This window comes from Hibiscus syriacus, unplaced genomic scaffold (genome assembly GCF_006381635.1).
Source record: "Hibiscus syriacus cultivar Baekdansim isolate YM2019G1 unplaced genomic scaffold, ASM638163v2 tig00111022_pilon, whole genome shotgun sequence".
NCBI lineage: Eukaryota > Viridiplantae > Streptophyta > Magnoliopsida > Malvales > Malvaceae > Hibiscus > Hibiscus syriacus.
In genome coordinates, this window is record NW_024062956.1 from 2,672,726 (window position 1) to 2,797,100 (window position 124,375).

The window sequence follows — 124,375 nt, forward strand, 5'->3', positions numbered from 1 at the left end:
AGGTAAGCAATTAGTCTACCCTCCTGAGATAGGACTGCTCCTATACCTCTGGAACTAGCATCAGTTTCAAAACAAAACCTTTTGTTGAAATCTAGTAGGGCTAACACTAGAGCACGACACATAGACTTTTAAAGGATGCGAAATGATTTTTTTAGCTTTTTCAGTCCAAACAAATTGGTCATTCTTTAGCATTGTAGTGAGGGGTTTACTAATCTCTCAATAAACTTTCGATAATAGCCAGTGAGACCCAAAAACCCACGCAAAGATTTCAAATTTCTTGGAATAGACCACTCCTGAATAGAATCTTGGAGGGATCTGTAGCTACCCCATGTTGAGAAATAGTATAGCCAAGATACTTTACCTCTGTTTGACCAAAAAAAACATTTACTCCTTTTAGTAAAAAGCTGATTTGCCCTTTGAATCTACAAAACAGTTCTTAGTTGCTGTACTATGCAAATCAGAACTTTAAATTAAAAGGTCATCAAAAAATACTAGAACAAATTTTCTAAGGTAATCTCCAAATAGATCATTCATAAGAGCCTGGAAAGTAGGTGGTGCATTAGTTAACCCAAAGGGCATCACCTTAAACTCAAAATGACCATGGTGTGTCCTGAAGGTTGTTTTTGGAATGTCTTCAGGTGTAATCCTGATCTGCCAGTAATCAGATCTTAAATCCAATTTATAAAAATATTTAGCTCCAACTAATTCATCCAAGAGATCATCCACCACATGAATAGGAAACTTGTTCTTGACAGTTAGTGCATTTAACTGTCTATAATCAATACACATTCTCCAGCTGCCATCTTTCTTTTTGACTAACAAACAAGGTGAGGCAAAAGGGCTCTTAATGGTTTGAATGAATGATACAGCTAACATTTCAGCCACTTGTCTCTCAACCTCAGATTTCTGATGGTAAGGCATTCTGTAGGGTCTTACATTGACTGCTTCAGTTCTTGTTTTTAGGGTAATAGAATGATCATGCTTCCTTCTGGGAGGCATTCCAGTAGGTTCTTCAAATACATCCTTATAGTCAGCTAATATTGCATGGATTGCAGGAGGTATGTCAGTGTTACTAACCTCTGCATTTAACATATAAAGTTCCCCCACCAATTCAGGATTGTTTTTCATCAGCTTTTGCATTTTGTTGCCTGAAATCACCTTCATTGCAGCACTGTTCAAGCCCCCTTTTAAGACAATATTTTGATCACCCATTTTAAAGCTAAGAGTCATGTTATTGAAATACATTAATATTGGACTGTATTTCTTCATTCAATCAACTCCAATCACCATATCACTACCTCCAATAGGTAAAACTCTAAAATCATGGACAAAAGTGAAGTCTTGCATTTCCCAACTTAGTTGTTTACTTTTGCTGTACTGTAAAGTTTATCACCATTAGCTACTGTGATTACTAATGGATTAGTTTCCTCTAATTTCAATCCTTCATTGGCCCATCTGTTAGTGACAAATCTATGGGTGCTACCACTATCAATCAAAATACTAAGTGGTTTCCTTTTAATGAATCCTTGGATCCTTAATGTGCTACTTCCAGAATTGTCAGTTATTGCATTAATAGAAATCTCAGGATCATTTTCCTCTGATGGTAGTTTATCAGAAATAGTCTGTACTGCCTGTAATTCATATGATTCTTCCTGCTCATCCATTTCTTCCATTGAATTTAATTGTTTGAATTTGCATTGATGGCCTAGAGTGAACTTATCACCACATTTATAACACATATTATTTACTCTCATATACTCCAACAATTGATGTCTGTTATGGGCTAAACCTTGAGTGTTTTTCAAGGGTGAACTCATGGAGGAATTAGATGGTCTATAACTAGTATTATAGCCTTGCAATACTGGCTTGGAAACACTTTTCAATTTTTTGTTTTCCACTTCCAATGACAACTCATAAAGTTTTGCTTTTCTGGCAGCTTCAGCCACAGTCTTAGGCTCCAAAACTTTTACTTTATGTTTCAGCTCATTCTTAAGGCCACTCAAAAAACTTGAAACAAAATAGTCATCGCCTAATTCATGATTAATTTGAAGAAGGAAGGGTTGAAGTTCCTCAAACTAAGCTTCATACTCCTCTACAGAAGATACTTGAGTTAATTTATTAAACTCATCAATCACATCAATACATCCTTTAGCAGAAAATCTATGACACATATCATAAACAAAGTAATGCCAAGTAACTCGACTCTTCTTCATAATATACCCATCAAACCAGACCTCTGCCTTACCAGTGAAGTACATAGTAGCTACTTCTAACTTTTGAAATTCAGGAACAACAAAAATAGAAAAGTATTTCTCATATTTCCTGACCCAACTCCTAGGATTAGTACCATCAAAGAACTGGAGCTCAATTTTGGGTTTTGGAAAAAAAATGCCAGTATTAGTGTTGTTTGAATGTTTTTCCATAAATGGATGGCCTTTAATAGTCGATTGTTCCCCAGATTCAGTTGCATTTACTCATACTTTCATCTTAAAAACATCATTTGTTTGATTAGGATCCTGCTAAAAAGTAGGTTTTGAAGCTAAAATTCTTGGCTGTCTTGGTTGAAAGGAATACTTTTCATGATCATCAATAACTGTGACTTGCAAAGGCAACTTACTTACTGTTTTAGTCTGAGCTGTTGGTAATGGTTGTTGTTCTGCAGGAGAAGATTGTACAGACTCAGTTCCAGTTTTATGCATCAATCCCAAAAGTTGTTGGAGGATGTTTTTAGTTTCATTTGTTGTTGTCTCCAAAGCCTGTATCATCTGCTCCAAAGCACTCTGTTGTTGAAGCCACCAAGTTGGAACTGGTTCTACTTCAAAGGACTCCGTTGGATCAACAGGAATGACCGGCGGCTGATCATTGTGAGTCATTTGTTAAAATTTTGGGTTTTGGAAAAAATGCCAGTATTAGTGTTGTTTGAATGTTTTTCCATAAATGGATGGCCTTTAATAGTCGATTGTTCCCCAGATTCAGTTGCATTTACTCATACTTTCATCTTAAAAACATCATTTGTTTGATTAGGATCCTGCTAAAAAGTAGGTTTTGAAGCTAAAAAGTAGGTTTTGAAGCTAAAATTCCTAGCTGTCTTGGTTGAAAGGAATACTTTTCATGATCATCGATAACTACGACTTGCAAAGGCAACTTACTTATTGTTTTAGTCTGAGCTGTTGGTAATGGTTGTTGTTCTGCAGGAGAAGATTGTACAGACTCAGTTCCAGTTTTCTCCATCAATCCCAAAAGTTACTGGAGCATGTTTTTAGTTTCATTTGTTGTTGTCTCCAAAGCCTGTATCATCTGCTCCATAACACTCTGTTGTTGAAGCCACCAAGTTGGAACTGGTTCTACTTCAGAGGACTCCGCTGGATCAACAGGAATGACCGGCGGTTGATCATTGTGAGTCATTTGCTGTGTTTTCCTTGTTTTACCCAATTTGAATCTTTTTTGGTACTTTTGGATTAAAATAACCTTGCTCTGAATACCAATTGTTATGGTTGCATATAGGATAAAGAAAGGATTAAAGGAAATAGAGAAGAATATATTGAAAGGAAGAACTTCATAGCATTTTCATTCATAATTTTATTTGTTTTTTTATAACCAGTATATAGTTGAGATTGCTGAGAATTTAGTGCCAGTTGTATTGTCCTTGCATAACAACTAGATTCCCTTAACCGTTTCCTTCTTTGGATTCATTTACAGGCTGTCTGGCTGTTGGGCTCATGCTTCTCCAGTTTGGGCTGGTTCTTCTCTGATCCATAACCATCTGATCCATGCTGCTTCCCTTCAGGTATGTTGTAACATCCCAAATCAGGGTCAGTGACTAAATTGCAAACTTTGAAAGTTTTGTGTTCAATTTAGAAATGAAATTAAAAGTCTCGGGATTTAAGTAAAGAATTTTAATATTGGATTAAATAGAAAAGATATATGAACTAAAGGGGCAAAATGGTCTTTTCATGGGAAATATTTTTATCTTCCCTTTTTGAGTATTATATAAACGTGGGAAATATGAGAGAGTTCCAAACTTCTCTTCTTTATTCTCTTCTTTTCCACCGTGAAGCCATAAGCAAAGGTAAGATCTCTTGTTAGTTGATATTTTGCTGAATTTAGGATTTGGTTATGATTATTGGATGATAATTAAGCTTAAGGAAAGCTTAAATCATCTTAAAAAACAAAGGATGGTGGAATTAGAAGAGATTAAATATTTTGAGTTTTTGAATGAAATCTTGAAATAAAGTTGATAAGTTGAATTTTAAGTTGAATTTGACTTGTCAATAGTTGAATTAAGAGATTTGGAGTGATAGAAAGGAATTTAGAACATGTTGAAATTTGAGTATAATTATTGAATTTCATTAAGAGGAGAGGATTTTGAGAATTAAGATGGGTTAAATGAGTACAAATGGGCTTAAGTATGTGTGTTTGAGTTTAGTATATGAAAGAGGTTGAAATATGAAGTGTTTAAGATGAAATGAAGTAAATTTCGTGTTGAAAATATGATTTATGGGCTAGGGGAATCGATACCCCCTCAAACGAACCAGAAATTCCAGAATCTCATAGGGGAACTGATTCCCCCACAGGAGGGAACCAATTCCCCCTAAAGGAAAATTGTGAATATGGGTTTAATAAGTTCGTTTAAGTTGCTAGTATCCAATTACAAGGTGTAGGTATCTAATGATTGCCTCAAAATGTACATTTATGTAGATTCTGCGCGTAAAGCAATTCTGGAACATTTGGCAAGTAAGATCGATCAAGGGAAAGATAAGAGATTGAAATTGACTAGTGAGGCCAAGGTGAGTGCATACTAGTGACATGTAGTGTTTAATGGAAATAAGACTTGCGATGAGTCTATTTCCTAGAGTAATATGCATGAAGTCATAGACATGATTATGTGTTGGTTATAACTATATGTGATTATATGTATTATATTGATTGTATGTATGCATGACTAAAGATAATGATATGCTTTGTATATGCTATATGATTTATGTAAGACTTTATTATGCAATAATGGAAGAACATGGAATAAGTTATATGATAGAGTCATAAGAAATGAAATGAACATGAGAGAATAAGATAATCAAGTATAAGTCATATGATATGGTATAAGTGATTATACGAGAAATGTTAGGAGACTCTAAGAGAATAGTATGAATTCAAGGGCATAAATAAGGATACATAAGTTATATAGAGAAGATTGATAAATTAAAGGAAACTATGGTTTATGTATTAAAGTGAAGAGCTACAAAGTTTTATTAAAGAGTATTGTGGAAGTCATGAGAAATTGAACTAAATAAATAGATGGTTTATGTGAGTGAAAAGGGAAAATGATATAAAATAAGTGGAAATTATTTATAGGATAGAATGATATTAATTGAATCTGTAATATAAACTTTATAAAGGAGTACTTGGGTAAAATCATTATATGATACAATTATAGAATATTACTATACAAATTATATTAAAATAGTATATATGAGAATATGAGTAAGTTTATAGGTTATTGATAGGACATATAAGAGTATAAATGTATGATAATATGAAAAAGTGAACTAAGTTTAATGATGTTGAACCCTATGAGTAGAAGTTATGTGATTATAAGTAACATGATTATATGATCACAAGATATGATACATGATATGAGATATATGAAAGAGAAAATATATGTTATATGAAATATTATATGACCATGCGATTATATGAAAATGTTCTACGCGTAAGTGAACCATGTGTTTATATGTATACGGGATATGTGATTTATATGACGATGAGCTATGTGAAAGAACTACATGACTATGTGTATATGTGAATGTATGTTAACATAAATATTAATGCCCATGTTATGTGTCATGAGAGCAAGGGGTATAGTTGGCATGCCAAGAGTCGAGGGTCTATGTGGTCCTTCGGGACATATATGTATTCTTTGGAACATGTGTGAAGTCTGGTGAGACACATACTTGATCCTTGGCATATGTATATGATTCTTAAGGAATGATATGTGGTCCTTCGGGACATATATGTATTCTTTGGAACATGTGTGAAGTCTGGTGAGACACATACTTGATCCCTAGTATATGTATATGATTCTTAAGGAATGATATGTGGTCCTTATGGACATTATTATATGGCACTACGGTGCAATTCTACGCGGCACTCCGGTGCAATTCTACGTGGCACTTCGGTGCAATTATACGAGCTGTGGTGACAGCATATTGCACAACCTCTATAGACTCACATATCTATAGTTCTCACATGTGTACATGGGCTTTGAAAAGAGAACATAATTTGATATAATGATATGTGTATTTCTCATGACATGGTAGAAGTGCATATATGTCATTGTGATATGAGATGCTATGCGTTTATGTATTATATGATTATAGAAATTAGTAATGTATTGTGGCATATTAAAATATATATAATATGTTTATATTCATTATATGCTCATATGACGGAGTTGAAGTAATGACAAGGGAATTAGTAAGGATAAACAGGTTAGTGATATGAGAACAATGTATGTGATATATGTATATGATGTGTGATATGAATTGCATGATATGATATATGTGTGATAGGGGTTTTGGTATCTGTTACATAATATACATGAATATATGTTGATGTATATGTAAATGAGTTGTATAATTTGATAGCATAAAACAATCATGCATGATTAGTGGGTATGAATTCCATTAGATGTGTTTTCTTTATGCCTCACTAAGTCATTGACTTAGCGTGTGAGTGTTTCACCCGCAGGTTACCTAAAGTGAATATAGAAGCTGTGAGGAGCAATACAGGTCAGCATCTCCCTTACAAGATTTTAGATCAGAAAATAGATGAGTTAAATGATTTTTGTTATTTTGAATATAGTTGGCATGTACTAATTGATTGAGTTAAATATGCTCTGATCGATTTTGGTTATTGTGGTCAAATTATGTAACTAAACTGCTTTTACTTTAATGAAAGTTTTAAATTTTCTTTGAATTTTGTCAAGAGTCAAAGTTTGAAAAGTCAATGTGACACATCGGACTCGTATTCGGGTCGGGTATGGGTTGGGGGTGTTACATATGTTTCCCGCTTGATCTATGAAATTAAATCTGTCTTCCTCCAAAATCCCTAATTCCATCATTTTCCCCAATTATTTCTCATCTCTTCCTATTTTCGCCTCATGGGTCATGACAGATAATAACAGTAGTTATACCAATGATATATTAACGACTAGTATACAGAGATATTAGGGATAATATAACAATATAATAATTAGATAAAGAAAGAGTTGAGTGAATAGCAGGCAATGGGCGTTGCTTACCTATGTGAAGCTTTGCTTTTCAGAGGGCAGTGTCGGTCGATGACGGTGAGGCAATATTAAGAGGATAATCGGGATTGACGACTGGTTCTTAGAATATTTGGAAGTCCATGACACGAGATGTCTTAGAATGGGGTGAGGCGTGAGGGCGCGGGGGAGTGACAATAACGAAAGATGGAATGGGAGAATCTGAATGACAATGATGAATTTTTCGGAATGGGTTAAACTAGGCTGCGCTATATTATTAAGATAGGGTTTGGGGAAGGGGAAAGTCCCGGGATTTGGGATGGGAGAATAATGGCAATAGAATAAATAAGGGTCGGTTTTGTTGGGGAAAAACATTTTACGGAAAATGTTTTTCCTGTTTTCGTGTGTTTGATTATCTTAAAACAAGAAAGTCAATGAATTTAGCTTACGGTCAACGTAAAACTTATCCCTTTCCACCGTAAAATGACTTACCGTTTGGAAAAGAATAAGTCATTTTCCTTTTCCTCGCTCCACACTGAAAATTCTCGCGATCCAGTAGTCTCTTTCTCACTAGTGAGGCAGACGATCATCTTCTCAGGTATCTCTCTTTTCATCTTCTCCATTTTCATCTTTCCATTTTCATCTTCCTTGACCTCCTTTTAATAGATGTTTCATCTTCCTTGATCTCCATTTTCATTTTCACCAGTTCGGCAGAAATCAGAAACCTTCGATTTGGTTTGATTTTGAATCTGTTTAGGCACGACTGTTGATGATTTGTTTCCACTCTTCGACAAGTACGAGAAGGTCGTCGACATCTTCATTCCCAAAGATCGAAGGTTCTTTCTCTTTTTTCATCTCTTTTTTGGTTGTTCGGAATTTATATAGATAACAATTTTTGTTTTCTTGATGGCAGGACTGGTGATTCATGCGGCTTTGCATTTGTGCGCTATAAGTATGCCGATGAAGCTCAGAAAGCTGTAGATAGGCTAGATGGCACGTTTCTTCCTCTTTTTTTATTTTAGCGCTTTTATATTTATTAAACAGGATAGTGGGTACCCTGCCCTTAGCTTAAAGGAAGAGGATGAAAGTGTTTATTGGAAGTCCAAGGACGATGAGTGGGTTAATTCTAAGGGACCTCAAAATTCAATCTTCTTATTTTTCTATCGGTTTGTCCTACATGCAACTTAATTTTTGCGCCTTTTTTTCCTTGATACTCTTTTAGTCAAAATTGGATACGACTTAGCTAACCTTTCTTGAATATGCAGGTTACAACTATGTTATCATTGGCAGCTACATGTTCATCAGCAGGGGTTATAGTCATGTATGCAAGAGATTTGGACTTCTGCAGGGCTCAAAGCCACCTCCCATGCAGTCAATTTGAAATATCAATAATTTTGGCGTTCATCACATGGATTTTGGTTGCTATGTCATCCCATGTCATGTTCTGGATCTTAGCCTCTTTCTGAAGGATTCGAGGTTCCGATGCTCATAACATATGCCCACATAGTAGTATCTCCCATTTAACATGTAAATGCTTTTTTTTCTTCTTTTGCTTCCCATTCCTTAGTTTTTGACAATTTTGGAAAATTGTGGTTTTGCCTCTTTAAATTAAAGATTTTTCTTTGTGATCTTAACTATTGACAAATGTTTCAACGAAAATGCATATACCGCTGCTTGTATTGTCGTGAAAGCTGCTTGTATTATTACGGTTAGATATTATTGTTGTTTTAATGTGATAAATCCTTTAATTATACATTTTAACACTATTATTATTATTACAATATTATGTATTATTTTTTTTAATGTGGTGTACATTTAATTAAACCTACATAATATTTATAAACTTTTATAATATATTTTTAATAAATTATTAATATTATATCAAATAAACCTACATAATATTAATTATACGTTGAAATTCATTTCTAAAAATATGAATGAATAAGCATCATGAAGATTTTAAACCTAAAATAGTGTATTTATAACACAATCAACATAAATTATTAATATTGTCTAAATACTTAGTTTGATGTACTTATAAAAATACAAATTTTTATAAAAATATAATTATATAAAAAATAAAATGAACCTTTAATAAAACTAAAAGGTAAAGAATAAAAATATATTGAATATGTATGTTTCTTCATTAAAAACAGATTCAGAAAACTGTTTTCAGAAAAATTAACCAAACAATGTAAAATATTTTACAATGTACTATCCAAACACTGGAAAATATTTTTTTATAAATGTAATTCATTTTCCAGATTTCATTTTTCGAAAAATATTTTCAGTGAAACAATCAGACCGTAATTTAAATAAAAAAAAGTATAAAAAGATATTTTAATAAGGGAATTTAAGCGGATGAGCTACGGAGGAAATAAAACAAATTGTTTTGAAGGATAAATCGTGGAGTTAAGCCTTCAACTTCTAATAGTTTTCAATCTTGGCACTAAACTTTTCATTTTCCCAATTTATGACTTTAATTCTAAATTTCCTCTAATTTAATCTATTAGAGTATGAATTTTACTTAAATAATTATAAATTCTTTCTCAAACTTTTAATCCCTAAATTGGAATGTGAGGGTTCGTACCTAAACTGACCCAGCCTCATATTTTTAATTTTAAAATTAAAAAAATTAAAATTATGTTATTTATAAATAAACTATATTATGAAAAATTAAATTATCACGAATAAAACTTATTAGTGACCAATTTGCAATGTCACTAATTCAAATTGGATCGTCACAATAATAAATCGTTACTAACAATTTCATTTTATTAGAGACAATTTTACAATGTCAAAATTTTGTCCAAATGTCATTGAAAGGTTTCCCACCAAAAATTTTTTAAGACAAATTTTGGCAACAAATATATAGTGACGAAATTCAATGACAATTTTTAAAATTGTTATAAAATATATATCGTCAACCACTAAATGTGACAAAAACAAAAAAACATCATGTTTATTGTATATTTTGTGACGTTATATGCAGTGTCATATAAAAATTCCATCATAAATTAAGAAATTTAATGTAGTGAGTGGAGAATTGAAGATTGAATAAATAGATTGGTCAAAATGGTTATTTCATGGTCAAACGGTGTCAGGTCAACGATTAATGTGCCACATTAGTTTTTTGTCACCCACAGTAATTCCAGTTAAAGTCGAGTGTTTGTTTTGTTATAAATCGATAACGTTAGTGATTGTTTTGTTACAAATTGATAACATTAGTGACCAATTTATTACTTTTAAAACTTCAGTGGAAAAAAATTTACTCAAACATTAATGATCATTTGTGTAATTTACCCATCCTTTAATCTATAGAAATATTTTTCTTTTCCATGAAATTCAACCCCAAAGAGGAACAAAACAAACGGCTCTTTCCTTCTTACATCAAAACCCAAAGACCTAACTAGCTTCCTCCTCTTTTCTCAAATCAAAATCCAAGATCAGAGCTCAAAAGAATTCAAATTTCAATTCCCGGAAATTATATTTTACTCTTTGGATTGGAAAAGGAGGGTGTTTTAGAAATGGATGCCGATTCATGGGTTGTTCGTCTACCAATCAGCGATTCAATCACCATCTAGTAAGCTTCTAATATCCCATCTTCTTTTGTACTTCCATTTTGCGGCTAAATACGTAAATATTTTATCTTCTTTTCTCTGTGTATGGTGGAAAATGAAGGAGAAGGTAGTAACCTGATTTAAATTTGTCACCGGAATATGAGATCTTTATGAATATTTTTTGCCTTTAATTATTAATGATTTAATTTGTGAAAATGGGTTCAAAATGCAGATGTGTTTATGGGGTTTGGAGAAATAGATGGAGAAGATGATATAAGAGAGGAATTTTCATGCCCTTTTTGTTCAGAGTATTTCGACATGGTTGGCTTGTGCAGTCACATTGATGATGAACATCCAATTGAGGCTATAAACGGGGTATATCTCTCCGTTTCTTGTTCGAATTCATCATGCCTTGCTATTTATTTATTTGTATAAGTAAGAAGGGTATATTGGTTTCTTATTTTTCACATGATGTTTAAGATTTTTTCAAAGTCGCATAGTTCGCTTAACGGAGTTAAGCTTTGAATTTGATTGGTCGACTAAAAGGAATTGAAAGGGGATTGTTTGTTATGGATTCTGGTAGTTCAAAATTTCAAGCTTTTGCCTGGAAAGCTTAAATGACTCCTTTGATTGTTAAAACATTGATGTTTTGTTATGGATTGAAAATTTGGATGAAATAAGTTTTGAGCTAAGAGCTCAACTGATCTGAAGATGTTTACTGACTCTAAATTATATTTTGTGATGTTGTTTTTGGGTTCGCAGGTATGTCCGATCTGCGAAATGAGGGTGGGGCTGGATATGGTTGCGCATATAGCACTACAACATGGAAATATATTTAAGATATCCTTTTTTATTGAGTTATTATTAATGAATGAATTGTCTTTGGAATTTACTCTCCAAGTTTCATCAATGAGTTCTTTCTTTTTATGTGTCGTATGGTGGGGTAAGACTGTGGGTGTCAATTTCCTTCAAGGGGTATCGATTATTTGTAAGAGGTGTTAATTTACTTCTAATATTTTTTTAAAAAAAATTATGAAGGATTTTTTCTCCCAAAAGAATTTTGGGGTGTCTAGTAACACACATAGCCCAGGTGGCTACGCCCATGTGTGCCATGAATCTTAAAATCATTATTGGAGTCTGCCAAACATGTAGAATTTGGTTGTTGATTCTCTCTTTTACCTGCAAATGTTGTTATCTTTGTTCCTTTTTCTCAACTGCTCGGACCGGAAAGACATTTTAAGTCTATAGGCAAGATGATTCCATCCTTCTCTTCCCCTTTGGTGTAGTAGTAGTAGCATTGCCAGCTTTCTTGGTCACCTTATTATAAGGATTTGCTTTATATGTTTTCATTCTTTAACGAGTCTTTACCTGCATCGCAAGAGGAAACCTCATAAAGGCGGATCTCATTCAAAGCTTTCTCTTCTGAAGAAAGAGCTGCGACAAGGAAACCTACAGGCCCTCTTTGGTGGTTCTTCTTGTACAGTATCTTCATCCAATTCAGCACCTGATCCATTGTTGTCTTCATTTATTTTACCCATGGTTGATGATTTTGTTAGTGATCAACCTCTGTTTTCTACCGAAACAAGCACAACTAAGAAAAGTTCAGACATGAAAAAGGTGGAAAGGTAAGTTTTACTGTGTTTTAAAATCTGATTGCCCCATTTCTACCCCGGCTGCTTGAGGCAGGTGTTATGAATGTATGATATTTTATGTGGTTATTCACTTGCAATCTTACTAATCTTGTCATAGCCTTCTTGTTTGGTATTGCCATCTCAAAGAGTTCTTCTGTATCCTATTGTGGTTTTTGGCTTTACTCATTCTGATTTTTTGTTTCGGTGACAGAACCATCAAGTCGTCTCCCCTTTCGGTCAAGGATCAGGAAGAAAAGGCGAAAAGATGTGAGTTTGCCCAAGGGCTGCTATTGTCAACAATTGTTGACGATATCTTATAAAGCTGCTGCAATTCTGGGCAGAAGCCCCGCATTATTGGGTTCACGGCAAAGAGCATTTGCTGCGCTCGAAATATATGGTCTGTTAAGCTGTTCGTAGTGAATACGTTGATGTATGTATTAAGCAAAATATTGAATAAGGTGTAGCTTTTATGTTACATGTGGAGTTTTAGGTGTTAGGCCTGCCTGATAATATTCCATCTTTAATGATTATATTAGGAACAAGGAAAATAATTGAAATACAAGAGTGACTGGTGTTAAGTTGCTATTTGTCCAACAACATAGAACACAAAACCGATCGACCATATTACATAGAAATTAGGGAAAACTACACGATTAGTATCTCAGGTATCGCTTTTGTTCTGTTTTGATCATCCAACTATTTTTTGTGTCAAAATCATACTTAACGTTATGTTTTAGTTTTATTTTAGTCATTTATTATTAAAAAATTAATGAGTATATTAATATGTAATCACAGGATAGTGTCACATCATTATTTAATTTTTTAAAAATGTCATGTATGCAATTTTGTTTGCTTTTTATCTACGGATGATCAAAATGAAATCAAAATGTAATGTTAGGTATAATTTTGAAAAATATAATAGTTAGGTGACTAAATTAGAATAAAAGTGATAATAGAAGTACTAAACATGTAATTTACCCTAGAAATTATTAGAATTGTTAGATCCAATTCGTTGAATCCAGAGGTATAAAAGTTGGAGCCCATTGCTTATTATGTAGGCAAATGTAAGAATAGGGAAATACGTGCACAATTTTTTTTTTGTCAAAAAAATATACGATACATTTGGGTAAGATTAAAAGTTTTATACACTTGACACAATATAAATTAAAATTTTGTTCCTAAACTGTTTTGGATTTACAAATAGATTTATAATTAATATTTTATTTAAATTTTAGGTGTTAAAATAAAAATTAAGCTATTTTATTAATGTATCACACCATCAAACTAACGACATTTAACGTCTCAGTGATCAAAATTTAATAAAATTATAACGTAAGTGATCAAAACTTAACTTTTTAAAACTTGTGAGTAAAAGTATATAAATATAAAAAAAGAAGTAACAATTTTGGTAGTTTATCCAAAGTTTAAAATTTAAAATTAAAGACCAAAACGACGTGTTTTTTTTAGAATGGAAACGGCGATGAGACATTTGGTTCTTACCATTGCATGATCTCGAAAAGTTATCTAGATTAAAAATATTTTTTATGCAAATAAAAGTTATTAGTTTTTTTAAAAAGAAAAAAAAATCAAAAATAATAAAGATTTACAATTATAAGCATAAATTAATAATGTTTATAATTATAGACACAAGAAACTAATCACTTGAGATTAAATAAGGATCATACAAGAAAAGTATTAAAAATACATCTAAAAAACTCGAACAAAATGTAGATATGAACAGATTTGATTATATCGACAAACAAACTTTTTAAACATCTAAAGTTAACTTTAGGTATAGTTTAGGTATTTTTTTTACATTAAACCATTATTTTTAGGGTAAACTATGCGTTTAATACCTAAACTATCAATTTTGATACGTTTTAATACTTAAACTTTAAAATTTTCAAAATCATGCCTAACATTTAGCTTTTGTTTCATTTTAATACCCCGTTAAAAACTTAACGTTAAGTTCTAAAAAAGATTAAAAGTTTAGGTACTAAAGCAAATAAAAACTGATAGTTTATATACTAAACGCATTAAGTTTTTAATAGCATGGTACTAGAATGAAATAAAAACTACGTTAGGCATGATTTTGAAAAAATTAAAAGTTTAGGTATTAAAACGAACCAAAGCTAATAGTTTAGGTACTAAATGCGTAATTTACCCTAAAAAAACAATGGCTTAATGTAAAAAAAATGCTTAAATTATACCTAAAGTTAATTTTAGGTGTTTACAATTTTTTTTGCTCAAAATAAATATTTAACATTTTTAACATTATAGTTTTAAGTATCTATATCGTAACATTGTTAGAAATATCGTTAAGTGTCAGTTTTTTTTAATTTTACATTTTAGAAAAACTTTAAAAATATTATTAACTTTTTAAAAAATCTATTTTTTAAATCACAAAAAAACCCCTAAAATCTTAAATTTCAAATCTTATTTTCAACGGTCGATCATCTCCGGCCACCATCTCTGGCGCCAAACATCCATCCACTGACTGACCATCATGCTTGCCGACTGTTTGAGACTGTTAATTGCAAGTAACTGTTAATTACTATAATTATAATTGATATTATATTTCTATACGTTTTTTCGGATTTTATTCTTTTACTTTGGTTTTATGGACAGGCCGACAGAAAAGCTTGATGGACAGGTATTTTTCCTTGACGGCTAATCATGGGTGATTTGGAACATACGATGGGTGACTTGAATCTAGAAGAAAATGAGCATGTTTCCGTTCTGCTTGTAGGACAAGAAAAGGAGGCGTACATCTCTTTCGACAAATGTTTTGTTGGGTTCATAACATCGAGTCAAGTAGATTTTCAAACGAGAACTATTCTGGCCAATGCGTGTCATCCTCTCGATCATAGAATTAAGGGAAGGAAGCTATCTCTTCAGGTTATACCATGCCATAGATGTTTTTGATAAAAGTATATAGATCACGCGAGACAGCAATTATGAGCCGATAGTCATCACCTAATTGATTAATTATATAGATCATCGAGTCTGTCTTTGAAACAAAACATCTGACCAACACAAGAAAAGGAGTATGGTAATTAAAATTTTACAAGTTTCTCATCAATCGAATTTCATAAATAGTAGACTACTTGTTAGTAAAATATAAAAGAATTAAGGGGAAAAAATGAAGTTCCCTCAGAATATATCAATGATACTTTATAATCACTGGATTATCAGCATTAGGCATGGTTTAAAATTTCAAGCATCATTGGGAACTTTTCAAAAGCACAAATAATAAAAATAATAATCTGATATGAAAATTTAACAAAATGAATATAAAAATCGAAAATTCGGGACTTATATAGAATTATAAAAATCGATGCTGATTTTAGAGGTTAAAAAACATTAAAGGAAAATTGAAGAGAGACTCAGATAAATGTTGGATTAAGAATGATTTCCCAGACCTTACACAAAGGTCTCATAATGAGCTGGGGTTATACATTTATCATCATCGATAAATTTTCAATGAAAAGAAGAGAACCACAAGGCAAGGCTAATCAAAAAATGAAAGCTTCTTCGACAAAATTAGAAAAAAGAAAAATAGTATGAATTAAAGAGGCGAATTTTGTACTTTAAAGACCTGACAATGATTCAACAAAATCATAAACAAGACAGATAAAGAACATGAAATCTATGAAGAAAAACTAACCATTTGGTATGATATAAAGCAAGACATATCATCTCAACAGCTTCTACATCAGAATCGGATAACAAATAAAACAGTCTATCAGACACACCAGAAAATTTATGGAGAACTAAAGAAGGAAACGAAAATCGAAAAACACGAAAGAGTTGGAGTTTTACATAAAGGAGTACCATGGAAACAGCAACCAACATACTTTCACAATCTCTATCAAGCCTTCAAGATAAAGAAAGCGAAGAAGTTAAATTCGTCTCTTCTTCGGAAGCCGGCATCCATTATGTGGATGACGTGTGACGTCCTCGATATAGACAATAGGATTCTTAAAGCCCTCACGAAAACTAAGTATCGCTTGTTTTTTCCTCTTAAAATGGGTAAAGCCTTTCACTCTTACCACAACCGACTTAATCCCCATTCTCCTCGCCTTCCGTCCTGCATATTCCGCCACTGCTTCGGCAGCATACTTGGACACTTTCGAGGCTCCTAAAAGTCCGGGAACTCCAGCCGAGGCTCCACATTTTTTATTCCCATTGGAATCTGTCACAGTGACAAACGTATTGTTGCGCATCAGCTTTATGTGTGCAAAATGTTCGTTCTGCACAACATTGTCTGACCAAAATTGTGAGCCCCTATAGTTTGCCCTTGTATCTCCATCTATAACTTCCCTCACAAAATCCATGGACCTGCGATTCCCACCCGACCTGAAGTCTGCCTGACCTAAAGGACGAATATTATTCCGGAAAGACGAAGTATACGTAGCAGAGATATTCTCCTTCTCTGTTTGTTGACCAAAACTCTTCTCCGGATTTCCATCATTCCCAGGAAATTGTGCACCAGCACTGTAACTCTTTAAACAACCTATAAAATAAAATCAGTTATACCAATCCGAAAAGTGTATTAACAAATATTTTTCAACTATGAAGCCCTTCACTGATTGCAAACCAAGTACATATACACTACTTTATCCCAATTTCACACTTAGTACACAGATTACATTCACAAACCATTTCATCCCAAGTTTGCTCAAAGTTGCTTAACTTACTCTAATAGTTATATCCATCTATTTTCACTCATCAAACGGGCCTAAAAAAGTGTAAAACTAAACAGAGTTTTACACGAACGGATCCCGGCTCCCTCTATATATACATCACAGTGACCCTATGTTTAGTTGATACAAGAAATTATATTCCTTTGAATTGAAATCAACTAGGCGAGAATTCAACGACATTTCCAACTCTATATTTAGATTCACAAAAGTGATACAGCAACTATGTTAATAAAAAATATATTTTTAGATTATGCCCAACAACTGTTTGAAGAAATTACTCAATGAGAAATTCCAAAGTTTGCAAAGTTTAGTTTTTAACATCCATCGAATTATATTACTACCCCAAATGGAATAAGAAAGCCAGAACTTAAACACTCAAATTGTTGCAGAATTTCCCATCTGATGTATCAAAAACGAGATTGAAAGAAAACGAGGAAGGAACTTACCAAGAAAACTAGAGCGGTCGGAGGAAGATTGAGAGACCCATCTGAAGCTGGTAAAGCGTTGAAGCAAAGGTGAAGAAGAGAAAAGGCGAGCTTGTCGAACTGAAGAGAAAAGGTGCATTTTTCTTAGACGGGTTTTTCCCTTAGGTTTCAGACTTTGCTCGGTTAAAATTAAAACTTCGATCTGTACAATAATAATCAAGAAACATAGAATAAAGGGTAAACTACTTGTTTAATACCTCAACTATCATTGTTATTCTTTTTTAGTCACCTTACTGTATTAAATTTTAACCGTAATACTTTAGGCCTAGACGTTAAAGTCAATTCTAAGATGTCACAAAAAATAAAATTAATTGTCTCTTTCAAAATTAAGTATGCAAAAAATCCAAAGTAAGTTTAAAAGTCCAGTAAGATATTAAAAATACACAAGTTAAAAATAAGACATAATTATTTAAAAACATAAATAATTTAAATACGAAAACCTCCATTTAATATGAAGTCTGGGATTTTGAATATCAAGTCAATTCCAAAGGAAACAAAACAAGAAATGAAATTACAAGGTTTAGTTTATTTCAGGCCCGTCCATTAACAAATGTAGAATATGATACATTACTGAGCTTCAAAATCTTGGGGTTCCATATTTTAAAAAATATACTAACTTAGAAAAAATTGGCAGATGACCCCTAAATTTAAGAGCCCCATACTTTGAAAAATATATGTTAAACTTAGAAAAAAAAAATTAGGGACCCCATATTTTAGGGACCTCATTCTAATAAAACAGCACAGGCCCACATATTTTCTAGGACGGACCTGTGTACTTTTTATGTGCATAAAGTAACTAAAAATCATGCTCGTTACATAATTTAATTTATATACAAGAATTATCTCACATATCAGACAAGCATGACAAATGCATAAACATGCCAACAAGTCCCTGACTATCTTTTCATCCGCTAATCACCGCATGCATAGTTCCCCGAGTTCAGTATTACCTCATTTCCTCAAATAATGGGAGTTGAAGCTCAGTAATACTTGGTGTGGAGTTCAAAATAGTGAATTAAGTAGTATGATGCATACTATAGAATCAGTAACTTTCTCCTTACACATTAGTCTCATACATAATGTTAAATGTCATACAATTATATTCTAAATTATAACAGTTCCATTAAATTGTTTATGTGTCACATAAAAAGATGTATCATCATTGATAATTTGAGTATGTAAAAATATTTTTAAAATCGAATTCTATAATAATATTATCAAATTAGATTCATAACTGGCAATACCTTTACCATCTTTAATATAACTACATATATATATAAATATATAATTACTTCTTAAGAAAAATTTATTTAAATTAAAATTATTTAACTTATTATATTGTGGACGTAACATTAAAAAGTAGAAACTTTTAACGTACAAATTTATCTGAAACCAATAACAAGTGCAAGACCAATTCAGTGATTTGATTGTTTTAGCTAAAAATAATGTGTGGCTGATGATATCGATCGACTAAAATCAATTTGACTTGCGAAATGGTTGCCGAAGCTCAAGTTTTGTGACGTTCCCAAACCCATATGGTAATTGGATCGTGTTCTTATAACGGAGAAAAATCAACTTTCAATCACCTTCGAAGGAGTTGGCAAAAAAAGAAAAAAAATATTTTCTGCTCCTCTATTATTGCTGTTTTTCAATATAACTTGGTATATATTTCGACAATGGCTGACCCTGAGGATGCTCAGAGGAAGAGGAAGATCGCAATCATCGCCGTCAGTTCTTGCCTCTTGGTGGCTGTGGTGGTTGCGGTGACGGTTGGGGTTGGCGGTGAGAAAGACACCGATTCAAACGAAGAAACCTCAAATGGGAACAAAAATGCTCAGATCTCTTCCTCCAAGAAGGCAGTCCAGTTGATTTGCCAACCAACGGAGTTCAAGGATACATGTGAAGAACAACTCATAGAAGAAGCCGGAAGATGGACGTTAAAGAACTGGTTCAAGCAGCGTTTAAGGCGACCATGAAGCATGTGAATCGAGCTATGGAGAATTCAACGACCCTGAGGGAACTTGAGGAAGATGAAGGGACCAAAAGTGTTTTAGATGCCTGCAAAATACTATTGAATTATACTGTACATGAACTTGAAAAATCATTTGATGTGGTTGAGGAGCTAGATGTCGTTAAAATTCATAAACTGTTGGCTGATATGAAGATTTGGTTCAGTGCTACCATTGCTTACCAACAAGCTTGTTTGGATAGGTTCCAGAAAACGAAATCAAAATCCCATGCTTCACTCAAAATGAAGAAGTTTCTAAATATCACGACGCAACTCAGCAGAATTGGACTTGCAATAGCATGTGAATTAGAAGACCAGCTTCAGCAGTTGCAGGTTGAGGGACTCTTCGCTCGCCGCCGTCGTCTACTCGGAGATGAGGATCGACTTCCAGTTCTCGTCCATTTTGATTGGACTTCCTTTAGAGAAAGAAATCAGAACTGGAATCGCCGCCGTCGACTACTACACAAGATGAGGATAGACTTCCGGTTCTCGGCCATTTAATTGGACTTCGTTTAGAGAAAAGGATCAAGGATGGAATCGCCGTCGGCTACACCAAGATATTGAGCTAAATATACCAGAAGGAGCACGAAGACTGTTGTCAGCTAATTTGAAGCCCGATCTTGTTGTGGCCAAGGACGGCAGTGGATACTGCAAAACCCTAAATGAAGCCAAACAAAAAATCCCCCGCAGATCCACCAAGCCTTTTGTGATACACGTCAAGGAAGGAGTTTACGCCGAGAATGTGGAAATCCCTTCTGAAATGGCGCACGTGGTACTCATCGCAGATGGTAAAGACAAAACCCGAATCACTGGAAATATCAGCTCCGGTCAGGGTGGAAATCCCACTACCTTCTTCACTGCAACATTCGGTAATTATATATATTTATACATATTATTAACCCATTCGATAATTATACATGTATAAGGTAAATTATATATTTAGTCACCTATCTATTCTCGTAGTTTTGTTTTAGTTATCTATTTTTTTAAATCATATTTAATATTATGTTTTGATTCTGTTTTGATTATTCATATTTATAAAATTAAGATAATATTGATGTGTCACTATAAGATAATGTTAATTCATCATTGAAAAAATTTAAAAATTATTATGCTGATAATTTTGTTTATTTTGTAACTGTTGATGACTGAAACATAAAATTAAATATGTTTTTTTTAAATAATTTGATGATAAAAACATAACCTTAATAATAGGTAAATGATTAAATATATAATTTATCATGTATATGTTAATGATAATTGTATATAATGCGTGGTAGCTGTGGATGGAAACCACTTCATTGCCAAAAACATTGCGTTCGAGAACTCACACGGCCAATGAAAAAGCAAGCGGTGGCGTTGAGAGTACAGTCGGGAGATTCAGTCTTCTTCGATTGTTCTATAGACGGTTACTAAGACACGCTTTATGCTTTCACCAAACGACAATTCTATCGGGACTGCACCATCTCCGGAAGAATCGATTTCATTTTTGGTGATGCATCGGTGATTTTTCAGAACTGCACATTCCTTGTTCGAAAGCCACAAAAGGGAAAGCAAAACGTTATTACGGTACAAAAGAGAAGTGACAAGAAATTGCCGACGGGGACTGTTATCCACGGCGGCCAAATCATTCCTGCTCCTGAGCTTTCTCCGGTGAAGGACGAGTTCCCGGTATACCTTGGTCGCCCATGGGGGGCACTATCAACAACAATTATAATGGAAACTTACATCGATGATATGGTGCACCCAGATGGTTGGACAGACATGGCATCTGCATCTAAAACCCAAGAATGCACATACCTTGTGCTTCCACATCCAAGCGCGTTAAGATGATTACGCGGAGGACGCTGCTCAATACCTTCCTCCTAAGTTCTTCGCCGTCGGTGACGCTTGGATCAAGCATACTGAAGTTCCCTGCACCACAACATTAGGCGGTATCAAAGGAGGAAAGACTTGATGTGGGTTTGGAGAAACCAGAAAATAAAAATACACAAAAACTGTAAGAGGAAAGGAGAGACTGAGGATAAATTCAAAGGAGAAAGAGTGTTAAGAAAACTATCAGTTAAATACAAAACTGATTTATGTTAGATGGGTTCGTTACAACAGCCCGTTAGTTAGTTACATCTTTGGGTTATACATTAGCATGTACTGATGAGTTCTTTTAGTAATAAAGATGAAGTTTAATGCTCAGCCTTCTTCATGCTTCAATCTCTCCTCGTTGGTGATTACACGGCCATCTTCAAGCTTAGTTCTTCACTTTAAAAATATTTTATCATGTCTCATTCGTTGTCCTTTGAAAAATAGACTACTGCAAAACGAGATTAGATAATAAAATAAACAAGCAAGAAATCAATTAACCGTGTCGTAGTATTTATTATTATCTTAGAAACGAATTCGCCTGATGTGTGTAATCATTATAAGGGACGAACGACCCTATAAGATTAACACGATTCTCCAAATTTCGTACACCCGAGAAATAGAGTAGACTTAGGTGATATTGCTATTCTCTAAGAAATAGAACGTGGAAGAAGCTTGAAAGCTTTTGAAAGTGAAACATTTGAGAGAAACCGTTTTTTTTGTATGTCTCATAAGTTAAAAAAAAACTCTCTATTTAGCTTAAAATAGGAATAAAATAGTACAAGATCAAATAACAGTTACAAAATAATTAATTGTCTTAAAAACAATTTTAATAACCATAAACATTATTTTGTAATAAAAAATTCTACAATGTTCGTCGAGCGTGAATGAGCACCGTTAACGATAAACATCATTAAATTAATTTATAAAACATTAAATTATAAAGTACAAAACTTATAATTATAAATTAGTTAAAAATCTAATTGTAATTTAATTAAAATACAATATTTATAAAACATTAGTTTTTAGTTAAACTATACTATTCACCACCTAACTATTTATCTATTTTACTTTAACCACTAATTTTTCAATTTTGTCAATCGGGTCACTAACTATTTAAATATTGTCAATCAAGCCACCTACCGTTAAATTTTAACGAAGGAGACGATGTGTCACCAATTGAATGAATAGAAAATAAAATTAAATCAATAATTGATACTGGTGAGGTTTGAACCCAAGACGTGAGGAGAGGAAGCAAATGCCCCAACCACTAGATTGCACTATTCAAATGACAAATCTATCATGACATAATATATATAGTTAATGGCAATAAAAAAAGGGAAAATGACCTAATAAGAACTCCAACATGAAATAATTGAATAATACAATAAATGATATATATATACACAAATATTATAACTTATTAATATGTGAATGTATTTTATTTATATTTTAAATCATTTTAATGAAAAAATAAAAATAATTTTAATATATTATAATTGAAATATAACGAAGAGCTTCGTTGATTTATAATTTTCCTAATAGTTGAAGGCTTATCATAGTAAGCATTTTAACTTATGCATTGACTTGTTTATATCCCGATTAGAGTAAGAATTTTATATTTTATTATTTATTCATATATTTGAAGAAAATTTTAGGGAAACTTGATTTATTGAATTAGTCTATTTTAATATAGAGTTATTAAATAAGATTAGAATCCAATCGACAGTATAATATTTTAAAATATAAGATATGATACATTTCAGTTCAATAGGATTTAAAATGTAAATAAAACATATTTATTTATTAATCAATTATAATATTTGTTTATATATATTTTATATTTTTCATACTATTCAATTATTTCATGTTCGAGCGTGGCAGCATCATCCTTTTGCAACAGCTAGAAATGATAAAAGATAAACACTGATCAATAATATTTTTACTAGGAGGATCTATAAAGAAACACACACGAGTCGAATCAGACCATGACAAACGGTTCCTTACCCAATATGAATTTCTTTGTATTACCGACATTTCCTCTCTAATGCAAAAGAATTCTTTGTAAAAATACATAATTTGAAGTTAAAAACACGAGAAGAACAATAGTGAGTTTAGATGTTTAAATATGAGTGAATGTATATTTAATTAGCACATAATGATGATGAGTAATTCTTCTCTTATATAAGTGAATAAATCTTGAACTTTCTAAGATTAGGTTGAACTTATAACACAAAACTAACATTTTCATCAACCGAAGTCCTCGATGTGTCAACAAAAGTATATGTATAACCCTTTTTCCCTCAGGATTCTAGTAAGTGCACTAGAAAAACGACCCAATATTTGTCATAGAAAGTGGCTAGTCCTTCTCATTTACATAGGTTATTTCATCAGGTTTATCTCAACATAAATCACTCGAACCGGGCTATGAAATAATTAAGAGCTTTTGCAATAACTCAACCTCACAATAAATAAGGTGATTTTCTTCAAGTTCATCTTAAATGAACCACCCGAACTCTTGGATAAGAATTCCTTAAGATAAATACTCAACATCTTTAATCAGAAAAATTCAGTAATTCATTCTTAAATACAATCACCCAAACTCTTGAGATTGAATTCATTAAAAGTTTAAGAAACCCATCCTCTTTAGCAACAAGTTCATCTAGTCCTTCGCGATAGGACTACCCACTCAACACTGGGTTATGAACTTATTAAGAGTATATATCCATTCAAAATAGGTAAATTCATCAAGTCTCTCTCACTAAGACCTCCCAAAGCTTAGGCTATGAATTTATTAAGAGCAATAAAACTCATCATGTGCATATACATTATTCGTCATAGGGATAGAAAGGTAGAAATGTACACTATGAGTCTTTCCATAACTTTGTTTGACCATATTGAACTTAGATAACTAAGTTGGGTATTCACAATGAATTCTTCAACCAATAAGCTTTAACCACATCCCCCTCGACAAATCCAAAATCAATTTTTGACTTAACCCTTTGGTTAGCAAATCAGGTATGTTTCTCTCCGATTTCACATACTCTAAAAATGGTACCTCGTTTCTCATTAAATGTCTTACTAATTCATTTCTTATGTGAATGTGTCTCTTCTTACCATTGTAAGCTTAGCTATAAGTCACACGTATCACTTCTTGGGAATCATAAAATAAAGGCATCGGAGGAGTCGGTTTTCCCCGTAACAAAATTTCTACCTTAGCTACTCAGCTGCTTATCTAACCAGGTCGAAAATGATAAACTATTACTTTATAGTAGAATGATATAGTAGAACGAGCAACACATATTTGTTTTGAAGACTTCCACAAAATCGTTACTCTGTCTGTGTGAAGACATACTCACTCATATAGCTTACCTAATTGATAACTTAATTAGCATCTTAATATCCCTCTAACATTGTAAGATAGCCAACAAACTCTAATTTTCAATCCATTGTACCTTTAAGGCACTTTAATAAGCAATTAAGTGCAATTGGTAACTTTGGATGCCAACAATAAGGCTTGTTTGTCATGGAGGATGAAAAATTTGTTAATTAAATGGTTAAAATTCATTAACAAAATATTCATTATTTCTCATTTTCATTCTTTCGTAAAGGTTCATCCATTGTTATTTGGCAATTGGTACTATATTGATAGTAATGTGTTATGTATTTATACATGATGTATAGTCTTGTGTTAAAAATTGCAAGATATTAAAATTCATTGAGTTCAAGGTTCGAGATTTTTTAGAAATGTGTGTTGTTTATAACTAAGAGATATTATGAATAGATATTATCTTATAATCACACAGACTATTTTTAAAAAATTATGATATAAATTTAGGTCTATATTTACGGTTTGCACTATTTTTTTACCATTTCAAACACGTTCTTTACAATGAGACATCGAGTATTTTATTTTTATTAACATATTTTATTCTGAGGGGCTTAATTGCAAATTTCACCTTTTTATGTTTGTCTATGTTTTTAATGACTTATTCTTTTTGTTTTCTGTTCAATTACTCCTTTACTGGTTTAATTTCTTTTTTCAAATAAGCCTAAATTTAACGGAAACCATTAATTAGTTAATACATATTTTACCCAATGAATTTGGGATGTTAATTGAGTAGGACGGGTGTAGGATTTTCCTCCCGTATCTATTTATGGGTTAATATTATTATGATATTTTTTAATGATTACATGATATTATTTTATGGTGGCATCAAAATAAAACCTAAAATGATTACATATTTTACCCAATGAATTTGAGATGTCAATATAATTGTTAAATTTTATTTGTGGCATCAAAATAAAACCTAAAATAGATATTAGTTATAATTTAAAAAATTACATATTAAAATAAAATAAAAATAATAATTTAAATACTAAATATGTAGTTTATGATAAATAAGAACTATAAAAATATTTTTTGCGAAAAAAATAAATTATTGCATTAATAAACTCAATTTGGGGGAAAAAAAGAGATTTTATTATTATATATATAAGAGCCAGCTGGTACAAATGAGTTGGCTTTTGGGACGCGCAAACACCGCCTTGGTGATCTGTGTTAGGGCCCCACTTTCTTAACGGCTACCTGCTCATCTCAACGCCGCTAACGACGTTTCATTTTATATTTAACTTTTTTTTATTATTATTAATATGAGATGAATATAATATGACATCCGTTCGAAAAAAAATATTAATTATTTGATTTTAAATGTTTATATTTTTTATATTTCAGTGTTTAAATCTTAAATTTCAAAGAATAAAAATATCTTTTTTATCATCAAAATTATTTGATTCATGCTTTATATTTAACTTGGAATTCTACTATATGCAGAATTATTGTAGCCGTTGTTCGTTCGATCATTTGAAAACCCTTTGGCGCGTGGGTGTTAAATAGCTTCCGGATGTTCGTATAATAAATGTGTTTTCTAAAGAGAGACCTATTTTTAAATTAATTTTATGTTTTTCTAAAAACACTTTTTAGAAAAGGAAACATCAATATAAAATTCTATTAATTTTACATAATTTCACAATTTTTATAAAAACTAATAAATTTAATATGAAGCATCTAATTTTCAATTAATATGCAATTATATGGATAAAAGTACTTTTAATATACATCGAAAATAAACGATCTTTATATCAAAAGATAATTAAATATTTTATAAGACTCAATAATAGAAAAAATACGTAGATTGGGTGTTAAGAAAAAAGATTAATAGAGTGTTGAGAAATTATTTTATGAGATAAAATGTTTGTTATAATATCGGTATGAAGACACACATAGTTTATTTGACATTTTTGAGAAGACGTTTAAAAAATACGATGTCTTCCACTTTGTTATTCTATTAGACTTAATATTCCGACAGCATACAATCTGAAGAAGATGTCATGTCTTTCAAACATATTCTCAAAGACGTTAGGTAGTCCGCGTGTCTTTCTACCGACACTATAACAATTATTTTGTCTCAAAAAAATAATATTTTCAACATCTTAAATGAATTAGTTTTTTTTATCACATTATGTAGGAAATTTTGAACTTGTAAATCAGTCATTAAATAAAGTTGTTATTGAAGAAAGTAAAGCATTTATCTAATCGAATTGCAGTCAATTTATATAAATTGATTTATATCCAAATAATTCAATAAATTAAATAGGGGGGAAATGGAAGGAAAACTATCACATCGTCAGAGAATGTTTTGCAGTTCTTTTTTTCAACTCTCAAAACCAAAAGTTTATCGCATGTTTAGTGGATTTCACGTTTGATTTTGATAAACACACGATACAGTTATATTGTATTTTTAGTCGAATTTTGTAGAATTATAAGAATATAATATGGAAATATAAAATAATATAATTGTGATAAAAACATCATAAATATATTAAAAATTACAAACGTAAAATATATTCACATATATATATGCACACACATATATTTGAACAATATCTATTTTATAACGAATATTAAAGATATGTATGTCTCATAATCAGTACATAATTAAAATGAAATAAGATTGATTGTAAAAAATAGAAACTAGAAAGATCATTTAATTAATTGCTAGGAATATTTTTTTTATTAATCTAGAGTGATTACAAGTGATATTATTTATTTTTAAGACTCTCGGACATTTGATAATGAACACTCAAAATCCTGTAATCGCTGATGCTCGAACCCGAAATCTCTAAATACAACAATCATTTCTTTTAATCATTCAAATCATTTTATTCGTGCCTATTAGGAATATATTTTGGTATTATACATTTTAGTTAAATACATGAAATAATAATGTTTGTTGAAAAGTGACAGACATGTTGTGAAACCACATTTTGATGTTTTGTATACTAAGTATTTATTTATTAAAAAAATTAGTAGTGCAAAGTAAACAAACGGTGGGATAACGGCAACGAGCCAAGGAATAAATAAGGATTAGGAAAGATAACGTGTTTGTTCGAAATGGGGTAGATGTCGTCTTCCCTCTCCTCTTTTGTTTTCTTTTATTTTTTTATTTTTTATTTCTCTATTTTCTTTTGTTTGTTTTTTTTATTCCTTGTAAACAAGTAGGGAGATACTCAGTCAATCAAAGGGGAGGGGCTTGTTCTTTTGCCTTTTTTTCCCATTGCTTTCACTTAAATATCGGGACTGTCCTTTTGTTAATTTTTTTCCACCTCACTCAAGTCAATGTTATTAAGCTTTCGAGATGGATGCGATTAGATTATTTTCCATCTCTAAAGTCAATGTTACTAAGGAATGGAGAATAGAGCTAGTTGATGCAGCGTTCACAAGCGAGAAAGTCGAGTTGATCAAAGCTTATACTAATCAAGGTTCGACCAATACGATGTCAAGGTATAGGGTGGGGAGTACATAGGGATGTACAGAGTCTGAAGTGGATATCGATTATTATTGCAAAGAGGCGAAAATCTAGAGTTCATTATCACTCTTTACAAAAAACCGTGGATTACTGAGTGCTAAAGGAAAGTCAAAATACAAGCATGGAAATTATGCAATGATTATGCCCCAACCAGATCGAATTATGTTTGCATAAGTTAAACATTGTGCACTATGGTATGTTTGTAATAAACGAGTGAATGAAGGAAAAATCTCGAAGAGATGAAATCATAACCTTTATATAAAGTTACTGTCAACAATTATCCATTGCCAACAGCATAATATAAGGTCCATCATAAGTTAATGTCACAAGATTGCGTCCATCCCTACTAGATATGGTAAAAGTGAACTACGACGCTTGTTTAGAACAAGCAGAGCAAAAAACATGGCCAGGGGTGGTAATCAGAAACACTGAAAGGGTATCAAATGGGGGCATGCATGAGACTAACCATGAGTGTTTCATCGGCGTTTGCAGCAGAGGCCATTGCTACAGGACATGCCCTCCAACTAACAGTAAATTTCGATTTCAGACGAATCATCCTAAAGGGAGACTCAAAATCTGAATATAAAAGCTCAACACTTAGCCAAAACTTTCACCTATCCCACCATTAAAAATAATTATATCTCTATAAATATAAAACGCTATTATAATTAAATTAGTGTCATGACTTATATAGTCATAAATCATGTATTCAATTAGAAAAATTAAACATTATAATTTTTAATTACTTTTAAGAATGAGTAATTTTGTAACATCCCAAATATCGGGTCAGTGACCAAATGGTAAGAACTTCTAAATTCAATGGTTGAAGTAGAATAAAGTGATAAGTTTAGTGATTTATGGATGAATTTGTGTTGGGTATTATAGCAAATATGGAATTATAACAAGGGTAAAATGGTAAATTATAGGGAAAGATATTTTAATTGGTGGTGGTTTGGATATATATGAAATAAAGGGAAGAAGGGTTGGTATATCATCATGTTCTCTTATTCTTCAACGTGGGCTTCATCTTAAAGGTAAGAATATGAATTTTGTGGTGTTACTTTGATTTTTGGGTTGGTAATGGAAGTTTGGATGGTATATAAGCTTTAGGAAAGCTTATATAGCATTAAAACAACAAGATGCGTATTTTAGAGAAGGATTTGTAAAATGGGTTTTTAGATAAAATTTTGTTATGGAGGAGTTTTTGAAGTTTGAATAAGATTTTTGACTTGTCAATAGGTTATTTAAAATATTATGAGTGATAGATTTGAGTAATAACATGTTTGAATGTTGGGTACGATTTGAAGATTCAAGTGTTTAAATGAGAAATTAGGATGTTTGAGAGTTGTAAATGTGTACAAGTTAGTTTGAAGGTATAAAGGTGAGTTTATAAACTCAAAGAATGTGTTTAAGGGAGTTTTTGGGTGGATTTTAGGTAATTTTCGAGTTGGAAATGGTCATTCTGGGCCTAGTGTATCGGTACCCTTAGGAGAGGTACTGATACCTCTTGAGGTGAACATGTGTAATTGTATGAGTGTGTATCGGTACACTGAGGAGTGTATTGGTACCCTCAAAACATCGAATACCATTTGTGTATCGGTACTGAGAAGTGTATCGATACATTTAAAATATCGAATGCTATTTGTGTATCGGTACATTGAGGAGTGTATCGATACCCTCAAACATCGAGTGCTATTTGTGTATCGTTACACTGAGGAGTGTATCAATATCCCTAACTATGAAATGAAGTATATGGTTTCTTGTATATTCAATTATTATGATGCGATACAATTAAAATAAAATCGATATTGATTCTAAATTGTTTGTGTAGTGATCGAACGTAATTGACTTCCCGCCAGCCTGGTATTTTCGAGTATCAATTCAAAGAGATTGGATTATACTTTAGTGAGGCAAAGGTGGGTGCAACTTCTTTTTTCATAATAGAATTAAGGAAGGCTTGCGATAAGCTAACCTCAGCGTGTTTGATTGAAAACCATATATTTATTTTATGTTTTATTTAAATGTTTTATTCAATTTCCAATTGTTACAAACTATGTATTATGAACATATGAGATTCGAACCAGTGAATGTGAACATACTCTATGGCAGAAGCTATGTGAATAAGAAACACTTTGAATAAGAATTGAACCTAATTATGTGATTAAAAGCCCAATATATATGTATGAGGATTAGAGGTATAGTTGGCATACCAAGAGTTGAGGGTCTATGTAGTCATTCGGGATAATTATGTGGTCTTTCGGGATAAATATATGGCACTTCGGTGTAACCCTATGTGGTACTTCGGTGTAAACTATGTGGTCATTCGGGATAATTATGTGGCACTTCAGTGCAAATTACGAGCTGTGGTGACAACATTAGTGCACAACCTTATAGTACTCAAATACCTAGATTTCTCAGTAGTATACCTTGGGCAATTGGAACAAAGAAATACAAAGTATAATTATTCATAAGTATACCTTTGGTATGGAAATTAATAAGCTTTTTGAAGAACGATTGAATAAAACAAATAAGATTTCTATTCATAAGATAACATTATTAGTATTGCCTCACTAAGTTATCGACTTAGCGTATGTTTTCCTCACACGTAGGTTTGCAGAAAGCAGAAGTTTGATTTGTAAAGGATAACATATCATCAGAAGATCAAATCAGAACAAATTAAATGTAGGATTTGTTTATTTTGTAAACTGTTGGTATGTATAATACGTTTAATTTGAAATGCTCTGGTCGATTTTGTAAACTGATATAATTTTGTATTTTGTAAACTCTTTCTTTTGGGTTATATATGTAAATTATTAAGATTTTATGTGAAACGATTTTATATTTGGAATGCTATTATTTTCTTTATCCTGATTGGAATAATAACTTTTAAATTTATGCTCATTTGTGAATTCCGTATGTTTAAAAAGTCAAATGTGACACTTCAGATTCGTATTAGGGTCGGGTACGGGTCAGAGGTGTTATATTTAATGATATCAGAGCTATGGTTTAAGTGGTTTTAAGTTCAAAATAAAGTCGTTTTTGGTTTTAAAAAGAGTGCATGCCAATTTTTAATAAAGTTTTCTGATTTGATAAGGGAATCAATATGTTATCTTCGCTAATACCTTTAGTAATTTGATCTTAATAGATGTCGAACTTTTAGGGCTCCCGAAGTGATAGGATAGAGGAGAGTAGTAACTTCCCTGGCCCTAGTAGGCAGAGTGAGGAGCAGACATAACCTTGAGTGCCTGTTCAAGATTAGGGAACATTCTTTCAGACGTTAGACGCCATCATGACGCGTTTTCAACTGTCTGTCTCTTCAGTCCCTAAGATGAATATCCCCCAAAGAATTGAGAAGTCTGGGAAAGCCTGAATTTAGGGGAGAAGCAAAAGAAGGTCCAGTTGCTGCCGATATGTGGCTTCATGACTTAAAGGTTATGTTAGAGAATCTCCATTGCTTTGAACTGGAGAAATTGGATGGTCTTGTTTCATTATTAAGGGGTCAAGCCAGAATTTGGTGGTCGAATGTGATGATGAGAGCTTCAAGGGATATGGTGAATTGACCCTTCTTTCTGGAAGAGTTTAAGAACAAATACATAGGGGATCAGTTCATCCGGTAGATGAAGTAGAAATTCATGAATTTAAAGCAAGGGACTCGCACGGTATATGAGTTTGAGTGTGAATTCAACAAACTGAGTCGATTTTCTACTGAGTTAGTCCCAACAGAGAAAGACTATTGTGACTGGTTCGTGGAGGGTTTAAGACCCAGATTGAAAGAATTATTGTTGGCTCTTAACCTCTCTTCTTTCCAAGAGGTTGTGAACCGAACTAAGGCCTTAAGCGAGCTCAAAATGAAAGGTTTGCAGAGCAGCAAACGTAATGGAATAAAAGATCTAATGCATCGTCCGGTTCTTCACAATCAAAGAAGAGTATATGTTCAAGTTCTCGACCTCAGACCATAGCAGAATACGTAACATCCTCGGGTAGAGGATCAAATCCAGGAAAAGCAAGACAAACTTATTCAGTGGAATCCGGAGTGGACAAGCCGAAACAATGTCAGCACTATGGAAAGAACCATAGTGGAGTGTGTAGACGGGTCTCTAGAGCTTGTTTTAAATGTGAGGATGCATGACACTTTATTTGAGACTGCCCAATGATGACTGGAAAGGCTTCTCAGACAAAGAGATTTATGGTTGCACCAGTAAGAGGAAGAGGTTTACAATTTGAAGATCGGTGAAGATTGTGATGATCCTGAAATCATTGCAGATACTTTTCAGATAGCCGATAAATCTATTTTGGTTTTGATTTACTCAGGATCATTCTTATGTCAGTAGTAAATTGGTTAAAGAATTAAGTATTCTGTTAGAGCCTATTCGTAGTGAGATGATTGTGACGAATCCATTAAGAAATAGTGCTCGGGTGAGGCAAGTTTGTAAAGGGTGTCCCATAAGGATTTAGGGAATTGAATTCCTTGCTAATCTAATAAAATTACTCTTTGATGAATTTGAGGTTATTCTAGGAATGAACTGGCTTTATCATTATTATGCCAACTTAGATTGTCGAGTGAAGCGAGTGCAATTAACAAGTCTGGAGGGATTAGAAGTTAGTGTGGTTAGTGAAAGAATTCTTCATTTAGCCAACGTGATATCGATGATGTCGGCTCAGAAGTTGATGCGATAAGGATGTCAAACGTACATTGCTAATGTAATCGATACAAGAGCTACAGGAAGTAAGCTTGAAGATATTCCGACAGTCAAAGAATTTCCATACGTGTTTCCGGATGATTTGCAGGGGTTACCTCCAGATAGGGAGGTTGAGTTTCAAATTGAAGTGATGTCAGGATCAATACCCATTTTGATGGCTCCTTATAGGATGGCCCCGAGAGAGTTGAAAGAGTTAAAAGCTCAGTTACAAGAGCTTTTGGATAAAGGGTTTATTAGACTTAGTGTGTCTCCCTGGGGTGCTCCAGTGTTATTCGTAAAGAAGAAAGATGGTTCGATGCGTCTATGTATAGATTATTGTCAACTTAATAAGGTAACCATAAAGAACAAATATCCTCTTCCAAGGATAGACAATTTATTTGATCAACTCAAGGGAGCGACCATGTTTTCAAAGATCGATTTACGCTCTGGGTATCATCAGTTGAAAATTCAAGAAAAAATGTTCCTAAAACGACGTTTAGGACTCAGTATGGTTATAATGAATTTTTTGTAATGCCATTCGGGTTAACAAATATACCTGCAACGTTTATGGACTTGATGAATAGAGTTTTTAACCGTATCTTGATCAGTTTGTGGTCATCTTTATTGATGACATCTTAATGTATTCTAGGTCGAATGAGGAGCATGTTGTTCTTCTTCGTGTAGTTCGTCAAGCATTGATAGATAAGAAGCTTTATGCTAAGTTCTCAAAGTGTGAGTTTTGGTTATCAGAAGTGACATTCTTTGGACAAGTGGTTTCGGTAGAGGGTATTTGGGTAGACCCACAGAAAGTTAAAGCTGCATTAGAAAGGGGGATTCTGAAAAATGTGTCAGAAGTTCAAAGTTTCTTAGGACTTGCAGGTTATTATCGAAGGTTTGTAAAAAAACTTTTTGATGATATCTCTACCTTTAACCAAATTATTAAGGAATGATGTACATTTTGAATGGACTCCTAATTGCCAGAAAAGTTTTGAAGCATTGAAGAAAATTTTGACTGAAGCTCCGGTGTTGGTGCAACCAGAATCAAACAAGGAGTTCACAATTTTCAATGACGTTTCCCATAATGGTTTGGGTTGCGTTTTAATGTAACATGGGAAGGTAGTTGCTTATGTCTCGAGACAACTAAAGCCTCATGAAAAAAATTATCCCACACTTGATTTGGAGCTAGCAACTATGGTATTTGCATTGAAAATTTGGCGGCATTATTTGTATGGAGAACGTTGCTACATCTTCACTGATCACAAGAGCTTGAAGTACTTGTTGACTCAAAAGGAGTTAAATTTAAGGCAAAGAAGGTGGATGGAGTTACTAAAAGATTATGACGCGTTCATTGATTATTATCCAGAAAAGCTAACGTTGTAGCAGATGTTCTCAGTCGGAAGACTTTTACTGCTTTGCGTATTTTGAAAAATCGATTGATGGTAAAAGAAAATGGTGCATTGATGGCTGAATTAAGGTTGAAACCAGTGTTATTTGATTGGATCCATGAGTTACAAAAGAAAGATGATAAGTGTTTAGCTTGGCTTGATCGAGTAGAGAAAGGTGGACTTGAGAACTTCGAAGTTAAGGCAAACATATACTTATATTTCAAGAATCGTGTGTATGTCCCTAATGATTGTGAACTGAAATGAGATATTTTGTAGGAAGCACATTGTAGTTCCTTAACGATGCACCCAAGAGGGAACAAGATGTATCAAGATTTAAAAGAGCGTTATTGGTGGCCTGGTATGAAGAAAATCATTACAAAATTTGTAGCAAAGTGTTTAAATTGTCAACAAGTGAAAGCTGAGCATTATGTGCCTTCCGGTTTATTACAACCCATCTCAATTCTGCAATGAAAATGAGAAAACATTATGATGGATTTTGTGACAGGTTTGCCTTTATCGGCGGGTAAAAAGGATTTGTGAATCGCTTTACAATGACTGCACATTTCATCCCTGTGCGAATGGATTTCTCTATGGAGAAACATGTAGAATTATATATCAAAGATATAGTGTGATTACATGGCATTCCAATTTCGATAGTTTCTGATAGATATCCCAAATTCACTTCGAGATTCTAGAAGTCTTTATAAGGAGCTTTGGGTACCCGTTTGAATTTTAGCACTGCTTTTCATCCTCAGACTGATGGGAAATCAGAGAGAACAATTCAAATTTTGGAAGATATATTGAGATCGTGTGTGATTGATTTTGCTGGATCGTGGGAAAACATCTATTGCTCATGGAATTTGCTTATAACAACAGTTATCAATCGAGCATCAGGATGTCACCGTATGAAACATTGTATGGAAGAAAGTGCAGAACCCCACGTAATTGGTATGAGTTAAAAGATCGAGAAATTCATGGTCCAGAGTTGATTAAAGAAGTGGAAGAAAAAGTTTTGGTAATTCAACATAGTTTGAAATTGGCCTCAAATAGACAAAAGTCTTACGCCGATTTGAAAAGAAAAGAGATTGAATTTCAAGTGGGCGATAAGGTGTTTTTGAAAGTATCACCTTAGAAGAAGGTGCTTCATTTTGGGCATAAATGAAAGCTGAGTCCTAGGTTCATTGGACTTTATGAAATTCTGAAAAGGGTTGGACTTGTAGCCTATCAGTTATCTTTGCCACCAGATATGGAAAAGATTCACAATATCTTCCATGAGTCTATGCTTCGGCGGTATCGATATGATCATGTGCACATCATAACTCAAGACGAAATAGTAGTTCAATCTAATTTGAAATTTGAGGAAGAACCAATGCAAATTCTAGCTTTCGAGAGCAAGCAGTTACATAATAAAATGATCCCACTAGTGAAGGTTCTTTGGAGAAACCATAAAGTAGAAGAAGCTACGTGGAAACGTGAAGAGGATATGAGGAATCAATATTCCCACCTTTTTGTGCAATGAAAATTCGAGGATGAAATTTCTTAAGGGGGAGATTTGTAACATCTTAAGTATCGGGTCATTGACCAAATTGTAAGAACTTCTAAATTCAGTGGTTGAAGTAGAATAAAGTGATAAGTTTAGTGATTTATGGATGAATTTGTGTTGGGTATTATAGCAAATATGGAATTATAACAAGGGTAAAATGGTTAATTATAGGGAAAGATATTTTAATTGGTGGTGGTTTGGATATATATGAAATAAAGGGAAGAAGGGTTGGTATATCATCTTGTTCTCTTCTTCTTCAACGTGGGCTTCATCTTAAAGGTAAAACATTGAATACCATTTGTGTATCGGTATACTGAGGAGTGTATCGACACACTCAAAACATCGAATGTCATTTGTGTATCGATACACTGAGGAGTGTATCGATACCCTCAAACATCGAGTGCTATTTGTGTATCGGTACACTGAAGAGTGTATCAATACCCCTAATTATGAAATAAAGTATAGGGTTTCTTGTATATCCATTTATTATAATTCGATATAATTAAAATAAGATCGATATTGATTCTAAATTGTTTGTGTAGTGATCGAACGTAATTGGCTTCCCGTCAGCCTGATATTTTTGAGTATCAATTCAAAAAGATTGAGATTATACTTTAGTGAGGCAAAGGTGAGTGCAACTTCTCTTTTCATATTAGAATTGAGGAAGGCTTGCAATAAGCCAACCTTAGTGTTTTCGATCGAAAACCATATATTTATTTTATGTTTTATTTAAATGTTTTATTCAATTTCCAATTGTTACAAACTATGTATTATGAACATATGAGATTCGAACCAGTGAATGTGAACATACTCTATGAAAAAGAAGCTATGTGAATAAGAAACACTTTGAATAAGAATTGAACCTAATTATGTGATTAAAAACCCAATGTATATGATGAGGATTAGAGGTATAGTTGACATGCCAATAGTCGAGGGTATATGTGGTCATTCATGATAATTATGTGGTCATCCAGGATAAATATGTGACACTTGATGCAAATTACGAGTTGTGGTGACAACATTAGTGCACAACCTCATAGTACTCAAATACTTAGATTTCTCAGTAGTATACCTTGGGCAATTGGAACAAAGAAATACAAAGTATAATTATTCATAAGTATACCTTTGATATGGAAATTAATAAGCTTTTTGAAGAACGATTGAATAAAACAAATAAGATTTCTATTCATAAGTTAGCATTATTAGTATTATCTCACTAAGTCATCGACTTAGCGTGTGTTTTCCTCACGCGTAGGTTTGAAGAAAGCAGAAGATTGATTTGTGAAGGATAACATATCATCAGAAGATCAGATCAGTACAAATTAAATGAAGGTTTTGTTTATTTTGTAAACTGTTGGCATGTATTATTTAATTTGAAATGCTCTTGTCGATTTTGTAAACTGATATAATTATGTATTTTGTAAACTCTTTCTTTTGGGTTATATATGTAAATTATTAAGATTTTATGTGAAACGATTTTATATTTGGAATGCTATTATTTTCTTTATCTTGATTGGAATAATAAGTTTTAAATTTATGCTCATTTGTGAATTCCGTATGTTTGAAAAGTCAAATGTGACACTTCAAATTGATATTTGGGTCGGGTACGAGTCTTAGGTGTTACAAATTTAAATTTTTATATAATAGTTTTATAAAAAGATTCATTTATGTGAAGAAAAAAAATAATCCAACCTCTAAAACTACCACAAAATCACGCATAATTTAAATATTCATTTATATGAATATTGTTTTTATTAAAAATCACTCATAATGGCATATATGTAATAACCATCCAAATGAGTGGCATTTTAAAGTAACCATACTTCTATAATAAATTTCCAACCAGCTGTTCTGTCTTCAATTTAAAAACTCAAAAACGGAGAGAAAAGAATTAAAAACAAGTCCACCAAACAGAAAGGAAGAAATCAAAGAATAAACCACCTCACATTACAAAGGGAAGGAATCGAGAAACAAATTCAAAGCCAAACAGAGGAAAAGAAGAGTGTTTCTTTTTTTAAATTGCAATGGCAGTAGGACTCAATTCTTGTAAGTTTGTTTTGATCTTTGCTACGGTGTTGATGATGACCGTCGATGCGATTGGGGACAGCCAAAACCAGCAGGCAGCCCTGGGCTGGATGTCAACCACCGCCACCAGATCGGCGTGCAAGGGTCCCATAGGCGAATGCTTAGAAGGGGAAGAAGAGTTTGAGTTGGATTCGGAGATCAACCGCCGTATTTTGCAAACCACGAGGTACATCAGCTACGGCGCGCTCCAGAGGAACACCGTCCCTTGCTCCCGCCGTGGCGCCTCCTATTACAATTGTCAGCCCGGAGCTCAGGCCAACCCTTACAACCGTGGATGCAGCCGTATCACAAGGTGCAGGAGCTGAGCTCTTTTTTTTTTCTTTTGAAGATGAAGTAATAATTTCCTTTTCAGGTTTTTTTACTATTTTTATTGGGGTTTGGTCGTCGTACACTAAGAAAAAAAATTGAGATGTGGAGACATTGATGATAATCATGTTCTTAGTATTTTTTTTAATTTTAACTTTAATTTCTCTGTAAAGAATTGTTGTTATTTTTTGTACTCGTCTTCCTCACAAGATCTCTAGCTTTCTTTTTCTTTCCCATTTTTGGTGATTTTCCAATTTCTAAGAAATGCAATTTTAAATCTCCAAACAAAAATATGTATTGTTAGGTGTGATTATTATTATTATTAAATTCTCTCACAATTATTTTTGTGAAGGAACGAGCTATAAAAAGCAATTCAATAAATAACTTCAACAAAGTTGAAAGGAAATACCCTTAATTTTTATTTATATCACATATAAAAGTATTCAAATCGGAAAAATGTTTTTATAATAATATTAATTAGAAAAAATGATTTACTAATTTAATAATTAAATTGGTGCTTGGTCTCGCATTATTATTCATTTATCTAAAGGTGTAGTGTAACAAAATGATTATAACGTTTTACTAAATAATTAATTTGGTTTTTATTTTTTTAAAAATATTTTGGCCCTCAATGTTTTATTTAGGGAAAAAAGATTCATCCGTGGATGAAAATCATTAGTTAACGAATGTTTGACGCTCCAAAATGGGGATTTTTTTAATCAAAATGAAATGTTCAAGGCTAAAATGCTCGAGAAATAATAAATGTCAAAATGACTATTCAATTAAATGTTAAGAGTCTTTTTACCCTAAAATAAAACGTTGGGGGGGAAAAATACTCTAAAAAATAATATGGGTCAAAATGATAATTTTGATAAATGTTAGAGGCTAATTTTAACATTATGTCTTACCTAAACATAAAATTGGCGATTCATACACATGTATTGTGTTTTTAATTTTTTTTGCCAAAAATATATACGAGGTCTTTATTGAGTCAATAGAATGGATGAAATGGCCAAGAGAGGGTGGATTGACAAATAATATTTTTTGGTGGAAGCTTGAAGAGAAATATAAAAATTGAACACAAGAATTTAGAGTAGTTCTACTTTATAGATCAAAGTCTACATCCACTACCTTAGTTATTCACACTAAGAATTTTCACAAATTAACTAATTTGTAGCTACATTTGAGGATAAGGTGTAACCTTACAACCCCTCAAGAATTATATCTCAAATTCTTGATACACTATCTCAAAGAGAAAATTACAAATTATACTTATAAAAAATCTCACTAGGAATATGTTTGCACAATTCGAGAATAAATAAGAACACTTAAGAAATACATACAAATGAGTACAAAAGTGTTCTTTAAAAACAAAAAAGAATGTTGAAGAATGTTCACTTGATTTTGACTCAAATTTGTTGTTTTTTTGCTTTTTGCTTTTATCTTGTATCTTCACATTTGACTTGAAATCTTGTTTTTATACTCCCTCTATTAATTCTAATCGTTTAGGTTGTTATGAGAGTGAATAGAGTCGTTGGGAGGTAGTTTCCCGCAATAAATGTTGTACAGAAGCTTGTAGTATCGGTACTTAGGCTTTGAGTATCGATACTCCGTGCATTAAATACAAAATATAGCCGTCGGGGAATGGTAATATCAATATTGATACAATAGGTATCGGTACTACTATAATAAGTAGTATTGATACAAGGATAATATCAGTACTAAATGAGTATACTAAAATTTGACAATTTAAAAAACAAAAGGGTAGTATTGGTACTACCATGTGGAGCATCGATATTACTATGAAAAGTAGTATCAGTACTAAAATAGTATCGTTACCAAAATAACATTTTGTTTTGTCAAACCCACAGATAGTATCAGTATTGTCTAAGCAGTATCGATATTATTGCATAATTTTAGGCTTCGACATCGATAATTGTGTCGATACTTCATGAACAATATCGATATTGTTCATGTAGTATGGATTAGGGGTGTAAAAGAGTCGAGTCGAGCTCGAGTATTGATGGGCTCGGCTCGAAAACTCTGAAATGGAGCTCGACTCGACTCGAAACTCGTGAGCTTAAAATTTTCTAGCTCGACTCGAACTCGAAATCCTGAACTGAAGCTCGTGAGCAGCTCGAAAAGGCTCGAAATGAAAAAAAAAATCTTAAACTTAACTCGATTGAAGCCTCAAACTCAAACTCGAACATGAACCTTAAATACATGAAATCTTACTGTATTTTTTTAAAAAAATCAATACATAAATATTAATATTATTATTATCAATTTATTTTTTTTTAAATAAAATCTTAATATATTATATTTTCGAGCTGCTCACGAGCTTTTCGAGTCGAATATCGAGTAGCTCGTTTCAGCTCGTTAAGAACTCGAGTCGATCTCGAATAGCTCACGATTTGTCTCGTCTCATTTACAGCTCTAGTATGGATACTACTATACTTAAAATGGATTTTTGACTTGATTGAAGTTTGAACCCTTAGTAAAAATTATTTTAAAGATATTTCCAATATAAGACTCAATTTTTAATAGAGTGAGGAGTAAAATAAGTTTTTAACCTTAAAAATAATCTATATATTTGAATGATCGAATCAAATATAATCTTAAAATTTGTTAAAAACTATTTAACATCTTTGGTATATCAAAATATCAAAGTGTGTTCAATAATTTTTGTATTTTTGAAAAATATAATGTGGTCTTCGAATAATTTTTGTATTCCATGTGACTTTTTAACTAATATTTTTTATCGTTGATTGTTACGGTGCTGATATGATAATTCTCAATGCTAATGTGATGATTCACGATAATAACACGAAAATATACGATGATTAATGATTAGAGATGATAACATGACATGTTCATATAAATTATAGTAATAATGTGATAAGTTACCATGCCAATACTTTTTTAAAAAATATATAACAAAAAACAATATTTTATTATATTAATTACAATCAATTAGATGATGACACATAATATAATATTTTAATATATATTTAATTTTTTAAAAATTTAATTTTTATTTTCAATATTTTAATATTTAAAATTTAAAATATTTTTATATTTAAAATTTTAATTTTAAGATTTTTTATTTATTTTTAAAAATATAAATAGATTCTTGAATTTTTTAAAAATAAATTTATCCTAAAATAAGATCAAAAATCAATTTAATTTATCTATCATATAATTACACGGATCTATTTAGTTATCAAAATGTGTTAATCGTTTAACAAATTCTATGTACGAAGAAATTTTTTTGACAAAAAATAAAATATTATGAGTTAATATACTTTAACAAAAATAATTATTTTATCGAATATTATGTGTTCTTTTTAGAAAAAGTTTTCTAAAATTTCTTTTTGAAAATCCAGGACATACTCTTATATTTTCCCTCTCTCTTTACGCTTCCTCGCCGCTCACTATCTCAGCGTAAGCTTCGTGTTTCTCTTCTGGCTTCCAAGTTTCCTGCAGAAAATTAGGTAATTTTTAAAACCCTAAACTTAACTACTCTATGCTTCTGTCGCATTTTGCTATATTTCATTTTCCCGTTTTCGATCCTACTGCTTGTTAATTCTCTCTCTGTTACTTTGTTGAGAAGGAGAATTTTTTAAAGCTTGTTACACTGCTATTTGCATCCGCTATCTTCTTCTACTATTGTGTAATTCGTTCACACTATTATTAAGGTCTTTAGCAGTGAAAGATGGCACCGCTACGCTACCGCTTTTTGAAACCCTTAAATTCTAATGTTTACAGATTTTAAAAGGGGTTGGGTTCCCAATTCATTTACCTAATTTCAGAACCTTTTTCTTTTCAATTTAACCAAAATTTTGGCTGATATTACTCTTGCGAACGAGTTTGTTGAAAATTATGTTGCTTGTGTTTGGCATACTAAGCTTTTGTTGAAAAAAAATTGATTATTGGTTTGACTGCAACATCTTATTCATTAATTAATTTACTTGTTCATGAATTTCTAGACCCACTTTTGAATTTATTGAATTCGTTCGTAATGTATGTCTTGCTAAGGATTAACACAATTGGAATAAAATTGAAGCTAAGTAGCATGAATCTTTTTCCCCATTAGTGATATTCTTCTACTGTTCTTTTTTATACGAGAGTCCTAGATGTTGGTATCCGAATCCCCCACTTGCTAGATGCTAGCTCTAAAGGATAGTTGTATTGAACATGATTCATGATTCACATTTGTAGTTGCAGTTGCGATGCTTTACAGTCAAATTTCAGTGGCATGTTCTGCTTAAATGATCATGACTCATGACTGTATTTTTGGAGTTTTATCTGTGTTTTCTTCTGTGTGGGACAGAGATGGTTATCCCTCCACCTGTTAGACCACCAAGAGTTGTAAAATTCCTAAAGCCGTATGTCCTGAAGATGCATTTCACAAACAAGTATGTTAGTGCCCAAGTTATCCATGCTCCCACTGCAACTGTGGCCTCAGCGGCAAGCTCACAGGAGAAGGCCCTCAGGACAAGCATGGAATCTACTCGGGACGTGGCAGCTGCTGCCAAGATTGGGAAGATACTCGGGGAACGTTTGCTGCTCAAAGAGATACCTGCTGTTTCCGCTTTCTTAAAGCGAGAACAGAAGTATCATGGTAAAATCAAGGCTGTCATAGATTCTCTGAGAGATGCAGGTGTCAAATTGCTTTAAGGTTAGAACAATTTTGAAACATCATTTAGTCTGCCAGACCTGTGCTTATTATTGGTTCATCTTTGTTCCGGAAATGATAAGTGAACTACATCCAAGGAAGGATACATTTTCGGTTTGTGCTTTGTATGCTGTTCTGTTTCAGTCAGGTTGTGAAAGACCATTTCTTGCCCATAAACAAAGAAGACTAATGCAGCTAATGCAGCAACACTTTGAACAGTTTTTTTATAACTTGGGCTGCTTAGAAGTTCGTCATTGTTTATGAATGATAACTGTTCTAGATACAAGCATTAATGTGTGTTTTTATTTATTTTTTATTTATTTTGCTTTGACTGCCATTCTGTTTTAGTTGGTTGAGAAAGATTACTGCTTGCACAAGACCAATATGCCTGTGATGCAGTCAGCTTATATTAAGGCCTTTTGTGGTCTGTCATTGTATTATTGACATCGTGATTGAACCAGAATTTAGGGCATTGACTAAAACTTTGTTTGGTCTTCTAAAGCAAAGTGTTTTTTTTATAGTAATTGAATGCCTCGTTAAAAACTTCCTTCTTGATTTAAGGATCTTGTAAAAAAGTTCCTTAATCAACGGAAAAAAGAAAAGAGTGCTTTAAGATTTCATTAACCATAAGATACATAAGATACAATCAGGTCGCCACCCCCAACATAAACAAACAACCATAAACAACCAAAAAAACCCTACACAACCACACTAACCCAGCGAATACCATCTATGTTACAACAACAGTCGCAAGAATGATTGACCAGACTTAACACCTGAACATAGGCCGAAAACCATCTAAAGCAAAGTGTTGATTTTCCATTTAATAGCCTGTAATCATTTCTGGTTCTTGTGATATTATTATTAGAATGGTTCGGTTGATGGAAGCTTATTGGCACTAGAGGTGCAAAAAAAATCCGAATATTTGATTTTGTGCAAAAAATATCCGAAATCAGATTTGGGAAAAACCGGTTTTTTTAAAACTGGATCGGATATTTTAAAACCGGATAGTATAACCGGTTTGAGAAAAAATTGGACGATCGGATTTTTTACCGGATTAAAAACCGATTTGAAAAAAACCAGATAAAAAACCAGTTTTTTATTCGGAAAAAAATCCGGTCTGGGGTTTAAAAAATTGGATGACCGGATTTTTTACCGGATTAAAAACCGATTTTTTTAAAAAATCGGTTTTTTTCAAACCGAAACCGGTTACATCATCTGGCCCTCCAAACCGGTTATGATTCGAACCGACTTTTTTATAAACCGATTTTTGACTTAGTGAAAAAACCGGATCGGTTTTTATTCGATCCGGATCGGATTTAAATCCAGCTATGTGCATCTAATTGGCACTGTAAGAGTACTTCTAAAGCCGATAATCAAAAGCATTAGGTAATTTTTGGTATTGTCTTGTGTATAATATTATAGATCATCAGTGTTTCTAGACACTGGTTGATATTGGTTAAGAAAATGGATAACTGGATATATGGTACTTAAAAAGTAACTTTATTATCAATAGGAATATTTAGTGATACCAAAGTTTAATACAATCTCAGCCGCAGATGTGCGCGCGCACCTGCAGACGCAGTTTATTATTAATAGGTTCGATGAATGTTTTTATGTGAGCAAGAAAAAACGCATAATGTTTTAACTCTTAAGTTTCCAAATGAAAAATGTTATTTTAGATAGTCATATATATGGTAGGTATATATAATATGTTACCTTGATAAATACATATATATTTAAAAATATTGTTTGTGCATTTATATTTGCCTTCTTATGATCTTTGTGTTCCTCTGTTTTCATTTTATCTCTCTGTTTTCATTTTATCGATCGTTTTAGTTCCTTGTCGGTAACTGTTAAAAAAACTAATATTATTTATTGAGATCTTACCACGTGTAAGTAAAAATATTAAATAAATTATAAAAATATAATTTTTATTTTTTAAAAAATTGATATTTGAATTTATCAAATGACTTAAGTGGTAAAAGGAAGTGTTCTTCTTAGAAGTCTCATCTTCAAGTTTTATCATGTATGTAGTGTGTGCATGTTCATTGTCAATTAATTAAAAAAATTATAGACATATATTATTTTATAATTATTTCATATTAATAAAAAAATTAATTTTTATTAATAAAAAAGTGATATTTGAAAATGATATTTTCTTTCACAACTAATTTTTTTTAATTTTTTTTTTATAAAAAAATGTCAATTTTATTAAAAATAAAAAATATCCAAATTACAATAAAGGTTTATAGCTACAATTGTAAACTAAACATATAATAAGAATGCTTTACTAAACACAAGAAAAATAACCATTGAAGATAATACAATGGCCATACAAGAAAAAGATTAAAAAAACTAACCAAATAAACTCGAACAAGAGATAAATACAAATAGATCTGATTGTACCAAAAATCGAATCACAAAAAGGAATAAATCTATTGAAAGACCACCGACATACCGCAAGTCAGAATCAAGTGATGTAAAAATACTATCCACGAACGCAAATCACATATCCAAATTCAATCTGAGGGTCCAAAGTAAAGAAGATCATCATGATAATAAATTGTCACACCCCAATTTAGGGGCTAAAATTTAAGAAATTATAAAGTATTGGATTTAATTGGTATTTTGGAGGAAATTGAGGATTAAATTGTAAAATCGCAAAGTTAGAATATCATTTTATAAAGTGTAGGAAGTTCAGTGACTAAACTCATAGTTTAACTATTTTTCTTTTGAAGAGGATTATAAACCCCCTTGTCGTATGTTTTCTGCAGATTTTTCCTCATTTATCTCCTCCGGTCAACCTACTTTGAGCTCCGATCTATTCACGTCCGACCACCGTTCGACAAACCGAAACCACCATCGTGTTCGTTGTCGACCGAAGAACAAATCCCTCAAACCTTTCGTCGTGAATCAGCCTCGTTTGTCGTAAATCTTAATCGGAAGTATCGTCGGTTTTCACTCAATTTTCGTTGGTTTTTCATCGATTCACGTTGATTCGGCCACCCATTTTTGACACCTTCCTCACCATCATGTTCCTTGCATTGTTCCGAATCTTCCGATGTCCTTCTTGTCTCCGTCGTCACCGGCGCGTGAAGGGGTGAGGAAGTCAAAGTTTTCGATGTTTCAGAATCGAGCTCTCCACTGTTCAAAATTGTGAACCGAGCTTGGTAAGTGTCTCAAAATACCTTAAAATAATTTTAGGAATTTTTGTGTGATTTTTAGGAAGCAGGACGATGCCTCACGCGCTACCCCTGGGCGTGGGGAAGGTCTGGCGCGTGGGGGACAGATTTGAACCGATTTGACCGGTCCAACCCGACCCGACTGCCCGACCCGTTGACCGCTGTTGACCGGACCTTTGATCGGCGTTGACTGACCGTTGACTTTTTTCGGGTATACCAATCCTGACATTTTTCGACGTCCTGAGCTCGATTCTGTAGTCTGTTTTTCCAAACTCGAACCCGAAAGCCTCGAAATTTTCAGTCAAACCCGTTGACTTTGACCAAAAAGTCAAAATTTTCGAAAAGTCATATTTTATGTTTTTCGACGTCCTAAGTCCGAATCTGAAGTCTCTTTTGTCAAATTCGAACCCGATTAGCTGTTTTTACTGATTTATCACTCGATTCGATTTGTTTTTTTGGAAGTAAGCTCCATTTTTAATGAAATTTCTGTTGATATGTATCCAAGGAATTATTGGAAGTTGATTTCAAGATCGATGACGTTCGAATAGAATTTATATGGTCGATTAATATGGCATGAAAATCGAGGTAATACATTACTACCTCGTTATGCTTTATGGAACATGTTGATAATTGATAAATGCATAAATTTATATGATTAGTCTATTATGCCTGTTTGATTATGGATGGATTCGAACTGAATACGGTTTAAGTGATAAATTAGTTAAGATTCCATTGAATTACAAGTCCTGTGATTAAGTGATAAAGGAATCAGTCCTGAATATGTAAATTATAATTTATTCCATTAAAGGTACTTGGATGATAAATTATGAGAATACTCCGATTAGGTAAAATTACGAAAATACCCTTATGTTGTAATAAGGACAAGAATTGACTCTAGAAGTTGGATAAGAATTTTTAAAGACATATTGATATGATGAAACTATTGATGTGTACAGAAAATAATGGTTTTCCTTAGGAAATCTGGATAAATGATTTCTAAACCCAAGATGGCTTGTACAAGATACTAGAAGTTTGTTAAGGAATAATTTAAAGTTTAGAGATTATCCGGGAAAGCGATTAACCCTAGAATCTCTAAATTATAATTATCCTTGTTAAGAGTTTTAATACTGAAATTATCTAGTTAGGAAATTATGAAAATACCATTGAGAGTTAAAAATAGTCTGAATTGACCCTGGATGAGAAAGTGCCACGAGGATTCATACTTAACCGATAAAGTAAATATTTAATTGTTCAGATCCGGTTATATCTGAACACGTAAGTAACTCAGAAGCAAATGATTCTGAATACCCCTGATTATTGACTAATGTAATCACTCACCGTAAATCTGAATCTAGAATTTATTTTGTATAAAGGTTCCTGAACACTTTCGTAATACACATGAATTATAGTGTAATTCTAAAGTATCAACCTTAAATGTCTGATTAGATCAATTAGCAATCGATTCCCTTCAATAGGACCTTGTTCATGGAATCCGATCAAATTTCATCAGTTTCATGTTATCCATTCTGATAACTATCAAGTGTCTCTGAGAAATACTTGGATATCCTAGTGTGTTCCACATGTACTACATGACGATTTTATATGTTTTTAAATGAGTTTCACCGAAATTATTGATTTCTGGTTTATTAACCGTGGCAACATGTTATATGTTTTCCGATTACGGTTTTCACCGAAAAATATGAATTATTTCTGATTTAAGAGATCATGGAATCTACTGGTTTTATGAACTATTGTAACATCCCCAACCCGTATCTGACCCGAATACGAGTCTGAGGTGTCACATTGACTTTTCAAACTTTGACTCTTAACCAAATTCAAGGAAAATTTAAAACTTTCATTAATATAAAAGCGGTTTATTTACATGAAATGACCAAAACAACCAAAAATTGATCAGAGCATTCATAACTGACACTTTTCTTAGATGCCAACAATATACACGACAAAATACACACTTTATCAGTTACTCCTGATCTGATCTTCTGGCAGTGCTGTTGTTCTTGCTACTCCTATTCCTGTTCTTCCCGATTCTTGGTACCTACGTGTAAATCCCTTACACGCTAAGTTATAGACTTAGTGAGGCAATAAATAAACATGTAAAAATAACAATGCTTTCATGAGCATGCATTTTTTCCATATGATCATGACAACTTTATTTGCATGCCTCTATTTCACTATAATATATATGATGATATCATGTACACATAACACATACATTCTCATGCTAATTTCACTTTAATTTATCTTTGGATTGCCCATGTACATTATTGAGAACAAAGGTATGCGAGTACATAGAGGTTGTGCATTATGCTATCACCACAACTCGTATAATTCCCTCAAGGAGCACTGAATATTTGTCCCGAAGGACCATTATGTCCTGAAGGTCCACTGATTGTTTCGAAGAACCATTATGTCCCGAAGGACCACTGATAATCCCTCGACTCTTGGCATGCCAATTATACCTACAGCTCTCATATTAAATAACACAGGCTTAATTATAAATACATTTATCATTTCATCTCTTTCATCACTGTCCATATAACCACATAAGTCACTTCATCTGATTATTTCCATTATTTCACATACCTGGAAGAATTCTCTGATAATAACATTCATTCATATAATTTCATGTTAATCATTAATGAAGAATGCATAGAATCACTATAACATTAACACACACACACACACATATATATATATATATGCATGTACATGAATATGGAATCATAAATTCAATGATAAGAGATAGACTTATCGCAAGTCTTATCTCGATTCCATTTCATCTAGAATATGCACTCACCTTAGCCTTGCTTTGACTCGATTCTAATCTTTCGATTGTTTCGGAACGAGATTACGTTCTAAATCTACATAGTAGTACATTGATACATATCAATATACTAATTGATATATTCTAAATTATCACTCCTTAGGCTAAAATGAAAGCTATTTTTATCTTTTAATGAAGGTATGCATCGACTATACCATGTATCGATGCATCCCTTGATGGGTGCATCGATGCACTATCTATCAATCGGTGCATAATTCCCATTCGATGTTTGTATTTTAAACAGGTGCATCGATGCACTCCTTATGCATCGATGCACTCCTTATGCATCGATGCACTCCTTATGCATCGATGCACTCCCTATGCATCGATGCACTAATTGCATTCGATGTTCAATTATTTGAGAGCGCATCAATACATATTGAATGTGCATCGATGCACACAACCCATAAATGACACTTTGAGCACGAAAATCCCTTCATGATCTTCTCAACTCTTCATATATCACCCCTTTTTATATTCTTAACTCTTATACACCTATTTAAACTAATTAATACTCATTCAATATCTCTTAACCTTCAAAATCCATTTATCCCCATAGTATTTAAGAATTTCACTCAAATTCCCACATGTTCTAAATCTGATTCTAACACTTCATAGTTCTTAATCAAGTTGGTGGCAAGTCAAATTCAACTCTCAATTCTCATTATGAGCTTTATTTCTAAATTTCATTCAAGAACTCTTAATCTTTAATTCTTCCTACATCATTCATCTTGTTGTTTTAAAGCAAATTAAGATTTCCTTAAGCTTAATTAGCATCTCAGGAGCAAAACCAAAATTAAATCTCAACTAATAAACAACTAATAAGAATTCTTACCTTTGCCTTGGCTCATACGCACAAAGAAGAAAGGAGGAGAAGAGTTGTCTGGAAGCTTGGATATTTGCTTCCTCACATACACGTGGCCTCCATATATATATAACCAAATAATTATTTTCCTTGCAAATGACCATTTTGTCCTTCTATTCTTTCTTCTTTGCAAATTAATACTATACCAAATTACAATACTATTCAATTATTCTGCTTTAGTCACCAAATTCTGAAGTTTTACAATTTAGTCACTAACCTATATTTTGGGTTGTTACAAATCTCTCCCCCTTAAGAAAATTCGTCCTCGAATTTTCATTACGCGAAGAGATGGGGTATTGAATCTTTATATCATCTTCACGTTCCCACGTCGCTTCTTCCACATTGTGATTTCTCCACAAGACTTTAACTAATGGAATAGTCTTGTTTCTTAATTGCTTAATTTTGTGAGCTAAGATTTTAATCGGTTCCTCTTCATAAGTCAAATCCGGTTGAATCTCGATCTCTTCTAGAGTCACAATGTGGGAAGGATCAGATCGATACTTCCGAAGCATTGAGACATGAAAGACATTGTGAATTTTCTCAATTTTAAGTGGCAACGCCAGCTGATATGCCACTGGTCCAACTCTTTTTACGATCTCATATGGTCTGATGAATCTAGGACTAAGTTTTCCCTTACGTCCAAACCTCAAAACTTTCTTCCATAGAGACATTTTGAGAAACACTTTATCTCCAACTTGATATTCTATCTCTTTTCTCTTTAAATCTGTGTATGATTTCTGTCTATCAGCTTTTGCTTTAAGATTACTTTGAATTACTTGGACCTTTTCTTCCACTTCCTGGATCAACTCAGGACCAAGAATTTATTTATCTTTAAGCTCGAACCAATTTAGGGGCATACGACATCTTCTTCCATAAAGAGCTTCATAGGGAGCCATTTTGATGCTTGATTGATAACTATTGTTATACGAGAATTCAGCAAGTGGCAAGTACCTTTACCATGATCCTTTGAACTCGATAACACAAGCTCTCAATATATCTTCCAAAATTTGGATTGTTCTCTCCGATTACCCATCGGTTTGAGGATGAAACGCTGTACTGAAATTCAACCAGGTCCCCAAAGCTTTATGTAATGATTTCCAAAATCGTGAAGTAAATTTAGGATCTCGATCTGAAACAATAAAAATAGGTACTCCATATAGACGTATAATCTCCCTGATGTACAACTCTGCATACTTGTCCATGGTAAAGTTAACTCATACCGGAATAAAAATGAGCTGACTTAGTCAATCTATCTACAATCACCCAGATGAAATCTCTTTTATTCGGAGTCAAAGGTAACCCCGTTATAAAATTCATTGTTACATTCTACCATTTCCACTAAGGAATAGACATTGGTTGTAATAATCTTGACGGAACCTGATGTTCAGCTTTGACTTGCTAACACGTTAAATATTTGGATATGAATTCTGTAATGTCTCTCTTCATTCCAGGCCACCAATATCGACTTTTGAGATCTATATACATTTTGTTTCCTCCCGGATGTATAGTCAATAGACTACAATGAGCTTCCGTTAACAAGTCTTTCTTCAATTCATCATCATCTGGGATCACTAGCCTCCCTTGATAATATAGGTTCCTATCAGTTTTCATTTCATAATCGATAACCTCTCCATCCCTTATCTGCTGTAACTTCTTTAAACACTTTTCATCTCCAGCTTGCAATTCTTTAATTTGATCTAGCCATGATAGCTTGAGAGTCAATTTCGCACATATAGCACCATCTTTTCTTAACGATAGTCTGGCATCCAAAGCTCGTAAGGCTGCAAACATCTTTCGGCTTAAGGCATCCGTTACCACATTCGCTTTCCCCGGATGGAAATCGATCACTACATCATAATCCTTTAAGAACTCCACCCATCTTCTCTGTCTTAAATTTAACTTCTTTTGGGTCATCAAATATTTCAAACTCTTATGATCTATGTACAAATAACATCGTTTACCATACAAGTAGTACGCCAGATCTTAAGAGCGAACACTACCGCAGCCATCTCCAGATCATGCGTTGGATAATTCTTCTTGTGCGGTTTTAATTACCTCGAAGCATAGGCCACCACTTTGCCTTCTTGCATTAACACGTATCCCACCCCGTTATGGGACTCATCACTGTACACTATATAATTCTTGCCAAATTCGGGTTGAATCAATACTGGAGCTTATGCTAAAATCCTCTTTAGCTTTTCAAAACTCTCATGGCACTTCGGAGTCCAAGGAAATTTTAATTTTTTCCTCAATAACTTGGTTAGGGGTAATGCTATTATCGAAAAGTTTTTAGCAAACCTTCGGTAATAACCAGTTAACCCCAAAAAACTCCGGACTTTTGACACATTCTTTGGAACTTCCCACTCTAAAATGACTTTAATCTTTTGGGGATCCACTCGAATTCCTTTCGCAGCAATCACATGTCCAAGGAATGTCACTTCCTTTAACCAGAATTCACATTTGGAGAGTTTGGCATAAAGCTTCTTTTCTCTCAAAGTCTGTAAAACGATATTCAAATACGAACTATGCTCTTCTTCCAGCTTTGAATACACTAAAATATCGTCAATGAATACTATAATGAATCGATCTAAATAGGGTTGAAATATTTGGTTCATGAGATCCATAAAAGCAGCTGGAGCATTTGTAACTCCAAACGGCATTACGATAAACTCATAGTGATCATATCTCGTTCTGAATATTGTCTTTGGAATATCCTTGTCTTGAATCTTTAATTGATGATAACCATAACGTAAATCAATTTTTGAAAACACTGAAGCTCCCTTTAACTGATTAAATAAATCGTCAATTCGGGGGAGTGAATACTTGTTCTTGATGGTCACTTTATTAAGTTGCCTATAATCAATGCAAAGACTCATGGATCCATCATTCTTTTTAATAAATAAAACTGGAGCTCCCCATGGTGAGACACTTGGTCTGATAAACCCTTTGTCCAATAATTCTTATAATTGAATCTTTAATTCTTGTAATTCTTTTGGGGTCATTCTGTATGGTGACATGGCAATAGGTACAGTCCCCGACATGAATTCAATATAAAATTTGACTTCTCTTTCTGGAGGCAAACCCGATAACTCTGCAGGAAAAACGTCAGAAAACTCTCTGACTATAGGAATTTCTTCAATTCCCTTCTCTTTTGCTCTCACATCCAGCGCACTTGCAATAAATCATTGACATCCCTGTAACAATAACTTCTTTGCCGACATCACTGATATTACATTAGCCAATGTGTTTCATCCTTCACTAAATACAATAACTTCTATACCTTCTGAACTTCTCAACTTTACTCTTTTCAGTCTACAGTCAACATTGACATAGTAACGATATAATCAGTCCATTCCCAGTATCACCTCGAATTCGTCAAAAGGTAATTCCATCAGATTAGTAGGGAATTCAATTCCCTAAATCCTTATGGGACACCCTCGACACACCATATTGACTCAAGCACTGCGTCCTAACGGATTAGTCACTATTACCTCACTGCTAGTAGATTCTAACGAAATATTCAATTCTTTCACTAACTTGCTGCAAATATAAGAATATGTAGACCCCGAATCAATCAATACAAACACATTCTTGTCATACAATTGGAAGATACCTGCTATTATCTCTGGGTCATCTCTATCATCGCTAGTCTTGAGATTATATACACGAGCTATAGAACATATTTCTTGCGGAGCTGATGACTCTGATTGACTTTTTCCTCTACCTCTACCTCTTCCCCTCGGAATAACCGAGGTAGACCTCTCTGGCTGTACCGATTCACCAGCTATCATAGGACAATCCCGAACAAAATGTCCGGTGTCCCCACATTTAAAACAGGCTCAGAAATCATTCTACATATCCCCGAGTGATTATTTCCACAATGTGGACATTGTCTGACTTGGCTTGGGTTAGATCTTCCGGCTCCGGATCCCACTGACTGAGTTTGTCATCCCTTCATTGGATTTGATCCCCTTGCGGAGGATGCCACTGACTCTGATCTGGACTGAGGTCGAGGACCAGCATCTCGACCCCTTTTTGATGGTGTCAAACTCGACGATGCACCTATTCTTTTTGATGTATGATCCCGAGAATCTCTGAACCTTTCATTCTGAGCTATTTCTAGAGCTTTAGCACGGTTCACCACTTCTTGAAACGAGGATAGATTTAACACAATTAACATTTCCTTCAGTCTTGGACGTAAACCTTCCACGAACCAATCACAAACATCCTTTTCTGTAGGAATAAGCTCTGCAGCAAAGCGACTCAACTTGTTGAATTCACACTCGTATTCATAAACTGTACGATTCCATTGCTTCAGGTTCATGAACTCTTGCTTCATTTGTCGGATGAACTGATCTCCGATGTATTTATGCTTGAACTCTTCTAAAAACAAAGACCAAGTTACTTGATCACCGGACATTCTCAATGTAACGTTGGTTCACCAAATCCTTGCTTGCCCTCTCAGCAAGGAAACCAGTCCATCTAGCTTATCAGCATCAGAACAATGAAGTCCCTCAAGCATGATTTTCACATCATTAAGCCAAAGGTCCGTAGTAACAGGACCTTCTTCGGCTTCACCTCTAAACTCTGGTGCTCCTAAACCCTTCAACTCCTTTGTAATATTCATTCTTGGAGTTGAAGTAACAGAAGGTTGGAAACACGCCAATATCGCGTCCAGTGTTCTAAAGAACACATCTTGATCACTTACAGCACTCCACAGGGTACCTACTGCTTGATCTTCACTCTTCCTGGCCAGGGCAGGTGAATTACTACTTTCAGCGGGCCTATCGTCTCCCGCTTCACTTCTAGAGCTACCATGTTTGGACATCTATAAAATATACCCATATCATTCTATCAGCAAAACAACATACTTACTATTATATCAGATCAGAAGTTTTCACTATTTTGTTGGCATGTATACTTTATAGGACACTCTAGACTGCAGTTTATGCCGAGAATCGACTAAACCGTAGGTCTGATACCATTAAATGTAACATCCCCAACCCGTATCCGACCCGAATACGAGTCTGAGGTGTCACATTGACTTTTCAAACTTTGACTCTTGACCAAATTCAAGGAAAATTTAAAAATTTCATTAACATAAAAGCGATTTATTTACATGAAATGACCAAAACAACCAAAAATTGATCAGAGCATTCATAACTGACACTTTTCTTACATGCCAACAATATACACGACAAAATACATACTTTATCAATTACTCTTGATCTGATCTTTTGGTAGTGCTGCTGTTCTTGCTACTCCTGTTCCTGTTCTTCCCGATTCTTGGTACATACGTGTAAATCACTTACACGCTAAGTTATAGACTTAGTGAGGCAATAAATAAACATGTAAATATAACAATGCGTTCATGAACATGCATTCTTTCCATATGATCATGACAACTTTATTTGCATGCCTCTATTTCACTATAATATATATGATGATATCATGTACACATAACACATACATTATGCTAATTTCACTTTAATTTATCTTTGGATTGCCCATGTACATTATTGAGAACAAAGGTATGCGAGTACATAGATGTTGTGCACTATGTTGTCACCACAGCTCGTATAATTCCCTCAAGGGGCACTGAATATTTGTCCCGAATGACCATTATGTCCTGAAGGTCCACTGATTATTTCGAAGAACCACTATGTCCCGAAGGACCACTGATAATCCCTCGACTCTTGGCATGCCAATTATACCTACAGCTCTCATATTAAATAACATGGGCTTAATTATAAATACATTTATCATTTCATTTCTTTCATCACTGTCCAAATAACCATATAAGTCACTTCATCTAATCATTTCCATTATTTCACATACCTGGAAGAATTCTATGATAATAACATTCATTTATATAATTTCATGTTAATCATTAATGAAGAATGCATAGAATCACTATAACATTAACACACACACACACACACACACACACACACACACACACACACACACACACACACACACATGTATATATATGCATGTACATGAATATGGAATCATAAATTCAATGATAAGAGATAGACTTATCACAAGTCTTATCTCAATTCCATTTCATCTAGGATATGCACTCACCTTAGCCTTGCTTTGACTCGATTCTAATCCTTCGATTGTTCCGAAACGAGATTACATTCTAAATCTACATAGTAGTACATTGATACATATCATTATACTAATTGATATATTCTAAACTATCACTCCTTAGGCTAAAAAGAAAGCTATTTTTATCTTTTAATGAAGGTATGCATCGATGCACTACACCATGTATCGATGCATCCCTTGACGGGTGCATCGATGCACTATCTATGCATCGGTGCATAATTCCCATTCGATGTTTGTATTTTAAACAAGTGTATCGATGCACTCCTTATGCATCGATGCACTCCCTATGCATCGATGCACTAATTGCATTCGATGTTCATTTATTTGAGAGTGCATCGATACACATTGGATGTGCATCGATGCACACAACCCAGAAATGACACTTTGAGCACGAAAATCCCTTCCTGATCTTCTCAACTCTTCATATATCACCCCTTTTTATATTCTTAACTCTTATACACCTATTTAAACTAATTAATACTCATTCATTATCTCTTAACCTTCAAAATCCATTTCTCCCCATAGTATTTAAGAATTTCACTCAAATTCCCACATGTTCTAAATCTGATTCTAACACTTCATATTTCTTAATCAAGTTGGTGGCAAGTCAAATTCAACTCTCAATTCTCATTATGAGCTTTATTTCAAAATTTCATTCAAGAACTCTTAATCTTTAATTCTTCATACATCCTTCATCTTGTTGTTTTAAAGCAAATTAAGCTTTCCTTAAGCTTAATTAGCATCTCAGGAGCAAAACCAAACTTAAATATCAACTAATAAACAACTAATAAGAATTCTTACCTTTTCTTTGGCTCATACGCACAAAGAAGAAAGGAGGAGAAGAGTTGTCTGGAAGCTTGGATAATTTCTTCCTCACATACACATGGCCTCCATATATATAAAACCAAATAATTATTTTCCTTGCAAATGACCATTTTATCCTTCTATTCTTTCTTCCTTGCAAATTAATCATATTCCAAATTACAATACTATTCAATTATTCTGCTTTAGTCACCAAATTCTGAAGTTTTACAATTTAGTCACTAACCCGTATTTTGGGATGTTACAACTATAGTTACTTGAAATATGTTATCGGATTTCCTGTTTTCACTGGAAAATATGATCTTAATAAATCATATACTGAATATTTTTATGAAACAATACCTGGTATTCTGAATACAGTTTATTTTGATATCTGATTTACCACATATCTCTGATATGGTTTCTTGTTACAGTATTTTTGCACCTGATTTCTAAATATGGAATATTTTCATATTTTAATGGATTAATTACCGTTACAGCAGGTTCCTTTGCTGTGTGCAAGGGTAAGCCTTACAGTTTCCTCTAGGTTCCTTTTCTGTGTGCAAGGGTAAGCCTTATAGTTTCTCCAAGTTCCTTTGCTGTGTGCAAGGGTAAGCCGTACAGTTTCCCCAGGCTCCTTTGCAGTGTGCAAGGGTAAGTCTTACAGTTTCCCCCAGGTTCTTTTGCTGTGTGCAAGGGTAAACCTTATAGTTTCTCTAGGTTCCTTTGTTGTATGCAAGGGTAAGCCTTATAGTTTCCCAAGGTTCCTTTGTTGTGTGCAAGGGTAAGACCTTACCATTTTTGCAGGCTCCTCTGCTTTGTGCACAGGGTAAATATGTTTTAAACGACTACTATTTTAAAAAGATATGTATCTTTTCACTGGTTTTACGTGAACACACTAGATAACCTATTCTGATCTCCTGAACTCAGTCATCCGAAATATTTCTCTGAACTGAAAGGTCATTGTCTGTTACTACATGAAATATTAGTAGGATTTTCGCTCAACATAAAGATCTGTAGATGTCTGAATCGATAAGGAAATATATGTTTATCTATATCTGCACGTTCTTCAACATCATCTGGTAGTTATATATTACTGAGCTTTCCAAAGCTCACTCTGTTACTCACCTTTTCAGGTTAAAAGAATCGTACCAGTGCATCTATAGGCATCAATAAAGAAGTTCTTCTGGCGTTGTTTGCATAGTATGATACATGTGATTAGGGGGCATGTAATTGTATTTTATTTTATATAAGAGTTTGAAAATCTGTTTTATTTCTTCATACTGATAAATCATTTTGTAAGTTACATGTTTTAATAAAAGTTTTAAATTTTATGCTATTTTTACAGTGGGTCACTCCGGTGGCCCTAATGTGACACTCCAAACCGGATCGGGTTACCCGTATCGGTCTGAGGGGGTTACATAAATAAGCACCATCTTGATCAGTCGTGGCACTATCAAATCCAATCCTAAAAAAATAACAAAAACAACGGCCAAACAACAAAAAATGTGTCATAGAGGTAGAGAAAAAACGTGCCATAAAATCAAAAGAATATGTGCCAAAAGGCATAATTATTAAGAATAAAAGAAAAAGAAAAAACAAAGATGCATTATAATAAAGTAAAGGAAAAATAATGAATATCGATGGTTGGTAACCAATACCAAGACTACTGATGCCGCTAATCACAAAGATAAAGAAAAAAAAGGACTAACAACGACTATGAAAGGTGAAAAAATAACCCTAATTAAAGTTTATTAAAAAATTACTTCATTTTTAATGATTTTAAAAACCCTAATGAAAAATTCCTTAAAATGTAATAAGCTAGAATCCAATTTTTTATTTCAACCTAAGAGTATGAGAAGCCCTTGAATCCTAAAAAAAATATGTTTCTTTTTTTCCCACCCAATTAAGCTATTCAAGTAATAACATTTATTAGTTGAGCATTTGATTGATATTTTATGGTGTTGATTGTTATTTTAAAACATTAGCCTTTATCAGTTGAGTTTTTGATTTATAGTTTATGTTGTTGATTGTTATTATGTTGATATTCTGTTAATATTGCTGACTTGTTTGTTAACAAGTGAATGATAATATAATAAACGAGTTTAATATTTTTTGGAAACTTTGAGAGCTCGTTTAATTCTTAAAAGAACATAAATAAAATTTAAAAAATATTAAAATTATAAATAAAATTAAAATATTTAAAAATAGTAAATAAATATTTTTAAAAAATAATAATTAAAATTTTGTGGAAAGTAAAAAAAATCAATAGAGTATTAAAATATTGAAATTTTATGAAATTAAAATAAAATAAAATTAACATACAAGTCTTCACTTTTATGAACTAGAGTCTATTGTCGTTCACTGAATACATTTTCAATAAAATCAGTCTTATATTGAAATAAAATCTTTTATAATATTTTCTCTTATGGTTCAAAATTAATGGAGGCAAAGACTACACCTAAATGATGCTTGTAACACATCAAGCTCAACTTAAAATGATTAACGATTAAAATCATTCATTTTTTTTTATTTTGATCGATGCAAGATGAAGGAAATAAGAATAAGCAAGTTAGTAATAGCATAAGCAAAAACCATTTGGAGTAGTAAGAAATTGTTTCACATCGCATCTGTCGTATGACTAACGTTGTTTTTAGTCTCTGCTGCTCTCGTCGACTGTTCCAGTTCGTTGTTTTCTCAACTCTTCCAGCAACTGTAATGTAGAATCCCCTCCACGTTTTCTGAAGTAAAAAAGATGAAGAACATTGAACTTGGGTTTATTTTATTTCTCATCCTTTTCAACCTTCTTTTGCCCTTTTCCTATGGTAAAAAGTTTTCATTTTTCCTTGTTTTTTTAGGGTTTTAGTCTCAGTTGTTTTCATTGGGTTTCTCTATCTACACTTGTATATATTTTCAATTTATTTATTCACTGCTTAGGGTTGGGGATTAGGCATTAGTTCTCTACGTTGAGAAATTGTATGCTTTGGGTTGATTTTCTTTTTATGAAAGGAACAGTCGGTTTAACTGTTATGTGAAAGGGCTTTATTTCATTTATTTTGTTTGTTTATTTGGCTTTAGAGAATGGGATATTTTATTTCCTTTTGTTTTTAGTTTGTTATTTTCCTTATGAGGTTAAGCTTCAAAGTTAGCTGATTTATCCATGTGTATGTGTTAGATTACCATGCATGTAGATTGTGGACATTGCTTCCAAGTTTTAACTTCATGTTGTGTTTTTACCTTGAAAAGCCTCTCATTTTTCTTATGAATGATTTGCTAAGTAGGAAGGGACCTTGAATAAATACTACACGCTATAGTTCTAAGGAGCTGCAGCATGTTAATTTCATTCATTTTGTATTGATGCAGGAGAAACTGTTGGCGTTTGTGTATCTCAAGGTGGTAGTTTTCCGCCTTTCTCCTCTGAGGGGAAACCTCCGAAAAGGGTGGGGAAGGGACACAAAGATTTGACACTTTGTAGGGTGTTTCGGAAAAAGACTTGATGTGATGCTGCCCAGACACATCCTGCTTTGTTTTCTATTAGGAGGTTGGCTTTAACAGGGGAAGCCTGCCAAGAGTGTTTGCATCTGTGGGAACTGCTGGAATGTTCCATCTGTGATACAGTATTTCAGTCCTGCTCTAATGCTTACTTCTCAATGGATGCAAATACACAGGTTGACAAGTGTGTCTAATATCTTCTAGATTGTTAGTTATCACGTGAACATGATGCATTTATGGGGTTTAGTGTATTCTCAGTTAGACGTTCCCCTAGATTTAGTTCAAACACAGAAACTTTGTAGAGGTAGCTGCGCTTAGGTTGTGGTGGATGACCTGTATCTTTTTATCCTGATTTCATTTTAAATTGTTGTAATCTGTTGGCCAGGATGGTTACCTTCATGCCCCTTCCCATCATTTGAGGTTGAACATCTTCTATGTTGTGCTAAGGAATTAATGTGTTTAGGCCTTGGAGCTAGATTTAGTTTATATTTGTGTCATGATGATTTGGTATCATTTTTATTTAGATGTTCCCTTAGATTTAATTCAAACATAGAAACTTTTTGGCAGGTTCTAGCACCATGTGGAGTAAATGACTTTGTTTGTGGTAAAGCATCGGAATGGACATCCAATGGAACAGAACTATGTCTTGCTGCAGGTTTCGGTGTTAAACAATCTGTTGGCATGCATGGTGGTGATGAAGAAGCATCTTGTTATGGTGGCAGAGCTAGTCTTGATTCAATTGCTGATTCATGGGGAGCTTCACGAACTGAGAAGCCCCACAGAACTGGGAACTCCGGGCTCTTAGAAGATTTCCAGCAGTGGCTGCAGGATATGCCATCTAATGAAAGAGTTTCTTGGGCGGTAGGAGGCCTGGTTCTTACAGCAGGCCTACTTTTTATAAGGTTCAATCACTTCCTCTTGTTAGTCATTAAGTTTTCCTCCAGACAGGCAATTTATTTTCTCAAGTTTTATTTAGCTTCACGAAGCGGATACTTTCCTCCTGGAATGATGACCATGTCCGTAAAAGTATTCAATGCTGAATGGGCTTCACTTCTCCAAGCCAGTGTATTTAAGTAGTTTATAGGTCTAGTTTTCCTGTTTCTTCTCTTCATTAGTGTCTTATACTTGCTTACTACTTTTGTAATACTACTGACTGTGCAGCAACAGAAAGAGCCAAAATCATTGCCAAAAGCTTGCAGCTATTCAACGAACCGCAAGGAGACTTGAAGGCAAGATGAACCAGACAGCCCCCTCTTCCAGTTAAGGAAATAGGAAAGGAAACCGAAGATGAAACATTGCTTCATTCTTCGAATGGTATATTCAAACCTGTAAGAATTCAGTACTTGAATTCTTTAATGGTTTTTGTTTCCCACCATTGAGCTCTCATTGCTTGCTTACATGTTTCTTCTTTCATTTCTGTAATTTCTGCAGGTTGATATCCTTGAAGTTCACAACCTCTCTACCTGAGAGCTAGACTGATCAAAATTTTTGTAAACCCTCCTCCAGTTGTACCAGATAAATACGTCGTAATTTACACATTAATATAAGCCTAATTTTGCAGTTCGGTTGTGAAACTATAGCAAAAATAAAAGGTCAGCTTGCTGTTTTTGAGTTTGGAATCCTCCTTTGTAGTTAACTTAGATTTTGTCAATCACTTTTAGACAAATTGCCGTTGATATGGATGGATTTAGAAAGAGCTGCCCTTTAAAGATTCTTGAATGTTAATGTCAGTGATGTTGAAGGAGCTTTCTCAATATCTATATTTTAGCTAAGTTTTCATAGATGGTGATTAGTTACTGTTCCTTGCCACGTGCAACAGTTTCGATAGCTGAAGAATATGACACGATGGAATTCACACATGTTTAACAAATGTGTTGTATTCGTCTCGTCTTTAAGATTTCAATGTGTTATGTTTACATAGTTGATACGAAAAAGAGACATGCATGCAAACATTATGGAGTATGGAATCGGGTTTTTGTTAAAAAACTTGTATTTCTTTCTGATAAGCAAACCAGAAAGCTGATTTCCAAGTTTATATCAAGACATCCGTCCATACTTTGCTTCTCAAAGATTGCACATTGATGCTTATTAGAAAACTGTCCCTATTGGTCATATTGCCAAGGGTAATCCAGGACTGTGCGTTGCAAAAGGATGCCATGTTAGAGAGATCATCAAAATGCATGCTATCATCTATAGCCTTTTCCGACAACTATATGGAAATCTGTAGATAACAAACATTATGGAGTATCAAAATGGGTTTTTTTTGGTTAATTAATTTGGGGTGAATATAAAATAATATTTGTTTAAAAACTCTTAACCATTTGACATTGAATGCTCGTATCCTTGCGTACATAGTGCTCGAATGTGGGAGCACCAAGGTAATTTGGCGCAATTATATTTGCTATATAGATATTTTGCAATCCATAAAACTCAACTAGTCATGCACAAAATATAGCAATTATAAGAAAACAAATTAAAAAAAAGGTTTACGATGCATTGTCACAAAGAAACAAGTCAATATATCATAAAAAAGCAATTATTATATAAAAAATAGCTATGCATCACATGGTTTCAAGCAATTATAAGCAAACAAAATTAACCACCGTTCATTGGATTGATCTCCATTTAAAGTTGAACAAGAAAAACACTGAGAAAATTGATGACACTTGCATATAAAACTCCTCTCATTCAAACAATTCCTAATTAGGAAGAAACATAATTCATTTCGCCAATCTTCCTTACTTTCTGATTACTGCATTTTAGGAACCTACATTCACATTGAGGGCTGTCATCAAAGTCATCCATAGGGAAACCAGCAGCAGCAACCCCCACTGAGAATTCAAGCTCATCCCCTTTCCTCAACACTTCAACAACATTAACCCAGAAGAAAAGAAACTTCAAACTGACACCTTCAAGTCTGGCAAGCCTGCCCTTAGATATATACCCATTGATGGTATTCTTATACCTCAATTTGTAAGCCCCTTGAAGAGTGAAGGTACAAGTACCATTCAAGAAAGCCGAGAATTTCCCCGATAAAGGGTCGAAATCATAGCCAGTGACACCAGCTGGTAGAAGACCAGTTGGGAAGTTGAAATCCCTGAGGATTTCATAGGCTGTTGGATTGTCTTCGAATGAGATTGTTTCCCAGACAAATGATTGGATGGTGAGAAGGAAAAAGAAGAGAAATTTCTGCGAGAAAGAACCCATTTCTCAGCTTCTTTTTCACTTACCTTTCTTGTTACCTCTTCTTGTTGATGTTCTGCATATATAGATATCTTGCAATCCAAGCTATGTGGAGTTTTTTCAATCAAGAAAACAGTACTTGATGACGTGTGGACAAGGAGGAAATCGTGGAAGTGTTTCCTTCATCAGCAAGATACTGCAAAATAGTACAGCATTGAAAAGTATGTTATGGATTGATCGGCTATTTTTTTATATATAAATTTTTGGAGTTTTTGGTTGGTTTTGTGATAGCAAGAATACTGATATTCATCATACAAAGACATAGCAAGAAGTTGCACCTTATTGGTAATGTTTTAATAAATACCAAATATGTACTTCTGTTGTCATTGGCTATGATATTCATATATTCCAAGATAATAAAAAATGTATGCTGATTAGTTTTAAAAAAATTATGCTGAAATGAACTCACAAGTGCTCTTGATGATTAAAGAGAGTGTTGTTATTTCTAGAGGTCCTGGGTTCAAACAGCTGTATGTGTATTGTTAATGACTAAAAAAAAATTCTAAATAAATATTATCTTATAATCACCATAAAAATTGAAATCTAACGAGTTTTAACTTAGTTAATATGACTGTTGTGACTTCGAGTAGGCTTAAACATATATTATTTTTTTCATTGAAGGATTTGAAAGTTTAAATAATTTAGACATTAAAAGATTTTCTCTCAATAATTTTAACTCTGTTTTTTTTTCAACATTTTTGTGCCACCTTTCTTTTTCCCTTTTATTTTTGTTTAGTTGGCAAAAAAACACCAATTTTAATGTTGATTACTGATCATCGGTGATTATTAGTTCTCTTATTTTTTTCATATGATGTCTTTTACTTTTCCCTTTCCTTGATTTTTTTTCAAATTTGAATAAGAATTTATATACTTGTGATACGCTTTTCTCTGATCTTGTGGCACGTTCCTTAGGGCTTTTGGTATGTTTTTCGCATACCTTTACGATCGTTTTGGTGCTCGTATAAAGACCCTCACGACATTTGTTTACTGATTTGTTTGTCGGTGATCACATATAGTCAGATCCCCTATTTGATAAAAGGTTGTTTGACAATAATTGTGTAGCGAAGAAATTTGTCAAATGGTTTCGTTCGCTCACCACTCTTTTACTTCGTAAAGTATCTCGTTTGACAGAGACAATAAATTTTTATGAAGGTTACTGGATTCTTTTGATGTTGATTGTCATTCTCAAGGAATTTTTTTTTTTGTATTTTAAGTTTAATAGTTTTATTTTTATATGTGTTTTTTTGTGTATGACTATTGACCTCTTTTTTCTCTCTATGTTTGATTGATTTGTAATTCTGATTCATTCTATTGTTTTTATTAATGAAATCTTATTGTGATTGTTAAAAGAAAATAGCAATTTAGATGTGATATATAAATTGATTATTAGTATATTTTAATTTATAAATAGAGAAATATTAGAATGATTCAGATATTATGCAAAGTTTTATTTTTATGATCATGTATAATAAATATTTGATATAGTTAGGAATGAAGTAATGACTTGAATTTTAAATAGAGTAATCATAAATATAAAAGAAGAAACTTATTCAGAATTCAATGTTAGTCATAAATTTGCTTGTCTTTTACCTTTTTGTTGGCTTTAGCCTTGGCCAAAACAAGCTGCCAATGTTCCCCCATTGACAAGGAACCTTCCCATGCCACTTTTTTTTTTTTCATCTTTTCATGAAAGTTTAACTCAAAATCAATTAAATAAATAATCTAAACCACAAAAATGAAATTCCCGTGTATCGAAATTCAAGTGAAACTAGGGTGGCGTTTGGTTGGATAGAATCCCTTGGAATTTGTGGGAATTGGAATCCAATTTCACCACTTTCCCATGTTTGGTTCAAGTTTTTTAAGGGAATTGAAATCCCTGATGGAATTCAATTCTATTAAATGAGGGAAAATGAATTCCATCCAAAAATAGATGGAATCCAATTCCCTTGTTGGAGGGAATTGAAATTTGACCATACTACCCTCATCAATCATTTGGTAACTTATTCATATATTGAATAAAAATATTTTTTTATTATTTCGGGTCGGGTCGGGTCGGGTGAAACTTTATTTTGGTCGGGTCGGGTGAAACTTTATTTTGGTCGGGTCGGATCGGGTTTTTTAAGTTTGATATTCGGGTCGGGTCGGGTTCGGGTTTAGGGTGAAAAAAACCGGACCAACCCGAAAATATATATAATTCAGGTCAGGTCAGATTAAGTCATTGTTTTTATTAAATAAAAACAATTTTTTATTATTTCGGGTCGGGTTGAGTTGGATTTCTAATTCATATATTCGGGTCGGGTCGGATGAAACTTTATTTTGTTCGGGTCGGGTTTTTTAAGTGTGATATTCGGGTCGAGTTTTTTTAAGTGTGCTATTCGAATCGGGTCGGGTTCGGGTTTAGGGTGAAAAAAACCAGACTGACCCAAAAATATATATAATTCGGGTCGGATTAAGTCACTGTTTTTATTAAATAAAAATATTTTTTTATTATTTCAGGTCGGGTCGGGTCGGATTTCTAATTCATATATTCGGGTCGGGTCGGATGAAACTTTATTTTGTTCGGGTCGGGTCGGGTTTTTTAAGTGTGATATTCGGGTCGAGTCGGGTCGGGTTTTTTTAACTGTGATATTCGGGACAGGTCGGGTCGGGTTCAGGTTTTGGGTAAAAAAACCGGACCGACCCGAAAAAAAAAATAATTTTACCTTATATATTTAGGAATAATTACAATAATACCCCTCTATATATAATTTTTTTCAATTAAGTTAATGTTTTTATTGAATAAAAATAAATTTTTTATTATTTTGAGTCGTGTCGGGTCGAGTTTCTAATTCATATATTGAATAAAAATAGTTTTTGGTATAACTTTTGGTAACTAATTAACATACTCCGATTGGAATGTATCGAAATATTGCTCTATCTTTTGGTAACTTATTAACATATTTTGATTGCGATGATTTTAACTTATAATGTTTATTAGCATGATTTTTATAATTTATTGAAATGAATAATCAATCAATAAAATGAAAATTTAATATTTTTTAATTTTTTATAATATATTACTACATGTAAGTTATAAAATAAACTAAAATAAAGCAAAAAATAAAAAAATAAAATAAGAAGGACAATTCTGTCATTTTACATGCATACATGCATATGGTTAGTATCTACTTACATAATATAAAACTTTTTAGTTTTACATAGATTTAGAACAGTTGTATGAATGAAAATAAACATTAGAATATTTATCGATATTTTTAACGTAAAAATGCCACATTAGAATATTTATTAAAGTACAAGGGTTAAATATAAAACTATCCCTTTTCTAACTACTGTTTACAATATATCGATAAGGCTTATTTTCGATTTTTATATGATTTAATTTATTCATTGAACTTAAAAAAATTATTTGTTGAACAATTTTTTTGCTATATTTGGCTCATTTAAAATTTCACGAAAACCATATTTTAGTGCTTGAAAATGGAAGAAAAATAAAATTATAATTTTTATCTTTCTATTAGTTGTATTTTATTCGGATCTCCTTACTTATCAAGGTCTCTGGAGTTTCTAGAAACTTTAACATTTTATATCATCCAGATAGTTACAATCCTTTCATATGACAACTGACAGACTCACACGATGTGTCTTAGTCAAATCTATTATCTAACATTTATATTTATTTGTTCTATCAACCTACAAATAATCATCATAATCTTAGATGTGACATAAGTACTATGGACCCCGTATTAACCACCATATAAGGCTAGAGGGGAGAGACTCCATCTCTTTCTTTTTCTCAATCTCTTTCATTGTTCATCATCTTTTTCAGATCATCTATTCTCTACATTCTTAACAGAACTATTGTTTGTGATTCTTTACCCAAATTAAAATGGTTGAACCGTTAAAAACCGACGTAATTTCATTTCTCCCATCAACAATTGATGGGGTAAGTGTAAACTATTTTTTGACCTAAAAGAATTGGTCAAGGTGAATCCCGAAAGCAAAATAAACAACCCAACTTTCTATCTTCTTTCAAAAATCCTCCCGAGGTCCCAATTTTTTTCGGCCAACAACAAGTCATGCATGACCTGATGTCTACCAAGCTACCATGGTTCCTACGACCATAGTAGTTAACAATACCCCTAGTAGTAGTACAACAGTTTGCATACTCCAACGATAAAAATATTTTGCAAGTTCACAACTTGCAAAACGAGCCGCGAAGTCCGCATACATAATTATACGCTTCCCAAAGGGTAGAGATTCCTCCACCCCAACTTACAACTTACTAAATCTACCAAAGGGTCGAGTTGTCTTCGTTTCAGCAATAAAAGTTTCTCTATTGTGTTTTAAAGAGTATTGAGATGTCTTTGCCCTAGCGAGAGGAATCCCCTCATTTCTTCTACCAAGTAGAACATGCCTCCGCCCATTCTATAGTGTTCGTTCGGGAGAGTGAAGATACTTCACTCATTTTGCAATGCTTCTACAAGGGCGTAAAGTTGCCTTCTCTTGTCTAAGAGTGTTGAGATGTCTCCACTCCACACTAACTAAAGAATTTTTCACATTGTCTCTCTATTATCTGGCTAAAAGAGAATCAAGATGCCTCCGCTTTAGCAATAGGAGTCTCTCCGTTATTACTCGTAGAATGTTGAGATGCTTCTACCCGAGGTGTCGAAATATCTATACTTCTTGCAATTGGACTATATCTCTCACTCCAGCAACAGAGAAACATGCATATATTCGCCTATACATTCATAATCTAAAATCAATATTATCATAAACCTTAATTTGACATAAACTCCTAAATAGGATCCATTTTTAGGGTTTCACTTATATTTGGAAAACAATGAAATTAAAACTACCATTAAACAGGAAATTCTATAATGTTTTCAATGTTGAATTCGATTTAGAGTTTTGAGCCCCTAAACCACTTGAATCCATAAATTCAAATTTAGAGTTTTGGATCAACTTTCTCTAAATTAAAAATAGAAGATACCAAATGAAAGCGAAGGTTGAAATAAGTAGTATAACTTAATCTTTAAATCAAGATTTCTCTGGTGGTTTCATTTCATTTCACCATATATCACATATGGTGTTTGTTATGATTATGTTAATGTGGATTTTGGTCTCTTTTGATCTAATATGATGGTAAAACACTAACGGTTCATCTTGTCAGTTCTGCTCACAGTTTAATATAGTGTATATTGTTCTTTATGTTTTTTGCTCCGCTATCATTGATTCGTTGAATATCCTGTGAGTTGTGATACTTGAATTCGATTTTTGTTGGCTTTTATTAATTGATTTTGTTTGTTCCTGAAGATCGGATCCTTGGTGTTTGATTCTTTGAGTGACAAGAAAATTATAGTTTTTTTTTTTTATGTGCATGCCTCTAATGTGTTCGACTAAATACTTCAATGATATTACTGGTGACTGGTTTTGTTTCACCTTGTCATTATGGTATGAGTTAATTTTTAGAGATTAACTCACTGTTATTTGCTTTCAGCAACTTAACATATTGAAACAGAAGGAAGAACATATTAGAGATTAGCTACCATTAGTTAAGTAATATGCTGTTAGTTAGTAATTTGTTGGAATCTCTTGCACCTATTCTGTTAGCAGTTTAGGTTCTTATATGGACTGTTGCTGGGTAGTTGATCATAGGTAAGGATGAGCGATTGATCCAGTCAAATCAATTAAAGATATATTTTATAACTCAAATTTTATTTAAATTTTTGTCAAGTCAAGATTATGAAATTCGAGTTAATTTGAGTTGTTTAAGTTTCTATCTAAATTTAATTATAAACATTTATAATAATATAATATTATTTTATTACAATTTAAACAATTTCCTATAATCATATATATATCTCCATATTTTCTTTATATATGATAAACATATATTATTCAAAATTGAAGGACTTAACTCAAATTTAAAATTCAGTATACTAGTTACTAAACATTTTGAATTATTCGAGTTCTATTTAATAACTTAACTCAAATTTAATATTTTATTCAAATTGAATCAAATTTACAAAATTATAAATCAAGTCAAATTTTTTAAAATCAAATTGAGTTAAAAAATCAAATAAAGTGTTACTTATCCTTAAATCATAAATTATAAATACTCAATAATATAACAGGCTTGAAAATACTTTTTATTGTAGCCATTTAATAAGTATAATAATTTTTACTCTGTCTTCATCCTAGTGGTTTAATACTACATTCATCACCACCGGTACATCTCAGACTACCATGACCACTTTTTCCAGGGAATCGTTGTTCGAAGCTCCGTTTGTCGCTACTATTACTTTGGTTCAACTTGAAGCCACCGATAACTTATAGAATTTATGATAAAAAGAGGAATTATAATCTTATCAAATTAAATAATTAATTTAAAATTTTAAAATCTCAAATAACTCAGATAAATTAATTTAAAATTCGAAAAGTTTTAACATTTTTTTTAAATAAAACACCAAATCAGATTTTAGACTACATGCAAAGATTGTTGTTGTAAAACCTGCCTAAGAAAGTAAAGAAGTCTAAAAGATGAAATCAAAATAAGACTTTGGATTTCATAAATAAAAAGAAAGCTTATTACCCGGTATTTGCGCAGTAAAGAAATAATGGTTACATCTTTGATGATGTTAAAAAGCTATCCAGTAACATTGGAGCACATCTCCATGAAAAGAAAAAAGGAGAAAGCTCAAGCAGAAAGGATACAGGATTGCTTTACGCAGAGATAAAATCATAGGAATCATTCACTCAGAGTGGATTCCCACGAAGAACTATGTGCCACCAAAAACATCTTTGAGAAACAAAGATAAAGAAGAAAGGTTGTGCCTTCAAATGGTGGCGGCGGTATCCATTTTTAAGAGATTTGCCCAAACCGTAAAATACTTTGGATTTTGATTGCAAGACCCTGTTTATATTATGCGACTACATATATAATGACGGTTAGGCCCTCCTCAATCTTGTATTTATTTTCGTAAAACATTATTATTGAGATAAATTTTAAATTAATATTAGGCTTCATATAAAAATAAGTGTCTAAATTATATATTTTTCATTTAATTATTTAGTTTTTTTTGTCAATTTAGATGTTTATTGTTTCTAATATTTTCGTTTAATTACCGTTAAAAAAATCCGTTAAAAATAAGTTAAACAATCAGTGTTGGACATGTGGTTTGATTTTTTATTTCCTTTATTTTCTGAAAAAAATCATAAATTGTCAATAAAATCTCAACTTTTTCTATTTTTCATAAAATATCTCAAGATTTTCAATTTTGACGCTTTGTAATTGTAATTGTAAATCTTCATTGTAATTATAAATATTTTTCTCTTTCTAATAAAGCTAACTGCTTCTATAACAAAAAGTATAAAACAATACTTTGTTAATGATAAAATTAATATTAATTAAAATAGATTTTTAATATAAAATTAGACCAAATTAAAATTTAACCAAAATTATTTGAGGATGCAATCGAGATTTGGAAAATAACCGTGGCAAAACTATAACATAACACTGCTTCCAATTTCCAGAAAGAAATCGTAAAATTTGAAGAGAGACACCAGATGAGTATTACAGTTATTAAAATATTGATTTGAGATGAACATTGATCAGTCACAGGAAATAACAAAACCTTGAATAGTAAATTAATGAACATGTAATTAAGCAAATAGCACAGCCTACAGTTTGAATACCATCTGGAAACAAAATTCTACTGTACATATGAATTTTGCTGCTTCAGCCCTTGTCGGATGCGGTAAGTACACTGCGATATCGTTCTTCGATCCAACTTCCATGTTCAGTTACATATATGTTTGACCAGCATTACTCTGAAACAAAAACCTCTTGATCAACCCTCCAATGGTTTGCATCATTGAACTCCTTCACCCCAGCACCACCACCTCCATCAGAATTCTCCTTTTCGGGTACCTTAGGAACGATTCCCGACTCCGTGCCTTCTCCGTGCCTCTTCAATGGTCTTGCTTCACCAACTATTCCTTCTTTCAAGGCTTGCTCCATTGCCTTCTCCGTGCCTTCTAGTTCCACACCCACGAACTCGACGTCCTCTTCAAATAAAGAACACACAGGTGGTGGAGATTTCTGACTTATATCACTGCTTCCCGATTCATCACTCGTGTCCATGGAGTCTGAGGAACCATTTTCAAGTATGGATTGCCCATTTGAGGGGACCACTGTCTCTGTATTTCCAGGTACATTGACATCTGAGCTGTCATCGACGAGAAATGGGTTCTTGCTTGAACCACCAAATAGGAAATCTGAAGGTGGTTCTCCTCCTCACCCCACCCAATCAGGTAAAGGTCTATCTTCAAACAAGTCCTAGTTTTCGGTTGTATCTAACCTGAAGAATCCCATATCATTAGAAGCATTTGTTTCCTCCCCCTGGGCATTCAAGTCTCCACCGCTCACGGAATTGTTAAATCCATTCATCGCATTGGACGTAGATGTGCCGTTCATAGACTGTTTGATTTCATTTAACTCATCCTCCTCTCCAACAACCACCTCATCATCACTACTGCTGTTACCACCATTTGCGGCACCATTCAAGTTAATCTCATCCATTACCTCTGTGGGGGAAGCAGCCATACCGATTTTGTCATCTTGGAACGCAAACCAGTCGGAATTTGTGAACAGACTGCGCATTAGAAAAACATGGGTTGTAACCTCCATTAATATAGTTACTTCAAAAGACTTGAACTGCATGATAATGATGAAGCAAAGGCTAGTTGGTCAAACATTCATTAGCCAAAGTACTCCATTACTATGAGTAAGGACAGGAATACTCACCTTCCTTGCTCATCACCGAGCCTCAAGGATGATATGACAACCTCAGCAGATTCATCATCGAAGTACACATCCTGCATATTGGAAACATACATTCGCCATCAAGTTTGAAACTAACGATGACAAAAACAAAAATGCTTCTTTACTTTCTTTCTCCAAAACTCATGCTGATCTTAACAAATAGCCGTATTCGTCACCACCATACCACAGTGTTCGCCGGGAACTTGCGACCATAACCCACCTACTTCTCTGTCAAAACAAGCTGCAGGTCACCGGAAATTTACCTATGAAGGCTCCGACGAAACCATTCCGCCACTGTTCCACCATGTTTCGCGCCGCTTAAGACGTCCGGAGACATCAACTTTCCCGGAAAATTATTTCTCTGGTTCTTTTCGTTTCAAAACACAGCAGACCGGAATCTCAGAAACATCTTAGCCCTCTGCTTTTGCTATCTTTGGGACTTTCAACTCAGTTACTGGGGAAAAAACAGTGTACTGTCCTGATTTCAAGGCGTCTATTTTTCAATATTTTAACCAGATTCATCGTCTTCTGCTCTCCATCTGTGCGTTGGCGTCAAACTGGTTCTGTTCACCGTATTGTTACTGCTGCAAATTGATTTGCCGATCGAAGCTGCAGTCAGCCATAAAATAGCCGTTAAATCTGATGCTTTTTCGGCGCACAGTTACTGCATTTTAATTCCTCATTGCTGTCCGATCATAATCTGTCTGAATCGGCAGTCCATTGCAGCCGGTTTCGTTGTCCGATATTATTGTTGGTGGTTGGCTGCGCATAGGATATCTTTGCTGGTGATTGTTCCGTGGGTGGTGCATTAATCAAAGTTTTGGTTGCTGTTTTTTAATATGAGTGAGCAGAATAGAGAAAGAGCGATATGGCGTATGAAAAGTCGCTCTTCCTCTGGTGAAGAATGGACAATTTTCGTCAACAACCTATCCAAGAGAGTAACTAGAAGAGAAGTAAGGGATATGTTCCTATGTCATGGTCCTGTTGTTAGGATCTTTATCCCGAATATCTTGAATAAACCAAGGTATAAAACTGCTACATTTGCGTTCGTCCAGTTTGCAACTGAAAATGGTACGAGGAATGGCATTGAGAAAACCAATGGTACCTGGATTGCTGGTTTGAGGGTATCTGTGGGTGTCGCCAAATATCAGAGAAACAAAAAGGCGGTAGAGGTTAAGGGAAATGTTTATGGGATTGCAGAGAAAACTGGTGGTGGCGTATTAGGAAATTCGAGGAAGGGACGAGAGTATTATGGAAGCTTAAGAGATGATAGATCGTACAAAGAGGTTTTAGTACCGAACAATCAAACGAGGGGAAACAGAGTTGCGAAAGAGCCCTATAATGTTTTCATTCTGGTGGAGGAGAAAAAATGGCTAAAGTGGTCGATGACAGGTATTCATAAACAATCGTACAACGTGGAATTAATTCAAAGAGCGTTGCAAAGTGAAGGTATTGTCGCTAATGTTGCGAAATGGGGGTACGCCAGGAATTCTTGTCTAGTTACTTTTCTGTCGGAGGAGGACAAGTTGAAGGCCCTGAGTGATAAATCCATGGAGATTAATTACTGGTTCGACTGGTTGAGACCAATATTAGCAGAAGGAGGAGGCCCTTTGGCCTTTTGTGAAATCTCGCTAATCGGAGTTCCTCTTAATTGCTGGAATGAGGTATTGTTTTCAAGCCTGGCATCACAATGGGGGGGGGGAGTTAGTAGAGATTAGGAAGAAAACCTTGATGAAGCTGGATTGTACAACAATGAAGATGGTGATTCGAGTGTGCAGTCCATTTGATCTTCCGGAGTCAATTTCAATAAACACCAATGGCAGGTTATACGTTATAAAAGTCAAAGTTGAGCTATCGACTGATGGATATTCAGAAGTAACGAATGATGAGAGCGATGGAGAATTTTATGATGAATGGGTTGAAGAAACATCGGAGAATCAATGCAATGTTGAGGGGATATTGAGGGATGAAGTTGCCTAAGAGGTTGGCTGATTCCATGAGATAATGTTCTTGAACTTTTTATTTCACGAGATAATGCACTCCCAAGATTAATTGCTGAAATAGGGCGAAATGCACAGTGTTGGCCGTAGGTCGCCATGCCTTCCGGGTGACCTACGACGTGGCAGCTTCTGGCACATGTAGAAGCCAACCCATAGGTCGCCATGCTTTCCGGGCGACCTAAGAGGTCGCCATGCACTCCGGGCGACCTTATAGGTCGCCATGCACTCCCAGTGACCTTGTTTTTCTTGCATGGCATATTTCTGCACGTCCCCTCTTGCTCTCCGCTGCATGCCGTCCCCTCCTGCTCCCCGCTGCATGTCGCTGCAGCTATATGGGCTGTGATTGTAGCGTGAAATTAGCTGCTTATTGTAGCGTGAAATTAGCTTCTTCATGCAGCAATTATTGATGCATGCATGTGAACCATTTCAGCCCGTGAATTGTATAATTATTGGTGAAATAATTGAGGCAGCTTGTGTTATATATGGGAGGTGGTTAATGTGAGAACATAAAAGAAAGAAAGGGAGAAGAGATTGCAGCCGAGGAAAGGGAGAAGATAGTGCAGCCGAGAAAGAAAAAAAGAAAGGGAGAAAGGAAAGGAAGAAGAAGAAAGGGAGATAAGGCTCTTGTGAGGTAAACTTTTATTATTTAAATTAGTTTATTATTATAAATTTTTAGTTTGTTAGTTTAGGGTTTAGGGTAAAATAAAAATCAATTAATTAGTTTGTTAGTTTAGGGTTATATGATTGTTAGTTTAAGTTAAATATATTATAATGAAATAAAAAAATTATTTAATTAGTATGTTTGATAGTTATATATTTAAAAATAATTAATTAGTTTGTTTTGTTAGTCGTTAGTTATATAAAAAAATTATTTAATTAGTTTGTGTTAGTTAAATAGGTAAGTTATATTTGTTTGTTGAATTTATATTATATAAAAAATTAGTTAGTAATATTAGTAGTATATTATAATGAAAAAATAATTTAATAGTTTTAGTTATATAAAAGAATATTTTATTAGTTGTTTAAGGGTTTAGCGTTTACGTTTAACTTATATTTTAAAAAGTTTACTTTATAAGTTTATTATACTATAAGTTATTATATTAAATTTTTTTGTTGTGTTGTAAATTAGTAAGTTAATTAGTTAGTTTATATTAGATTATATTAAATGATTTTTTAAATATTGTTGTTTAATATTTTTTTACAGATTCATTCCAATGGCTGACCAAATTCCACTGCTGAGACTTGACAATGAACATATTTCAAGTCACTTGGGAATAATGGTGAATAAAATATTTGTTTAATAAATTATAATTAATAAATATTTGAATATTATTTTATGATGATTGTGATAAATTTTTTGTATTATCTAATTGCAGGAGGACGAGCAGCGAGTCCTTCGTCTTCGGCTACATAAAGTGCCCAAGCCACACCCATTGATTGAAGAAAACTTGCAAGAGGCTGGATTTTGGTATGTAACATTTGTGCGAGATTACAAGTTGGTCCCAGGTTTGATCAGTGCGTTGATTGAACATTGGAGACCAGAAACGCACACGTTTCATTTGCCGTGTGGCGAATGTACGATAACTCTGGAGGATGTGACAATGCAACTCGGGGTCCAAACTAATGGGATGCCGGTGGTAATGTCACATGAGTTTAATAATGTGGCACAACTTTACAGCTTGTTTCTTGGGAAAGCGCTCGTACCACCAGAGTATAGAGGGTGGCATGTGAGGTTGCTATGGTTGAAGAATGAATTTCAGCTTCAACCAAATAGTACGGAGCACGAAATTATATATGCAACACGAGCATATATATTACAGTTGATTGGGGGAATTTTGATGCATGATAAATCCGGTAGTTATGTTCACACTCAATATCTTCTTTTTTTAAGAAATTTTGAGAATAGTAGGCAATATAGCTGGGGATCGGCGATATTGGCGTTCTTGTATCATGAGATGTGCAAGACGTCATTAGTCGTGAATGATAATAATACAGCAGAAATTGGTGGATGTCTGTTGCTGCTACAATCATGGGCTTGGCATAGACTTCCGTTTTTGAAACCGATTAGTCAGACTTCAGTTGACTTTCCACTTGCCGAAAGGTAATATGAATCCTCTATTTTAATATAAAATATTAATTAGAAAATATTTATTTTGATTAAAATTATTGAACAAAATGGTCATATTTTTGTTTTGATTGATATACAGATGGAGGCATAAAATTGAAGGCACGAGGTTGGTGCACAACAACTTTAAAGAGTTCAGGCTGAAGATCGAAATTAAGGCCAAAAAGGAGGTATATATAATCTGTTATTTTTAGTTATTATTTAAATTAACTATATTATTTGATTTAAATCAATTTTATTGTTTTTGTAATTTTACAGTTTAATTGGAGATCATACATAAATGAAGAAATTTTTGCGTTGATACCGCACGATATTTTAGATGGGTTTCAATATTGGTGTGCTGTTACACCATTGATCAATTTTGCTATTGTTGAGATCTAATTTGGGGATAGGGTGCTGAGGCAATTCCACTTCCACCAACCTATTCCACGGAGTCCATGGGATCATGACCTCCTCCAAAACTTAGATGGTCGTCGTAAGGTGAATTGGGTTGAGACGCATGATGACCTGCACAGATTTGATGGTCTTCGTAAAGAAAATTTTAATTGGGTTGAGAAGCATGCAACCTACATTAATGCTTGGAACAATAGGGCTTCATTCATGCCAACTCTTGACGACATTCAAGACGACGACTTTAATTTTGAGACTTCGGCTTACCTTACTTATTTTTGGGATAATGGAAAGCCGTTCCTCACAACAATAGTAGAGATGAGACAATTTTTTAGGTTTAAGAAAAGATTTGGTAAAGCTGAATACTCTCTACCGAGTGGGAGTGAGAGTTCATCTCAACAACCTGAAGTGGAAATGATCGATGTGGATAATAGCGCACCACAACCGTTCGGCGATGCGGGATCGTTGCATCACACAATTGATGATTCTACTGTCCCAGCATACATACCAGAGTTTGTGCAGCCTGAGGCACCCATCTATTCTCCTATTTTTTCATCGACGTATGACTTTGAACACATGGAAGTTCAAATGCCCCCAATGAATGAGGAGGATGAGTACCATACTCCTGAGCAACCGCAACGGCCACAACGTATCAGACGTTCACCCCGACATTATTATTCAACAACACCCCGGCATCGACAACAATTGTAAACTCGTTTGCTATTTGTTACAAATTATATATTGAAATTAGACTAGTTTTTTTAACCTTAACAATGATTTTTAGTATCAAATATTATTATAATTTCATTACTAGTAATCATTAGTAAATCATTAGTATCAAATAATTAAATATTAATAATAAATCATTAGTAATAATAATTAGTAAATCATTAGTATCAAATCATTAAATATTTAAAAATCATTAATAAATTCGACTATATATAAATTTAAATTCGAGTAGTCCACACTTGTACACTCAGTTGTTATTATTCTATAATTATTATTAATAATTATTAAATCATTAGTATTAAATCATTATTATAAAATCATTACTAAATCACTACTATTAAATGATTATTATAATGATTATTATTAAATCATTATTATCATTATTATTAAATCATTATTATAATGATTATTACTAAATCATTATTATAATGATTATTATCAAATCATTATTAAATCATCAAATCATTAAATATTAAAATCATTATTAAATCATTATTATAATGATTATTATCAAATCATTACTATAATGATTATTATCAAATCATTACTATAATGATTATTATCAAATCATTAATATAATGATTATTATCAAATCATTACTAAATCATCAAATCATTAAATATTAAATTCATTATTAAATCATTTTTATGGTTAATTGAAGCACACATCCATTCAAATCTATTCAAGTCTTCGAATTATAAATGTCATATCAATTAGGTCCCTCTATTTAAAAACTCCGATCGAATAATTTATCGACAAAAATTATATAAATTCAACTTCAATGTAAAGATATAATAATTTATCACCCTATTAGTATCAAATCATTATTATAATTTCATTATTACTAATAATTACTAAATCATTACTATTAAATCATTAACTATTAATAATAATTTCATTATTACTAATCATTACTATCAAATCATTAAATATTAATAATAAATTCATTATTACTAATCATTACTATCAAATCATTAAATATTAATAATAATTTCATTATTACTAATCATTACTATCAAATCATTATATATTAATAATAATTTCATTATTACTAATCATTACTATCAAATCATTAAATATTAATAATAGATGGGTGCCTCAGGCTGCACAAACTCTGGTATGTATGCCGAGACAGTATTAGTTATGTAACGAAAATGACGTTAATTGAACCACACGTCCATTCAAATCTGTTCAAGTCATCAAATTATAAATCATTACAAAATTAAATTCGGATAAATAAATAGAAATACATATATGATTACTAATGATGAGGTCTATATCTTGGTAAATTAGTACAATTGTTTTTTGAATGGCCTTCACCCCTACATAATCCACATCTCTTTGCTTGACCTCTCTCTCTAGCATGGAAATCCATACTGGTATGAATACGAGTGGACTCAGGTCGACCCTTTGGACTTATGCGAAGCATTGAATTTGGCAGTCATTCATCATGATCCTTTTTGGGCCAATGTGATTCATTCGGGATCTGTTTGAACGCATAGCTGTAGACATTTAATATCCTACGTAGGTGAAAGCATTCATCAACATAAGTGTATGTGCTTACACCAGCATACATACATGCAGCGACTGCATGAGCACATGGATATTTCCATGCCTGAAAACGACCACAATCACACCATTTGTGTCGTAAATCAACTCTAAATGTTTGGTCTTCTCCTCCGATGTTACGTCGTATGCACGACACGACAAAAGTATGACCAACTCGGTCAAAATTATGAACAACCATTGATGTTGCCAATCGCTCATTTGCTTCCATTGATTCCACCACTGTAGGAGCCCAAGTTTTACCTCTATTTATGAGACTCTCAATTTCCTTGCCTTTGTCCGACCAAACTTTAGCCAATCTAAAGTACGTCTCTTTCACCACACTCGCTATTGGGAGATGGTGTATACCTTTTAGTACCGAATTAATGGCCTCAGCAAGGTTTGTGGTCATATGTCCGTATCTCTGACCTTCATCGTATGCTTGCGACCATTTATCTCGCGGTATTTTTGAAGCCCACTTCCAAACACGCTGATCATCGTAAAATACCTTCAAATTCTCCAATCTCTTGTCAAAATTTGGTCGACATTGTTCATATCTTGTTTCATAATATATTGTGTTAAACCACAATTAAAAAAACCACGTAAAAATGCACAAATATTGAAAATAAAACTTACCCATGCTGACTATCTCGCTACGAATGTGTGCGTTATGAAACTGGTCGATTCTATTCTTGCCAATATGACAAAATACAAAATGTCGGATATGTATACGGAGGTATCCAACGAATTCCTGGTCGTTCAATTGCCGCCAAAATACTAGTTCCTCTATCGGATATCAAGCAAACTCCATCTTCACGAACAATATATTGACGTAGATTAGCCAGAAAGAAATCCCAAGCCTCTGTTGTCTCTCCCTCAATAATGGCGAATGCAATTGGGAAGATATTTCGCTCACCATCTTGAGCAACTTCCATCAAAAGTACATGCCTATATTGACCATACAACCACGTACTATCTACTTGGATCATACGTTTGCAAAATGGAAATCCTTCAATACATGCCTTGAATGCCCAAAATAGTCTATGAAATATTTTCTTCCTTGGCAGAAGTTGACCTTCTTCGTCATATACGGGCATGGTTTGAGACTTCACTATGGTTCCTGGGATAAATCGCTTCATTGCTTGTAGCAAATGTGGTAGCTCATTGTACGATGTATCCCAATCTCCATACGTCAGCTTCATTGCCATCATCTTCGCATTCCACACCTTGCCATATTTTACTTGATATCCAAATTGGCTTCGAATAGATGCAGCTAACACTGAACAAGATATCATTGGATCCTTTTCAACCATCGCCTTCACGTATTCGCATATTACATCGGAGTCCAATAGTCGGTGGTCTTGTTCGTTGGAGTTTCGCAAACATGTGTGTGGACCATTATACCTCTTGATGACCCAAACATCGTGCCTTTGATTTTTCGACACTCTGATATTCCACTTGCACTCTGGGCCATATTTTACACACTTCGCGTATAGGGTTTTATGGTTGGACTCTACAACATGGACATCAATATGGAATTTGATGCAGTACTCTTTAATCACCAGCGTAGCTTCATTTTTTCCTCTGAATTACACCCAACTGAAAATTCACCAGAATTATCGAATGATTCAGTCATTTGGTACGGAGGTAAATGTGGCATGTCTGGGAATTCAGGTTCCCTCATCGCATCATAGTCTATCTCGTACATGTGAGGAATAGCTTCATACGGTGCCGAAACTTCATCAATTGCCCCTCCACCAAAAATATTTTCATCGTCGCCCAAAACGGGTTCTTCGGTTTCTTCATCTTCGCTTGAATCATCATGAATTTCTCCCTATCGATTTTCAGCATCAATATCAACAACCAATTCCGGTATGTTTCTCGTCTCATACTCTACTGCTGCAGATGTCCCCCCGACTTCATTTACACTTCCCAATAGTGCCATAAAACTGTTCGGGAACCTCTATGTCGGCTCCTCAAACTGACTATATAAAGTTATTTCAGATGGATTTTGAGTCACACCTCTTGATGACCCAGGAACATCACATATGTTACGCACATCAACAAATAACTCAATAACTGCTATATTGGTTGGCTCATGTAATCCAACCATAGTTCCAATATCATCATCTTCTTCAAGTGGAATTGCAGCATATCTGACTGGGTTGGAGCATATCATAAACCTATACCTCAAACCATCAACTTTAACTCGAATTTTTCTTTCTATCTTATGCTTCATTTCTATAAATGTGATGTCTTTTTTAAACATCATATTTATTGGTTTTTCATACTAAAAAACTACTACGACCTCATTTTCCATAATCTGTCCATTATAATGGACAATCGTGAAAAAGTTGTTGCTCATTTTCTCTACAAATAAAAAAATAAATTAATTTAGATTAAAAAATTAGATAAGATAATTTTATAAATCATTAAATAATTAAATATAATATAATATACTATTATATTAATTAATGATCAAATAAAATTTGTTATTTAACTTGATTGATTAATTACTAATATTACTAATAATAATTTAATAATTATTATTAATCTAATGATTCGATATTTAGTGATTTAATAATAATATGATTTAGTCATGATTACTAATAATTATTTATTATAAATATTTAATGATTTAGATTTGATACTAATCATTTAGTAATGGTTACTAATAATAATGATTAGTTTGATAATATTTTTATTTTTTTAAAATATCAAACAAATTTGTTAGGCAAAACTGTCGAGATAATGTTCTCGAAAGAATTATTTCACGAGATAATAAGTTGGCCGGATTATTTCATTCAATTAATTTTTACTCCTTACTAATTTACACATACAATATAAATTAAACAAAATATTTTTTTAAAACAACACTAAATATTTTTAAACACATTATTTTTTAAACGGAAATTATCTCGTACAAATTAGTTTATATAATCTAATATAAACCTACTAACTAACTAATTTACACATACACAACAACAAAAAATGGACAACAAAAAATAATAAATCACCCACGTATTTATGCCTTCTTCATTTCCTTTCTTGTTTCTTTCTTCGAATCAATCTGTACGTGGGCAAATGTTGTGGAATAATGCCCTGTATGTGTAAACAAAATATTTATTTAAACAACAATAAATTAAACAAATTAATTTTTATATAATATAATATATTATAATATAACTTAAACTAATAAACTATTTCTTTATTATAATATAACTTAGTTAAAATAACAAACTAATTAAGAACTAATTAATTTTTTTATAATATAACTTCAACTTCAACGAATAACCTAATATAAGTTTAAAGACACTAACAAATTAATTAAATATTTTTTTTATATTTAATAACTTAAACTAAGAAACTAATTAACTAATTTTTTTATATAATATAATATATAACTTAAACTAACAAACTAATATAATATAACTTAAACTAACAAACTAATAATTTATACTAACAAACTAATTAACTAAATTTTAGTTTTACCCTAAACCCTAAACTAACAAACTAATAATTTCATATAATAAACTAAATTAAACAATAAAAAAAATATCTCACGAACTATGTTTGAGCCTTTATCTTCTTTTCTTCTTCTTCATTTTCTTTCTCTCGACAAAGTTTATATATGCTTATGCTTCTGGTTATGCTTCTACCCTAAACCCCATATCCTTTATATAAAGCAAATGAGCGTTGGACAAAGTCATTAAATTTGACTGTGAAGCAAATAATATTAGCATTAAATCGTGTAACTATTGAGCATTGAAAGGTTGCAATTGAACAACAATATTTGCTGTATTTAGCAGCTAAATTAATGCTGCAATAATGCAGCTATGGATGCAACGCATGCAGCTACGGATACATGAATCTCCCAGCTATGGATGCAACGCATGCATGAGGGAGCAGAGGATTAAAGCTTGGTCGCGGGGTAGAATCTCCTAGGAGCTTGGTCGCGGGGCAGAATCTCCCAGGAGTTTGGTCGCCGGGACTCCATGGCGACCTACCATGTCGCCGGAACTCCATGGTGACCTATACCAATTCGACGTGCATGGCCCATGCACAGCTCCCACATGTATGCATAGCTTGGCATGTACAGCTCCCACATGCATTCATCCACTCCTTGGTCACCCGGAGTGCATGGCGACCTCCTTGGTCACAGTAGAATTCACCCTATCTCAGCAAATAATATGCCCAAAACATTATCTCGTGAAATAAAAAGTTTGAGAACATTATCTCGTGGATTTTGTCCAAGAGGTTGGAATGATAAACAAGGCGAGTTTGGTTCAGTGTGATCCAGATTTGAGGACAGGAGGCGTCATTGCTTCTGCTTATGGAATTATTGAGGAATTGGTTCCGAGATATCTAAATTCGGTGGAGATGGATTCTACTAAACAAGACATTTGTGTAAGCATAATGATATAGAAAATGTCGGGTTCAAATAAGGAGAATAACGAGCAGATTCGTGATAGTGAGATTGGGTCTATCAGACATAATTCTCCAAATAAAAATACTTCCAATTTAAGGGCTGCTCCAGGATTTCATTAAAGGAGGTTCGATTCAGCTTGATGCTCGCATGAAATTTGGTTTAGTGGGCTCTCCTTCAAATCGTGGTCGCTCGATAGAAAGGAAGGCGTAAAGCAGCAGAATCAGAAATAAAATTTACAAGAGAGTATATAGTAGAAGCAGGGGAAGGAGCAATTCGAGAGAGATGATGAAGGAAAAAACAAAGTCATTAGGGCATTGTTCGGATGAGGATGAAGAAGCTCGAGCTACTTGGGAAGTAAGAAAATTGATGGGTGTTACGTTCCGAAGAGGAAAAAAAGTTTTCATGGAAAAGGCGAAGGCAGTGACTGAGGAAAAGACGATGACAGATGAACTCTGATGTTCTGTGTGAAGTGGGTGTTTGTTCCATTCTTTTTATGTCAAATTTTAGTATAATATCGTGGAATGTGCGGGGGTTAAGCAGGAAAGAAAAGTCTAGGGTTGTGAGGAATATTATTTTACAAAAGAGACCAACGATAATGTTCATACAAGAAACGAAGTTGGAGAGTATCATTCATTCCTTAAGGAGGATGTTGGGTGGAAATCTTTTGAATGACTTTGTAAAATCACCGGCAGTCGAATCATCAGGAGGATTGTTAACGCTTTGGGATGAAAGTAAATTGGAGGTGGTGACAGAAAATATACAGGGTAGGTTTCTTGCAGTTAAAGGTAATCTGAAAGAAATATCTATTTCTTGTTGGTTTATTAACGTTTATGGACCGTCTGTTGATATGGAAAAAAAATCTTTTTTTGAGGAGTTAGCATTTGTGTGCCAATTGGAAGGTCCTATTTGTTTGGGAGGAGATTTTAATGCATACCTGTCTGAAGAAGAGGAAATGGGGAGAGGTCACAACAGGTTCTCGATGATAATCTTTAATGAGTTTATACAAAAGGCTAGCCTGAATGATCTCCCTATGTCGGGTGGTAACTTTACTTGGAGCAATAATAGGGATAATCCAACATTTGTCAGACTGGACAGGTTTTTAGTGGATTTTAACTTTTTGTCGGTGTTCCCATTAGTGAATCATATTTTGCTCATGAGATCATTATCGGACCACAATGCAATTAGTTTGGAAAGTAAGGCCCATGATTGGGGGCCGAAACCTTTCAGATTGTTCAATTACGTGCTGGACGAAGATGGTTTCAAGGATAGAATGGTCGAAGAATTCCAGAGAGCAAGGTTGAGTAGTAGAAGGAAAGGTATTTACAGTATTCTTAAAAGCTCCAAACCGACAATGAAGGAATGGTCTAAAGTTAGTTTCAACAGTATGCAACGATCAATTGTGGAGTTGGAAAAAATAATTCATGAATCGGAACTGCAAATGCAACAAGGTTCTATTTCTATCTACATGGAATCTTTGGTTCCGGCTAGAAGGAAATTTGGGATCTATAAAAAAAAGAAGAGGCAATGTGGTTACAGAAATCACGTGTCAAGTGGTGCTTGGAGGGTGATCGCAACACTAGATTTTTTCATATGTGTGCAGCAAACAGAGAAAGGGTGAATGCTATTAAAGTGCTGAAAGTAGGGGGACATTTGAATACGAATCCTGATGAGATTAAAGCGATCGTGGTTACTTATTTCAAAGAAGCGTTCAATAAGCACCCTACAGTGGAAGTGGAGGCGATGAAGTTCAATTTCTATAGGATTTCAGCGGATCAAAATTCGTTTTTAGAGAGACCCTTCTCAGTGGAAGAAGTTTGGGATGTAATTTTATCGTCGGATAGTAATAAGGCACCTGGACCAGATGGATTGACAACGGGGTTCTTCAAAAAGTTTTGGAATAAATTAAAAGAGGACATTATGAAGTTTTTTTGTGATTTTTTTGTTGGAAAAAATTGGGATAAAGGGGTAAATCATTCTTTCGTTACCTTAATCCCGAAAAAATCGAATTCGAAAACCGTCGAGGATTTTAGACCAATAAATCTGGTGGGTGGACTATACAAGATATTGTCAAAGGTGTTATCCAGAAGATTAAGTCAATGTATAGATGCAGTAGTTGGCCCTTCCCAATTTGCTTTCATTCCGGGTCGGCAAATCACAGATTGTTCCTTTATCACGAATGAGGGAATTAACTATTTGAGGAGGAAAGATCTTCAAGGAGTAGCGTTTAAGGTTGACTTCAGAAGAGCATATGACTCAATCGATTGGAATTTTCTATTGAAATTAGTGGATTGGATGGGGTTTGGTCAGAGATGGAGATTTTGGATGAAAATGTGTATTTCTACAGCTTCCATTTCGGTGTTGGTGAATGGTTCTCCTTCATATGAATTTCGGATTGCGAGGGATCTTTGTCAGGGTTGTTCTCTTTCGCCGTTCTTTTTTAATTTGGTTGTCGAACTGTTGAGCTTGATGTTGTCGAAAACTGTGAGGTTAGGTTTGTTTATATGTTTTGAGATTGGGAGTCCGGGAGATTCTTTTCAGCTCTCTCATCTTCAATTCGTAGATGATTTGTTAATTTTTTGTAATGCGTCTATTGGGGAACTTAAAAATGTGAGAAGGGCGCTTCTGATTTTTGAGTTGATGTCAGGATTGAAGATTAATCTTTTAAAGAGCAGGTTATTCGGTATCAACGTGAATGACGAGGCTATTTCTGAGTGGGCTGCTACAATAGGGTGCACAATGGGATCTTTTCCACTGGAATACTTGGGTCTTCCGCTTGGGCCAAAGAAAAACTCAGTTACTCTATGGGATCCGATAATTCAAAAGTTTTACAAAAAATTGTCCGCGTGGAAATCTACCTCCCTATCCATCGCTGGTAGAGTGGTGTTGATTAAGTCGGTTCTTTGCTCCTTACCAATATACTTCATATCGATTTTTAGATTACCAAGGTGTGTTTTGAAGAGGCTCAACTCAATTATGGCAAATTTTCTTTGGGGGAATTCAAGTATTAAAAACAAAATTCATTGGGTTAATTGAGAAATTGCCTGTAAGCCTAAGGAGTTGGGAGGGATTGGGGTTCCAAATCTTGAGCTTATGAATAGATCTTTATTAGGAAAATGGACCTGGAAGTTTCCTAACGATAAAAACTCCTGGTGGAAAAGGATAATTTGTTGCAAAAACAATATTAATCCGAATATTATGGGGGTTGATAGTTCAACCTCTTACAAAGCTTATTGGATATGGAAAGGGTTGTGAAGAATTGTTGCTCCGATGACGAGTTTGGGGAATGTTTGCGAAGTAACTTTCTATTGAAGGCGAACAATATGGAATCAGTAAGGTTCTGGCATGATGCTTGGTTGGATGGAGTTTCTTTGAGGGTACGTTTTCCTCGATTGTTCGCATTATCAATCAACAAGGAGGGGAAGATCGTCGATTTCAGGAAAAATAATTCGTTAGGCTGTTTCTGGGATATTTCCATGAGGAGAAATCTTGCCGATTGGGAATTGATGCAATGGAATGAGCTTATGGCATTGTTGTATAATTTAAATCCTTCGTCATCGATGGATGATACTCTTGTATGGGAGAAGGAGATGGGAGGTTTTCAGTGAAATATTGTCTTGAAATTTTTTTTAGAACCTCTTTCGATAGTTTTCACTGGAAAAGAACTGTCTGGGCCGATGTAGCTCCTCTTAAGGTTGAATATTTTATTTGGCAAGTGGTGCACAAGAAGGTTGCGGTCAAGGTAGAGTTAATAAAACGTGGGGTGCAAGGTATAGAAGATCCGTATAGTCCGTTATGTGGGTTGGTTCAAGAAACGGTTTCTCATCTATTCTTTTCTTGCAAAGTGACTTGGGGTTATGGACTAGCTTCTTGCGCCGGTGGGAGGTTTCCTTTGCAATTCCAGAGTGCTCTGTAGCCTTATTTTCAGTTTGGTTTGATCTTGTGCCACGTTCATGCGTTTGGACCTTCATCCCAGGAGCGGTTCTATGGTCAATTTGGAAAATGAGGAATGATATTATTTTTAATATTGAGAAATTAGATTTCACTTTGTTATCTTTTCTATCAAGGTATAAAGTAGCATCATGGTTTTCTTCAAAATTTCCCAAATTGATGGTCTCTTTTGATAGTCTTGTGAGGGATCTGCTACTAGCTGATTGTGTTATGTTCGACAAAAAGATATCGCAAAAGATAGTCAGTTGGTCTCCTCCACCTACGGGTTTTGTTAAACTGAATGTAGATGGTGCTATGGACAGTTGGTGGCCGAAGGGAGGAATTGGTGGACTTATAAGAAACGAGAAAGGAGTGATGTTGGGTTCATTCTCAGAACATGTTGGATCTACTCCTATTATGACAGAGTTGATGGCAGTGAAGAGAAGTTTGAATCTGTTCTTGGATTTGGATTTGTCGGTTAATCAAAGGATTATTTTGGAGTCCGATAGTGCAGTGGCAGTGGAATGGATAAAAAATCCAACTATCTCCACTCCGATGTTTCTATCCATTGTTAAAGATATTGCAGACATCGTGATCAATAAAAGGGTCATTGTCCGTCATGTAGCCAGAGTAGCAAATTGTGAAGCGGCTAAACTTGCCAAACAAGGGATTGGTTAAATGATGGGGAATTAATTGGGTGGTTGTTTTTCATTTTTTGGTTTTTCGGGAACATTAGGGAATGATTTTTGTTTGTAATTGGTTGATCATCATATGAGTTGGTTTTGTTGTAGGGTATAAACATATTCATGTAGGTACTGTTGTTTTGCAATGGGTTGAGTGGGCTGCCATCGTTCTTGGGTGGTAGTATGATCTTATTGTACTTGGTTCTTATGCAATAAAATTTCTAAGGCACTCTTTTTTTCCTTCCAATGTCCGTTGAGTCTTTGTTGTTTGACGGTTATGAAGGGGGTTTTAACGAGGCCTTCATTTGTATCAAAAAAAAAATAGACAATAAAAGCCACTTAAAAAAAAATCATCCTCTTGGCCTCATATACAACCACAGAGAAAGATTCTAAACAAACATACAAAGAAATCAGAGTCACTTACCTCATCATCTCGATCAAGAGCACCATGGTCTTAAAAGCAATAAGCATAGAGAAAGGCAGAATTCAAGATATTGTCATGATAAGCAAACTACACACTTCTTCATTATCATCATTCCCGTATATTTTGTAATTGAAAGCCTGGGTTAGGTTGTTCGCTAAAGCTGCAACATCGTAATCTCTGTCATGAATATCATCCTCGTCGCTATCCCTTGTTCTGTCTTGGAATGCTGTTGGGTGGCTGGACAGGAAAAAGAAAAATACACGACTCTTTAAATAATTTTTCTGTTAGATCTCACAACTTTTCCATTGCCGCAACTGGCAAAAATGTGCTAACAACAATACATGGATTAAAAAATTGGAAATACCATTAGAATTTTCACATTACTAAGCAGAATAAGACACAAACCATAAATAAGCCAGAGAACTAGAAGACACATTTCACATCTCATTTTATAAGTTGAAAATCTGTCATGCAACCACATAGTCTGTGAGTGCAAGCACTCTCACAAATGCTATACATGGCACCGAATCTAGAACTAATCAACCTAAATTAAAAAAAAATCCAACTAATCAGACTGAAATGCCTAGCAGAAATGAAGCAAGTGCATACCCACAAGCCCATCGATAAACATTTTCAACTGCATTACATTCTTGCAAAACATTAGGTTGCCACTCATTCCATTCGCTAATTTCATATAAAGAAATTTAGAAACATGTGTCAGCAAATCCAAAAAGAATTAGTCAAATAATTGAACCTTGAAATTCTAGCCAATGAAAGATATGGCCAATGTGTCAAATAAAACAATAATTGAGCTTAATTCAAATTAACCATACCACATAGGAGATTCGTAGTCTAACTTTGATTATAACAAAAGTTGTTAGCTTAAATAAAAGATGTGCCTGCATCCTAGAAGATCCTGAGAAGCACTCATACAACATTAACAAGCATCCAATTACCCCACCTGTAGAAATGCCTTAATGCAGCTGTTGTTGCTTCCCAACTGTAGAATTTTATTTGAAATGCGTGTAATATGTCCAATGTTTCCTACCCGAGATGCACATTTTCCAGCAGCAGGTAAAGTTGGCTGTTTGACCAGAGCAGGTTAAGCTGACTGCATAACCATGTAGCTTTATAACAGCTGTTAGCATAAATGGAAAAATAGTAATATGATAATTATCTACCAGATTACCGTCACCAGAAAGAATTGGATTTTTGTCAGTTTGAAGAAATTTTCTCAATCAAATCACATTCTTGAAGAAGATGATCAACTATGGAATCATTCTTGCTTTCAAGACAGGATAATATTATACTCTCCACATGATGATGTAATGCATTGTTGTATGGGTACCTGCATAATTCAAAACAATAAGACAATCTTAGCATGCTGACAAAAAGTAATCCAACACTTACCTCCAAGGTATCAAGCACTTTGTTCTATATTCAAACTCCAATAAGTTTCTAACCATATTCAAGATGACAGTTTTAAGCAAGAGCTTACTCAAAGAAAAGATCAAGAACTCGTTGAATGGTTCCTGAGCTCATCAATTCCTTCTCTGCAGCTTCATTTCCATTTCTTAACAGCACAGCAATGAACTCCACAATCTGAAATAAAGGGAAAATTTTCAGAAATCACACGAACATAATTTTTCACTTGCTCCTACTGCCCTACAAAGTTTGGTAAACATTACAAACATCCAAAAAACTCAAACGGGTGTCGGATTGAGCATTACATGTTAGTTGGCACATAAAACTTACGATGAAAATATAAAATAAACCTTTACACGATCCTTCCCGAGAGGCGGCCTCAATTCTCCATATGTGGTAGGCAAAATTTTCTCATCAGAGGAAACATTCAGTAGCATGAGTAAGTTACCTGTACAAACAAACAGTGTTGAACACCATCGCTAAAATGAGAGCCAATATGTTCAATGCTCCTAGGAATAGACAAAAACTATTACAACTATCAGCAAAAAAAAACCCACTCACCGAGCTTAGGCAACATTACATAAATAGTCTCCGCATTCACAGGGATGCGAGGCATATACATATGTTGATGTCGGAAAGAATGCATCAAGGGAGAAACAATTGCTGATCCTTTGGGATCCAACAATGAGATACAAACTGAGAGAGAGTGTATAAGGCCAGATTTTGAATGTGAATCTTCCAATTCATGACCAAATATCCTTGCAACAAAGCTGTATACGAACATATCCAAAAATTATAGGTCAAGTCAAAAAGATAAACAAAGTAGAGAACTGAAATGGTGATGCAAATAGGGAGGGAACACAAAGGAACTCAATCTCACAAACCTTGGACTGGAGAGTTTAGTGGCCAAGGCTGAAGGAGAATTCCGAGTTATTGCACATAATGTTTCTGCTGCATTAGCATGAACTACAGGAGGACACTGTCAATGTAAAGAAACAGGTTGTGAAGCATTCACTACATAAAGTATGGCATGCCATGAAAATAGTAAAACAATTTTAAATCATGAATACGACATAAAACAGAATCTCTTACTGATGGATTCAATTTATCCACAATCATTTCCAGAAAATTGCTATCAGCTATCCATTGAATTACATCAAAAAATTGGGATATAAATGATCATCACCTCCTACTAACCGAACCAAAACCTGTGAAAATAACCATGTCAAGTTAATGCGTGAAAATAACCATGTCAAGACAATGCTCAACTAAAAATATTAAAAGGCAACCCATATAAAATCCACTAAAGCAATAAAAAAAGAAAAAATCCCAGGCACCTCCATGATGAATGTGATTCCTGTCAAATCAACCAGTTGGATGAACACATCTTGATGTACCTGTTAAAAATCTGTTTCAGTAAATCCATAGGTATAAACAAAACATGCTTTCCTTTGTAATGCAGAGATTATAGACCACTAAGAAGCCCGATATTGTCATGCAAATCATTACACTCGTAGTACAAAACTCAGAGAACCAACCAACCAGATGAAAAGGATCTATAGTCCACAGAATTGTTTACAACACGCATCATTTAGTATGTTTAAGTGAACTTACAGAAGACAAATTATGTAGGTGCATCATGCACATCCATGTCAAATACATCAGTTCAAAGTTCAACTGAGGAACAAGATGAAGTTCAAACTGACAGTGTATTTCATACATGTCTCGGCTACTCTAGTTATCGAGATTTAAGTGTTGTTGAATGCATGTCCAAACAACATAAATGAAACATACAAGCAAATTTTGAAGATGTCTCAGAATGTGATAGTAAGCAAAAAATGTTTACTTACTTGAACATAGTTCATAATTGGAACAGTCTTCTGTAGCATAAGGCACACAACCTAAAGTACCAGAACAAATGAAACCTACGAAATGGTAATAATAACCAAAGCCGTAGTCAAACTAAACATGATATGAACCGGCAAGAAACTAATCATATTATGAACTAATATACCTTACTGAAATAACCAGCAAGCAAGGCACTGTGAGAACGGTTTGGTTCCAAGAAAGAGAAGAGTAAGTTCATCAACTGTAACAAGGAGATAAACATAAGAAACAAAATCATTGCACCTTTCATAACTAAAGATGCATAATCAAGAACAAAATGATATACCTCTTCCTCATCCACTAAAGTCTTCAGAATAACATTAATCTCACAAGTAAATATCAAAGAAGCTACGAATGGCAACCTAGACACAAAAATTAATTGATCATTAGGAAAAGGAATAACTAACATTAATGAGTTGCAAGACAAGGAAATACAATTATCTCTTTCTGCCGATTCTTCATTTGATGAAAATTACTTACTTGAAGACCCGTTTTCTGTCAGCATTCTCTGGGGGTTCTTAAACAACATATTGCAATAATTGCTCAACTTGAGCTCTATTTCGCAGACTGCATAAAATATCGAGTACATAAAATATCGAGTGGCGGACTTAATTAGTGACAAAGACAAGGAAAGAAGACGCCTGCTGTTCTGGGGAATTGTTTAGATGATTTCGAGTGTCCAAATTGGATCTGAAGGAAGAAATAAATACGTGATGAAATTTGAGGAGATGTTGCTGAGCCATCCCCTCCACGACGGTGTTGATGATGATGCTGCCGGAGTTGCCATTCACAGACCTTTGAAAAAAAAAATCGAAAACCCACACAAACAAAAACCGACGGAGAGTGATATTAGGCGTATCACGTGGTTATGATATATTTACACTTATATATAGGTATTGTATATTAATGTAATTATAACATTTTTTTGAACAACGAGATATTTAATTTCGTGGTGTATTTGATTATCACGTCAGTCTAACATTGAAGGTATGGGCGAAGTCATTAATTTTATTATTCAAGCATTTTTTTTTTTATTAAAAAACAAAGGAGGTAAAAAAAATCGCTCGTTGTTGCCGAGATCAAACCCGAGTCACCCGTATGACAGGCGAGAATACTTACCACTATATTAAACCAACTTTGTTGATAGATGGTTAGTTATTTATATACAAAAACGAACTAATAAAATACTAGGACATGCTTTATGCTTTTGATTTCAATTCTTATATTCATTCATAAATAAATATATGTAAACTTAAAACTTATTAGGACGTTATTCGTTGCTCCTACTGGATCGGGAATGGTCAGTGAGAGGGTGTTGGGGCTTGGTTATTCTGTGAGGGATGGTGCACCATTAAACTAGATGTGTGTTGTGGTGTGGGATGTTTTATGGTTTGAAAGAATAAATGAGGTGTATTGTGGTGTTAGGGTTTAGGGATAATGAGCATTGGAAAGACTATATATGGGGTATATAAAGGGGTTATAGATTGCAACTGTTAATGCACGTGGGCGCTAGAGAATTTAAGCACATAAAGGGGGTCGACACTAAACATCTGGATGCACCAAAGCTCGCTACACTAGTGGCCAAGTTCGTTACAAATATCAAAGACCATTTGCATAATTTAAACATATTATGTGGTTGCAACTATGGCTATGGTGGCTCTGCATGCGGTGCAAATTGTAACAGGTACATGTTTTCAGGAGGTGACCATAGAGGGAGACGCACAAACGATCATTCAAAAGTTATCCTAAAAATCCACATCTCTCGGTTATCAACGCCTTGATTTGGGAGAGCCAACACACTTCAATCATGTACTTTTAGATTCACACCCAGAGAGGGCAACCTTTTAGCAACTGATAAAAACAACTCAAATGATCTATAAGTCCTACCTAGTCTCCAAGTGTGCAAAAGTGTATCATGAAATGCCCGTAACTCAACAATCAAAATCAGATAGTTATAGATGCTCTTTGAAACACAAAAAATCTAAGTCCCTTAGATGTATAGAAGAACACCACATGCAGTTGCCGCCATGTCATTAATTCTCATAAAAGTATTCGTGTTAGCCTTGATCCATCCCTTACTTGATCTCATCCATTTAGTAAGTATCAGTTCTGCAAGCATTGCAACTTTCCTTGAAGTACGGCTAGTCAACAGCTCTCATACAAACTTCTTGTTGTTCATTTTCCTCCAAAGTGATTAGTGAATGATAGGTGAGCTTGGAAGTGAAAATTTGTCGATCCTCCTAACGTCAACTCGGAGTATCTATTTCAAGCGAGATTTGTGGGGGATTAAACACAACTCTTTTCCTTAGGATCGGATCCAGTAGAGCATCTTGAATTTTATTCCAATCTCATTGACATGTGGAGGTTAATCATCGATACTACTTTAATCGGAGAGTGATATTAGGCGTATCATGTGGTTATGATATATCTGCACTTATAGATAGGTATTGTATATTAACGTAATTATAACATTTTGTTGAACGAAGAGATATCTGGTTTCGTGGTGTAGTTGGTTATCACGTCAGTCTAACACACTGAAGGTCTCCAATTCGAGTCCGGGCGAAGCCATTAATTTCATTATTCAAGCATTTTTTTCTTTTCAAAAACAAAGAAGGTAAAAGAAACGCTCGCTGTTGCCGGGGATCAAACCTAAGTAACCCGCGTGACAGGCGAGAATACTTACCACTATACTACAATGACTTTATTGATAGATGGTTAGTTATTTATATACAAAAACTAAGCAATAAGATACTGGGACATGCTTTATGCTTTTGATTTTAATTCTTATATTCATTCATAAATAAATATATGTAAACATAAAATTTATTAGGACGTTATTCGTTGATCCTACTGACTCAGGAATGGTCAGTGATATGGTGTTGAGGCTTGGTTATTCTATGAGGGATGGTGCACCATTAAACTAGATGTGTGTTGTGGTGTGGGATTTTTTATGTGTTAAAAGAAGAAATGAGGTGTATTGTGGTGTTAGGGTTTAGGGACAATGGGCATTAGAAAGGCTATATATGGGGTACATAAAAGGGTTATAGATTGTAACTGTTAATGCTCGTGGGTGCTAGAGAATTTAAGCACATAAAGTGGGTCGACGATAAGCATTTGGTTGCACCAAAGCTCGCTACACTAGTGGCCAAGTTCTTTACAAATATCAAAGACCATTTGCATTATTTAAGCATATTATGTGCTTGCAACTATGGCTGTGGTGGCTCTGCATGCGGTGCAAATTGTAACAGGTACATGTTTTCAGGAGGTGGCTATAGAGGGAGACGCACAAACGATCATTCAAAAGTTATCCTAAAAAATCCACATCTTTAGGTTATCAACGCCTTGATTTGGGAGAGCCAACACACTTCAATCATGTAATTTTATATTCACACCCAGAGAGGGCAACCTTTTAGCAACTGATAAAAACAACTCAAATGATCTATAAGTCATACCTAGTCTCCAAGTGTGCTTAAGTGTATCATGAAATGCCCATAACTCAGCAATCCAAATCGAATAGTTATCAATGCTCTTTGGAAAACCAAAAATATAAGTCCCTTAGTTGCATCGAAGAACACCACATGCAGTTGCCGTCAAGTCATTAATTCTCAAAAAAGTATTCATGTTAGTCTTGATCCATCCCTCAGGTGATCTCATCCATTTAGTAGGTATCGGTTCTGCAAGCATTGCCACTTTTCTTGAAGTACGGCTAGTCAACAGCTCTTATACAAACTCCTTGTTGTTCAATTTCCTCCAAAGTGATTAGCGAATGATAGGCGAGCTTGGAAGAAATTTATTTTCGATCCTCTCATTGCCAACCAAGAGTATCTATTTCAAGCGAGATTTGTGGGGGATTAAAAACAACTTTTTCCCTTAGGATCGGATCCAGTAGAGCATCTTCAATTTTAATCCAATCTCATTGAAATATGGGGGTTAATCATCGATGCCACTTTAATCGGAGAGTGATATTAGGCGTATCATGTAGTTATGATATATTTACATTTATAGATAGGTATTACATATTAACGTAATTATAACATTTAGTTTAACGAAGAGATATATGGTTTTGTTGTGTAGTTGGTTATCATGTCAGTTTAACACACTGAAGGTCTCCGGTTCGAGTTCATGCGAAGCCATTAATTTCATTATTTAAGCATTTATTTCTTTTCAAAAACAAAGAAGGTAAAAGAAACACTCGCTGTTGCCGGGGATCAAACCCAAGTAACCCGCGTGACAGGCGAGAATACTTACCACTATACTACAATGACTTTATTGATAGATGGTTAGTTATTTATATACAAAAACTAAGCAATAAGATACTGGGACATGCTTTATGCTTTTGATTTTAATTCTTATATTCATTCATAAATAAATATATGTAAACATAAAATTTATTAGGACGTTATTCGTTGATCCTACTGACTCGGGAATGGTCAGTGATATGGTGTTGAGGCTTGGTTATTCTATGAGGGATGGTGCACCATTAAACTAGATGTGTGTTGTGGTGCGGGATTTTTTATGTGTTAAAAGAAGAAATGAGGTGTATTGTGGTGTTAGGGTTTAGGGACAATGGGCATTTGAAAGGCTATATATGGGGTACATAAAAGGGTTATAGATTGTAACTGTTAATGCTCGTGGGTGCTAGAGAATTTAAGCACATAAAGTGGGTCGACGATAAGCATTTGGTTGCACCAAAGCTCGCTACACTAGTGGCCAAGTTCTTTACAAATATCAAAGACCATTTACATAATTTAAGCATATTATGTGCTTGCAACTATGGTTGTGGTGGCTCTGCATGCGGTGCAAATTGTAACAGGTACATGTTTTCAGGAGGTGACTATAGAGGGAGACGCACAAACGATCATTCAAAAGTTATCCTAAAAAATCCACATCTTTAGGTTATCAACGCCTTGATTTGGGAGAGCCAACACACTTCAATCATGTAATTTTATATTCACACCCAGAGAGGGCAACCTTTTAGCAACTGATAAAAACAACTCAAATGATCTATAAGTCATACCTAGTCTCCAAGTGTGCTTAAGTGTATCATGAAATGCCCATAACTCAGCAATCCAAATCGAATAGTTATCAATGCTCTTTGGAAAACCAAAAATATAAGTCCCTTGGTTGCATTGAAGAACACCACATGCAGTTGCCGTCAAGTCATTAATTCTAAAAAAAGTATTCGTGTTAGTCTTGATCCATCCCTCAGGTGATCTCATCCATTTAGTAGGTATCAGTTCTGCAAGCATTGCCACTTTCCTTGAAGTACGGCTAGTCAACAGCTCTCATACAAACTTCTTGTTGTTCAATTTCCTCCAAAGTGATTAGCGAATGATAGGCGAGCTTGGAAGAAATTTATTTTCGATCCTCCCATTGCCAACCAAGAGTATCTATTTCAAGCGAGATTTGTGGGGGATTAAAAACAACTTTTTCCCTTAGGAACGGATCCAGTAGAGCATCTTCTATTTCAATCATGTACTTATAGATTCACACCCAGAGAGGGCAACCTTTTAGCAACTGATAAAAATAACTCAAATGATCTATAAGTCCTAGCTAGTCTCCCAGTATGTATAAGTGTATCATGAAATGCCCATAACTCATCAATCAAAATCGGATAGTTATCGATGCTCTTTGAAAAACCAAATGTCTAAGTCCCTTAGTTGCATCGAAGGACACCACATGCAGTTGTTGCCATGCCATTAATTCTCATAAAAGTATTCATGTTAGCTTTGATCCATCCCTCAGGTGATCTCTTCCATTTAGTAGGTATTGGTTCTGCATGCATTGCAACTTTCCTCGAACTACGACTAGTCAACAGGTCTCATACAAACTTCTTGTTGTTCATTTTCCTCCAAAGTGATTAGCGAATGATAATAGAGCTTGGAAGTGAAAATTTGTTGATCCTCCCAACTCCAACCCGGAGTATTTATTTCACGCGAGATTTGTGGGGGATTAAACACAACTTTTTTCCTTAGGATAGGATCCAATAGAGCATCTTGAATTTTATTCCAATCTTATTGACATGTGGGGGTTAATCATCGATGCTACTTTAATCAGAGAGTGATATTAGGCGTATCATGTAGTTATGATATATCTGCACTTATAGATAGGTATTTTATATTACCGTAATTATAACATTTAGTTGAACGAAGAGATATATGGTTTCGTGGTGTAGTTGATTATCACGTTAGTCTAACACACTGAAGGTCCCTGGTTCAAGTCTGGGCGAAGCCATTAATTTTATTATTCAAGAATTTTTTTTCTTTTCAAAAGCAAAGGAGGTAAAAGAAACGATCGCCGTTGCCGGGGATCAAACCCAAGTCACCCACGTGACAAGCAGGAATACTTACCATTATACTACAACGACTTTGTTGATAGATGGTTAGTTATTTATATACAAAAGCTAAGTAATAAGATATTGGGACATGCTTTCTCTTTTGATTTCAATTCTTATATTCATTCATAAATTAATATATGTAAACTTAAAATTTTTGAGGACGTTATTCGTTGCTCCTACTGGATCGGGAATGGTCAGTGAGAAGGTGTTGGGGCTTGGTTCTTCTGTGAGGGATGGTGCCCTATTAAACTAGATGAGTGTTGTGGTGTGAGATGTTTTATGGGTTGAAAAAATAAATGAGATGTATTGTGGTGTTAGGGTTTAGGGACAATGGGCATTGGAAAGGCTATATATGGGGTATATAAAGGGGTTATAGATGGTAACTGTTAATGCTCATGGGCGCTAGAGAATTTAAGCACATAAAGGGAGTCGACGGTAAGCATCTGGATGCACCAAAGCTCGTTACACTAGTGGCCAAGTTCGTTACAAATATCAAAGACCTTTTGCTTAATTTAAGCATATTATGTGGTTACAACTATGGCTATGGTGGCTCTGCATGCGTTGCAAATTATTACAGGTTTTCAGGAGGTGACCATAGAGGGAGACACACAGACGATCTTTCAAAAGTTATCCTAAAAATTCCACATTTCTCGGTTATCACCGCCTTGATTTGGGAGAGCCAACACACTTCAATCATGTACTTTTAGATTCACACCCAGAGAGGGCAACCTTTGAGCAACTGATAAAAACAACTCAAACGATCTATAAGTCCTACCTAGTCTCCAAGTGTGCATAAGTGTATCATGAAATGTCCATAACTCAGCAATCCAAATTATATAGTTATCGATGCTCTTTGAAAACCAAAAATCTAAGTCCCTTAGTTACATCGAAGAACACCACATGCAGTTACCGCCATGTCATTAATTCTCATAAAAGTATTCATGTTAGCCATGATCCATCCCTAAGGTGATCTCATCCATTTAGTAGGTATCGGTTCTGTAAGCATTGCAACTTTCCTTGAAGTACGGCTAGTCAACAGCTCTCATACAAACTTCTTGCTGTTCATTTTTCTCCAAAGTGAATAGCGAATGATAGGCGAGCTTGGAAGTAAAAATTTGTCGATCCTCCCAACGCCAACCCAGAGTATCCATTTCAAGCGAGATTTATGGGGGATTAAATATAAATTTTTTCCTTAGGATCGGATCCAGTTGAGCATCTTGAATTTTATTCCAATCTCATTGAAATGTGGGGGTTAATCATCGATGCCACTTTAATCGGAGAGTGATATTAGGCGTATCAAGTAGTTATGATATATCTGCATTTATAGATAGGTATTGTATATTAACGTAATTATAACATTTAGTTTAACGAAAAGATATCTGGTTTCATGGTGTAGTTGGTTATCACGTCAGTCTGACACACTGAAGGTCTCTGGTTCTAGTCCAGGCGAAGCCATTAATTTCATTAGTTAAGCATTTTTTCTTTTCAAAAACAAAGGAGGTAAAAGAAACACTCGTTGTTTCCGATGATCGAACCCAGGTCACTCGCATGACAAGCGGGAATACTTACCACTATACTACAATGACTTTGTTTATAGATGGTTAGTTATTTATATACAAAAACTAATTAATAAGATACCGGACATGCTTTATGCTTTTGATTTCAATTCTTATATTCATTCATAAATAAATATATGTAAACTTAAAATTTATTAGGACGTTATTCGTTGCTTCTAATGAATCGGGAATGGTCAGTGAGAGGGTGTTGGGGCTTGGTTATTCAGAGATGGATGGTGTACCATTAATCTAGATGTGTGTTGTGGTGTGGGATACTTTATGGGTTGAAAGAAGAAATGAAGCGTATTGTGGTGTTAAGGTTTAGGGATAATGGGTATTAGAAAGGCTATATATGGGGTATATAAAAGGGTTATAGATTGCAACTGTTAATGCTCGTGGGGGCTAGAGAATTTAAGCACAAAAAGGGGGTCAACGGTAAGCATCTGGATGAACCAAAGCTCGCTACACTAGTGGCCAAGTTCGTTACAAATATCAAAGTCCATTTGCATAGTTTAAGCATATTATGTGGTTGCAACTATGGCTATGGTGGCTCTGCATGCGGTGCAAATTGTAACAGGTACAGGTTTTCAGGAGGTGACAATAGAGGGAGATACATAGACGATCATTCAAAAGTTATCCTAAAAAATCCACATCCCTCGGTTATCAACGCCTTGATTTGGGAGAGCCAACACACTTCAATCATGTACTTTTAGATTCACTCCCAGATAGGGCAACATTTTAGCAACTGATAAAAACAACTCAAATGTTCTATAAGTCCTACCTAGTCTCCAAGTGTGCATAAGTGTATCATGAAATGTCCATAACTCAACAATCAAAATTGGATAGTTATCGATGCTCTTTGAAAAACCAAAACTCTATGTCCCTTAGTTGCATCGAAGAACACCACATGCAGTTGCTGCCATGTCATTAATTCTCATAAAAGTATTCGTGTTAGCCTTGATCCATCCCTCAGGTGATCTCATCAATTTATTAGGTATCGGTTCTGCAAGCGTTGCAACTTTTTTTAAAGTACGACTAATCAACAACTCTCATACAAACTTCTTGTGTTCATTTTCCTCCAAAGTGATTAGCGAATGATAGGTGAGCTTGGAAGTGAAAATTTATCGATCCTCCTAACGCCAGCCCGTAGTATATATTTCGAACGAGATTTGTGGGGGATTAAGCATAACTCTTTTCCTTAGGATCGGATCCAGTAGAGCATCTTGAATTTTATTCCAATCTCATTGACATGTAGGGGTTAATCATCGATGTTAATGTAATCGGAGAGTGATATAGGCGTACCATGTAGTTATGATATATTTGCACTTATCGATAGGTATTGTATATTAACGTAATTATAACGTTTAGTTGAACAAATAGATATATGGTTTCGTGGTGTAGTTGGTTATCATGTCAATCTAACACATTGAAGGTCTCCAGTTTGAGTCCGGGTGAAGCCATTAATTTCATTATTCAAGCATTTTTTTCTTTTCAAAAAGAAATGAGGTAAAATAAACGCTCATCATTGCCGGGCATCGAACCCGGGTCACCCGTGTGACAGGTGAGAATACTTACCACTATACTACAACGACTTGGTTGATAGATGGTTAGTTATTTATATATAAAACCTAAGTAATAAGATATTGGGACATGCTTTATGCTTTTGATTTCAATTCTTATATTCATTCTTAAATAAATATATGTATACTTAAAATTTATTAGGACGTTATTCATTGATCCTACTGACTCGGGAATGGTCAGTGAGAGGGTGTTGAGCCTTGGTTATTTTGTGAGGGATGGTGCACCATTAAACTAGATGTGTGTTGTGGTGTGGGATGTTTTATGTGTTGAAAGAAGAAATTAGGCGTATTGTGGTGTTAGGGTTTAGGGACAATTAATATTAGAAAGGTTATATATGGGGTATATAAAGGGGTTATAGATTGTAACTGTTAATGCTAGTGGGCGCTAGAGAATTTAAGAACATAAAGGGGGACGACGGTAAGCATCTGGATGCACCAAATCTCGCTACACTAGTGACCAAGTTCGTTACAAATATCAAAGACCATTTGCATAATTTAAGCATATTATGTGGTTGCAACTATGGCTATGGTGGCTCTACATGCGGTGCAAATTGTAATAGGTACATGTTTTCATGAGGTGACCATTGAGGTAGACATACAGACGATCATTCAAAAGTTATCCTAAAAAATCCACATCTCTACGTTATCAAGGCCTTTATTTGGGAGAGGAAACAAACTTCAATCATGTACTTATAGATTCACACCTAGAGAGGGCAACCTTTTAGCAACTGATAAAAATAACTCAAATGATCTATAAGTCCTAGCTAGTCTCCCAGTATGTATAAGTGTATCATGAAATGCCCATAACTCATCAATCAAAATCGGATAGTTATCGATGCTCTTTGAAAAACCAAATGTCTAAGTCCCTTAGTTGCATCGAAGGACACCACATGTAGTTGTTGCCATGCCATTAATTCTCATAAAAGTATTCATGTTAGCTTTGATCCATCCCTCAGGTGATCTCTTCCATTTAGTAGGTATCGGTTCTGCATGCATTGCAACTTTCCTTGAACTACGACTAGTCAACAGGTCTCATACAAACTTCTTGTTGTTCATTTTCCTCCAAAGTGATTAGCGAATGATAATAGAGTTTGGAAGTGAAAATTTGTTGATCCTCCCAACTCCAACCCGGAGTATTTATTTCACGCGAGATTTGTAGGGGATTAAACACAACATTTTTCCTTAGGATAGGATCCAATAGAGCATCTTGAATTTTATTCCAATCTTATTGACATGTGGGGGTTAATCATCGATGCTACTTTAATCAGAGAGTGATATTAGGTGTATCATATAGTTATGATATATCTGCACTTATAGATAGGTATTGTATATTAACATAATTATAACGTTTAGTTGAACGAAGAGATATATGGTTTCATGGTGTAGTTGATTATCACGTCAATCTAACACGCTGAAGGTCTCTGGTTCAAGTCCAGGCGAAGCCATTAATTTCATTATTCAAGTATTTTTTTCTTTTAGAAAACAAAGGAGGTAAAAGAAACGATCGTTGTTGCCGGGGATCGAACCCAAGTCACCCATTTGTTAGGCAGGAATACTTACCACTATACTACAACGACTTTGTTAATAGATGGTTAGTTATTTATATACAAAAGCTAAGTAATAAGATATTGGGACATGCTTTCTCTTTTGATTTCAATTCTTATATTCATTCATGAATTAATATATGTAAACTTAAAATTTTTGAGGACGTTATTCGTTGCTCCTACTGGATCGGGAATGGTCAGTGAGAAGGTGTTGGGGCTTGGTTCTTCTGTGAGGGATGGTGCCCCATTAAACTAGATGTGTGTTGTGGTGTGAGATGTTTTATGGGTTGAAAGAAGAAATGAGACGTATTGTGGTGTTGGGGTTTAGGGATAATGGGCATTGGAAATGCTATATATGGGGTATATAAAGGGGTTATAGATTGCAATTTTTAATGCTCGTGGGCGCTATAGAATTTAAGCATATAAAGGGGGTCGACGGTAAGCATCTGGATGCACCAAAGCTCGCTACACTAGTGGCCAAGTTCGTTATAAATATCAAAGACCTTTTTCATAATTTAAGCATATTATGTGGTTGTAACTATGGCTATTGTGGCTCTGCGTGCGCTGCAAATTATAACAGTTTTCTGGAGGTGACCATAGAGGGAGACACACAGACGATCTTTCAAAAGTTATCCTAAAAAATCCACGTTTCTCGGTTATCAACGCCTTGATTTGGGAGAGCCAACACACTTCAATCATGTACTTATAGATTCACACCCAGAGAGGGCAACCTTTTAGCAACTAATAAAAACAACTCAAATGATCTATAAGTCCTAGCTAGTCTCCCAGTATGTATAAGTGTATCATGAAATGCCCATAACTCATCAATCAAAATCAGATAGTTATCGATGCTCTTTGAAAAACCAAATGTCTAAGTCCATTAGTTGCATCGAAGAACACCACATGCAGTTGCTGCCATGCCATTAATTCTCATAAAAGTATTCATGTTAGCCTTGATCCATCCCTCAGGTGATCTCATCCATTTAGTAGGTATCGGTTCTGCATGCATTGTAACTTTCCTCGAAGTACGGCTAGTCAACAGCTCTCATACAAACTTCTTGTTATATATTTTCCTCCAAAGTGATTAGCGAATGATAGTAGAGCTTGGAAGTGAAAATTTGTTGATCCTCCCAACTCCAACCCGGAGTATTTATTTCACGCGAGATTTGTGGGGGATTAAACACAACTTTTTTCCTTATGATAGGATCCAATAAAGTATTTTGAATTTTATTCCAATCTTATTGACATGTGGGGGTTAATCATCAATGCTACTTTAATCAGAGAGTGATATTAGGCGTATCATGTAGTTATGATATATCTGCACTTATAGATAGGTATTGTATATTAACGTAATTATAACTTTTAGTTGAATGAAGAGATATATGGTTTCGTGGTGTAGTTGGTTATCATGTCAATCTAACACACTGAAGGTCTCTGGTTCAAGTCCGGGCGAAGCCATTAATTTCATTATTCAAGTTTTTTTTCTTTTAGAAAACAAATGAGGTAAAAGAAACGATCGTTGTTGCCGGGGATCAAACCCAAGTCACCCATGTGTTAGGCAGGAATACTTACCACTATACTACAACGACTTTGTTAATAGATGGTTAGTTATTTAAATACAACAGCTAAGTAATAAGATATTGGGACATGCTTTCTCTTTTGATTTCAATTCTTATATTTATTCATAAATTAATATATGTAAACTTAAAATTTTTGAGGACGTTATTCGTTGCTCCTACTGGATCGAGAATGGTCAGTGAGAAGGTGTTGGGGCTTGGTTCTTCTATGAGGGATGGTGCCCCATTAAACTAGATGTGTGTTGTGGTGTGAGATGTTTTATGGGTTGAAAGAAGAAATGAGACGTATTGTGGTGTTGGGGTTTAGGGATAATGGGCATTGGAAAGGCTATATATGGGGTACATAAAGGGGTTATAGATTGCAATTGTTAATGCTCGTGGGCACTACAGAATTTAAGCATATAAAGGGGGTCGACGGTAAGCATCTGGATGCACCAAAGCTCGCTACACTAGTGGCCAAGTTCGTTACAAATATCAAAGACCTTTTGCATAATTTAAGCATATTATGTGGTTGTAACTATGGTTATTGTGGCTCTGCTTGCGCTGCAAATTATAACAAGTTTTCTGGAGGTGACCATAGAGGGAGACATACAAACGATCTTTCAAAAGTTATCCTAAAAAATCCACATTTCTCGGTTATCAACGCCTTGATTTGGGAGAGCCAACACACTTCAATCATGTACTTTTAAATTCATACCCAGAGAGGGCAACCTTTTAGCAACTGATAAAAACAACTCAAATGATCTATAAGTCCTACTTAGTCTCCAAGTGCGCATAAGTGTATCATGAAATGCCCATAACTCAGTAATCAAAATCGGATAGTTATCGATGCTCTTTGAAAAACCAAAAATCTAAGTCCCTTAGCAGCATCGAGGAACACCACATGCAGTTGTCGCCATGTCATTAATTCTCATAAAAGTATTCGTGTTAGCCTTGATTCATCGCTCAGGTGATCTCATCCATTTAGTAGGTATCGATTCTGCAAGCATTGTAACTTTCCTTGAAGTACGGCTAGTCAACAACGTTCATACAAACTTCTTGTTGTTCATTTCCCTCTAAAGTGATTAGCGAATGATAGTCGAGCTTGGAAGTAAAAATGTCGATCCTCCCAACGCTAACCCAGAGTATCTATTTCAAGCGAGATTTATGGGCAATTAAATACAACTTTTTTCCTTAGGATCGGATCCAGTTGAGCATCTTGAATTTTATTCCAATCTCATTGAAATGTGGGGGTTAATCATCGATGCCACTTTAAATGGAGAGTGATATTAGGCGTATCATGTAGCTATGATATATCTGCATTTATAGATAGATATTGTATATTAGCGTAATTATAACATTTAGTTTAACGAAGAGATATATGGTTTCGTGGTGTAGTTGGTTATCACGTCATTCTAACACATTGAAGGTCTCTGGTTCGAGTCCAGGCGAAGCCATTATTTTCATTATGTAAGAATTTTTTATTTTCAAAAACAAAGGAGGTAAAGAAACGCTTGCCGTTGCCGGAGATCGAACCCAGGTCACCCGCGTGACAGGCGGGAATACTTACTGTTAACCTCCTAAAAAGGATACTTTTAAGGCCTTTTTCGCTTAAGTTATTGTTTGTTTAAAAGCTCAGTTTAGGAATTTTAGGATCATGTAGTTGCATATAGCTTCATTTGTGGTGGTAGTGCTATTTTATTTCTTAATGATGCTGTTTGAGGGAAAGGTGCAGTTTGTGTGTGGTGTGGAGAGAATTGCAAACAAAAAGGATTCAATGGGAAGTAATGTCGTGGCACCACACGTTACTGAAGCATATTGAAATGCATTGGCATTTCTTGCGTAGAAAACGACAAAAAGATACAGTTGTACGAGGACAACTGGCTCTGTACGTGAAATGATTGTTGTAACCGCCTGCCAGAGCTGCTATAGGACCACTGCCACCTAGAGGATAAGATTCATTCTTATGGTGTAATTCTAGGGGTATGAGGGGTATTTTGCTCCCAACAACCTCATCATTACCCCTAGATATTTTTATTATATATTATACCTCAAGGGAGACACTAAAAAAGAGGAGGAGACACACGCACAGAGCAGAAAAAAATCAGATTTTTATTTCCTTTTCCTTTTCTTCTTCCTTGGGTTTTCCTCTATTGATTAAGCATCCAAGGAGTGGCGAGCTAGGTGCCGAGTGGAGCTAGCGAGCTAAGGTTATTTGTGGTGGCCGAGGAAACCTTCGGTGGGTTGTAGGAACGAATATTTGCATGACTTTTTGTTTGGATATTTCGAACCCCACCATGAACTAACTTATTTGGTGGTGGTTGGTTTAATGGATATTTAGACTTTATTTTAATGGTATATTTAAGTTTATTTTGGTTCTTTATTTGCTTTGCTTATGAATGCTTCACCATCTAGGCTTGTAAGAGGCATGGAAATGTACATTTCTTAGATGAAGTTTAGGTATTCGGGAGAAACCTAAGCTAAAAATACTTGTAAGTATTTGAAAGAATCGCAAGACAAGATCCTCATAAGCAATGGGTTATAATATTTTCAAGGGGCTTTGAACCGGCCTAGAGATATTATAACCTAATCCCTTAGATCTCGGGAGAGACTAGGATAAGATTCAACGACTAAAAAGGATGTCTTTAGCAATAAGGTAGGCTGACCAACATCGTTGAGTGAGAGCAAATGCTTTGACATCTTATTCTGTTAGGTTCCTTTGAGAACATTTTAGGAAAACCCTGTGGAGCAAGTAAGGATTAGATAGCTTAAATATGCCTGAGAAATAAGTTTAGCATCCTTAAATCAATCCCTATCATTTATTCCGTTGGAAGCTTGTCACGTGAGGATTATATTCTTTTCATTTTATTTACTGTTTATTTACCATCTTCCATTGCCTCGACATTACACCATTTTCAACACTAAACATCTTATCTTACCACTACATTTCCATCTGCTACACCGTCAGACCATTCATCTACATTAACCTTCATACACGTTTTCATTTGCCGTGACATTTGTATATATAAAGGCTAATTATACATAGATAGATTAATACTTAGCTTTGGTCAGACCTTTGTAATTTCGCCAAATCCCTGTGGAGACGATACTCACTTATCATTATATTACTTGAGCGATTGTGTATACCTGCACATTATTTGTGTATATTTTATAGTACTCACACACGCGGACAAGTTTTTAGCGCCTTTGCCGGGGATTGGCAGCCTGAAGTTATTTAGTTTTGCCAGAGCATTTTATTTTGTTTTGCTTTTTTATTTGTGTATAGTTTACTTTATATTTTTGTTTTATCATTTTTAGGTTTATTTAGTGTATGCCAAGAAGAAATTCTGAAGAGCCTTTAGAACCGATAAAACCTGAGATTAAAAGACTTTTTAGACAAAGGAGACATGCTCAACGTGCTCGAGGAAATATGTATCAGATTGGAAACCAAGGCATTGGTCAGGATGATGGAAATCAGAATGCCACGGCATTAAACAATGTTGAACCTGCTGGAAGGCCGCGTGTTATTCGAGATCACTTAAATCCAATGTTGTATGATCTAAATCCTGGAATTGTGGCACCCGATATTCAAGCTGCACATTTCGAGCTTAAACCAGTCATGTTTAACATGTTGAATTCTATTAGGCAGTTTGGGGGTATGCCAAATGAAGATGCCAGGCAGCACATTCAAAATTTTCTGGAAGTTTGTGATTCTTTTCGCCAAGAAGGAGTGCATGAGGATTTTCTGAAATTAAAGTTATTTCCGTATTCATTACGTGACTGAGCAAGGGCTTGGTTGAGTGGTGTACCTTCCGGTTCGATGGAATCATGGATTGATCTTTGCAAGAGTTTCTTATTGAGATACAACCCACAAAATATGAATACTCAGCTAAGGAATGACATATCATCTTTTCGCTAGGGCGACGATGAATCCATGTATGTGTGTTGGAATCGTTACAAGAGTTTTCTTCGAAAGTGTTCAAATCATGGTTTTCATGACTGGACTCAAGTAGTCATGTTATACAATGGAGTCAATGCACCCATGAGGGTGTTACTGGATGCCTCGGCAAATGGGACATTGTTAGATAAATCACCTACTGAGGCGTTTGCTATCTTGGACAGAATTACTAACAACGATTATCAGTTTCCTTCCTCAAGACTTGGGAGTGGGAGGAGATCACCTGGAGCATTTGAGTTAGATACCAAAGATTCGGTGTCCGTTCAACTCTCAACTATCACCAATATGCTGAAAAACTTATAACATTCTACTGAGGTGAAGGAAGTGAAAGCAACTAGCTTGGCATGTTTGTTATGCTAAGGCAACCATCACGAGAACGAATGCACGAGCAACCATGAGTCCATCAACTTTGTGAGTAATTTCAATCGAGGCAACAACAATCCTTACTCTAACACTTATAATGTTGGATGACGTCAGCACCCCAATTTCTCATGGGGAAATCAAGGAGCCCACAATGCTAGTCAACCTACCTGGCAGCAGAATCACAATGAGCCTCAAGGTTACCAGAATGCTATGCCATGGCATAATTCCAACAAGGGAGCTTCAACTTCAGCAAGCATGAGTTCCTTGGAAGCTACAATTCAAGAATTCATATCTACTACGAAGACAATGTTGCAAGACCATTCTACTTCAATTAAGAATCAATGAGCTTTACTTCATAGTCAAGGCGCCTTATTTCAAAGCCATAGCTCGTCTCTGAGAGCTTTGGAAGGTCAAGTTGGTCAGATTGCTACGATATTGCAAGAGCGTCAGCAAGGACGTTTTCTAAGTGATACTGAAGTCACTAAAGGGCATGGAAAAGAGCATTGCAATATGTTAACTCTTAGGAGTGGGACACAAATCAATCAACAAGTCAAAGCTAGTGGGCCACAACATGAAGATTCTACTCCCACTACTAAAAGTGGTGAAGCTGAGTTGCATGATGATATTATTTTTGAGAAAGAAAAAGATGAGGGTTCTACTAATGATTCAACCAAGGCACCAGATTATGATGCCATGACAAAAGCTATCCCTACTACTGCAGTTAAGGAAGATAGACCTCCACCACCCTTTCTGCAAAGATTAAAGAAGCATAATGATGAAGTTCATTTCAAGAAGTTCGTGGACATTCTTGATCAGCACTATATCAATGTACCTCTCTTGGAAGCTATTGAACAGATGCCGATGTATGCCAAATTTCTTAAGGAAATCTGTACCAAGAAGAGGAAAGTAGAGACTGTTGCCACGGCAATAGAATTTTGTTCTTCATTGAGTAAGTTGCCGCCAAAGCAAAATGATCCGGGCAGCTTCATTATTCCTTGTTCAATTGGAGCTAATTTTGTTGAAAAGGCACTATGTGATCTTGGTTCAAGTGCCTACTTTAGAACTTAAAACTTTGTCAGGCATCTTAAATATGTTTACTTAGGTAGCGATGAGACTTTATTGGTGATTATTTCCGCTAACCTTATTGCTAATCAAGAGCAAAGTTTTTAAGTTTTTGATGCAGCATAAGAAAGCAATTGGTTGGACTATGGCCGACTTGAAAGGCATTAGTCCCACAATTTTCATGCACAAGATTCTGCTTGAAGATTGTCACGAAAATTCAATCGAACCACAATGAAGACTCAACCCTGTTATAAAGAAAGTGGTGATGAAAGAAATTCTGAAATGGCTTGATGCTGGAGTGATTTACCCTATCTCCAATAGCTCATGGGTGAGCCCTGTCCAGTGTGTTCCGAAGAAATGAGGCACGACTGTGGTTATTAATGAGGATAATGAGCTATTACCCACTCGCATTATTACCGGATGGAGGATATGCATGGACTATCGAAAACTCAAAAAGGCTACAAAGAATGATCATTTTCCTCTACCTTTCATCGATCAAATGTTGGATCGATCGACCGGCAAAGCATTCTATTATTTTTTGGATGGGTATTCGGGGTACAATCAAACTGCCATCACACCAGAGGACCAAGAAAATACTACATTCACTTGTCCCTATGGCACTTTTGCCTTTAGGGGGATGCCTTTTGGACTCTGTAATGCCCCGACAACGTTTCAGTGCTGTATACAAGACATATTTTCAGACATGGTTGAGGATTTTCTAGAGATGTTCATGGACGATTTTTCTGTTTGTGGGGACGATTTTGAACGATGCCTCGACAATTTAGCAAAAGTTCTAAAAAGATACGAGGAGGCTGAGTTGGTCTTAAATTGTGAAAAATGTCACTTTATGGTGACTGAAGGCATTGTATTAGGCCACAAAATTTCACACAAGGGTATTGAGGTGGACAAGGTGAAGATTAAAGTAATTGAAAAGTTGCCACCACCAACTTCGGTCAAGGGTATAAGAAGTTTTCTTGGACATGCGGGATTTTATAGAAGGTTTGTCAAAGACTTCTCCGAGATTTCTAAGCCCTTGTGCACATTGCTTCAACAAAACCAACCCTTTGTGTTTGACAAGTTATACCTCGGCACATTCACTGAGCTGAAACGACAACTGATGTCGGCACCCATTGTAGTTCCTCCCGATTGGACATCACCATTTGAGCTGATGTGTGATGCGAGCGATTATGCCGTAGGAGATGTTTTTGGGGTAACGCCGAGGTAAAAATTTTCATGTTATTTATTACTCTAGTCGTACTTTAAATTAAGCACAATTGAACTACACCACCACTGAGAAAGAATTATTTGTCGTGGTATTTTCTTTTGATAAATTTAGACCTTACCTAATAGGCATTAAATTCATTGTTCACACTAATCATTCGGTTATAAAATACTTAGTGAACAAAAAGGATGCCAAGCCTAGACTTATTAGGTGGATCTTACTTTTGCAAGAATTCGACTTAGAAGTGGTAGATAGAAAAGGAACTGAAAATCAAATTGCTGATCACTTATCTAGGCTAGAGAACAATTCTGAATGCCATGACACAATAGATATCCAAGAGGAATTTCCTGATGAGAAACTTTTATATACCGCGGTAATTCCATGGTACGCTGACCTTGTTAATTTTCTTGTTAGTGCAATTTTGCCTTTTGATTTAGATAGTCAGGCTAAAAAGAAGTTCAAGCATGATGCAAGGCACTATTTTTGGGATGAGCCATATTTATTCAAGCATTGTGCCGATCAGCTCATTAGACGATGTGTACCCGAAGAAGAACAACACGACATTTTATACCATTGTCATTCAACCCCATATGGAGGCCATTTTGGTGGAGCAAGGATTGTTGCTAAGGTCCTGCAATCAGGCTTTTACTGGCCAACTCTATTTAAAGATGCCCAAGGATTTTACAAAGCTTGTGATTGATGCCAACAGACTGGAAACATCTCCAGACGTCATGAAATGCCACTGCAAAATATCTTGGAGATAGAGCTATTTAATGTGTGGGGCATCGATTTCATGGGATGATTCTCATCTTCTGAAGGAAAATTATATATCTTACTTGTTGTGGATTATGTGTCAAAGTGGGTGGAAGCAATAGCGACATCAAGGAATGACTCCAAGATCGTACTCAAGTTTTTGCATAAGTATATTTTCACTCGGTTTGGAGTACCTCGTGCTATTATTAGTGATGAAGGAACTCACTTTGATAACAAGTTGATTGCCAAGGCATTGAAGAGATATGGAGTTCGACACAAGATTGCCATGACATATCATCCGCAGACAAATGGCCAAGTAGAGATATCCAATCGAGAGATCAAGTAGATTTTAGAGAAAGTGGTGAACCCAAGGAGTAAGGATTGGTCACCAAAGTTGGATGAAGCACTTTGGGCATACAGAACAACGTTCAAAACTCCTTTGGGAATGTCACCATTCAAGCTAGTGTATGGTAAAGCTTATCATCTCCCGGTTGAGCTTGAACAAAAGGCGTATTGGGCCATCAAGCGATTGAATTTTGATGCTCAAATAGTTGGGGAACAAAGATTACTGGAGCTTAATGAAATGGAAGAGTTTAGAGCACAAGTATATGAGAATGCTCGGATTTACAAGGAGAAAACTAAGAAGTGGCATGACCAGAAACTTATGCCACGACATTTTTATGTAGAACAACAAGTCTTTCTTTACAACTCCAGACTTAAACTCTTTCCTGGAAAGCTCAAATCTCGATGATCAAGACCATTTGAGGTGCATTATGTCTACCCCTATGGAGCTGTTGACATCAAGAGAATAGATAATGGGACGATCTTCAAGGTAAATGGCCAGTGTCTGAAAGCCTACAATGGAGTTCCACCACCGCACAACAAGAAAGTGTTACATCTGCACGATGCTGAAGCATGCCTAGAGGAGAACCACAGTTCGATGCCACGACATTGAATTTGTGTCTGTGCATAAATAAAATTTAAAATTTAAGCTTTTCTTTATTCTTATTTTATTTTGTAATTAATTTTTGATCTGATTTGTAAGGACCACAATACTGCAAACCGTGCACGGAGTGATTACCCAAATGGAGGAAATGACAGAGAATTAAATGGGGAAGATATTATTTGATTTGATTTTCTTTTAATTTATTTTAATTCTAACATTTACTTTTCTCTCTCCGCAGTTTTGTCCCATAATCATCATTACCTTTTGGCAGTTTTTCCTTCCTCATGCACATATAACCCCCTCTACCCACTTATTCTTTTCTTAACCATCCTATCACCTGTTTTCACTCTCAAATTTTTAAAATTTTCTTTTCTCTTTCATCCTTAACTTTTCTATTTCATTTTTTTACTTTTACTTTTCTCTCTCATTTCTTCATCTTCGTCCTTTATTTTCTCCATAGTCGAAACTCCTCCAAGGTTTTTAAAGTCTTCAAAAGCTTTGCCCTTCTTCATTTTTCTTACTTCAATAACACTGAAAATGATGCGTTCAATACCGGCTCCAACTGATGCTTCCACTTGGCAACAGTTTGAGGATGACGAGGCCAATGCTCGGTTCCAAAACTTTAAGAACCACAAACTCTTCTTAGAGTTGGGTTTCATTTTTACCGATGAGACCGATGATGGCTTTAGAACCGACGTAATGGACATTGTGACACCACTCAAGTGAAAGAAGTTCGCGCGCCATTTGGGTTCCGTGAATGCCTCGTTGGTTAAGGAGTTTTACGCAAATATTTCCAAACCCAACCAACACTCCATTTTCATCCGAGGTAAGCAGATCCGTTTTACACCCACTACGATTAATATGTATTTTCATTTGTAGGATATAGTGGATGGGCATGTCGCGTTTGAAAATGAAGCCGATAACCACACTTATGATGACATTCTTGAGGATTTATGCTTTGCAAACACTAAGTGGAATGGGTGCCAAACAAGTAGATACTCGGTCAACCGAGAACGTCTTCAGCCGCGTGCCAAGTTATGGAATCACTTCCTTAAGCATAAACTCATGCCTACTTCTCACAATACGACGGTAACACTTTCTCGATTACTGTTTTTACATTCGATAATGGTATCCCGTCCTATTGATGTTGGTCGTATTATTGTTCAGCAAGTTCATGACTGTTTGAGTAAAAAGGCAAGTGATTTAGTGTTTCCTAACTTAATTACTACTTTATGTTGTAAGAAAAAGGTCGAGGAAAATGCTTTTGATGAAATTTTACCTGGATTATTGGGGGAATTACAAGGGCTAGACTTCCACTGCAATTAGGAATTGAAAATCCCAAGTCTAAGACCCTGTTCATAAGCAATCTGCAGGAACTACACAATCCAATGTCGAGGCAAGATTGCTTACTCTCGAGGATCTATGAGGTAGACTCAAACTCACCTGCATACTTTACACGGTGACATCCGTAATTTCTTTGGATATGTGAAGCATAGAGATGTTGTGGTGGAATCGATGTTTCAAGAAATTATTCCTCACGGTCAACGGAATTTCTCTGGCTTTCCAGATGAAATTCTTTCAGTATTCAATGCCGAGGCATCTCCAGAGCCCGAGCAAGATGCAGCTGGTCCTCCAGTTGATGACCCAACTCCTGATCAACACCATTCTGTGACACCTGATCCGCACCGTTCTGACACCCCTGAATATCCGCCCACTGTCCCTGTCGAAGAAACACTCAGTCCCGTTCATGCACCACATAGTGGTCGACGCACCAAGACCACGGCTGGACGTAAGAATATTGCGCATTATTACTCTACTTCTTCAGAGTCCAGCCCAATACCCCTTCGCAAGCGCACTAGACGAGGAGCTGCTAGCACCTCCAAGCCAATACCACCACGCAAACATTAAGGTACCTCACTTGCATTTATTTTCATTTAGTTTGCATTTCATTGCATGACATTTAGTTTATATTAAGTTTAGTTCTCTTTAAGCATTGAGGATAATGCTTCCCTTAAGTTTGGGGGAGGTAGTGTTCTTAGTAGGACATATGCATGATAGCATTAGTATAGTATTATGTCATGGTATCAGTAAATGGTAGGATAGTTAGATAGAATGTTTTGAGGATACCCGATGATGATGATCTTGTTAGGCTAGAATTTGAATGTAAATGAAAGTTAAGAATGATAGAACTCACTCTAGGGCTTGATGCTTTGTAAAACAATTTTACATGATTTGTATGTTCTCTATACTTAGAAAATTTGGAAAATTTGTATGAAGGAACTCTAGTCAGTTTTGAAATTGAAATATGGTATTGTGCTTAAAAGAAAAATAAAAAATGACTCCCTTATATATGAAACTATGAATAAATGCTTACGCATAGTTGTAGAGGGATACTCCTATTTGCCGTGGCATTGCCTGGAACTCTCTTTAATAAATGGTAGCCATGTGCATATGAGTGAATGAAAGTAGTCACGGGATGACTTTACTTAATTAGATCGGGATGGAATGTATGCTCCCTTTCACCTAGTGTGTGGGAGAGTAGGTGTGATGAGCTGACTCCCTTCGTAACAGTATCTAAAAAAAATTCAGAAAAGAAAATGAGTAAAGAAAATGTGCTTAATGAATAAGTAAATGCCTTGAAAAAAACTAGGGGACTTGAGTAGAAATTGTCTAAGTTTGCTAAGTATAGATTGGATACAATCACTCACACACATCACCACAAAGGATCTTGACCTAAGGAAAAGTACTTGAATTCTTGATAAGTCTAACATGTTGAAGCCTAGTTCTCTGAGGGTTGAAATTCAAATTTGTCCTACTATTCTATTGTTGAAAATTGCCATGACATTTTTCTTATGTAACTGCTATCCATTGCATGAGGACAAGCAATAGCTTAAGTTTGGGGGTGTGTTAGCCTCCTAAAAATGCTATTTTTAAGGCCTTTTTCACTTAAGTTATTGTTTGTTTAAAAGCTCGTTTTAAGCATTTTAGGATCATGTAATTGAATATAACTACATTTGTGGTAGTAGTGTTATTTTATTTCTTAATGATGCTGCTTGAGGGAAAGGTGTAGTTTGTCTGTGGTGTGCAGGGAATCGCAAGAAAAAAGGATTCGATGGGAAGTAATGTCGTGGCATCACACGTTGCTGAAGCATATTAAAATGCCTTGGCATTTCTGGCGCAGAAAACTACAAAAAGATACAGTTGTACGATGAGAGCTGGCTCTACACGTGAAATGATTGCTATAACCGCCTGCCAGAGCTGCTATGGGACCACTTCCACCTGAATGATAAGATTCATGCTTATGGTGTGATTCTAGGGGTATAAAAGGTATTTTTCACCCAACAACCTCATCATTACCCCTAGATATTTTTATTATATATTAGACCTCAAGGGAGACACTAAAAAAGAGGAGGAGACACACGCACAGAGCAGAAAAAAATCAGATTTTTATTTCTTTTTCTTCTTCCTTGGGTTTTCCTCCATTGATTAAGCATCCAAGGAGTGGAGAGCTAGGTGTCGAGTGGAGCTAGCGAGCTAAGGTGATTCATGGTGGCCGAGGAAACCACCGGTGACGCGTCAAAAGCTACTTATCACTTCCCTTTTTGCTACTATTTTTCTATTTATTTGTGGGTTGTTGGAACGAATATTTGCATGACTTTGTGTTTTGATATTTCGAACCCCACCATGAACTAACTTATTTGGTGGTTGTTGGTTTAATAAATATTTAAACTTTATTTTAATGGTATATTTAAGTTTATTTTGGTTCTTTATTTTCTTTTCTTATGAATGCTTCACCATCTAGGCTTGTAAGAGGCATGGAAATGTCCATTTCTTAGATGAAGTTTAGGTATTCGGGAGAAACCTAAGCTAAAAATACTTGTAAGTATTTGAGAGAACTGCAAGACAAGATCCTCATAAGCAATGGGTTATAATATTTTCAATGTGCTTTGAACCGGCCTAGGGATATTATAACCTAATCCCTTAGATATTGGGAGAGACTAGGATATGATTTCAACGACTAAAAAGTGTATCTTTATCAATAGGGTAGGCTGGCCAACATCGTTGAGTGAGAGCAGATGCTTTGGCATCCTATTCTGTTAGGTTCCTTTGAGAACATTTTAGGAAAGCCCTGTCGAACAAGTAAGGATTAGATAGCTTAAATTTGCCTAAGAAATAAGTTTAGCATCCTTAAATCAATCCCTATCATTCATTCCATTGAAATCTTGTCACGTGAGGATTATCTTCTTTTCATTTTATTTGCTGTTTATTTACTGTTTATTTACCATCTTCCATTGCCTCGACATTATACCATTTTCAACACTAAACATCTTATCTTGTCACTACATTTCCATCTGCTACACCGTCAGACCATTCATCTACATCCACCTTCATACACATTTTCATTTGCCGTGACATTTGTATATATAAAGGCTAGCTATACATAGATAGATTAATACATAGCTTTGGTCAGACCTTTGTAATTTCGCCCAATCCCTGTGGAGACGATACTCACTCATCATTATAGTACTAACACACGCGGACACTTACCACTATACTAGAATGACTTTGTTTATAGATGGTTAGTTATTTATATGCAAAAACTAAGTAATAAGATACTGGGACATGTTTTATGCTTTTGATTTCAATTCTTATATTCATTCATAAATAAATATATGTAAACTTAAAATTTATTAGGACGTTATTCGTTTCTCCTAATAAATCAGGAATGGTCAGTGAGAGGGTGTTGGGGCTTGGTTATTCAGTGAGGGATGGTGCACCATTAAACTATATGTGTGTTGTGGTGTGCGATACTTTATGGGTTGAAAGAAGAAATAAAGTGTATTGTGGTGTTAGGGTATAGGGACAATGGGCATTGGAAAGGCTATATATGGGGTATATAAAGGGGTTATAGATTGCAACTGTGGCTATGGTGGCCCTGCATGCGGTGCAAATTGTAAAAGGTTTTCAAGAGGTGACCATAGAGGGAGATGCACATATGATCTTTCAAAAGTTATCCTAAAAAATCCACATTTCTCAGTTATCAACGCCTTGATTTGGGAGAGGCAACACACTTTAATCATGTACTTTTAGATTCACACCCAGATAGGGTAACCTTTTAGCAACTGAGAAAAACAAATCAAATGATCTGTAAGTCCTACCTAGTCTCCAAGTGTGTATAAGTGTATCATGAAATGCCCATAACTCAGTAATCAAAATCGGATAGTTATCGATGCTCTTTGAAATACCAAAAATCTAAGTCCCTTAGTAACATCGAGGAACACCACATGCAGTTGTCGCCATGTCATCAATTCTCATAAAAGTATTTGTGTTAGCCTTGATCCATCCCTCAGGTGATCTCATCCATTTAGTAGGTATAGGTTCTGCAAGCATTGTAACTTTCCTTGAAGTACGGCTAGTCAACAACGTTCATACAAACTTCTTGTTGTTCATTTCCCTCCAAAGTGATTAGAGAATGATATGTGAGCTTGGAAGTGAAAATTTGTCGATCCAACCAACTCCAACCCGGAGTATCTATTTCACGCGAGATTTGTGGGGGATTAAACACAACTCCTTTCCTTAGGATCGGATCCAGTAGAGCATCATGAATTTTATTCCAATCTCATTGACATGTGGGGGTTAATCTTCGATGCTACTTTAATCGGAGAGTGATATTAGGTGTATCATGTAGTTATGATATTTCTGCACTTATATATAGGTATTGTATATTAACGTAATTATAACATTTAGTTACACAAAGAGATATCGGGTTTCATTGTGTAGTTGGTTATCGCGTAAGTCTAACACACTGAAGGTCTTCGGTTCAAGTCCGAGCTCAGCCATTAATTTCATTATTCAAGAATTTTTTTCTTTTTAAAAACAAATGAAGTAAAAGAAGCACTTGTCGTTACCGGGGATCGAACCCAAGTCACCCACGTGACAGGCGGGAATACTTACCACTATACTACAATAACTTTGTTGATAGATAGTTAGTTATTTATATACAAAAACTAAGTAATAAGATACTAGGACATGCTTTCTCTTTTGATTTTAATTCTTATATTCATTCATAAATTAATATATGTAAACTTAAAATTTTTGAGGACATTATCCGTTACTCCTACTGGATAGGGAATTGTCAGTGAGAAGGTGTTGGGGCTTAGTTCTTCTGTGAGGGATGGTGCCCAATTAAACTAGATAGGTGTTGTGGTGTGAGATGTTTTATGAGTTGAAAGAAGAAATGAGACGTACTGTGGTGTTAGGGTTTAGAGATAATGGGCATTGGAAAAACTATATACGGGCTACATAAAGGGGTTATAGACTGCAACTGTTAATGCTCATGGGCGCTAGAGAATTTAAGCACATAAAGGGGGTCGACGGTAAGCATCTGGATGCACCAAAGTTCTCTACACTAGTGGCCAAGTTTGTTACAAATATCAAAGACCATTTACATAATTTAAGCATATTATATGGTTACAACTATGGCTATGGTGGCTCTGCATGCGGTGCAAATTGTAACAGGTACAGGTTTTCAGGACGTGACCATAGAGGGAGACGCACAAACAATCATTCAAAAGTTATCCTAAAAAATCCACATTTCTTGGTTATCAACGCCTTGATTTGGGAGAGCCAACACACTTCAATCATGTACTTTTAGATTCACACCCAGAGAGGGCAACCTTTTAGCAACTGATAAAAACAACTTAAATGATCTATAAGTCCTACCTAGTCTCCAAGTGTGCATAAGTGTATCATGAAATGCCCATAACTCAGCAATCAAAATCGAATAGTTATCGATGCTCTTTGAAAAACCAAAAATCAAAGTCCCTTAGTTGCATCGAAGAACACCACATGCAGTTGTCGCCATGTCGTTAATTCTCACAAAAGTATTCGTGTTTGCCTTGATCTATCCCTCAGGTGATCTCATCCATTTAGTAGGTATCGGTTCTGCAAGCATTGCAATTTTCCTTGTAGTACGGCTAGTCAACAGCTCTCATACAAACTTCTTGATGTTCATTTTCCTCCAAAGGGATTAGCGAATGATAGGCGAGCTTGGAAGTGAAAATTTGTCGATCCTTCCAACTCCAACCAGGAGTAACTATTTCACGCGAGATTTGTGGGGGATTAAACACAACTCTTTTCCTTATGATTGGATCCAGTAGAGCATCTTGAATTTTATTCCAATCTCATTGACATGTGGGGGTTCATCATTAATGCTACTTTAATCGGAGAGTGATATTAGGCGTATCATGTAGTTATGATATATTTACATTTATAGATAGGTATTGTATATTAACGTAATAATAACATTTAGTTGAACGAAGAGATATCTGGTTCCGTGGTGTAGTTGGCTATCACTTCAGTCTAACACATTAAAGGTCTCCGGTTCGAGTCCGAGTGAAGCCACTAATTTCATTATTCAAGCATTTTTTCTTTTCAAAAACAAAGGAGGTAAAATAAACGTTCACCGTTACCGGGCATCGAACATGGGTCACCTTCGTGACAGGTGAGAATACTTACCACTATACTACAATGACTTGGTTGATAGGTGGTTAGTTATTTATATACAAAAACTAAGTAATAAGATACTGGGACATGTTTTATGCTTTTAATTTCAGTTCTTATATTCATTCATAAATAAATATATGTAAACTTAAAATTTAATAGGACGTTATTCGTTGATCCTACTGACTCAGGAATGGTCAGTGAGAGGGTGTTGAGGCTTGGTTATTCTGTGAGGGATGGTGCACTATTAAACTAGATGTGTGTTGTGGTGTGGGATTTTTGATGTGTTGAAAGAAGAAATAAGGTGTATTGTGGTATTAGGGTTTAGGGATAACTGACATTAGAAAGGCTATATATGGGGTACATAAAAGGGTTATAGATTGCAATTGTTAATGCTCGTGGGCGCTAGAGAATTTAAGCACATAAAGGGGGTCAACAGTAAGCATCTGGATGCACCAAAGCTCGCTACACTAGTGGCCAAGTTCGTTACGAATATCAAATACCATTTGAATAGTTTACGTATATTATGTGGATCCAACTATGGCTATAGTGGCTCTATATGCGGCGCAAATTGTAACAGGTACAGGTTTTCAGGAGGTGACCATAGAGGGAGACGCATAAACGATCATTCAAAAGTTATCCTAAAAAATCTACATCTCTCGGTTATCAACGTCTTGATTTGGGAGAGCCAACACACTTCAATCATGTACTTTTAGATTTACACCCAAAGAGGGCAACATTTTAGCAACTCATAAAAACAACTCAAATGATCTATAAGTCCTACCTAGTCTCCAAGTCTACATAAGTGTATCATGAAATGCCAATAACTCAACAATCAAAACCGGATTGTTATCGATGCTCTTTGAAAAACCAAAAATCTAAGTCCCTTAGTTGCATCGAAGAACACCACATGCAGTTGTCGCCATGTCATTAATTCTCATAAAAGTATTCATGTTAGCGTTGATCCATCCCTTAGGTGATCTCATCCATTTAGTGGGTATCAGTTCTGCAAGCATTGCAACTTTTCTTGAAGTACAGCTAGTCAAAAAGTCCCATACAAACTTCTTGTTGTTCATTTTCCTCCAAAGTTATTAGCGAATGATAGGTGAGCTTGGAAGTGAAAATTTGTTGATCCTCCTAACGCCAACCCGGAGTATCTATTTCAAGCAAGATTTGTGGGGGATTAAACACAACTCTTTTCCTTAGGATCGGATCCAGTAGAGCATCTTGAATTTTATTCCAATCTCATTGACATGTGGGGATTAATCATCGATGCTACTTTAATCGGAGAGTGATATTAGGTGTATCATGTGCTTATGATATATCTGCACTTATATTCTATATTAATTTAATTATAATATTTAGTTGAATGAAGATATATAAGGTTCCGTGGTGTAGTTGGTTATCACGTCAGTTTAACACACTGAAGGTCTCCGATTCAAGTCCGGGCGAAGCCATTAATTTCATTATTCAAGCATTTTTTCTTTTCAAAAACAAAGGAGGTAAAATAAATGCTCATCGTTGCCGGGCATCGAACATGGCTCACCCGCGTGACAGGCGAGAAGACTTACCACTATACTACAATGAATTGGTTGATAGATGGTTAGTTATTTATATACAAAAACTAAGTAATAAGATACTAGGACATGCTTTCTCTTTTGATTTCAATTCTTATATTCATTCATAAATTAATATATGTAAACTTAAATTTTTTGAGGACGTTATTCATTGCTCATACTGGATCGGAAATGGTCAGTGAGAAGGTGTTGGGGCTTGGTTCTTCTGTGAGGGATGGTGCCCCATTAAACTAGATGTGTGTTGTGGTGTGAGATATTTTATGGGTTGAAAGAGGAAATGAGATGTGTTGTGATGTTAGGGTTTAGGGACATTGGGCATTGGAAAGGTTATGTATGGGGTACATAAAGGGGTTATAGATTACAACTGTTAATGCTCGTGGGCGCTAGAGAATTTAAGCACATAAAGGGGGTCGACAGTAAGCATCTGGATGCACCAAAGCTCACTACACTAGTGGCCAAGTTCATTACAAATATCAAAGACCTTTTGCATAATTTAAGCATATTATGTGGTTACAACTATGGCTATAGTGGCTCTACATGCAGTGCAAATTATAACAGGTTTTCAAGAGGTGACCATAGAGGGAGACGCACAGACAATCTTTCAAAAGTTAGCCTAAAAAAATCCATATTTCTTGGTTATCAACGCATTGATTTGGGAGAGCCAACACACTTCAATCATGTACTTTTATATTCACACCTAGAGAGGGCAACCTTTAGCAACTGAGAAAAACAACTCAAATGATCTTAAGTCCTACCTAGTCTCCAAGTGTGTATAAGTGTATCCTGAAATGCCCATAACTCAGCAATCAAAATCGAATAGTTATTGATGCTCTTTGAAAAACCAAAAATCAAAGTCATTTAGTTACATCGAAGAACCCCACATGCAGTTGTCGCCATGTCATTAATTCTCATAAAAGTATTCGTGTTAGCCTTGATCTATCCCTCAGGTGATCTCATCCATTTAGTATGTATCGGTTATGCAAGCATTGCAACTTTCCTTGAAGTACGACGAGTCAACAGCTCTCATACAAACTTCTTACTGTTCATTTTCCTCCAAAGTGATTAGAGAATGATAGGCAAGCTTGGAAATGAAAACTTTTCGATCCTCCCAACTCCAACCCGGAGTATCTATTTCAAGTGATATTTGTAAGGGATTAAACATAACTATTTTCCTTAGAATCGGATCCAGTAAAGCATCTTGAATTTTATTCCAATCTCATGGACATGTGGGGGTTAATCATCGATGCTACTTTAATCGGAGAGAGATATTAGGTGTATCATGTAGTTATGATATATCTGCACATATAGATATGTATTGTATATTAACGTAATGATAACATTTAGTTTAATGAAGAGATATATGGTTTCGTGGTGTAGTTGGTTATCACGTCAGTCTAACACACTGAAGGTCTTCGGTTCGAGTCCGGGTGAAGCCATTAATTTCATTATTTAAACATTTTTTCTTTTAAAAAAAAGAGGTAAAAGGAACGCTCGCCGTTGCCAGGGATCAAACCCAGGTCACCCGCATGATAGGCGGGAATACTTACCACTATACTACAACGACTTTGTTTATAGATGGTTAGTTATTTATATAAAAAAACTAAGTAATAAGATACTGGGACATGCATTTTGCTTTTGATTTCAATTCTTATATTCATTCATAAATAAATATATGTAAACTTAAAATATATTAGGACGTTATTCGTTGCTCCTAAAGAATCGGGAATGGTCAGTGAAAGGGTGATGGCGCTTGGTTATTCAGTGAGGGATGGTGCACCATTAAACTATATGTGTGTTGTGGTGTGGGATACTTTATGGGATAAAAGAAAAAATGAAGTGTATTGTGGTGTTAGGGTTTAGGGATAATGGGTATTGGAAAGGCTATATATGGGGTACATAAAGGGGTTATAGATTGCAACTGTTAATACTCGTGTGCGCTAGAGAATTTAAGCACATAATGGGGGTCGACGATAAGCATCTGGATGCACCAAAGCTCGCTACACTAGTGCCCAAGTTTGTTACAAATATCAAAGACCATTTGAATAGTTTAAGCATATTATGTGGTTGCAACTATGGCTATGGTGGCTCTGCATGCGGTGCAAATTGTAACAGGTACAGGTTTTCAGGAGGTGACCATAGAGGGAGACGCACAGACGATCTTTCAAAAGTTATCCTAAAAAATCCATATTTCTCAGTTATCAACGCCTTGATTTGGGAGAGCCAACACACTTCAATCATGTACTTTTAGATTCACACCCAGAGAGGGCAACCTTTTAGCAACTGAGAAAAACAACTCAAATGATCTATAAGTCCTACCTAGTCTCCAAGTGTGTGTAAGTATTATCGATGCTCTTTGAAAAAACCAAAAATCTAAGTCCCTTAGTAGCATCGAGGAACACCACATCCAGTTGTCGCCATGTCATTAA

At 34.7% G+C, this 124,375-nt stretch overlaps 5 protein-coding genes, 8 non-coding genes and 3 pseudogenes across 13 annotated transcripts; 11 read left to right on the plus strand and 5 right to left on the minus strand.

Moving 5' to 3' along the window:
* The first annotated feature begins 10,637 nt into the window (after positions 1–10,637).
* Positions 10,638–12,962, plus strand: LOC120150299 (annotated as a pseudogene).
* Positions 12,963–15,601: 2,639 nt separating this feature from the next.
* On the minus strand, positions 15,602–15,689 carry LOC120150666. The gene has a single exon (XR_005518543.1). It is a non-coding gene; the product is annotated as a small nucleolar RNA snoR53Y (small nucleolar RNA).
* Positions 15,690–15,833: 144 nt separating this feature from the next.
* On the minus strand, positions 15,834–15,935 carry LOC120150668. Its single transcript, XR_005518545.1, has one exon. It is a non-coding gene; the product is annotated as a small nucleolar RNA snoR69Y (small nucleolar RNA).
* A 170-nt stretch (positions 15,936–16,105) lies between these two features.
* On the minus strand, positions 16,106–17,819 carry LOC120150294 (probable ribosomal protein S11, mitochondrial). Its single transcript, XM_039162986.1, has 2 exons — positions 17,608–17,819; positions 16,106–16,971 (listed from the first exon to the last, which is right to left on the minus strand). Exons 1-2 carry the CDS (start codon positions 17,723–17,725, stop codon positions 16,358–16,360), a joined length of 732 nt encoding a protein of 243 aa, XP_039018917.1. The 5' UTR covers positions 17,726–17,819; the 3' UTR covers positions 16,106–16,357.
* A 1,799-nt stretch (positions 17,820–19,618) lies between these two features.
* Positions 19,619–21,487, plus strand: LOC120150587 (putative pectinesterase/pectinesterase inhibitor 28). Its single transcript, XM_039163243.1, has 3 exons — positions 19,619–20,139; positions 20,171–20,523; positions 21,072–21,487. Exons 1-3 carry the CDS (start codon positions 19,619–19,621, stop codon positions 21,485–21,487), a joined length of 1,290 nt encoding a protein of 429 aa, XP_039019174.1.
* A 16,384-nt stretch (positions 21,488–37,871) lies between these two features.
* On the plus strand, positions 37,872–38,513 carry LOC120150225 (rapid alkalinization factor-like). The gene has a single exon (XM_039162912.1). It carries the CDS (start codon positions 38,012–38,014, stop codon positions 38,375–38,377), a length of 366 nt encoding a protein of 121 aa, XP_039018843.1. The 5' UTR covers positions 37,872–38,011; the 3' UTR covers positions 38,378–38,513.
* Positions 38,514–41,829: 3,316 nt separating this feature from the next.
* LOC120150226 (50S ribosomal protein L18-like) lies at positions 41,830–43,180 on the plus strand. The gene is made up of 2 exons (XM_039162913.1): positions 41,830–41,872; positions 42,714–43,180. Exon 2 carries the CDS (start codon positions 42,714–42,716, stop codon positions 43,056–43,058), a length of 345 nt encoding a protein of 114 aa, XP_039018844.1. The 5' UTR covers positions 41,830–41,872; the 3' UTR covers positions 43,059–43,180.
* Positions 43,181–59,624: 16,444 nt separating this feature from the next.
* LOC120150588 lies at positions 59,625–61,640 on the plus strand (annotated as a pseudogene).
* A 1,424-nt stretch (positions 61,641–63,064) lies between these two features.
* LOC120150589 (uncharacterized protein At5g01610-like) lies at positions 63,065–63,568 on the minus strand. Its single transcript, XM_039163244.1, has one exon. It carries the CDS (start codon positions 63,566–63,568, stop codon positions 63,065–63,067), a length of 504 nt encoding a protein of 167 aa, XP_039019175.1.
* A 7,778-nt stretch (positions 63,569–71,346) lies between these two features.
* On the minus strand, positions 71,347–92,189 carry LOC120150227 (annotated as a pseudogene).
* Positions 92,190–94,486: 2,297 nt separating this feature from the next.
* On the plus strand, positions 94,487–94,560 carry TRNAV-AAC. Its single transcript has one exon. It is a non-coding gene; the product is annotated as a tRNA-Val (tRNA).
* Positions 94,561–98,152: 3,592 nt separating this feature from the next.
* Positions 98,153–98,226, plus strand: TRNAV-AAC. The gene has a single exon. It is a non-coding gene; the product is annotated as a tRNA-Val (tRNA).
* A 1,484-nt stretch (positions 98,227–99,710) lies between these two features.
* Positions 99,711–99,784, plus strand: TRNAV-GAC. The gene has a single exon. It is a non-coding gene; the product is annotated as a tRNA-Val (tRNA).
* Positions 99,785–104,393: 4,609 nt separating this feature from the next.
* On the plus strand, positions 104,394–104,467 carry TRNAV-AAC. Its single transcript has one exon. It is a non-coding gene; the product is annotated as a tRNA-Val (tRNA).
* Positions 104,468–105,948: 1,481 nt separating this feature from the next.
* On the plus strand, positions 105,949–106,022 carry TRNAV-AAC. The gene has a single exon. It is a non-coding gene; the product is annotated as a tRNA-Val (tRNA).
* A 17,289-nt stretch (positions 106,023–123,311) lies between these two features.
* TRNAV-AAC lies at positions 123,312–123,385 on the plus strand. Its single transcript has one exon. It is a non-coding gene; the product is annotated as a tRNA-Val (tRNA).
* The last annotated feature ends 990 nt before the right edge of the window (positions 123,386–124,375 follow it).

What these genes read in the sequence shown, in the direction of transcription:
- LOC120150294 (XM_039162986.1), bottom strand. Translation starts at nt 17,725, where the DNA reads ATGCACCTTTTCTCTTCAGTTCGACAAGCTCGCCTTTTCTCTTCTTCA. An exon ending in CGACCGCTCTAGTTTTCTTG is followed by an intron (nt 16,972 to 17,607) that starts GTAAGTTCCTTC and finishes TTTATTTTATAG; the next exon opens with GTTGTTTAAAGAGTTACAGT.
- LOC120150587 (XM_039163243.1), top strand. Translation starts at nt 19,619, where the DNA reads ATGAAGCATGTGAATCGAGCTATGGAGAATTCAACGACCCTGAGGGAA. An exon ending in AAGATGAGGATAGACTTCCG is followed by an intron (nt 20,140 to 20,170) that starts GTTCTCGGCCAT and finishes GACTTCGTTTAG; the next exon opens with AGAAAAGGATCAAGGATGGA. An exon ending in CTTCTTCACTGCAACATTCG is followed by an intron (nt 20,524 to 21,071) that starts GTAATTATATAT and finishes ACGGTTACTAAG; the next exon opens with ACACGCTTTATGCTTTCACC.
- LOC120150225 (XM_039162912.1), top strand. Translation starts at nt 38,012, where the DNA reads ATGGCAGTAGGACTCAATTCTTGTAAGTTTGTTTTGATCTTTGCTACG.
- LOC120150226 (XM_039162913.1), top strand. Translation starts at nt 42,714, where the DNA reads ATGGTTATCCCTCCACCTGTTAGACCACCAAGAGTTGTAAAATTCCTA.
- LOC120150589 (XM_039163244.1), bottom strand. Translation starts at nt 63,568, where the DNA reads ATGGGTTCTTTCTCGCAGAAATTTCTCTTCTTTTTCCTTCTCACCATC.